At 41.5% G+C, this 110,265-nt stretch overlaps 2 protein-coding genes and 6 pseudogenes across 2 annotated transcripts; 5 read left to right on the top strand and 3 right to left on the bottom strand.

Moving 5' to 3' along the window:
• The first annotated feature begins 4,896 nt into the window (after positions 1–4,896).
• Positions 4,897–11,881, top strand: LOC139447453 (protein PML-like). The gene is made up of 5 exons (XM_071228807.1): positions 4,897–6,019; positions 6,163–6,221; positions 6,618–6,687; positions 7,196–7,258; positions 10,875–11,881. The coding sequence occupies exons 1-5, from the start codon at positions 4,897–4,899 to the stop codon at positions 11,534–11,536; spliced, it is 1,977 nt and encodes a 658-aa protein (XP_071084908.1). The 3' UTR covers positions 11,537–11,881.
• A 13,403-nt stretch (positions 11,882–25,284) lies between these two features.
• On the top strand, positions 25,285–34,594 carry LOC139447378 (protein PML-like). Its single transcript, XM_071228696.1, has 5 exons — positions 25,285–26,407; positions 26,528–26,586; positions 27,480–27,552; positions 28,717–28,785; positions 33,160–34,594. The coding sequence occupies exons 1-5, from the start codon at positions 25,285–25,287 to the stop codon at positions 33,813–33,815; spliced, it is 1,980 nt and encodes a 659-aa protein (XP_071084797.1). The 3' UTR covers positions 33,816–34,594.
• A 3,115-nt stretch (positions 34,595–37,709) lies between these two features.
• On the bottom strand, positions 37,710–41,813 carry LOC139449039 (uncharacterized; annotated as a pseudogene).
• Positions 41,760–49,021, bottom strand: LOC139447110 (uncharacterized; annotated as a pseudogene).
• Positions 49,022–50,507: 1,486 nt separating this feature from the next.
• Positions 50,508–53,174, top strand: LOC139449038 (uncharacterized; annotated as a pseudogene).
• Positions 53,175–62,778: 9,604 nt separating this feature from the next.
• LOC139447512 (protein PML-like) lies at positions 62,779–69,499 on the top strand (annotated as a pseudogene).
• Positions 69,500–74,870: 5,371 nt separating this feature from the next.
• Positions 74,871–81,394, bottom strand: LOC139449037 (uncharacterized; annotated as a pseudogene).
• Positions 81,395–85,299: 3,905 nt separating this feature from the next.
• LOC139447400 (transcription intermediary factor 1-alpha-like) lies at positions 85,300–100,714 on the top strand (annotated as a pseudogene).
• The last annotated feature ends 9,551 nt before the right edge of the window (positions 100,715–110,265 follow it).

Genomic DNA, 110,265 nt, shown 5'->3' with positions numbered 1-110,265 from the left:
TGACGTCACTCATGACCGTGGTGTTATGTATTAATGCACTACTCCGATCATGAGAATTAGACAAAATGTATGATTCGATGCTCGAAAGGTTTAGGGTGTGTAAGAAACAGACTACTGCACTCGTGGCTGTCAGATACCATTTATCTGATAACCCGTTGTCTCAAAGCATATCTAACTCGCTTTCGCGCGTTAGATACGTTTTGAAATAACTCGTTGTAAGACAAATAGTATCCGACAGACACTCGTATGGTAATCTCTATAGGGCAAGGATTATAAATTGTTGCACATACAGTATTATAATAATAACAGATATATGTACACAAGAGAGATGCAAATATCAAAGGTCATGCTGGGACTACTTTCAGGGTTTATAAACAAACATGACGTCGCCCTTGTCATTTGGCGATCAAGTCATAATTTACCATCGGGAATCTGGAGAAATTACTTGGATAATTGCTATCATTATCAAAAGAATAGTATAATATACCGAGAATCAGGGTCTAACTGTGACGTGGTTTAGGCATTTTACAAGTTTTGACTACTTTGGAGATATAAATTGCAAACACTGCATTAGCTAATTGTGATCAGTTTCTACATATGTGCTTGTAAAGCTCTGCGTCTTGGAACCTTTTTCTTAAATTAAAACAGTTGGATTTGGCCGAAAAATTGTCAAATTGTAACCTTGTTTCGTTTAGTTGCTGTATGTACAACTGACTGCACTTCGTAACGTTATGGCAGCACAGGCTTCCCAGCTGCAGGTTTCCAAAGAGATTTGGTCACTACAAAGTGCTTCAAAAGATTTAGGCCAAAAACGAACGTTCCCACGTTTCTCAAACACAAAATGCCAAACTCACTCACTTATTCATAGTCATGCAGATGCCTCAAGTTTGGTACATTTCCAGTATAAGCATGCCTGGCATTTTGATGTCAGGGCCGCAAGACATTATTGGTAACAATTTGATTGATTTATGCAGGAAGCATTTTATTGTTTACATTCTATTTTTTTCTGAAATAACTATTTAAGGCATCTGTGTACAATTACGGTCGAAGGGTGCGATTAACTTGCTTTATGCGTTTTCACTAGGGCTTATAGCCGCTACGTGTGTGGAGTATTTCATCAAGTAAAGAAAGTAGGAACACACAAACATGTATTTCTAATTCTATGAACTTGAAGGCAATAAAATAATGTAAGCCGGAATGTTTTGTCGTAAGGTGGGAGTGGATCAAAATCTATTACCTAATTTTATAATGGCCCAAAGTAGCGATTATGGTGTGGTGTAAAACATCGGACAAGCTCATTTTAGCCAAATGCTACTAATTGGTTGGAGAGAATTTGGATTCAATGAATATGGTAGCCGTGCATAATATTATTCATTGAGAAACTCACTTGGCTGTGCTTGTGTCTATAACAGACGTTGTAGCCGTGAATAGCAACAATACTGCTGATGCGGCTTTAAGCAATAGTTTTGGACCCGTGAAGATCCGGGGTAGAATAGGTCTTCAGCAACCCATGCTTGCCGTAAGAGGCGACTAATAGGATCGGGTGGTCAGGCTCGCTGTCTTGGTTGATGCATGTCACATATCCCTATTGCGTGGATCGATGCTCATGATGTCAGTCGGCGAGTTGTCTGGTCCAGACTGGATTATTTACAGACCGCCGTCATATAGCTGGAATATTGCTGGGTGCAACGTTAAACAACTAACAAACAATATAATTTGGAATCACAACCGTGATTTTTTATATATAAAAAAAGAAGAAGATATAAGCAGCAAGTAAAAAATAAAATACCAAACTCGCTCCCGGGTAAGACCAATTTTAGGAAACTCATGAATAGGTCAGATATGATAACTATTAACTCGTTTAAAAGAATTAGTATTACACGTTAAGTATTTTCTATTTATTTCACAATGTAGAAACCTTCCAAACTTACAAACAAGTTCAAGAAATGGCCACTTCCATTATTATTGTGAACTTAAATATTTATATCAGTTCTAACACGCTTGAAGTTTTCCCCGCGTCACCGCCCGGAAGTGACCTGCGTGTCAACAGTGAAGGACGTCGACAGTCCAGGTGAGTGTGTTGTCTCTCGTCTCTCTCACTCTCTCTGTCCCTCTACACACAGAAAACTGTTTGATATTCAGGTCAAACCTTACATGTATATGTCAAGATACTACCAGGATGCTGAAGGTTGTACCTGTACCTTTATTCTACAAGTTATAGAATTGATATTAGTGTTAGCTACTGACACACATAACTATTTTCGTTTTACGACGAGGTCGGGCTTCATTCATACAAGCCATTAAAAGCCTTTACTGTCAGTAGTGTATAGTACTTGCAGACATGTACTTGCTCACGCCACACCGACAAGTTTGTTTGTTTGTTTTTGTGGTTACTGTTTTGCGTGTTGCTTAACGCCTCACTCGGCAGTATTCCAGCTATATGACGGCGGTCTGTAAATAATCGAGTCCGGGGTCTTTTTGTCACTTTGTTATTGTGTTTCTTTGTTGGTTTGTTGTTTAACGGGGCGGTCGGGTAGCCTAGTGGTTAAAGCGTTCGCTTGTCACGCTGAAGACCCGGGTTCGATTCCCGACATGGGTACAATGTGTGAAGCCCATTTCTGGTGTCCCCCGCCGTGATATTGCTGGAATATTGCTAAAAGCGGCGTAAAACCATATTCACTCACTCACTCACTTGTTGTTTAACGTCGCACTCGCGTTATGGTGTGGTCTGTAAATAATCAAGTCTGGACCAGACAATCCAGTGATTGACACCATGTGCATCGATCCACGCAATTGGGATACGATGACATGCATCAATCAAGTAATAGAGCCTGACCACCCTATCCGTTAGTCGCCTCTAACTTCAATTATAGTCGCACACTTATACAACGACGTGTGTTTGTGTGCTGAAAGAACAGTTATAGTGAACTGGTAGGGTGGGGTTACTGCCTGTGTGCTATTAAGATGATTGGACTTATATAACGATGTGTGTGTGTGTGTGTGTGTGTGTGTGTGTGTGTGTGTTGGGGAGGGGGGAAGGGGGTGGATGGGGGTGGGTGGGTGGGGGTTGGGGTGTGGCTGCTGGTACTGGTCCGAACAAATGCCGATTTTGTAGTCCTAGCCAACTGAGAGACGCAGTTTAACATGAATACCCCACTAGAACACAGTATACTGACTCCAAGCCGACTAATTGATTTGGTCCCTAAATGCCGAGTGCCAGGCAGGGTACCATCTCTTAACGTATGACAAGGCCGGGAATAGAACCCCGATCTTCCGCCCCCAGGGCGCACGCTCGACCACCAGACCTAGGAGACGGTCCTAATATTAGGTTCTACATAGTGGAATAAAGTGTATAAAATCCTGCGATAATGATAATAAAATATGGCTTTATTATTGTGATCACAAATGCATGCTGAAAGAATTAGTTCTGCTTTATCAGTAGTACATGTTTCTGGGCTTGTGCGCATTAATGGGTTCCTGAAGGTGAATAGGTGAATAGGTGCTCATTGAGCAGTAGATCAAGAATACTAATATGCAACATATGCTGCGTAAAATAGTGCGATGTTTGATGTATTTGGATTTCGGTTGTTTGATTTTGTGGATATTTGTAGTGTAATTCTAATGTAGTTGTTAAATCACCGAGTAACCATTTGACAACACCTGGATTATTGGTTGTACGTTGTATCTGAATGTACATTAATGGGGAATGTTTCTGGATCTGTGCGCACCATGTGGGCTTGTGTGCAGTAATGGGTTCCTTAAGGTGAACAGGTGCTTATTTCATAACACCTGTTAGTATACACACATTGTTCTATGGACGCATGATCATTATGTTGGTTTAATGCTACACTCGACACAGATCAAATTGGTTGTGTTCTACATTAAAACAATTGTCCTATGTGTCGTTGTCATCTTGCATATTGTGTAGATGAGTGGACTTCACACAGTGTATCGATGTTGGAAATCGAACCCGGGTCATGAACCAAACGTCATTAGCGAACGCTTTAACCACAAGACCACCTCACCATCCAAGTGTTTTTTTGATTATTTTTATTGACCCACCCCCACCAGTATGTGACCCTTACTTTCTAATCACTGTTAGGGAGGACCTTTCGAAACTCAAATGTTCGCACTGTTTACCCACTCATGTTCATCATTCGCTCAATTCAAATTAACTAAAGCATTTATCAATCAGGTTCTTATTTGTTTTATATTTGTAAGCTAATAAAAAATAAAATCCCTTCCTGTTCGTTTTGAAAAACGATATGTATTTAACTGGTCTTAATTATGTGCGAGTGAAATAGTTTGGTTTAACGCCGCTTTTAACAGTATTCAAGTTATAGCGCGGCGTGTCAGCTTAATGTGAGAGGAAAGCCCGAAGTGATGGAGGTCTTAGACGTTTACCACTACAGAGAAACCCACGAGCATGGGTATGGTGCTGACAAACCTTGAAACATAATCGGGGCGAACAGGAATTCGAACCCACAATCATAGGTTTCTGGCGTGCCCAAGGGACGCAACTTTGCACAACGAATCGCGGCCACCCGTGCCCCTAATTATGTGTGACATCGGATTGATATGAACATATGATTTGGGTTGATTGTGATAGGAGAAATGTAATTAAAAAGTACATGTTTTTAGGCAACAGTTTGTGTTTTCATCGATAATAAAAGTGTCTATAGATGACTGAGAAACGAGTCTACTAGAGTGAGGAAGAATAGCTCAACAGAAACAAAATGTTTGTCTTCCGGATCAACGCAGCAAGTGGCCAAATGATTACAAGATTGTTCCTTGTATGGCATAGATGTTCTCAGAAAAACATGTAATTAGACAATTCGATAAAAATACTACATATTCAGAGACACTCAATTGGATGCTTCACTATACAAACGTCGCATGGTTATGCATCTTACACACATACAATTGACATATGTATCTCAGTATTGTTTTGTGTCTTTCAGAATGGACACCTTCCCGAAGTGTTCCGTCTGTCATAAGGAGTTTACACTGAAAGGTCCAGTCCCCTACTTACTGCCCTGTCTACACGCAGTGTGTGAGAAGTGTGTGACATCTGCGGCTGGCGGTGTGATATCATGCTCTACATGTCAGAGGGAGGTCAACCTCACAGACACAAGTCTCCAGAAGGATGCAGTTAGACAGAAGGAAATATTCCACCTGACAGTCAAACATCGCCCCACAGAGCTCCTCTGTACACATGAAGATGACGGGAACCAGGCTGCGTGTTGGTGTCAGGAATGTGAAGAGTTCCTCTGTGAATACTGCCAGAACATGCACAGCAGCTTCAAACTTTCAAGAAATCATGCTGTGCACAATTTCGGGGATATAACCCCGCAAAACCTTGAAATTGAAACAAATTGCAGTATTCACGAACGGTATCCACTTGATTTGTTTGACAAAAGCTGCAACATGTGTATCTGCTCCCAATGTCGGAGAGGAGAGCACGCGGATCACGAGGTTGGTTACCTGGATGAAGCTGCTGAAGAAGTTACACAGCGGATTGAACAACACGGGAAAGATCTGTCGGCGTTACTGTCTCGTCAGCAAACACACCTTCGGAGTATCAGACAAGATACACAGTTGACGACCAGGACACAGGACACATTGAGGAAGACAGTAGAACATACCTTCCGGTCTTTAAGATCACAACTTGACCAGAGGGAGAAGGAACTCCTGATTGATCTTGAAAGTCAGACGAGGGAAACCAAGGCAACTCTACATGCTCTTGAAACCTCATGTGAAGAGCATCATGCAAGATGCACCGACATTTCAGGTTACATCCAAAAATGTCTTCTCTATGCTTCAAAATCAGTCCTCCTGCAGCTGGAGACCACTGTTGAGGGGATGACTCGGACCTGCTTAGAAACTGCTTCACCTGAAACACATGATGTACCTGAAGCTGTCTTCAACACCAATGGCTTGTCCAAACTGAAATCAGATATGTCTGGATTTGGTAACATCACTACCTTGAAAGAAGATTCAGAAGGGGGAATACCTGAGGGTATGCATCTTAAAACAGTTATTGTGCTTTATTGATGATATGTGCCCAAATTCTGCTTAACTTGATTCATGTGTTTGGTGGTGCTATTTACTTAAAAAAGTGTTCTGTCGTTCGGTATATACAATTTGCTTCTACAATTTCAGATAAGCAAACACAAACTGATGATGACTATTTGTCGGACCTGGAACAGAAACACGAAATGGTAAGTTTGATTAGAAAGGGACACACGTAGGCATAGGCCCTCAGTCATTTGTTTTATATTTCATCCATATTGCCTGAATATCTAAGAAGTCAAACAACATTAAATTGGTTTGTAATCATTTTGTCACACTCACTGAGAAGAGAATGGTGAGATTATATAGTTGTTGTCAGACAGAGAAGGGATTGGTTTATATACTACATAAATGTGCAACCCGTAGAGACATCTACCCCCTATTACCCTATTGCTTGTCTTGTCCAGACTTGATATGGCTGAAGTTCCTGTCACAAGTTGAAGGAGTTTACAATGCCAACACAACTATTTGCATGTATCCTTACTATAAATCGTATTTGGGTTATATCTATTTCATGAGCAGCTATTCCCTTTTCTTATTTGAAGATGCTAGCTGAGAAAGACAAATCCTGCCAGGTCGCCTCAGAAACCATTGATCATCTACAAACCCTGATTGGTATGTATCCTGGTGCTCGTCTTGTTTTCACATCCTGTTTGTGGTCTGTTCCTGGTTGTGGTCCTGTTTTCACTTCCTGTCTGTGGTCTGTTCCTGGTACTGATCGTATTTTCACTTTCTCTCTGTGATCTGATCCTGGAACTGGTATTTTTTTCACTTCCTGTCTGTGGTCTGTTCCTGGTGATGGTCCTGTTTTCACTTCCTGTCTGTGGTTCGTTACTTGTGATGGTCTTGTTTGACTTCCTGTCTGTGGAACATTATTACGTCACACTAGATATGTACACTTTAGACAGTGCTTTACAATTCTATTTTTCTCTGCAAATAAAAAGACACAGCAGTATGTGACCCATCTTCCAGAGGCAAGGGAGTTAACTAACTGTAAAGAGTGGAAACTGGACTAATAAAGTACCTTTACTCCCTTGCCTCGGAAAGATTTATGTGACCTGGTATGTGACCCAGTACTATTAAGTCTACACTCAAGGACGATATACTGTTGTTTGTCTTGCAGGTATCCTAATTGAAGGCTGTGTTCATCTGATCTGTGTAGCAGACAGACGCATGGTCCTGCATTGTGAGTACCTACATCAGTCCATTAAGTGGATACATACTTTTATTTACAATCTGTCTTTGCAAATTCTCTTTTGCGACCACTTAGCATCATATCGCTTCTTCAATATTCATAGCCTGTGCATGTAGTGAAAACACAGTAAAAATGTGTTATTCGTTAGCATATACTGATTTTATTTGGCTATTTCTTGTTTGCTTTAAATATAGCTTCATTTTTTGTAACACCGTGATTTGCATTGTCGTATAATAGTTGGTGTACATCACTAGGTATGTCATAAAAACTATTTCTTAGGTTGTTAAACATAATTTTTACGCTGATGACGAAACAATGTACATTCCATGAGATAATCATATGCATTTTCGCGTGCATTTGAACATGTACAGTTCGTGTGATCTTTTATACCAATTCTATATAAACAATAAGTACCATCTTTTAACGTCTTTTGGTATGACGCAGCCGGGAACCGAACCCCGGACCTTCCGCTCACCGGGCGGACGCTCTACCACTAGACCACTGAGGCGGTCTCAACAGGCGGGACATAGAAGGGGCGTAATTCGTAATAGTCACTGGTGGCGCTACGATCGAGCCCAGAAATTCAAGCCTGGTTCAGCAAATGCGGAAAATGGACTTTTTCAATCAGTTAACTCTTTTGCCTCGGTAAGATGCCTTTGGTAGGGATTGTTTAAATCAATTTCTCAATCATTATGCTCAATATAATCGATATAATAAATGATGCCGACACCGGTGACACTACAAAGTGCGTTGGAATAATTGACTGGACATGGTATAGCGTGTTGATGTTCTCATTGACAAAATAGAAATAGAACTAAACCTTTTCCACGTAATAACATGAGCACATTAGATCCCAGTTTCACAAAACCAATTGTAAGTCGTGGAGTTAACTTCGATTTTTAAAAAAAACTTTCAGCAATGCTTTGAAGGAAATGTACAAATGGTCGTTTCTAAACTCAGAGCAGTCAGGTGGAATGGAGAGATGTCGCCATGAGTCGCCGGCAGCTTATATATTTAGCACGTGTAGCACGAAGTTTATTATCATAACAAAGCGTTAGATGACATTTTGAAGTGTATTTACAGTTACTTAGTTTGTTTGGTCCAACAATTTTTACTCATTTACAACAATATGAACAATATTACATACCTGTACAAATATAATATAACATTTTAGTTATTAATGTTAACTGGTTTTATTGGAGCCTCTCTGTTCAAAATAAATCTAAAATAAATACAATTTTAAATACAGCAAGCAAAATCCTAGGTACGCAATATTTCAACACATCGGCGAAATTTATGAGCAGCAAATTGTCAAAGCGGCACCTAAGATACTAAATGTATGCAGTGATACACTTCATTCCGAATATCAGTTTCTACCTACTGGCCGTCGACGGCACTGGCCGATGGTGAAATCAAGCAGCGCCCGGAAATCATTCATACCAGCCAGTATTAATCTTTTAAATGATTATATGTTTAATACTTTTGAACAGTTTGCTGTACATAAATCTTATCCTGCCATTATCCCTTTTAAAGTTTACTATTGCTGTGATTTAAATACAAATACTTTAAAATAACATTGTTTGTCGTCAAATTGATAGTGTTTAATTTTGTACATGTTTTTTACTCGTGGTTATATTAGTGTCTTGTTTTCTTATGTACATATATTTATATCATATATATTCTTGTTTTTAATATTTAATGCTAATCAACTGTGCAAAACGAATTTCCCTTGGCATGATAAGGCCTTATCTTATCTGATAATATTCTGGAAAACTTAAGTTGTTTCTGATTTGTTGAGTTGGGCATTGTCTCGTCATATGAGGGTTCGAATACAAAATAAGGGTCAATGTTTTCAAAAGAGATAAAGCTGGTATGAGGAAGATATGTATTTTAAAAAGAAATCTATGTATCATATATTTTCATAGAAGACCCGGGGGTCTCACCAGCAAATACAAACCTTGCTAGTTTTTCCTGAAAATTGACGATATGATGATGTCACGGAGTGGGGTGGGGGATATTGGAACGGAGGCCGCCCGTCCGCCCGCTTCTCAAGTGGGATACAGTTTCTCAAAAACTGTTTAAGTCAAAGAAAAGAAATTTACACACTGAATTTACTGGTCATGACCTCAGATGGGTTCAAAAATGGGTGTCGTAGTGTCATTTCTTAATAGTTATGGCCCTTGCTCTATGCTTTTCAACTTAGTGAATACTGGAGTCAGCTTATTTGTTGCTTAATGCCGGTCTGTAAATAATCGAGTCTGGACCAGACAATCCAGTGATTGACATCATGAGCATCGATCAACACAATTCATATACGATGACATGCATCAATCAAGCCAGCGAACCTGAACCCCGATCCCGTTAGTCGGGTCCAAAGATATACTTATCAAGACCGAGTTATTTTTTCTAGAGATGGGGCCTTTTGTGTGTATTAATTTCACATGTAATTAAATTTTCTGATGACTTAAAGCGACCTTAGTGACTGTCTCTTCTTAAGGCTTCATGTGACTTTTTTATACGTAATATTTACTACTGTATGAACAAACAAAATTCTATTGTGCCCCATTGAGGGGGGGGGAGAGGGGGGAGGAGGGGGGACCTATGATTGTGGGTTCGATTCCTGGTTCGCCACGATTATGCTTCTAGGTTTGTCAGCACCATAGCTCGTGGGTTTCCCCGAAGTGGTAAACGTCTGAGATCTGCATCACTTCGGGCTTTCCTCCGACATTAAGCTGACACGCCGTGATTTTGTGTTTTGGTTTGTGTCCTGAACCGATAATTCTGCCTGCCTACTATCTCCCAACGTCAGCCCACCGAGCCACGTGGGTACACAAGCCCCGACAGTGCGACACCAGGTCACGTGACACTGTGATCTTATCATTGACATGCAATTTACATATCCCTCATTATACCTTGTTGACTCGTATACACCTGTGATTGCGATTATTCGCCCTCTGAATATCCCTGTGTGTTAGTTATTCAAAATCTCAACTGCACTTTTTTCAGATTTATATGAAGTCTGATCACTGAATGTGAATGTTTTGTGTCTACCGTGCTGATACATATAATAACTTACGAACCATTCACTAGATCTCGGGGTAGAATAGGTCTTCAGCAAACCATGCTTGTCGTAGAAAGCGACTATGCTTGTCGAAAGAGGCAACTTACAGGATCGGTGGTCAGGCTCGCTGACTTGATTGATGCATGTCATCGAATCGCAATTGTGTTGATTGATGCTCATGATGTCAATCAGTGGATTGTCCGGCCCTGAATCAATTTATTTACAGACCACCGTCATATAACTGTAATATTGCGGAGTGAGGCGTTAAACAACAAACAAACATATACCAGACCCATTAAGAACTAAATTTACATTCGGGTCAAAGTAATGTCAGTTAGTCCAATGTAAACACAAATCATAGATCCAAATGTAATACACAAAGGGTTATATTTTCGTAAACTGCAATGGGATTATATAACGCTATTTATATATCAGGACAGCGTACTAAGCTGTCAATTCCAAGCATGTTAATATCATTATAGACCGAAACTGTCACTATATTTGTCTCATGTTTATTCGCATGTAAACTACATTCATATTTTGTAGGTTTACGCCTGAAGTATGACAAAGACAGAGCCAATCTCGACAAAGTCCACATCAACACAGAAGGACACCTGATCAACAGGAAGTCGGACACCAGACCTGCAGTGAAGGGGAGACTGAAGGAGTACAGTGGCACATGTAGCACTGCCCCCCTCCCCCGGGCTGGCTGTCCCCAGTACTGGGAGATGAAATCTAGGGTCTGCCTGGATAAAACACTCATAGGGAACTTGCTCATCCTTGAGGTTGGTGTGTGCCAGGAGGAGCAGAGGGACGTGTGGCTTTGCCTAGGTGGAAGTGCCAGCTCATACAGCATGACCGTCTCCCACTGTGCTAAACACGGTGGGATATGCAGGACGACATTGAAGGAGGGGGGGTATGTGCTATGTCTGCCTGACACTCTCCCCAACACAGCAGGGACATCACACACACTACATTACGGTGTCGTCTATGATGACGCCAAGAAGAAGATTGTCTTCATTGACGTGAAGGAGAATAAAGTGATGTCGACGTTAGACAATGTAGACTCGAGTCAGCCACTGTGGCCGATGTTCGGGGTGTATAACCCACATCACCTCACTGTCAGCATGACACTTGTAGTGGGCAGCGACATCAACATGACAGAGGAGAAGAAAGCAATGATTGTCAAGGCACTGTCGTCATGGTGATTATGAACACAATATGAATGTCAAGGGGTTGTTTTTTAAGGATAGTTATCAAACTGAATTAAATAAACTCAGTAAATATCATCACGGTAAGGGGAGATAACTCCTGCTGGCTTCGTTACCATATCGCTGTCCTCAACTACTCAGCTGAACTCACCCAGTCGACTAACGGGATCTCGCTGACTTGGTTGATGCATGTCATCGATCCCAATTGCGTAGATCGATGCACTTGATGTCAATCACTGGATTGTCTGGTCAAGACTCGATTATTGACAGACCGCCGTCATATAGCTGGAATATTGATCAGTGCGGCGTTAAACAACAAACAAACAAACAAACAAACCGTGTTACAGGACTCGCCCTTCGGCTTCAGCCCCATCACCTTGGTTACAAAAATTGTTTGTTGGTTTTGTTAACCTCTGTATATGTATATGTGATGCCTAGCTATATCAAGATTTGATCACTTGCTTAATAAAGCCACTTCTGCAATGAAACGTCTCACTTAAAGAATAAAAAGAAGTTGAAATCCATCATTCAACTCTGCCCTCTTGTGCATTGTAGACGTGTGCATGACATTATCACGGACGAGCATTAACAAAAAGATCACCGCTAATCGTGTAAGTTAATATTTAGAGACACGTGGGCAATATTTGTTTGTTTGTTTATTGTTTAATGCAGCACTCATTGTCCATCAATCACGGACATTGATAGAGAGAGAGACCACCTGTGAAGATCCACGGTAGAATAGGTCTTCAGCAACTCACGTTTGCAGTAAAAGTAGACTTTACTTGTCGTAAGAGGCAACTATCGGAATCAGGTGGTCAGCCTCGCTGACTTGGCTGATGCATGTCATCTTATCCTAATTGTGTTGAGCGATGCTCATGATATCAATCACCGGATTGTCTAGTCCAGACTTGATTAATTACAGACCGCCGTCATATAGCTGGAATATTGCAGAGTGCGGCGTTAAACAACAATCTGTTCAGCGAGCCTGACCACCCGATCCCGTTAGTCGCCTTTTACGACAAGCATAGTCACCTTTTACAGCAAACATGGGTTGCTGAAGACCTATTCTATCCCGGAACCTTCACGGATCTCACCTGACAACATAATAGATCAATAACATTGTATTGGAGGCACAAGAAGAACTATAATCGCAGTGTAACAACAAACGGAGTTGGACATAGATTTTGGTTTGTTCTGTTTGTTGTCTCCGCAACATTCCAGCTGTGTGACGGCGGTCTGGAATTAATCGTGTCTGAACCAGACAATCCAGGGATTGACATGAGCATTGATCCACGCAATTGGGATACAGACAGACAGTTTATTCAGTATGCAAGGCCATATGGTCCATAGTACTGTTCAGTTTTAACAGATCCATAAAAATCAACGTGATCTTGAACATAGTATGATATATTCACCTGAGTCTCAATACATGTTCCAAATACATTGCTAAAGATTTGATAACATCTTTATTTGTCGAATTCAACAAATTGATCATTAATTGATTGTCTTTGTGTGTAGATAGAAACTTTAATCTAAACGTTATATTTTTCACATATTCAAAGAACATGAAACTTGTCTTCAATCTCCTGGCTGGTACAGTTAGAACATATACAATTTTCAAAATCACTATCCTTGGTTCTACGATATTTATTGACAAGGAAGTTATGGAGAGATATTCTAAGTTTACAAAGAGCTCTCAATAGAGTTTTATCTTGTAATATACTTAAATATTTGTTTGTGGTTGTAACAATGATTTGATACCATCATAATGCTGAAGAGGAAAGAGGAAGTTTGAAGTGGAAACTTGTTGGTGCCAATTTTGCTGAAATATATCTAATAATCTTTGGTTAAATGTATATTTTTTTTAATGTTTTTTTCATTACCAGTGTCATGTGAGATCCATACAAAGTGTCAACAGGCATGTTGATTGGGAATTAGCTCTTGGAGGAATAAAGAACAAAATTGACATCACTGTCCCGGAACGCTTTATGCACAACATGTAAATAATGAACAACAATTGCACAATGAGTGGAATACCTGCTCTGACAACACAAACACAGCGATGAGCGGACCTTCAAGTTCATGCATACATGAGGTGAGCGGAGCTACAGCTCAACCTCAGGACCTTTCCTACGAGCGGCACATTCTGTTCGAGGTCGTCCTTACACCCATGCTCGGATTACTAAGCTTGACTAACACCATGTAATGGTAACACGTGTATAGTAATGAACAACAATGGACAGACAAAGAGACAATTACGTTGCTTTGGACATTGGACGTATGGGCGTGATGAACCGACACAGTTAAGGGGATGATAAATTGAGGCAATAAATGCCATACTCTAAATAGCAGTAGTTAAAGGGACCAAGAAGTCTGTCATACCCGACAGCTCCACCAAATTAACAACGCTTGTGGTCTGACGTTGATTAATGAATAATTTGCATACTCGTATAAGCAAGGGGCCAACGTATGGTTTCTGTATGAAGTGACAATTTGGAGACGATGGCTTGCGGTATAAACAGTTTTACTTTATACATGTAGATATATACATACAAAAGTCACCATGTGCCAGGTCAGTAAATATCATCACTTGAAATAGTGGAGCGGTGGGATAGCCCAGTGGTTAATGCGTTCGCTCATCACGCCTAAGACCTGGGTTCAATTCCCCACATGTATACAATGTGTGAAGCCCATTTCTGGTGTACCCCTCCGTGAAATTGCTGGAATATTGCCGCATAAAACCATACTCACTCACTCACTGAAAATAGTGCCACAATCAACAGTTCCGCGTCATGTGTATGTAGAGCCTTTTGGACTATGGGTAATTGAGTGATTTTCATTTCGTTTGATATGAAACATGTTGTATTCAATGAGTGTATTTAGGAAAAACATCGGATGTATGTTTAAAGACGCCTCCAGCATTTCTTTAGGGCATTTCGCAACAACATGATAGTATAACTTTGTTTCCTTGCATTCGCTTCCACGGAGGAAACTCCTGAACATAGTAAGAGCATGTTTCAATGACTATTTATGTGTGAGCGAGTGTAGTTTTACACCTCTTGAAACAACATTCCCACAAAATCACATTTTACCCATGCATGTGTGGAATCGAACCAGTGTCAGTGGTCTGACGAGTGAATGCTCTCACCACTGGACCACCCCGCCGCCCTTGTTATTGTGGAAATAATGGTTAACTTTCCTGTAATGCTGTACACCTGTTTCTTATAAGACTTATGTATACATGATTGTATAACATGCATGCACATATATCTGACCCGTGAAGAGCCGGGATAAAATAGGTTTTCAGCAACCCATGCTTGCCATAAAAGGCAACTACGCTTGTGGTAAGAGGTGACTAACGGGATCGATATTCAGGGTTGATGCATGTCATCGTATACCAATTGCTTGGTCCATGCTTATGTTGTCAATCACTGGATTGTCTGTTCCTGACTCGATTGTTTGCAGATAACCGCCATGAAGCTTAGTGCGGCGTTCGGCGTTACACAACAAACATCACATTTATGTCTACGATAATCTATGATTTTATAACAATATTATTTGAAATATTATTAATGTTGAAATCTTTTGTCTCGAAGGCAACAGGCTTGAGTGAATGAGTGAGTATGTTTTTACGCCGCTTTTATCAATATTCCAGCAATATCACGGCGGGGGACACCAGAAATGGGCTTCACACATTGTACCCATGTCGGGAATCGAACCCGGGTCTTCGGCGTGACGACCAAACGTTTTAACCACTAGGCTACCCGACCGTCCCGCAACAGGCTTGAAATGGAATTGAAGGTTGGAATAACTCAACAGTTGTTTAACATCTATTGACCTCTTGTGAAACGTTGTGTGATAATTAAACTGTTGTAAACTGACGGATGGCATGGTTCGTGTTCCATGCCGAGGTTAGAAACCTTTCAGTATTCCTCATAGAAAATTAAGATCAATTACTTTCTACCTATATTTTTAAGAACTGGGCTTAAATTTAAATGCGAATCATGTCTATAGATATCCATCCTTATTTTAAACTGGAGTCGCCACACCCTCACTTCCACAACTCACAGTGTTTCCCAAGTTATAGTTGCCACACTCTGACCCCCTCAACTCACAGTGTTCCCAATGTTATAGTCGCCACACCCTGACCCCCACAACTCACAGTGTTCCCCAAGTTATAGTCGCCACACCCTGACCCCCACAACTCACGGTGTTCCCAAAGTTATAGTCGCGACACACTGACCCCCACAACTCACATTGTTCATCAAGTTATAGTCGCCACACCCTGATCCCCACAACTCACGGTGTTCCCCAAGTTATAGTCGCCACACCCTGACCCCTACAACTCAAGGTGTTCCCCAAGTTATAGTCGCCACACCCTGACCCCTACAACTCAAGGTGTTCCCCAAGTTATAGTCGCCACACCCTGACCCCCACAACTCACAGTGTTTCCCCAAGTTATAGTCGCCACACTCTGATCCCCAAAACTGACAATGTTCCCCAAGTTATAGTCGGCAAACCATGACCCCACAACTCATAGTGATCCCTAAGATATAGTCGCAACTCCCTGACCCCCACAACTCACAGTGTTCCCAAAGTTATAGTCGCCACAACCTCACCCTAACAATTAACAGTGCCCATCAAGTTAAAGTCTCCACAATCTGACCTCCACAGTTCACGGCGTGCCCCTAATTATAGTCACATTCTGACACCTACAACTCACAGTGTTCCCCAAGCTGGAGTCGCCACACTCCTGACCCCCGCGAACGGGGGCTGTACGTAGTCATCATCTGGGCAACTTGTTATCACCTGCTAATTCATTCCCATTTTATTAGTTCGTCATTCATCAATCGATCAGTCCTTGTTTTATCCCTTTAATGATGAGCACGGGTAGGATAACAACACGTACGATCTTTTAACGCCGTTTGGAACGTCGTGGCAGGGAATCGAACCAAACACCCTTCCGCTCCCCGGGCAGATGCTCTGACCACTAGACCACATAGCCGGTCCCGACATTATGAGCACCATCCTACGCCGTCAGGGTACGAAGAAACGTTACCAGCTAAATCAAGGAACATGGCTAACCATGCAATAGAGTGAGCAAGATTACTCGACCCTATCTAGTTACTGATGTATTCAACCCCACGGCCAAACAGCGTTGTGAAAGAGTTGTCAGTAAGTGTTTGTTTGTTTGTTTGTGTGTGTGCTTGTTTGTTGTTTATCGACGCACTTAGCAATATTCAAGCTATATGACTGTGGTCTGTAAATAATCGAGTCTGGACCAGACAATCCAGTGATTGATATCATGAGCATCGATCCACGCAATTGGGATACGATGACATGCATCAATCAAGTCAGTGTGCCTGACCATCTGATAAACCCATTACGCATTGAAGCTTGACTGTACGATTATCAGATGAAATAATTTTAATGTTTTCAGACTGTACTGATTTGCTTTGACCAGTTTTGACCAGAACGAGTTCGCGTTATAATCTCGTTTGATCACTGTAGTAGCCTTGTCAAAAGGTTACAATCATTACTACTAGTAGTATTAAGGCTACAATTGTAATTCAACCGCTGTATTCAGATAAACACACACTATCATGTACCAACACGCACCTGCATTTCGTCTCAACCCCAGTGCAGTCATTTGCTTCGTGGAAGAGGAGGTCGACGTCAGAGCCGCAGCTGTCAAGGCAGTGTTTTAAATTGGAAGACATGCCATGCAGTATTAGAAATTGTAGGACATGCAGTGCTTCAAGTTGTAAGACATGCCATGCAGTATTATAAATTGTAGGACATGCATTGTTTCAAGTTGAAAGACGTGCCATGCAGTATTATAAATTGTAGGACATGCATTGTTTCAAGTTGAAAGACATGCCGTGCAGTATTATAAATTGTAGGACATGCATTGTTTCAAGTTGAAAGACATGCCATGCAGTATTATAAATTGTAGGACATGCAGTGTTTCAAATTGAAAGACATGCCTTGCAGTATTATGAATTGTAGGACATGCATTGTTTCAAGTTGAAAGACGTGCCATGCAGTATTACAAATTGTAGGACAAGCAGTGTTTCAAGCTGAAAGACATGCCATGCAGTATTATAAATTGTAGGACATGCAGTGTTTTATAATGTAGGACAGGAAAAATTAGAAATTGTAGGATATCCAGCATTATAGGTTTAAGTACGGCATGCAGTATATACATGTTTCCTACACACCTGTGGGTGATAAACCCAGTTGAGATAACTGTTATAATCATATGCGAGATCAAATTCCAGGCCTGAGACCTGAGGTCAGATTATGACGTACTACTTTCCTGATTGTATGAAATTGATAAGTTGGTCGTGCGTCAGTCGAATGTTCTCATACGTCTGTGTTGAACATGATGGGGTTTTTTTATACTGTAAACCCCTTGTAAGCCACAGCGCCAAATATGTCTCTCCTCTTCAACCCTCACTTCGAAGTCGTATAAAATTCAAAATACATTACGCACATTAACACTTCACAATTTTGAATTCTGTGGAAATTTTAGGCAAAGCAAAATAACTGAATGTGACCTCTGTCAATTAGGTACTTCGTAAAACTCGCCATTTTTTACACATTACTAAATCACCATTCACGGCGTTATGTGCTCTGTCTTTAGAAATCTAAATATCGGATATTTATTCCAAGAATTGAATTTTAAAAATAGCATTTCAGTGATCACAGGTATCGTTTTTTCATAAAATCACTAATTCTAAATTCAATATGTTGCTGATAAATCTAGAATCGTTTATAATGCATTGGAAAATACGCGAACACGAACGTTCCGCTATATTGGGTAGTGTTTACAAAATCACTTTTTACATATGCCGGTTATGAGACACCTATTAATAATTAGATCACATACATTTCAAACTCAGCTGCGATGCATGCATCCCTAAATTCGTCATAAATTATATCATCAAATGGCAAATGGTCTTTGTCACCAATGCAAATTATCTAGATGAAATCAAGCAAAATAAATTAGGTGTGGAAACGAACACTGTGCTTGGAAAACTGCACTTGTTGAAATGTAAACAAAGCAAAATTATTACTGAGTAGCATTTTTTCATATTTTGAGAGATCCATTCTTCTGAATGGCTCAATTGTTTGAGAAATCCTTTGGAAGAGTATCTTAGCACGAATTATGGATTTAGAAATATATACATTACAATGATCAGGTAAATTCAACCAAAATCGTTAGCGTTTCCGTCCTGTGTGACACCATGACATTTGGTGGAAATCTTTTTGTGTTGGGTAACCTTATTTATGAGTAGTAATCAGTAAATCGGATGACGTCACTTATGACCGTGGTGTTATGTATCAATGCGTCATTGCGATCGTGAGAATAGGACAGAATGCATCGATTCGATGCTCAAAAGGTGCGATTTTAGGGTGTGTAAGAAACAGATTACTGCACTCGTGCTTGTCATATGCCAGACTTTCGCTCGTTAGATACGTTTTGAAACAACTCGTTGAAAGATAAAGGTTATCTGACAGACACTCGTGTGGTAATCTATATAGGACAAAGATTATAAATTGTTGCACATACAGTATTACAAATGTAACAGATACATGTACACACACAAAAGCCCGACATTCGCACAAAGAGAATTAGGGTATGATTTCCATGTTATATTAATAATAATCTGTATCATATGATGGGTAGGTGTCTCGGCAGTATAAAGCCAACAGATAAAAACCATATCCGTTGTGGTCATATGCGGATAGAGATGCAAATATCAAAGGTCAAGTAGGAAAATTGTCAGTGTTAATAAATAAACATGGCGTTGCCCTTGTCATTCGTTGATCGAGTCCAAATTAACCATCGGGAATCTAGAGAAACTACTTGGATAATTGCTATCATTAGTCTAATATACGGTCAGTGAAAATAAGTATCTAACTGTGACGAGGTTGAGGCATTTTACAAGTTTTGGCAACTTTGGAGATAGAAATAGAATTTTGCCAGGGAACTAGCCAAGCGGGATCAGTTTCCATATCTGTGCTTGTAGACCTCTGCGTCTTGGAAACTTTCCACAAATTAAAACAGTTGGATTTGGCCGAAATATGGTCGAATTGTTACCTTGTTTCGTTTTGTCGCTGTATGTACAACTGACTACACTTCGTAACGTTATGAAAGGACAGGCCGACAGTCAACAACGTCTGGCTGTGACCGTGACGTATCACAGACAAGGGTTAGAATAGCTTCCCTTTGATAAAGGGCGGTTACTCTATCGGGCTGACCAATGAAGAGCGGGGAAAGGCAAGTAAAATCAATTTGTGTACCGGTAGGCAATTGTTGTTTTGCATATATGTAGTTACGCCAGTGTATAAGAAACAGGTTTCAAATATCATGCGAGTTTAATGCATGATGGCTCGTTGGAAAGCTCTCCAAAATCTTAGACTTTTAATACAAAATCCGACACACCAATAAAGGGTCGTTAGCGAAATACAACCGTTTGAAAGTGTTCAAATTAACGTCAGATGCTCCTGTTAGGGTGCAACCGCGCGCGCATGCGCGACACCATGGTGGTTCTTTCAACATAGTTGGATAGCCAATGTAACCCTTTCAATGTTTCCAAAAGAGATTTGGTCACTGCAAAGTGCTCCAAAAGGCCTGCACATTTACGCCAAAATCGAACGTTGCCACGTTTCTCAAACACACAATGCCAAACTCACTCACTTATTCAGAGTCATGCACATGCCTCAAGTTGTGAGTTGGGCTACCTTTCCAGTATAAGCATGCCTTGCATTTTTATGTCAAGGCCGCAAGAAATTATTGGTTACAGTTTGACTGATTAATGCGGGAAGCATTTTATTGTTTACATTCTATTTTTGTCTAAAATAACTATTTAAGGCATCTGTGTACAATTACTGTCGAAAGGTGCGATTCACATGCATCATGCTTGTTCAGTAGGGCTACGTGTGTGGAGTATTTCATTAAGTAAAGAAAGTAGGACCACACATATTAGCAATATTTCTAATTCTGTGAACTTGGAGGCAATAAAATAATGTAAGGAGGGATTAAAATATATTACTTAATTTTATGTGGCCTTAAGTGACATTAGCTCTGTAGATCTCTGTCGTTAATGACCTGTTTGGATAGAAAACAAATTTCTTGTCCAGTAAATAGATATCTTGGCATGACTATGATGTCTTGATCACGGGTGGAGGACATTTCCCCACTCGGACAATTCACCACACTGGCATTTCAACAAATGGGCTTTTCCCCACACTGTATAATAGAAATGATATAAAACAACAGACATGTCATTTTCAATACAGTTTTATTTTCAAGTTGCCACACCTGCCTTTTGATAGGGATGACACTGGAGATTGAAACAAAATCGCTTTTTTATTTAATTAAACATGCTGGATGTTGAACTTGATCATGTTGAGGTCGGACAAACAATCGAACTTAAATTCCGTTTGTAATCGAAATGATTAAGAGATGTTATTACAACAATTTACCGCACTTGCTATTACAATTATCCTCAGTTTGTTACAATTGCCGCACCTGCCTCTCAAAAGGAACTACAGAATTTGAAACAAAATCGCTTTTTTTTTTCCTTAAGGATGCTGGAGATTGGAATCGATCATATTAAGGTCGAACAAACATTGTAACTCGAATTCTGTTTGAAATCGAAATGATAAAGAGATGTCATTACAATTTACCGCACTTGGTATCACAATTTGACGAAGTTTGTTACAATTTGCCGCACCTGTCTTTCAATACTAATGTTAGAATTTGAAACAAAATGGCTTTTATTATTTCCTAAATACAAATATTTAGAATGTAATGTATAGCCTTTATTAATTCAGTCGTTTCAAAGTCCGGATTCTGATTTCCAAACAGCTTAGTCGCACATTTTAAATGTCATGCTTGTATATTTGCAAATGAATAATATTTTATTACAATTAACCACAGTATTTATTACAATTTCCCGCAGTAATTATTACAATTTGCCGCAGTTTTTATTACAATTTACCACAGTGAAGTAATTACAATCTACTGCAGTGTGTATTACAATTTACCGCAATATTTCATTTTACCGCGGTGTTATTACATTTTACCGCAGTTTTTTACAATTTACCACAGTGAAATAATTACAATCAATCGCAGTGTGTATTACAATTTACCGCAATATTTCATTTTACCACGGTGTTATTACATGTTATCGCAGTTTTTTACAATTTAGGTCGTAACATGTGGTTCAAGCAATAGTTTACGACCCGTTAGAATAGGCCTTTAGCAACACATACTTGTCGTATGAATCGAATAACGGGATCGGGTGGTCAGGTCCGCTGTCTTTGTTGATGCATGTCAAGTGCATGGATTGATGCTCATGATGCCAATCAATGGATTGTCTGGTCCAGACTCGATTATTTACAGACAGCCGCCATATATGTGGAATATTGCTGGGTGCGGAGTTAAACAGCAAACAAACAATATGATTTAGAACGCGAAGATGTCTGACTATTCACAATCGACCATGAAATTGAAAAATAATAATATAAAAGCGGCAAGTAATAAATAAAATACTAAACTCGCTCCAGTGTGAGATCAATTTTATGAAACTCATGAATAGGTCTGGTATATGACGAGTGAAAGCGAGTCATATATGATCCCTATTCACTCGTTTAAAAAAATTGGTATTTCACAATTTCAAATCCTTAATATGTGACGTGTAACGTGATAAAACACTTTTAAAGTTTGAATATTTCCCCATATTAATACATGCACAGTAATCACAAGTTAACGAAATGGACACTGTCATTTTTATTGTGGACGTAGATATTTATATCAGTTCTAACACGCTTGTGATAAGAGATTTTTACCGCGTCATCGCCCGGAAGTGACCTGAGTGTCAACAGTGAAGGAAGTCTACAGTCCAGGTGGGTGTGTTGTCTCTCGTCTCTCCCATTGTCCCTCTACACACAGAAAACTGTTTAATTTGCAGGGTCAAAACTTACATGAATATGTCACGATACTGTCAGGGTGCAAGTCTTGAAACCCTATACTGTCAACAGTGTATAGAAATGATTGTGTTCCCGTGTGTAATAGAGGTACGTGCAGACATGTACTTGCTCACGCTACACCAACAAGGTTGTTTTTTTGCCTGTTGTTTAACGCCGCACTCAGCAATATTCCAGCTATATCACGGTGGTCTGTACATAATCAAATCAGATATATTTTTTTTTAATTTCACAGTCGTTTGTGAATAGTCAGACATTTGTTTGCTGTTTAACTCCGCACCCAGCAATATTCCAGGTACATGACGGCTGTCTGTAAATAATCGAGTCTGGGCCTGGCAATCCAGTGATCGACATCATGAGCATCGATCCACGCAATTGGGATACGATGACATGCATCAACCAAGTCAGCGAGCCTGACCACCCGATCCCCGTTAGTCGCCTTTTACGACAAGCGTAGTCGCCTTTGACAGTAAGCATGGGTTGCTGCAGATTTATTCTACCCAAGATCTTCAGTGGTCGTGTGAGAAAGGTAGAGCATGTGCAGATTAGTACTTGCTAACACTACACCGATAGTGGCTGTATTTAGACGACAAACACCTGAACCTACTGTGTGAGATAGGAGTAAGGTCTTTTTGTCCCTTTGTTATCGTGAGTCATGGAGTTGTCATGCTTATCATGAGTACTGGTGTAATGTCACTTGTAGGGTAGGGTTACTGTATATATCCAATTAATGACCTGTGTGCTGCATAGATTGCTGTTGATCAGCCAGTTGTATATAAAGAGAGATGAATTAATTTGTGAATGTTTGGTGTCGTGAGGTGAGCCGAGGTTAAACATCGCGTTCAAGATGATTGCACTTATATAGTGGCGTGCAAGTGTGTGTGTGTGTGTGTGTGTGTGTGTGTGTGTGTGTGTGTGTGTGTGTGTGTGTGTGTGTGTGTGTGTGTGTTTGGCTGCTTGAACTAGTCCGGACTAATGCCAATATCATAGTTCTAGCCAACTGAGAGACCATGCCGTAGTTTAACATAAATACCCCACTTCGAAACAGTATACTGACTCCCAGCAGACTTATGGTTTTGGTCCCTTAATGACAAGTGCCAGGCAGGATTCCACCTTAAACTTCTTTGGGTATGATGCGGCCGGGAATAAAACCCCGACTACCGCCCCCGGGGCGGACGCTGTACCTCTAGACCACGGAGGCGTTCCTCATATTAGGTTCCACATGGTGAAATATAGTTTATAAAATCCTGCGATGATGATAATAAGATATCGTTTTATCATGCATGTTGAAAGAATTGGTGCTGCTTTATCAGGAGTATTAGTTGTATTTGTATCTGAATGTACACATATGGGGAATGTTTCTGGATCTGAGGGCACCATGTGGGTTTGTGTGCATGAATGGGTTCCTTAAGGTGAATATGTGCTTATTAAGCCTAAGTTTAAGAATATGTAAAATATCCTGCGTAAAATAGTGCAATGTTTGATGTATTTGAATTTTAGTTGTTTTGTTTTGCTGATATTTGTTGTGTGATTTTAATGTACGTGTTAAATCGTCGAGTTTGTAGTCAAGGGTAAACATTTCATAACACTTGTTAGTATACACACATTGTTCTATGGACATTATGTGGGTTTAATGTCACACTCGACACGGATCAAATTGGTTGTGTTCTACATTAAAACATTTGTCTACGTGTCGTTGTCATCTTGCGAGCATATTGTGTAGATAAGTGGACTTCACTCAGTGTATCCATGTTGGAAATCGAACCCGGGTCATGAACCCAACGTCATTAGCGAACGCTTTAACCACAAGACCACCTCACCATCCCAGTGTAGAAGACGTCGAAAAGGGATTATTTTTATTGACCCGCCCCCACTAGTGTGTTACCCTTATTTTGTAATCACTGTTAAGGAGGACCTTTCTAAACTCAAATTTGAAACATATCGCACTGTTTACACACGCATGTTTACTCATTCATTGTTCACTCAATTCAAATTAACTAAAGCATTTATCAATCAAGTTCGTATTTGTTTTATATTTGCAAGCTAATCAAATATACAATCTTAAAATCCCTTCCTGCTCCTTTTGAAAAACGACACGTATTTTAACTGGCCTTAATGATGTGTGAGTATGTGAGGGAGTTTGGTTTAACGCTGCTTTAACAGTATTCAAGTTATATCGTGGCGTGTCAGCTTAATGTGGGAGGAAAGCCCGAAGTGATGCAGGTCTCAGACGTTTACCACTTTGGTGAAACCCAAGAGCACGGGTATGGTGCTGACAAACCTAGAAACATAATTGGGGCGAACCGGGATTCGAACCCACAATCATAGGTTTCTGGCGTGCCCAAGGGACGCAACTTTGTGCCACGAATCGCGGCGCCTTAGATGATTGGGCGACCCATGCCTCTAATTATGTGTGACATAGGATTGATATGAACATATGATTTGGGTTGATTGTGATAGGAGAAATTTAATTAAAAAGTACATGTTTTAAGGCAACAGTTTGTATTTTCATACAGTGTCTATAAATGACTGAGAAATGAGTCTATTAGAGTGAGTAAGAGAAGCTCAACAGGACCAAAATGCTTGTCTGAGGGATCAACGCAGCCAGTGACCAGATGGTTACAACATTGTTCCATGCATTGCATAGAAGGTCTCAGAAGAAACCCTTAAAATTAGCCAATTCCATTGACAAATACTACATATTCAGAGAGACTCAAGTGGATGTTTCACACCACAAACGTCGCATGGTTATGCATCCTACACACATACAATTGACATATGTATCTCAGTATTATTTTGTGTCTTTCAGAATGGACACCTTCCCGAAGTGTTCCGTCTGTCATAAGGAGTTTACACTGAAAGGTCCAGTCCCCTACTTACTGCCCTGTCTACACGCCGTGTGTGAGAAGTGTGTGACATCTGCGGCTGGCGGTGTGATATCATGCTCTACATGTCAGAGGGAGGTCAACCTCACAGACACAAGTCTCCAGAAGGATGCAGTCAGACAGAAGGAAATATTCCACCTGACCGTCAAACACCGCCCCACAGAGCTCCTCTGTACACATGACGATGACGGGAACCAGGCTGTGTGTTGGTGTCAGGATTGTGAAGAGTTCCTCTGTGAATACTGCCAGAACATGCACAGCAGCTTCAAACTTTCCAGAAATCATGCTGTGCACAACTTTGGGGATATAAGCCCGCAAAACCTTGAAATTGAAACAAATTGCAGTATTCACGAACGGTATCCACTTGATTTGTTTGATAAAAGCTGCGACATGTGTATCTGTTCCCAATGCAGGAGAGGAGAGCACGCGGATCATGAGGTTGATTACCTGGATGAAGCTGCTGAAGAAGTTACACAGCGGATTGAACAACACGGGAAAGATCTGTCGGCGTTACTGTCTCGTCAGCAAACACACCTTCAAAGTATCAGACAAGATACACAGTTGACCAACAGGACACAGGACACATTGAGGAAAACAATAGAACATACCTTCCGGTCTTTGAGATCACAACTTGACCAGAGGGAGAAGGAACTCCTGATTGATCTTGAAAGTCAGACGAGGGAAACCAAGGCAACTCTACATGCTCTTGAAGCCTCATGTGAAGAGCATCATGCAAGATGCACCGACATTTCAGGTTACATCCGAAAATGTCTTCTCTATGCTTCAAAATCGGTCCTGCTGCAGCTGGAGACCACTGTTGAGGGGATGACTCGGACCTGCCTAGAAACTCCTTCACCTGAAACACATGATGTACCTGAAGCTGTCGTCAACACCAATGGCTTGTCCAAACTGAAATCAGATATGTCTGGATTTGGTAACATCTCTACCTTGAAAGAAGATTCAGAAGGGGGAACACCTGAGGGTATGCATCTTAAAAGAGTTATTGTGCTTTATTAATGTGTTTCATGTGTTTCATGGTGTGTGTTTTAATTGACGCATTGTTCTGTCACTCGGTATTCACAATTCGCTTCTACAATTACAGATAAGCAAACACAAACTGATGATGACTATTTGTCGGACCTGGAACAGAAACACGAAATGGTAAGTCTAATTAAAAAGGGATACACATAGGCACAGGCCCTCAGTCATTTGTTCACCCCATCAATCGTTTTATATTTGATTCATATTGCCTGAATATCTAAGAAGTCAATATCAGAACAACTGAATTGATCAAAGTTTTGTTTTTGTTTGTTCGTTTGTTGTTTAACGCCGCACTCAGAAATATTCTAGCTACATGACGGCGGTCAGTAAATAATTGTGTCTGAACCAGACAATCCTGTGATTTACATCATGAGCATCGATCCCAGCAATTGGGATACGATGACATGCATCAACCAAGTCAACCCGTTAGTCGCGTCTTACGACAAGCATAGTCGTCTTTTAGTTCAAGCATAGTCACCTGATCAAAGTAGTACCGCAAGAACTTTGCAGGTCCAGTCAACTGATGGACATCTTGATCACACAATAATGACATGAATGAAATTGAAAGGTATATTGTGACTGTTTTTAATACTAGTTCATGTACAGCCTCCAACTCAGACCCAAAGGTGTATTTCACATTTCAGGAGCTTGCAAAGCGGACGTCAAATATTGCTTTAGACATTGAAAGAACTGAACAACTTCAGCAGCTAACAGACAAGTTGAATGCCGAAGCAAACAACATGAAATTGGTTTGTATATCATTTTGTCACACTCATTGAGTAGAGAATGGTGAGATTGTATAGTTGTTGATACTTCAGAATTGTTAGATAGAGATGGGATAGGTTTAAATACATGTGCAAACTGTGCAAACATCTACCAGCTATTACCCTATTGCTTGTCACAAGTTGAAGGCGTTTGCAATGTTAACACAACTATTTGCATGTATCTTTACTATGAATAAAAAAATCGTATTTGGCATATATTTACTTCCTATTCCCTTTTCTTATTTGTAGATGCTAGCTGAGAAAGACCAAAGATGCCAGGTCGCCTGTAAAACCATTAATCATCTACAAACGTCCTTGATTGGTAGATACTCTGTCTGTATTCTGTTCCAGATAATGGTCCTGTTTTCACTTCCTGTTTGTGGTCTGTTCCTGGTATTGGTCCTGTTTTCACTTCCTGTCTGTGGTCTGTTCCTGGTACTGGTCCTGTATTCACTTCCTGTCTGTAGTCTGTTCCTCGTATTGGTCCTGTTTTCACTTCCTGTCTGTGGTTTGTTCCTGCTACTGGTCCTGTTTTCACTTCCTAGTTGTGGTCTGTTCCTGGTACTAGTCTTGTTTTCACTTCCTGTCTGTGGTCTGTTCCAGGTAGTGGTCCAAATTTCACTTCCTGTCTGTGGTCTGTTCCTAGTTATGGTCTTTTTTTATTTCCTGTCTGTGGTATATTCCTGGTACTGGTCCTGTTTTCACTTCCTGTCTTTGGTCTGTTCCTGGTACTGGTCCTGTTTTCACTTCCTGTTTGTGGTCTGTTCCTGGTACTGGTCCTGTTTTCGCTTCCTGTTCCTGTTACTGGTCCTGTTTTCACTTCTGTTTGTGGTCTGTTCCTGGCAATGGTCTTACCTCCTATAGGACGTACATTTTAGACAATAACCTAAATGTACCAGTTATTTTTTTTGCTCCAAATAAAAAGACCCAGCAGTATGTGACCCGTCTTCCCGAGGCAAGAGCGTTAACTGAATGTAAAAAGTCCAGTTTCCATCCTTGCATAACAATGTCCCTGGCTTCCTATTGACCTATCGGATTTAACCTCTCATATCACTTACATCACTTACATCAAGACGACGATCGATAACCAAGATCTTGGTCTTACTTTGCGAAGTGCATCAAATCACGTGAGTGCCTTGGTTAAAATCATGAAACGTATTGGAATATTTCTGATGACGGCATGTTGACAGTACACATGCTTTGCAAATCCTGCAATCGACCGAAATCTGCACTGCAGTTTATGAACCGGATGTCGATGTCGTTACGCGATTTTGATTGGACTATGCATAGATATAGTTAGTCAAACCATTTCATAACTCCATAATTCCAACCTAGTTCGGCAAGGGTGGAAACTGGACTTATAGTAAACTCTCTTGCCTCGGGAAGATGTATGTGACCCAGTATGTGACCCGGCATGTGACCCAAGTACTCCTGAGTCTACACACAAGGACAACTCCACTAACTCTTAGCTGTTGTTGTCTTGCAGGTTTCCCAACTGAAGGTTGTGTTCATCTGCTGATGACAGGTGTAGCAGACAGACGCATGGTCCTGCATTGTGAGTACCTAAACTGATGATCAAAAGAAAGTTTACATTAGAAAATGTTGAATAACCAAAAACATGCATGCAGTCAAATGTTTGTAACATGATGTAAACATTTGCCCCAAACGCAGCACACTCGTTTCCAAAGAACCAAGATCATGCAGCCGTCGATGCACATGCTGCGACCAAAAAAAACCGAAAACATGTTTTTCGGTGCTGTATGGTACCTGTATTAAAGTCGACCGAAAGTGTCCGACACAATCACATGAACCACAAACACACACGAGAGAGAGGGAGCCATTGGTATTGCCACGGTGGGGACTCAACAAGGTCAGATTGGCAGAACAGTCGGTTGCTCACGTCAGACCATCAGCAAACTGATCACACGGTACAACAGGACTGGCCACACCACCGACAGGCCTCGGACTGGTAGACCACGTGTAACCACGCCCTTAGAAGATATATGTCTGCAAACCTTGCATCTACGCAACCGACAGCAACGGCGTATGGCCACCGTGTCAGCCGCTACACAGAGGGAAGACGACTGTGTGCTGTTGGCATTAGGGCATACAGACTGCTCCGTGGGATGGTGTTGGGTCCACAACATCGCCAAGATAGACTACGGTGGCCCCGACGTGTACGACGTTTGCAGCCGCACGAATGGCAATGTGTCTTGCTCACCGATGAGAGCAGGTTCAACCCATTCCATGCAGACGTGATGTCCGAATCTATCGCCGTAGGGTGAAGGGCTTGCTCCTGGCTGTATACAAGATGTCCATCCCCATGTGGGGCGGAATGTGTGACGACCAGAAGACACCAATCGTTGTTATCCATGGCAACCTCAATGCACAACGGTACGTCCTGAGGCGAGTAGCGGTGCCATTTCTGCAGCGACAACCACAACCAAGGGAGTGGGGTGGGGGTCCTGCTGCAACAGGACAACGACCGACCACACACCGCTAGGTTCATGCATGACTTTCTACAACGTCAACGTGCCTGTACTGAGTGAGAAAGTGAGTTTGATTTTACGCTGCTTTTAGCAATATTCCAGCAATATAACGTTCTCCCATCGAGCACTTGTGGGATCATCTGGCTAGAGAGCTGAGGAGACGACCCAACCATCCAAACAACTTACAGGACCTGCAACACATTCCGGCAATCGTCATCTGAAGGTTTGACGCCATCCTTGAGACATTGAGGCATCCATCCTTGCCAGGGGAGGTCATATTGACGGTATTGATGACGTCGCCCCAATGCCACCTTAGTGTCCGCTGATGTTTCCATCCACTTATTGGCCACAGCCTATGTCACGAACTTTGTGAAAACTGACTTTCGGTACCCCCAGTCATACACACGGACCGCCATTGGTGTTCAGCTGACTGTATGCGTTTGATATTTTGCATGATTGACAACAGGTGAATTGAATACACAGAATCAATTGCATCAACATCTTTTGGTCTTTGCTCTCATTTCACAGTTCATCAAATTCAATGTCAACTTTCTGTTGATCTTCAGTTTACATCCTCAATTAATTGGATATATACCCACACATTCAGTCTACTGAATCACTGTACAGTCACAAGTTACCAAGGATACATCGTCGCAGACATCATTGAGGACCTGGCATTGTTATCATCATCACAAACACATTTGACCCATATTTAGAAATATATCTTCCCTTAAGAAAATGTGAAACAGGCACCTTATAACTAGAGACAAGTGAAACATTAGAGTTGTGTTATATTATTCTATGTCTATTTTGTTTTAAACTTGAGTAGACAAATCTCACACCCAAATAATTCAAAAGTGCCTCAGTTCAGACCTTGCTTAAAATCGTTCAATGGACTCTGCTTTTTATGATTATGGAAAGGGTTTGTCGCTTTTATTTACATTCTTTCATTGATTTCTTATTGCAGATCCTCTCCCTCCCGACCGCTTAATATTATAACACTGAAAACAAACAGGGCCCGGAAATCATTCACACCAGCCAGGACTAGTCTTACAAATGATTATATGTTTAATACTTTTGAACAGTTCGCTGTACACAAATCTTATCCTGTGATTATCCCTTTTATTAAAGTTTACTGTTGCTGTGATTTAAATACATATACTTCAAAATACCATTCCTTGTCGTCACATTGATAGTGTTTAATTTTATACATGTTTTTGCTCGTGGTTATATTAGTAAGTGTCTTATTTTCTTATGTACATACTAGTATTGTAATATCAATAAGTGCTAATCAACTGCAATATGAATTTCCCTTTGGATTATAAAGTCTTATCTTATGTCATCTTATAATTTTCTGGAAAACTTAAGTTGTTGCTGATTTGTTGACAAATACAAGCAGAGTTGGACATTGTCTCGTCATCTGAGGGTTCGAATACAAAATAAGGATCAATGTTTTCAGAAGGGGTAAAGCTGGCATGAGGAAGATATGTATTTTTTTTTAAATCTGTTAATCATATATTTTATAGAAAACACAGGGGGTCTCACCAGCAAATACAAACCTTGCTACATGCAGTTTTTCCTGAAAATTGAGGATAGGATGATGTCACAGAGTGTATTATCCCACGTCACGAACCGGGGTGGGGGATATTGGAAAGGAGACCGTCCGTCCGTCCGACCTTCCGCCCGTCCGCCCGCTTCTCAAATGGGATACATTTTCTCAAAAACTTTTTAAGTCAGAGACATAAATTTACACACTTATTTTACTGGTCATGACCTCAGATGGGTTCGAAAATTGGTGCCATAAATTCAGTTTTTACAGAGTTATGGCACTTGCTCCATGCTTTTCAACTTTGTGCATAGTGCGTGAATTAGGACACATTTTCTCAGAATCTACAGACCTTACATGAATGAAACTTTGCAAGTATATCTTAGAGATACATGTCAAGACTGAGTTTGAAAATTTGACTCCTCATTAATATTGTTAGAGAGTCATGGCCCGTGCTCCGTGTTTTGTCAACTGAGTGCATACAGTGTGCAATGGGGACAAGATTTCACAGAACTTCTGAAGTCACTCGAATGAAAGTTTGCAGCCTTATCTAAAGGATACTTGACAAGACTGAGGTCGACATGGGTCCCATCAATTATCTGTTTACAGACTTATGGCCCTTGATCCAGGTTATTTTACTTGGTGCACAGTGTGCGCAATGGAGACATGTTTTCTCAGAATATACTGGAGTTAGCTAATTTGTTGCTTAACGCCGCACTCAACAATATTCCAGCTATATGACGGCGGTCTGTAAAGAATCGAGTCTAGATCAGACAATCCACTGATTGACATCATGAGCATCGATCCACACAGTTGAGATACGATGACATGCATCAACCAACCATTTTTTCTAGAGATGGGGCCTTCTGTGTGTATTAATTACGCATGTGGTAAATTTTTCTGATGACATGTAGCGGCCTTAGTGACTGTCTCTTCTTAAGGCTCCATGTGACTTTTGTATACTTAATATTTACTACTGTATGAACAAACCAAATTCTATTGTGCCCCATGGCTGAGGAGTGATGACATTTTTTCATTTTAGTGTAGAGGTGATCTTCCTCATAACTAATAGAATGTTGTTTATTGTGTTATGGTTTGTGTCCTGTACCGATAATGCTGCCTGTCTTCTGTCTCCCATCGTCAACCCGCCGAGACACGTGGGTATACAAGCCCCGACATTGCGACACCAGGTCACGTGACACAGTGATCTTATCATTGTTTGACATGCAATCTACATGTCCCTCATTATACCGCGTTGACTTGTATACGCCTGTGATTGCGATCATTCGCCCTCTGAATGTTTATCCCTGTGTTTTAGTTATTCAAAATCTCACCTGCACTTTTTTTCAGATTTATATGAAGTCTGATCACTGAATGTTACTGTTTTGTCTCTACCGTGCTGATTCATTTATTACTTACGAACCATTCACTAGATCTCGGGGAAGAATAGGTCTTCAGCAACCCATGCTTGCCGTAAAAGGCGACTATTGTCGTAAGATGCGACTTACGGGATCGGGTGGTCAGGCTCCCTGATATCAATCAGTGGATTGTCCGGCCCTGAATCAATTTTTTGACCACCGTCATATAACTGTTATATTGCGAGGCGTTAAACAACAAACAAACAAACATATACCAGACCCGTTAAGAACTAAATTTACATTTGGGTTAAAGTATTATCAGTTAGTCCAATGTAAAGATAAATCATTGATCCAAATGTAATACACATACAGTTTTACTTTCGTACAACTGCAATGTGATTATATTACGCTATTTATATATCAGGACAGCGTACTAAGCTGTCAATTCCAAGCATGTAAATATCATTATAGACCGAAACTGTCACTATATTTTTGTCTCATGTTTATTCTTATGTAAACTACATTATTTTTTGTAGGTTTACGCCTGAAGTATGACAAAGACAGAGCCAATCTTCACAGAATCCACATCAACACAGAAGGAGACCTGGTCAACAGGAAGTCGGACACCAGACCTGCAGGGGTGGGGGGAATGAAGAAGTACAGTGGCACATGTAGCACTGCCCCCCTCCCCCGGGCTGGCTGTCCCCAGTACTGGGAGATAGTATCTAGGGTCTGCCTGGATGAAACACTCAGAGAGAACTGGCTCATCCTGGAGGTTAGTGTGTGCCAGGAGGAGCAGAGGGACGTGTGTCATTGGATAGGTAGAAGTCCCAGCTCCTACAGCATAAACGTCTTCCGCTGTCCTACACACGGCGGGATATGCAGGGAGACACGGAAGGAGGGGAAGCCTGTGCTGTGTCTGCCTGACACTCTCCCCAACACAGCAGGGGCATCACACACACTGCATTACGGTGTCGTCTATGATGACGCCAGGAAAAAGATTGCCTTCATTGATGTGAAGGAGAATAAAGTGATGTCGACGTTAGACAATGTAGACACGAGTCAGCCACTGTGGCCGATGTTCGGGGTGTATAACCCAGATCTCCTCACTGTCAGCATGACACTTGTAGTGGGCAGCGACATCAACATGACAGAGGAGAAGAGAGCAATGATTGTCAAGGCACTGTCGTGATGGTGATTATGAACACAATGTGAATGTCAAGGGGTTGGGATTTTTATCAGTTATCAAACTGAATTAAATAAACTCAATAAATATCATCACGGTAAGGGGAGATAACTCCTGCTGGCTTTGTTACCATATGCTGTCCTCAATTCCTCAGCTGAACTCACCCAGGCGACTAACGGGATCTTGCTGACTTGGTTGATGCATGTCATCGATCCAATTGTGTAGACCGATGCGCTTGATGTCAATCACTGGACTGTCTGGTCCAGACTCGATTATTTACAGACCGCCGCCATATAGCCGGATGGGGGCACGGGTGGCCCAGTCGTCTAAGGCGCAGCGATTCGCTGTGCAGAGTTGCACCTATGATTGTGGGTTCGAATCCCGGTTCGCCCCAATTATGTTTCTAGGTTTGTCAGCACCATACCCATGCTAATGGGTTTCACCGAAATGGTAAACGTCTAAAACCTGCATGACTTCTGGCTTTACTCCCAAATTAAGCCGACACACTGCGATATGACTGGAATAATGTTCAAAGCGGTGTTAAAACCAACTCACTCACTCACTCACTCACTCACTCACCCATATAGCTGGAATATTGCTGAGTGCGGCGTTAAACAACAAACAAACAAACAAACCGTGTTACAGGACTCGTCCTTCGGCTTCAGCCCCATCACCACCCTTGGTTACAAAAATTGTTTGTTGGTTTTGTTAACCTCTGTATATGTATATGTGATGCCTTGCTATATCAAGATTTGATCACTTGCTTAATAAAGCCACTTCTGTAATGAAACGTCTCACTTAAAGAATGAAAAGAAGTTGAAATCCATCAGTCAACTCTGTCTTCTTGTGTTTTGTAGACGTGTGCATGACATTATCACGGACGAACATTGAGAAAAGGATCGCAAATCGTGAGAGTTCATATTTAGAGACACATGGGCAATATTTCTTTGTTTGTTTATTGTTTAACGCCGCACTCATTGCCCATCAATCAAGGACATTGATAGAGAGAGACCACCTGTGAAGATCCGCGCTAGAATAGGTCTTCAGCAACACACGTTTAACAACAAACAAACAAATCAGTCAGCATCCTCAGCTCAGTCGGCATCAACTGAATGCATCTACAGTCATCACCCTGTGGGGACCCGGGGTAGAATGTGTCCCTTGCACCCCATTGCTGATCGTAAGAGGCGACCGAATTGGGCAACTCGTTTGCCGTGGGTTGCGCCCCTTTGTCAGCAGAGGAAGGGTTTTGTTTGGTTTGTTTGTTGCTTAACGCTGCACTCAGCAGTATTACAGGTGTATGACGGCAGTCGGTAAATACTTGAGTCTGGACCAGACAATCCAGTGATTAATATCATGAGCATCTATCCACGCAATTGGGATCGATGACATGCATTGCAGAGGAAACGGTTCTTGTGGTTGAGGGCGCCGGAATCGGCAATAGTGGTCCTTAGTCAAACATGCCACTTTGACTCTTACTTTGCCTAGACAGGTGGTAGGATGGGCCCGGTCCTGTCAATCGGCTGGGGCGGTATTCACAAAGCTTCTTAGAATTTTCTTAAGCCTTAAGAATTCTTAAATCCACAAAGAAATCTTAGTTTCCCTAACAACCAACTAAAGTTTTAAGAAATTCCTTAAGTCATATTCACAGAGCTTCTCAGTGCTTAGTTCTTTGCTTAAGTTTAAGATACCTCATGAGCTTACTTAAGTCCTTAAGAATTAAGGTATTTGTTTAAGGTATTGTACAAACCACCGCTAGACGAGATGTACTGCAAATATATTCTGACAAAGAACTAATCAGAAGATACAGGTTAAACAAACGTGGTATTGAATATGTGACTGGTTTAATTGCTGATAAAATATGTCCTAGCACCTCTCGTTCTCATGCCATGACAGGAACTGAAAAGGTTGTAGCAACGCTACGTTATTTCGCTACAGGCCAAATGCAATTATGCAACGGGGATGACTTGGGTCTTTCCCAAACGTCGGTCAGTCGGGCGATAGAGCAGACAGTGTCAGCCCTGCAGAAACTGGCTGCTTACTCCGTACCTGAGACCAAATCCTGGCTTACAGACATCCTACAATCGGTAATATTCTCCTACAATCGTGAACACGCAATCGTAATGAGAGCTATCCCCCTTCAAAATTACAAAAGTGAGAATTGGTTGTTGTGAAAAGTGTAAGTGTTCAAATGTGAAAAGATATTTGGTTGTGCATATATATATCGAAAGTGAACATTAAGAAATTACCCATATAAAAATATGAAATATATTTAATGACAGATAAGCCAGAAAAACAGAAATAAATTCAATCATTTTAATATTGTTTAAAAAAAAATTTAAAAAATATTCTAAAAATATATATCTTAAGGTCAATGTGTAAAATGTGAATCACTTTTTGCAAAGTATAAAAAAGCCTAAATATTTCAGTCATTATATCAAGTGACTAAAACATCTGTCCATTCACTTAAAAGACTGGATAATCGTTATTGGAGTTCAAAAGGGCTTAGACACTTCACAATAATTATTGACTACTCATGTTCAATCACTGAGTGATGAAATAGAGCATAATAATGTTTGGATTTCATTATTATTATAAATGAAATGGACAGATTTTTTACACAATTTGTAAAATAACTGAGACAAATTTGTGGAAATTCATTATGGAACACATTGACTGTAATACACACAAATCTGTAAATTGTTGTGTGGGTGTGTGTGTATTAGATGGGTTCTGAACTTGTTTTCCAGAGCACATAAAAGGACCCGAAGTGTCGTGGAAAGAGGTATAGGCCAGCTCAAGAGACGGTTCCATGTCTTACATGGAGAGATTCGCCTTTCTCCAATTAAGGCATGTAAAATCATAACATGTCGTGGAATTCTGCATAACATCTGCAAGATAAGGAATATCCCATTACCTGACAGTGAGTCCAATGTTCCGGATGACGACATGACAGCCCCCTACAGAGAGAGAGATATTCCTGGCCACAACTTGACCTTCAGGAATCACTTTGCAAACACTCACTTTCAGTGTGAGTGATAATTCTTCTTTTAATTGAGTAAAACCACTATTTAATGAATTATATTCAACAACAAAAAATTTCAGTAAAAAAACCAGTTTATTTTAACAAATAAGAGTATAAGAATCAGTTGATAGGGTTTACCTTTTTTCAAAAATAATTCACAAACAATTTATTACAACTGGTTAATGAAATAAATATTGTTACTATTATTGTTAAATATGATATATAATTTGTGAATCTCAAGGATCATTAGAAATGCTCAAGGGTTCATTTGCAATGCATTTTCCCAGTTTACGTACCCAGTATATGAAAATACATTTATCTTCTTGTAAGAAACATCTTATGACAGACAGATTTTATTGTAGTAAATTCAAAAGAACGATAGTACATAAAGTCTTCAATACAAAATCATTCTTGTTGAAAGTTATACACGTTTAAATTCTTCCTGCATTTCTTATACATATTTCAGAAATTGAGCAAATACATGTTGTAATACATATCACAATTTCATGGAAGTAACTGGCCCTGTATGTCATATCAAATACAGTGACACAGAATAAGATATTCATCCTCACTGGCCACTGGCCATAGATAACAATCCTTTTTAGCACTGATAAACATACCTGTCAGGTGATAGTCTCAACAAATTATGACATGTTATCAATGTATCTATTGATAGAAATGACATTTCACACACTGTTACCTCACACATTAACCAATATTATATTATTGAAGATAAATTTAAACTGAAAAGGAGTGTGGTTCTGTCAAAATAGGTTTCACATCTTTCTCTTCAAAGAATACATTACATTTTGAAAACATATGGTAAACTCTCTGGCCTTAAAAAGTGATATGCATACATGGTATAGATATAAATTCTATTCATTCTGCAGTTTTGTAAGTTGAATTTCCATAATTTTCTTCTTAATACTTAAACAATCAGTTTCAAGTTTAAGTTTAAGCTTTCTCCCAACAGGAAAGTTTGTCGCGAGGACTTTGGCTCCTGGACTGTGCTCCATCGTGCTGGTCTCTTCATGGATCCCTGTGCTGAGGAGGCGGTGTCTGGCACTGATGGTTCCGGCTGTGAAGGCACAGACACTGTTGATGCAGTAGGGACAGCTCCTCCCATGGCCTGGAGTGTCTGCAAGTCAAGTGCTGCCATGTCACTGTATTCACTGTATATAAATGGACAGAAACTGTTTTAGTCAGTGTTATTTTTGAGTAACTATGTATCTGAATAGGGTAAAAATATGAGGTAATATTCAGTTTCAAACACATGGAGTCATCACTGATTTTTAGTGATCCCTTCAAATACTTTTCACCACAATCTTGCACTTTGCAGGATTTGTTTAGGTGGAAAATCAAGATTGGTTATTCTCTGTTATTTATGTGTTTTATAATTTTATATGGATGCTTTTATAGTTATGTGTATGACCACTTATACACAGGAGGTACTTTGCTAACATAATAGTTTTTCATTGCAAATCATTACATTATTCTGCCTCAGAATATCCCACACTACCTCGGATGTGGCACTCAAAGTAGGGCATGGTGATGGACCACCACCTGTCGAAGTAAAAATTATTTTTACTTACATCAGAAAAATTGAGAAAGTTTTATTTCGAATCAATGTGTTAAATAATATTAAAGTAACAATTGAAGACAACCTTACAATTTGTTTCAAATTTAGGAATCTCTATAAATATGCACATTCATCATGACTAACCTAAGAATTGTATATACATATGTAAATTCAAACTTTTAAGAATTGATTATACACTGTATGGGACACCAAAATGTACTTAAAGATACCAAATACAAATATTTTTACTTGAAAGCTAGCATAGACAATAATTGTAACACATTAAGATTAAATGTATCTCAGATCTGGTGATATATGCACTGTAAAACTACTATTACAGTTCAGTGTTGCAAAATGTGAACTACAATAATTACCTGTGCTGATAACACCTTGCTTGTACCTTGCAATTTCTCCCCTGGCTTTACTTTGGATGTTACGCCATTTCTTTTCCACCTCCTCTGGGGCTCTGATGCATCCTATGATTTACATAAAAATATTCAATTCTCAACTGTTTAATGTAAATTTCAGAAATAAACGAATAGGTACTGGATGTGACACTGTAATATGACTGATAACATGTACAATAACATTTATTTTTTTCTTTCCTTGAAAATAAATTTATGTTAAATAAAATATAGATCTAATACAATACAATCTAGTTCTATCCCAAAAAATCCTTCCGATTTTTATGTGCGTTACTGCTGTGAAAATTTGCAAAATACTAAAATCTTGAATAACAATAGAATTTTGAACATTATTTGAATCTTAATATATTTCAATACTAAATACTATCTTTATGGTGTGCCGTACCTGGAAAGGCTGCGTTGATCGTGTGGGTCAACTCCACCCACTTTTCCTTTTTCTTTTGAGCTGTCACGCCTGCCCCGAACTTTCCTAATAAAACCGCTTTGTTTTCGTCAACAAGTTTCGTCAGCAGAAGGTTTTGGGCCTCAGACCAGTTGGGTTTTCGCTTTTCGTCAGTTTTTAACACTGAAGAGTGGTGTTTTGTTGCTATTTATAGATAAGGGAATCTCCAAAACGTCACTCAAAAGGTGTTAAGAATATTCTTAGTCAAAACTTTACATCCCAAGATGCAACGGGGTAGACTAAGAAAACTCTTAGATATTATACTAATACTTTGCTAAGAATCATGCTTAGACTGTTTGTGAATTGATACTTAAGATTTTTTCTTAGCTAAGAATTTTTTAGAAAACTTAAGTCAATTACTAAGAAATTCTAAGAAGCTTTGTGAATACCGTCCCTGGTTATGCTAAGCCCTGGGCACTTATTGTGCACGTTTTGCAGATTGCTGAAGGAGGTGACAAAACTATGACCCAAGGATGAGTGATTGATATGAAAAATACTGAAAGTATTGAGGACAGGGGAAGTGTCAAAGCTAAGGGTTGGGGAGGGGGATATCATCCCATCGCGATGCTGGATTTCAGCTATTGTAACTGGTTTCCAGTAGTCACTGAAAACATCAAGGCTAAGTTTAACAGAGAATACTGAATATACGGAAGATAATTTTAGCACCTTTCGGTGACATATTGCCAATGAACTGAGACCACTAGCGTTGAGATTGACAACAGATCAGGTCAATAACATTGTATTGGAGGCACAAGGAGAACTGCAATCACAGTGTAACAACAAACGGAGTTGGACAAGGACTTTTGTTTGTTCTGTTTGTTGTCTCCGCAACATTCCAGCTGTGTGGCGGCGGTCTGTAAATAATCGTGTCTGGACCAGACAATCCAGGGATTGACATGGGCATCGATCCACGCAATTGGGATTCAGACAGACAGTTTATTCAATATGCAATATGGCCCATCGTACTGTTCAGTTTTAACAGGTACATAAAAATCAACGTGAGTCTCAATACATGTTTCAAATACATTGCTAAAGATTTGATAACATTCAACAAATTGATCATTAATTGATTGTCTTTGTGTGTAGATAGAAACTTTAATCTAAACGTTATATTTTTCACATATTCAAAGAACATGAAACTCGTCTTCAATCTTCTGGTTGGTACAGTTAGAACATATACAATTTTCAAAATCACTATCCTTGGTTCTACGATATTTATTGACAAGAAAGTTATCGAGAGATATTCTAAGTTTACAAAGAGCTCTCAATAGAGTTTTATCTTGTAATATACTTAAATATTTTTTCTGGTTGTAACAATGATTTGATACCATCATAATGCTGAAGAGGAAAAAGGAAGTTTGAAGGGGAAACTTGTTGGTGCCAGTTTTGCTGAAATATATCTAATAATCTTTGGTTAAATGTATATTTTTTCAAAATTCTTTTTTCATTACCAGTGTCTTGTGAGATCCATACAAAGTGTCAACGGGCACGTTGACGGGGAATTAGCTCTTGGAGGAATAAAGAACAAAATTGACATCACTGTCCCGGAATGCTTTATGCACAACATTTAAACAATAAACAGCAATTGCACAATGAGTGGAATACCTGCTCTGACAACACAAACTAACCGATGAGAGGACCTTCCAGCTCAGGCGTACATGAGGTGAGCGGAGCTCCAGCTCAACCTCAGGACGTTTCCTACGAGCGGCACATTCTGCTCGAGGTCGTCTTTACACCCATGCTCGGGATACCAAGCTTGACTAACACCTTGTAATGGTAACACATATATAGTAATGAACAACAATGGACAGACAAAAAGAGACAGTGACGTTGCTTTGGACATTGGACATATGGGCGTGATGAACCGACACAGTTCAGGGGATGACCAATTAAGGCAATAAATGCCATACTATATATAGCAGTAGTTACAGGGACCTAGAAGTGTGTCATACCCGAAAGCTCCACCAAATTAACAACGCTTGTGGTCTGACGTTGATTAATGAATAATTTGCATACTCGTATATGCAAGGGGCCGACGTATGACCCCCACAACTTACAGTGATCCCCAAGTTAAAGTCGCCACACCATGACCCCCACAACTCACAGTGTTCCCCAAGTTAAAGTCGCCACACCATGACCCCCACAACTCACAGTTATCCCCAAGCATGAATCGCAACACTCTGATCACTATCACTATAACTTGGGGAACACTGTGAGTTGTGGGGATCAGGGTTTGGCGACTATAACTTGGGGCACGCTGTGAGTTGTGGGGATCAGAGTGTTGCGATTCATGCTTGGGGATTACTGTGAGTTGTGGGGGTCATGGTGTGATCCCCACAACTCACAGCATGCCCGAAGTTATAGTCGCCACACCCTGATCCCCACAACTCACAGTGTTCCCCAAGTTATCATCGCCACACCCTGACCCCCACAACTCACAGCGTTCCCTAAGTTATAGTTGTCACACCCAGACCCCCACAACTCACAGCGTGCCCCAAGTTATAGTCGCCACAACCTGACCTCCACAACTCATAGTGATCCCTAAGATATAGTCGCCACACCCTGACCTCCACAATTCACAGCGTGCCCCTAATTATAGTCACATTCTGACACCTACAACTCACAGTGTTCCCCAAGCTGGAGTCGCCACACTCCTGACCCCTACGACCTGGGGCTGTACGTAGTCATCATCTGGGCACCTCAATAGTCGCTGCTTCATACAGGTGATAACACTGTCCATCTGACTGAAACAAACCACGGAACATTCACTTGTTATCACCTGCTAATTCATTCCCATTTTATTCGTTCGTCATTCATCAATGTGTGAATCGATTTTCCCTGAGGTTAAACCTCGATACCAGTGTATAAATATGATATGAGTAAGTGTTCAAAATATACAGTCACAGTTACGCTGTGACTGTCACCTGTCCACTTTGGGATAGTGTCAAGACACACGTGTCCTTACGGGCAGTGTCTGGACACCTGTCTACTTACGGGCAATGTCGGGACACCTGTGTACTTACGGCCATGTCAGGACACCTATGTACTTACGGGCAGTGTCGACACACCTATGTACTTGAAGGACAGTGTCGGGACACCTGGGTACTTACAGGCAATGTCGGGACAACTGTTTACTTAAAGGACAGTGTCGGGACACCTGTGTACTTGAAGGCAATGTCGGGACACATGTGTACTTACGGACAATGTAGGGACACCTGTTTACTTAAAGCACATTGTCGGGACACCTGTGTACTTACGGCCATGTAGGGACACCTATGTACTTACGGGCAGTGTCAGGACCTCTGTGTACTTGAAGGACAGTGTCGAGACATCTGTGTACTTGAAGGACAGTGTCGAGACATCTGTGTACTTGAAGGCAAATGTCAGGACACCTATGTACTTACGGGCAGTGTCAGGACACCTGTATAGATACCTGTGTCGAGACATCTTTGTACTTGCAGGCAATGTTGGGACAACTGTGTACTTCAAGGACAGTGTCGAGACACCTGTGAACTTGCGGGCAGTGTCGACACACCTGTGTAAAAAGTAAAGGACAGTGTCGGGACACCTGTGTACTTACTCACAGTGTTGAGAAAGGTACTCCTCTGTAAAGTGTTCCCTGGGTTGGAGACCCGCCCGCACGTAGAACGTCCTGAAGTCAGCCTGCATCATGTACACCACACACAGCACGAGGGACTCGGCGAAACCTGGGGTAGGAGATAGCTGACGAATATGTGAGAGCAATACCAATTACCCTCGAGTCGTATCGGCCAATACACCTACAGTCTCATCATTAGACCTAAGAGAACAGGTATTGTATTGACTGGTACCCCAAGCCAATAACGACCAATCTCTTACCCCTCTTTTGCGTAAGGGATTGGTTGTGTGGGGGTGGGGGTGAGTGTGTAAACATTTATTTTCCTTTCCTTGAATAGCAAGTTTTCGCAAAACATCTGACTAAAGAAACAAAATATTCACAAAACCCTGGACATATAATATCATTTTTTCTCCAGCACACTTACCCATGAATAACATACTGCGTTCATATGCACTATTTACATACCTGTGCATTTTGACATACGTAATTAAAAAGTTAACACTGATCACAGATTTGACTATTATCACCATGGCCAAATTCCAAGGGAGCTGGGTGAGTGAGTGAGTGAGTGAATTGGATTTAGCAGTACAGTAAACTACGTTTATAACGGACTCGCTTATTACGAACTGACCGATATAACGAACTTAATTTAAGTCCCGGATATTTGTTGTATATATGCTGTATATATGTTTGTAACGAACTGTTATAAGGAGTAAAATAAGTGGTCCCTTTGTGTTCGTTATAACCATAGTTTACTGTATATAAACCCTGTGACAGTGTGTCAGCTTGATGTGGGATGAAACCCGGTGTGACACATGTCGTGTACCACCTTGGAGAGACTGACGAGCACGGGGATATTGCTGACAAACCAAGGATCATAATTGGAATGAGTCTGAGATTCGAACCCACGGCTTGCGGATCCTTAGAAAACCAAGAAGTATAGACCGTGATTGACGTACAAGTGTCGTTGATCATCTTCTTCATTTCGTCCACTTGCCCCGTGGTCGTCATGAACGTCCAACCAAACGTCGTCTCACGGTTCTCAAACGACTTCTTCTGAACACATAGGAACAGTGTCTGCAACATGTCGTATGTCACCTGTCTGTTTGTTGGGTGACAGAAGCCGGTGACAGATATTATGAAGTGAAGTGAAATGGGGTTAATCGTCGCGTTCAAGATTATATCACTAATGTGCGTGTGCGTGCGCGCGTGTGTGTTCATGTGCACGCCTGCGTGTATGTGTGACTGCTGGACTGATGTCTGGACTTGACTCTGAACCGATCAGTCCTTGTTTTATCCCTTTAATGATGAGCGCAGGTAGGATAACAACACGTACGATCTTTTAACGTCATGTGGAACGTTGTGGCAGGGAATCGCAGATATTATGAGCACCATCCCACGCCGTCAGTGTATGAAGAAACGTTACCAGCTAAATCAAGGAACTTGACTTATCGATGCAATAGAGTGAGCAAGATTACTCGATCCTATCAAGTTACTGATATATTCCACCCCACGGCCAAACAGCGTTGTGAAAGTGTTGTCAGTGTTTGTTTGATTGTTTGTTTGTTTGTTGTTTAACGACGCACTCAGCAATATTCAAGCTATATGACTAAGGTCTGTAAATAATCGAGTCTGGACCAGACAATCCAGTGATTGATATCATGAGCATCGATCCACGCAATTGGGATACGATGACATGCATCAATCAAGTCAGTGAGCCTGACCATCTGATAAACCGATTACGCATTGAAGCTTGACTGTACGATTATCAGATTAAATATTTTTACGTTTTCAGACTGTACTGATTTTGCACCTGCATATTTCAGAGAACAGTTTTGACCAACATGACTTCGCGTTTTGATCTCGTTTGATCACTGTAGTAGCCTTGTCAAAAGCGAAATGTTTACAATCATTACTACCAGTAGTATTAAGGCTACAATTGTTGTTCTACTGTTGTATTCAGGTAAACACACACAAGCATGTACCCACACGCACCTGCATTTCGACTTAACCCCAGTGTAGTCATCTGCTTCGCGGAGGAGGAGGTCGACATCAGAGCCGCAGCTGTCCAACATGACGTCAAGCAATGTCGTGGAGGAGATGGTGGGAAGGGATGCTGTGGACAAAGGGAGACAATTCAGTAAAGTAACCACCATCCGTGGTTTTGTGTGAGTGAGGATCTGGAGGTGCGCATGTAACGCAGGTCTTATATTTACTACTTTGGTGAAACCTCCGAGCAGGGAATGTGCTATTGGTATCAAGGTGCAACTGCAGAGTCTTAGAAGACTTAGCCTCCTCCATGGATTTAGTGTTATAATCAAGAGTCCCTGACCACATCTTGACTGACATTGCGGGTTCTGCTACTCTTACATAATTCTTACATTTGTTGCAATTCGGGCTGAAGAAAAACAGGAAAAAGAGAGAATCATTTTGTCGACAAAATTAGATTTATTCAGAATAAAGGTGAACAATTACACTCCATCTGTAGGATAAAGCACTCCCGAAGGTGTTTAATATATTTAAAACCTGCTTTCGCGGCATAAAACAGAGAGGCATCAGGATAAGTGTTTTGAAAATGTCAATCATTAGATTGTCTGGTCCAGACTCGACTATTTACAGACTGCTGTCATATAACTGGAAAATTGCCGAGTGTGGTGTCAAACAACAAACAAACAAAACACTTGCATACACTAACATTTAAATATAGTAACGTCCACCTCCCTGTTTACATCCAATAGTACTTAATTTTTTACAACTGATTATTGCGGAAACACAATGCTGTGAAAAAACTCAGCAGAAACACTGTAATACAGTTACAGCACTGTTTAACAACATATTACATTGCCATAACAGTAGTAAGCTATTTTCAGACATATCGGATGCCGTTCTAAACTAAAAGCACTCACACGTGACAATGTAACTCTCCCATTGGCTCGAGTTGCCTGTGCACTCATCTACATTCATATTTCACTCACTATTTCCCTACTGTACATTAGTGTCTCCCAGACCCAAGAGAATGAATTACGAAATCCAACTCAAGCCTTGAATGATCCGGCAAGTTCAGGATGCCTCAGCTCTAGGAATTAAGTATTGTTCTGGGCTCCATCTAGGAGTGAGTGAGTGAGTATGGTTTTACACCGCTTTTAGCAATATTTCAGCAATATCACGGCGGGGGACACCAGAAATGGGCTTCACACATTGTACAGATGTCGGGAATCGAACCCGCGTCTTCGGCGTGACGAGCGAAAGCTTTAACCACAAGGGTAACCAAACGCCCCTCCATTTAGGAGATAGACCTACTGTGTTTTGAAATTTGATGTAGTCCCACTGTAGAGTAGATACCTCTTATTTTAATTTGGAAACTGGGCGTTTTAGCGTCCTACCATGACGGCAATTACCTCCAGTACAAAAAATAATCAAAATAAACGCATCTCATCCCTGAACATGGATGTGGCATAACTGGACCTACATCACAATTACTCACGCTTCAAAGTTGTCAATATGGCTGCCAATGTTTACATTTTCCGTGCCTCAGCAGACAGATCCAGAGGCAAGGTGACGACACCGATCTATGATGCGGTTCAACATCAACCTGGAGATTCACTGGGAATGGGCCTGCTGGTACAATGTGGTTACCAATGGAACTGGAGTATGACCAACCAGCCGTCTTTTAGGCTGCAAACCGACTATTTTGACAGGAGGAATCTGCATGATTTGACCTGTCAATCTGAAGTTTTCCCAGATTCAAGAAAGCAAGTTTCATTGTGACTATAGTGGCCAAGAAACAGTGGTTCGTGTATGAGTTTCTTAATTGTGCGTGTTCTGAAATCAATCACATCAAGTTGGATAAGTTGCGAGGATCAAGTGTGCTTTGACGTCAGTGATGTCGGGACATTGTTTTCGCCTATCGTAGGAGCGAGAGAATGTAGGACTGTTTTCTGAGGGACTTTTAAATCCTCTCCGGCCAAATCCTTTCAGTGGTGGTAGACGGAGATGGCAATGAATAAAAAGATATGTAAACAACATGCTGTCATGAAAAAAGTTTCTTTAAACATGTTTTATAATGTTTTATTTTACTGTCCTTGTCGGTTGTTTCAATGAGGAAATAGCCTGTCCTGATTCTGGTCCCTAACATTTCATGTGTATGGAAAAGTTATGCCTTCATTAAATCTTGTAATGGAATCAATGTAGCAGTCAGGGTTGCGGCCTAGAACGCCAAAAACATCCGCTATCAAACTACTGTATTTCCCTGGCCGTCTATTAATTTTGCGAGAGCCCTTGAATCGGCGTGTATTAGAGACCTGGCTTCTATTTGAGACCCAGCTTGAAATAGAAGAAATATAGGTACGTTTTACAGTTCATATGGGGGTAATTTCTTTTATAAACCAATGTGTAGGCTATGGATGTATTGATATGCAAGTTTTTTGTGTGAAAAGGCTTAATATATTTGAAAGGGGTTTCCGTAGCAAAAACTAAACCTCTTTTTAACTGATAAGAATCAAGCATTCATCGATGTCATGGTAGAATTATAATTCATATGTTGTAGATGCTGTAAAACTTGATATTAACGCGAGCGAGAACTAAATGCAAAAAATGCGAGTGGTCTTTGCTCGCATTATTAAACATCGCATTTATATCAACATAAGACATTTTGGATAGCAGAAATACCAACTTAGACATACGTTGAAAACAAACAACTATGTATTCTACATCACTGTTTATTGAGCAGCACTTGTTACAAGAAGAAGAAGAGAAATTGTTTATTTTTGTCTCACCCATGGTCACATAAATACATTACGCCACAAGATAAAACATGGCCACCCATTCAGGGTTATGAGAGACATTTAACATATAAACAAATTATAAATTAAATCACATGTTTAAAAACATATAAATATTGGGTCACACGAGCAACCTGCACTTACAATATCAAATATTACCCACGATGTAAATATAACCTACAATACAATGCTTAAAGACGACCCGCAATGTAATATTCAGACACAAGTATATAAATAATGTCATTCAAACACTAATTACATCCTGTGAATTGTCACTGCTGGGGTCAAGACAAGCGTTCTACTCACTCATGTCTTCACTGATCACACCTGCAAGTCCAGACAGACGCCACGCAACATGGTGTCTTTGCTCTTTGCGAATGCATCAAAGGCCGACACGAGCCAGCACACACGTATTGTTTTAGCTGAAGTACTCTACTCAGCGCTAATAAGCGATGCTATTTGGTGTGTGATTGGATTAAGGTGAGGATTCTCCTGTAAACCTGACTGAGGACATTTTGTTTAGATATAAATCCACTGATGCTTGAGAGGAGAGGGTGTCGCATTCATATTGAGTCGCATTTTTGGCTAGGGGCCCACGGTCGCATTCTTTTGGAGAAGCATTGATTTCACGTTTTACCTATACTTGGAAATAATTTTGAAAATGCCTTATTATAATTCATAATATATCCCATAATAATGAGGAAAAATACTCTCTCACTCACTCACCAAACCACCAATCTACCGGACGAATCATTCACTCACACATTCACTCACCACTCACCAGATATTCCTGAGAGTTTTGTAAAGCAACATTATTTTTGAAAGATATTTTCCTTCCTACTCACCCTACCCATAAAGATTCGGGGTAGAATAAGACTTCAACAACCCTTGCTTGCCATAAATGGCGACTATGATTGTCGAAGGGTGGTCAGGCTCGCTGACCTGGCTGATGCATGTTATTGAATTCCAATTGCGTGGATCGATGCTCATGATGTTAATCACTGGATTGTCTGGTTCAGACTCGATCATTTACAGACCGCTGTCACAAAGCTTGAATATTGCTGAGTGAGTCGTTAAACAACAAACAAACAAATCCTACCCACCCGTGACTTGTACCCAACAAAGCCACACCTAATCCAAGTCCCCGCCCTTCACACAAACACCTACCTGACGTCCACAGCTCAGTCCAAGTCCAGATCCCTCTCCCTCCTACATACATCAACGCCCTACACAACCTCTCTATGTAGGTCGTAGATGTAGGCAAAGACGTTGCAGTTACTCACCAAGACACGCGACCAACAGCAGGACCCTCCAGCGTCCCGACATGATGCGACGTTCTTTTACCTGTCCGTCAGTCAGTGTACTCCTTCTTTACCTGTGTTGTACGTGTGTTTTATCTGTGTTGTATATGTTGTGTATAATGTAACTGCACCTGCCTCGGGTATGTATCAGTGTGTTCCGATTGGTTCATAGATTACCGTAGTTACCTGAAATGATTCAACCCACAATGCCTAGAAACAACAGATTGCATTGTTGGTGCAGATTGTGTTCGTTGTCCTAAACGACTGGTGCTGTAAACATGTAAGTAAACAACGTCACACCAACCTACCCTCATGTCCCGCAATGATACAGGAGGTCGCTATTCATTGTCACTCTTTTCCTGACTAACGGATAAGACGAAAGATTAGCTGAAAGAGTACGGTACGTTGTTGACAAAACTGTCGTACTTCCTTGTAGAGGGGTTGCGATAAGTCAGGTAGGTGTACCTCAGAAATAGTTCTTTACTGAGTAATACATTCACTTTATTCTGAGTCGTATTCCGTGACATATGTGTGAGGACTATTTGGCAGGTCACTTTATCCACTGGCGAATTCAGAGAGGTGCAGGGGATGCACACCCAACCCCACCCCGCTCCACTTCACCTCACCCCACACCATCCCACACCACTCAATTTCAATCCACCCCATCCCACACCACCTCATCCCACACAACCCCATTTCACTCCACCCCACATCACAACACACTACACCATTTCACCCTAACTCACCCAACCCACCCCATCCAACACAATCCCATTTCATTCCACTTCGCCCGAGCCCACCCCATACCACCCCATACTTATTTATGAGTAGTAAGCAGTACATCGGATGACGTCACTCATGACCGTGGTGTTATGTATTAATGCACTACTGCGATCATGAGAATTTAACAAAAATACATCGATTCGACGCTCAAAAGGTGCGATTTTAGGGTGTGTAAGAAACAGACTACTGCACTGCTGCCTGTCAGGTACCATTTATCTGACAACCCGTTGTCTCAAAGCTTTCGCGCGTTAGATACTTTTTTCAAATAACTCACTGTAAGACAAATGGTATCTGACAGACACTCGTATGGTAATCTCTATAGGACAAGGATTATAAATTGTTGCACTATAGTTTTATATATTTAATAGATATATGGACAAAAGAGAGATGCAAATATCAAAGGTCATGTAGGGACTACTTTCAGTGTTTATTAACAAACATGGCGTCGCCTTTGTCATTCGGGGATCGAGTCTGAATATGCCATCGGGAATCTGGAGAAATTACTTGGATAATTGCTATCATTATCAAAAGAATAGTCTATTTACTGAAAATAAGAGTCTAACTGTGACGTGGTTAAGGTATTTTCCAAGTTTTAGCTATTTTGGAGATTTTGTGAGGGAACTAGCCAAGCGGAATCAGTTTCCTTATCTGCGCTTGTAGACCTCTGCATCTTGGAACCTTTCAACAAAGTAAAACAGTAGAATTTGCCCGAAATATGTTTCGTTTCGTTGCTGTATGTACAACTGACTGCACTTCGTAACGTTATGACAGAACAGGCCGACTGTCAACAACGTCTGACTGTGATCGTGACGTCTCACAGACTAGGGTTAGAGTAGCTTCCCTTTGATAAAGGGCGGTTACTCTATCGGACGGACCAATGAATAGCGGGGAAAGGCAAGTAAAATCAATTTGTGTACCGGTAGGCAATATATGTAGTTACGCCAGTGTATAAGAAACAGGTTTCAAATATCAGGCGATTTTAGTGAATGATGACTCGTTGGAAAGCTTTCCAAATTCTAAGACTTTTAATACAAAAGCCGACACACCTATAAGGGGTCGTTAGGGAAATACAACCGTTTGAAAGTGTCCAAATTGACGTCAGAGGCTCCTGTTAGCCTGCTACCGTACGCGCATGCGCGACACCATGGTGGTTCTTTTAACATAGTTGGATAGCCAACACTTTCAATGTTTCCAAAAGATTTCAAGAGATTTGGTCACTGCAAAATGCTTCAAATGACATACACATTTACGCCCCAAACGAACGTTGCCACATTTCTCAAACACACAATGCCAAACTCACTTTCCTTCTCAGAGTCATGCACATGCTTCAAGTGGGGACACAGGTGACCGTGTCGTCGAGGGCACCGCGATTCTCGGTGCAGAGTTGTGTCACTTCGGCACGCCAGAAACCTATGATTGTGGGTTCGAATCCCAGTTCGCTCCCATTATGTTTCGAGGTTTGTCAGCACAATACCCATGCTCGTGGGTTTCACCGAAGTGGTAAACGTCTAAGACCTGCATCACTTCGGGCTTTCCTCCCACATTAAGCTGACACGCCATGATATAACTGGAATACTGTTAAAAGCGGTGTTATATCCAACTCACTCACTCACATGCTTAAAGCTGTGAATTGGGGTACATTTCCAGTATTAGCATGCCTGGCATGTGGTTGTCAAGGCCGCTATAAATTATTAGTTACAGTTTGGTTGATTTTTGCGGGAAGCATTTTATTGTTTACATTCTCCTCCTTTTTTTCTAAAATAACTATTGGAGGCATCTATGTACAATTACTGTGGAAGGATGCGTTTCACATGCTTCATGCGTGTTCAGTAGGGCAACAAAATAATTAATTTTATTATTAATCAATAAAATGCATTATTTGGGTAATCTTACATTATTCCAATTCAAGGGGCATTCTCCCCATGCATTTGTGTTCCACAGTCAAAGGGAAGCTAACTCTTCCTAGTTTAATAGTGCAAGGGAAGCTACTCTTCCAGGTTTAATATTGCAAGGCACCTTATCAGTGTATTATTCAGGGATTGTTCTTCACATGCTCTAAACAAAGGGAAGTAACCCATGTTGCAGCTGAATTTAGTTGCTACATCCTCTTTTCATCCACACAACCACACAGGTAACACGTTTTTTAAATGGCGGAAACACTTACGTTAGAAGAAACATTTCTAATTCTCATTTTTGTGGCGTTAGTTATTATTGTGGTGAACGTTATAGCTTTACCTATCCTCATGGAAAAGTATTTCAAACAATGGACACTTTTGTGTTGGGGATGGAATCAAGGTTTTCAGTAACAACTGCAGCTATGAGAGTGCGTTTCATGGAGACAGGGAAAATGTCGGCAGCAGCGTGGCGGCAGCAGCGTAGCCGAAGCAGAGGTCAACGTTGTCCCAGAGTCTATCGACGATAACGCCTGTTACCACAACTCCTTCGGAAGGTGAGTTGGTGCAAATTGGTTTTTATCCCAATAGGCCTAATACATATAACCCTTTAGTTAACTCACAAATGTATCCTCCCGGAATTTGAAAATCATGTCCCTCAATCCCAGTATCATAACAATGCTCCTAGCATGGTTAGTAACCCAATTGCCCCTCATAATTCACAAGTCATTCCCATGTTTCAAAATGTTGACATGTAAAATATGCCACCACCTACAACAACAGAAAGTGTGTATGATCACCTGGGTTGTAATGTTCCTGTCAGCATTAAAAAACAACAACAACAAAAACTATGGAATGGTGAGTACATCAATTTTCGCACTTTTGCTTAAACCAGACAGGGATGTGATGGATTATTTACAACTTCGGCAGTATTCATAAGTACAGATGGACAGCTGGAGTTGAGGCCCAAGTCTCAAGGCAAGAGAATCAGAACATTTTTGATTGGACAACAGCTTACACAACTTACATGAGTATTTATGTCCAGTGCAGGATGGACATGGTACAAGGTTCACTCAAACACATGAATACTGTCCGTTTAGCAGCGTCTAGTCATACTGGTTTGGGATGGAGAGCCTATGATGAACAATATCGTCTTCGCCAGGCTCGTGACCAGTCTCTACCATGGGGAAACTTGAATGTGGAATTGTGGATGTTGTTTGTACAGACACTTACCATCAACAGTTCAGTTCTGGGTTTTTCTGGTATACAAAACCGACACGTCAGCACATTTCAGGGCAAATTACGAGTCGACCGGCAATCAACACGTGTAACAACTTCAATCATGGCAAGTGTTTTAGACAAAAGTGCAAGTGTCAACACAGCTGTTCCGCATGTGGAAGCGATGCCCATCCAGCCTGCAGATGTACATCAGCCAGCACTCCTTCCAGAGTTATACAGGCTCGGTCGAACATCAGTCAAGACACAGTTGATGGAACGAATGGACAAGCATTTTCCGGATCAGGCTCATTTTCTCGTTAATGGTTTCAAATATGGCTTCAAGCTAGGGTATGATGGTACAGTGGTCGGTTCTGACAAGAAATGGCAAGAAATCTCAAATTTGTTAAAAATAATCATCTTATGTCACATTTAAAAATCCCAAAAGAGTTGGACTTGGGTATAATAGACTAAGCTCCTATACCATATGTTAAGGTTTCATGCTTGATTGGTCCCTAAGAGCGCTCCAGGAGATTATAGATTAATACACCACCTATCTTTCCAGAAGGTCAGAGCGTAAAGGATTTTTTGGATGAATCAACATGAGTGCATGTGCCGGAGATTAGCTATCTCATTCGTTAGATGCTATAGATCATATTTTGACACGTTTAAAGGTTAGATTAAAGGAGATGCAGTCGTTACTTGGTTTACTTAATTTCCTGTGCAACGCAGTTCCATTAGACAGATGTTTCCTCCGACGAATGATTAATGCAACATGTGGTAGGAAGCCTCACAACCACATACGATTGACAAAGGACATGAAGAGTGACCTAAGAGTTTGGCAGAGATTTTGAAGGAGTTCAATGTAGTTTCCATAATGAGATTAAAGTTTTCAAATGCTGATCTGGAGTTTTTATACTGACAGTGCTGGTGGACAAGGCAAAGGTTTTGGTATTCATTTTGCCAGTCCATGGACCTGTGGAGCTTGGCCGAATCATTGGCTACAGCAGGGCTTTATGACTAATATTACCTTCCTTGAGTATTTTCCCATCATAGTTGCAACTGTGATATGGGGTTCCGAGTTACTCGAAAAAAGGGTCACATTCCATCTGACAACCAGCCAGTAGTCGAGATTACTAACAAGATGACCTCGAGTTCAGATCTAGTCACGTTTTTGGTTAGGCACCTTGTCTTGTGTTGTTTGGGGTTGAATATCACAATTAGGGGCGAGTACAATGAGGGGGAAAAGAATATTCTTGCTGATGCACTTTCACGCTTTCAGTTAGAGAAATTCTAACAGTTTGGAAGATTGTGGAAAGGGAAACAAACAGGGAAGTAACCCATGTTGTAGCTGAATTTAGTTACGACATCCTCTTTTCATCCACACAACCACACCGGTAACACGTTTTTTCCCTCCCATCCCGCCCATTACTTCTCATTTCAAACGTATATATCTGTATAGCATTTCCTCAGTTGATAGTTAATCTAATTGCAAGTATTTGTATGTATCAGGAACTGTATATACTGTGGCTTGTTTTCCTTTACATTGTAGTTGTGGCAAGTTTTAGGACAATTCAGTATATGCGAGGCAAGAGGTGTCCTGGCATAAACATGCGTCGAACAAGTCACAGGGGTTTGTATGTGCACAAGAGGTGCAGACCCTGGACTAGCACATTCTACACATTACATTGCACGACAATTGGTGTGTATAATCGCGTAACACTTTTGGGCTGGGAGTAGTGATTTTGGTGTTTTGGGGGTCTTTGAGGCATACCCTCTAGGCCCTATTGTATAATGGTGGTTGTAGAGCCTACAGCAGACCCCCTATGCGCTTTTCCCTGGGGGTCCCATCATTTGGCTCTGTATGGTTTGTACCCTCGGAGTCGCGTTTGCTGTTCTGTCCGGGCACCTTCGGGTTGACAGTCAGCTATGTTTAGCGTTTCCCAGCCCAGGAGTGTTCTCCAGTCCTTGTACTTTTCTGTATATAAACCTGTGGCCTTACATCCAACTCAAGTATTTGTGTTTTTTCTTGCAATGGTGCAGCGTCTACTTCTGATAAAGCATTATCCTAAAATAATGTATGGCATGATGTTTTGTCGTCGATGAAACTCTATTACTTAACTTTATGTGGCCTTAAGTAGCGATCATGGTGTGGTGTAAAATATCGGACAAACTCATTTTAGACAAATGCTACTAATTTGTTTGCGAGAATTTGGCTTCAATGAAAATGCTAGCCGTGTATAATATTATTCACTGAGAAACTCACTGTGCTGTGCTTATGTCTATAACAGACGGTGTAGCCGCGAAAAGCTGCAATACTGCTGATGCGGCTTTAAGCAATAGTTTTGGACCCGTGAAGATCCGGGGTAGAATAGGTCTTCAGGAACCAATGCTCATGATGTCAATCGCCGAATTGTCTGGTCCATACTCGATTATTTACAGACCGCCGTTATATAGCTGGAATATTGCTGGGTGCGGCGTTAAACAACAATCAAACAATATGATTTGGAATGTGAAGATGTCTGTATTCACAAACGACCGTGATTTTTTTAAAAAAAGGTATCAGCGGCAAGTAATCAATAAAATACTAAACTCGCTCCCATGTGAGACCAATTTTATGAAACTCGTGAATGGGTCACATATGACAACTATTCACTCGTTTAAAATAGTTGGTATTACAGGGGAGCTCGTTTAGTATTCTATATTTATGTCATTATGTCATTTATTTCCAAACCTTAATATGTGGAATGTCATGTGAGAAACATTTGTAAACTTTGCACATTTTCCCAATGTTAATACATACACAGTAATCACGAATCAAAGAAATGGACTCTATCATTTTTATTGTGGACGTAGATATTTATATCAGTTCTAACGAGCTTGACATTTTCCCCCGCGTCATCGCCCGGAAGTGACCTGTGTGTCAACAGTGAAGGAAGTTACCTCTCTCTCTCTCTCTCTCTCTCTCTCTCTCTCTCTCTCTCTCTCTCTCTCTCTCTCTATCTCTCTCTCTCTCTCTCTCTCTCTCTCTCTCTCTCTCTCTCTCAAAACCTACATGTATATGTCAAGATACTACCAGAATGCTGAAGGCTGTATCTGTCCCTATATTCTACAAGGTATGGACATGATATTAGTGTTAGCTGACTGACACACATACCTCCTTTCGTTTGACAACGACGTCGGGCTTCACTCATACAATTCATAAAACACCTTAACTGTCAAAAGTGTATAGAAATTATCGTGTCGGCGTGTATAATAGAGGTAGAGTTTGTGCAGACATGTACTTGCTCACACCACACCAACAAGTTTGTTTGTTTCGGATTTTTAGTCTTGTTGTTTAACTCCACTTCACCCCACCCCACTCCATCCCACCCTACCCCATTCCACCCAATCTCACATCACCCCATTTCACTACACTTCACCCCAACCCACCCCACACCATTCCACACCAACAATTTCACTCCTCCTTCCCCACCCCAGACCAAACCATTTCACTCCAGCCCACCCAAAGCAATTTCACTCCATACACCCCCACACCACCTCATTTCACTCCTCCTACCACACCCCATTTCACTCTCCCTACCCCACACCACACCACACCATTTCACTCCACCCCACCCCCTCCAACACCACACCACACCACACCACACCGCAACCACACCACAACACACCACAACACACCACAACAACACACACCACACCACATCATTTCACTCCACTACACACCAATCCACCCCACCCTACACCATACCACTACACCATACACCACCCCATCCCACACCACACCACACCACACCACATCACACCACACCACACCATTTCACTCCACCCCAACCCACACCACCCCCACACCACACCATTTCACTCCACCCGTGCCCACTCCACCCCACACCACAAAACACCATTTCACTCCACCCCCACACCACACCACCCAGCACGACACCACACCACCCCACCCCATTTCACTCCTGCCCACCCCAAACCACACCACACCACACCACAGCACCCCATTTCACTCCACACATTTCAAACCACACCATTTCACTACACACCACACCAAACCACACCACACCATTTCACCACACCCGACCCCACACCACACCATTTTACTCCACCCCACCCCATCCCACACCACACCACACCACACCACTTCACTCCACCCCACCCGACCCCATTTAACTCCACCCCACCCCGACACCACACCATTTCACTCCACCCCATCCAACCCAGTTTTACTCCACCCTACCCCACCCAACACCACACCATTTCATTCAACCCCACCCCACACCACACCACACCACACTTCACTTCACCCCACCCGACCCGAAACCACACCATTTCACCCTACCTCCACCCCATCCCACAACACCCCACCCCACCCCAACCAATCTCACTAAACTAGACCTACTTTTCATTTTCGGACAGGTAAACATGAATTACATGCAATTTCAATTGACAAGCACATTATAATATCAGCTCCAATTATAGTCGACAGGAAAAACAGCTACACGTGTAGTGGCTCAATAAACAGACGAAACAAATACAGGTGTACTTGACTGTTAGGTCGCAATTTTACCGTCAATTAGTAAGAATAGTAAATACATGTGTAGTTGACCTGTGGACGGTGGATAAGGGGTCCGAGACTCAACCCGAGAGGTCAGTACGTCTATCATTTGCTTCAATTTGTGATTTGGGTACTATGAAACCCGTGCTCTTTTTCTCAGCAGATGGGTGGAATTTGGAATTTATTCAAAGTTTTATTTCTGCATAAACGGTAAGAAAAAAAACTGCGCTGTTGTATCGGTTTTGGTCGATTGACATTGCATTCACAACACTTGTCAGGTCCCTTTGAGTTTGAGCAAAACGGCAATAAAACAGTATATTGCATAATATTGCATCCAGCATATTCTTTGATCTTATCTAGTTTGCATTTTTATCATCGCCTTGATAATCCACAGATATAGCGGAAACCTTTATGTGTAGGGTCACCTTATTAATGAGTAGTAAGCAGTACATCGGATGACGTCACTCATGACCGTGGTGTTATGTATTAATGCACTACTCCGATCATGAGAATTAGACAAAATGTATGATTCGATGCTCAAAAGGTTTAGGGTGTGTAAGAAACAGACTACTGCACTCGTGGCTGTCAGATACCATTTATCTGATAACCCGTTGTCTCAAAGCATATCTAACTCGCTTTCCCGCGTTAGATACGTTTTGAAATAACTCGTTGTAAGACAAATAGTATCCGACAGACACTCGTATGGTAATCTCTATAGGACAAGGATTATAAATTGTTGCACATACAGTATTATAATAATAACAGATATATGTACACAAGAGAGATGCAAATATCAAAGGTCATGCCGGGACTACTTTCAGGGTTTATAAACAAACATGACGTCGCCCTTGTCATTTGGCGATCAAGTCATAATTTACCATCGGGAATCTGGAGAAATTACTTGGATAATTGCTATCATTATCAAAAGAATAGTATAATATACCGAGAATCAGGGTCTAACTGTGACGTGGTTTAGGCATTTTACAAGTTTTGACTACTTTGGAGATATAAATTGCAAACACTGCATTAGCTAATTGTGATCAGTTTCTACATATGTGCTTGTAAAGCTCTGCGTCTTGGAACCTTTTTCTTAAATTAAAACAGTTGGATTTGGCCGAAAAATTGTCAAATTGTAACCTTGTTTCGTTTAGTTGCTGTATGTACAACTGACTGCACTTCGTAACGTTATGGCAGCACAGGCTTCCCAGCTGCAGGTTTCCAAAGAGATTTGGTCACTACAAAGTGCTTCAAAAGATTTAGGCCAAAAACGAACGTTCCCACGTTTCTCAAACACAAAATGCCAAACTCACTCACTTATTCATAGTCATGCAGATGCCTCAAGTTTGGTACATTTCCAGTATAAGCATGCCTGGCATTTTGATGTCAGGGCCGCAAGACATTATTGGTTACAATTTGATTGATTTATGCAGGAAGCATTTTATTGTTTACATTCTATTTTTTTCTGAAATAACTATTTAAGGCATCTGTGTACAATTACGGTCGAAGGGTGCGATTAACTTGCATTATGCGTTTTCACTAGGGCTTATAGCCGCTACGTGTGTGGAGTATTTCATCAAGTAAATAAAGTAGGAACACACAAACATGTATTTCTAATTCTATGAACTTGAAGGCAATAAAATAATGTAAGCCGGAATGTTTTGTCGTAAGGTGGGAGTGGATCAAAATCTATTACCTAATTTTATAATGGCCCAAAGTAGCGATTATGGTGTGGTGTAAAACATCGGACAAGCTCATTTTAGCCAAATGCTACTAATTGGTTGGAGAGAATTTGGATTCAATGAATATGGTAGCCGTGCACAATATTATTCATTGAGAAACTCACTTGGCTGTGCTTGTGTCTATAACAGACGTTGTAGCCGTGAATAGCTACAATACTGCTGATGCGGCTTTAAGCAATAGTTTTGGACCCGTGAAGATCCGGGGTAGAATCGGTCTTCAGCAACCCATGCTTGCCGTAAGAGAAGCGACTAATAGGATCGGACGGTCAGGCTCGCTGTCTTGGTTGATGCATGTCACATATCCCTATTGCGTGGATCGATGCTCATGATGTCAGTCGGCGAGTTGTCTGGTCCAGACACGATTATTTACAGACCGCCGTCATATAGCTGGAATATTGCTGGGTGCAACGTTAAACAACAAACAAATAATATAATTTGGAATCACAACCGTGATTTTTTATATATAAAAAAAGAAGAAGATATAAGCGGCAAGTAAAAAATAAAATACCAAACTCGCTCCCGGGTAAGACCAATTTTAGGAAACTCATGAATAGGTCAGATATGATTAACTATTAACTAAACTATTAACTCGTTTAAAAGAATTAGTATTACACGTTAAGTATTCTCTATTTATTTCACAATGTAGAAACCTTCCAAACTTACAAACAAGTTCAAGAAATGGCCACTTCCATTATTATTGTGAACTTAAATATTTATATCAGTTCTAACACGCTTGAAGTTTTCCCCGCCCGGAAGTGACCTGCGTGTCAACAGTGAAGGACGTCGACAGTCCAGGTGGGTGTGTTGTCTCTCGTCTCTCTCACTCTCTCTGTCCCTCTACACACAGAAAACTGTTTGATATTCAGGTCAAACCGTACATGTATATGTCAAGATACTACCAGGATGCTGAAGGTTGTACTTGTACCTTTATTCTATAAGTTATAGACATGATATTAGTGTTAGCTGACTGACACACGTACCTAATTTCGTTTTACAACGAGGTCGGGCTTCATTCATACAAGCCATTAAAAGCCTTTACTGTCAGTAGTGTATAGTACTTGCAGACATGTACTTGCTCACGCCACACCGACAAGTTTGTTTGTTTGTTTTTGTGGTTACTGTTTTGCGTGTTGCTTAACGCCTCACTCGGCAGTATTCCAGCTATATGACGGCGGTCTGTAAATAATCGAGTCCGGGGTCTTTTTGTCACATTGTTATTGCGTTTCTTTGTTGGTTTGTTGTTTAACGGGGCGGTCGGGTAGCCTAGTGGTTAAAGCGTTCGCTTGTCACGCCGAAGACCCGGGTTCGATTCCCGACATGGGTACAATGTGTGAAGCCCATTTCTGGTGTCCCCCGCCGTGATATTGCTGGAATATTGCTAAAAGCGGCGTAAAACCATATTCACTCACTCACTCACTTGTTGTTTAACGTCGCACTCTCGTTATGGTGTGGTCTGTAAATAATCAAGTCTGGACCAGACAATCCAGTGATTGACACCATGTGCATCGATCCACGCAATTGGGATACGATGACATGCATCAATCAAGTAATAGAGCCTGACCACCCTATCCGTTAGTCGCCTCTAACTTCAATTATAGTCGCACACTTATACAACGACGTGTGTTTGTGTGCTGAAAGAACAGTTATAGTGAACTGGTAGGGTGGGGTTACTGCCTGTGTGCTATTAAGATGATTGGACTTATATAACGACGTGTGTGTGTGTGTGTGTGTGTGTGTGTGTGTGTGTGTGTGTTGGGGAGGGGGGAAGGGGGTGGATGGGGGTGGGTGGGTGGGGGTGGGGGTGTGGCTGCTGGTACTGGTCCGAACAAATGCCGATTTTGTAGTCCTAGCCAACTGAGAGATGCAGTTTAACATGAATACCCCACTAGGAAACAGTATACTGACTCCAAGCCGACTAATTGATTTGGTCCCTTAATGCCGAGTGTCAGGCAGGGTACCATCTCTGAACGTATGACAAGGCCGGGAATAGAACCCCGATCTTCCGCCCCCAGGGCGCACGCTCGACCACCAGACCTAGGAGACGGTCCTAATATTAGGTTCTACATAGTGGAATAAAGTGTATAAAATCCTGCGATGATGATAATAAAATATGGCTTTATTATAGTGATCACAAATGCATGCTGAAAGAATTAGTTCTGCTTTATCAGTAGTACATGTTTCTGGGCTTGTGCGCATTAATGGGTTCCTTAAGGTGAATAGGTGAATAGGTGCTCATTGAGCAGTAGATCAAGAATACTAATATGCAACATATGCTGCGTAAAATAGTGCGATGTTTCATGTATTTGGATTTCGGTTGTTTGATTTTGTGGATATTTGTAGTGTAATTCTAATGTAGTTGTTAAATCACCGAGTAACCATTTGACAACACCTGGATTATTGGTTGTACGTTGTATCTGAATGTACATTAATGGGGAATGTTTCTGGATCTGTGCGCACCATGTGGGCTTGTGTGCAGTAATGGGTTCCTTAAGGTGAACAGGTGCTTATTTCATAACACCTGTTAGTATACACACATTGTTCTATGGACGCATGATCATTATGTTGGTTTAATGCTACACTCGACACAGATCAAATTGGTTGTGTTCTACATTAAAACAATTGTCCTATGTGTCGTTGTCATCTTGTATATTGTGTAGATGAGTGGACTTCACACAGTGTATCCATGTTGGAAATCGAACCCGAGTCATGAACCCAACGTCATTAGCGAACGCTTTAACCACAAGACCACCTCACCATCCAAGTGTTTTTTTGATTATTTGTATTGACCCGCCCCCACCAGTATGTGACCCTTATTTTCTAATCACTGTTAAGGAGGACCTTTCTAAACTCAAATGTTCGCACTGTTTACCCACTCATGTTCATCATTCGCTCAATTCAAATTAACTAAAGCATTTATCAATCAGGTTCTTATTTGTTTTATATTTGTAAGCTAATAAAAAATAAAATCCCTTCCTGTTCGTTTTGAAAAACGATATATATTTAACTGGTCTTAATTATGTGTGAGTGAAATAGTTTGGTTTAACGCCGCTTTTAACAGTATTCAAGTTATAGCGCGGCGTGTCAGCTTAATGTGAGAGGAAAGCCCGAAGTGATGGAGGTCTTAGACGTTTACCACTACAGAGAAACCCACGAGCATGGGTATGGTGCTGACAAACCTTGAAACATAATCGGGGCGAACAGGAATTCGAACCCACAATCATAGGTTTCTGGCGTGCCCAAGGGACGCAACTTTGCACAACGAATCGCGGCCACCCGTGCCCCTAATTATGTGTGACATCGGATTGATATGAACATATGATTTGGGTTGATTGTGATAGGAGAAATGTAATTAAAAAGTACATGTTTTTAGGCAACAGTTTGTGTTTTCATCAATAATAAAAGTGTCTATAGATGACTGAGAAACGAGTCTACTAGAGTGAGGAAGAATAGCTCAACAGAAACAAAATGTTTGTCTTCCGGATCAACGCAGCAAGTGGCCAAATGATTACAAGATTGTTCCTTGTATGGCATAGATGGTCTCAGAAAAACATGTAATTAGACAATTCGATAAAAATACTACATATTCAGAGACACTCAATTGGATGCTTCACTATACAAACGTCGCATGGTTATGCATCTTACACACATACAATTGACATATGTATCTCAGTATTGCTTTGTGTCTTTCAGAATGGACACCTTCAAGAAGTGTTCCGTCTGTCATAAGGAGTTTACACTGAAAGGTCCAGTCCCCTACTTACTGCCCTGTCTACACGCAGTGTGTGAGAAGTGTGTGACATCTGCGGCTGGCGGTGTGATATCATGCTCTACATGTCAGAGGGAGGTCAACCTCACAGACACAAGTCTCCAGAAGGATACAGTTAGACAGAAGGAAATATTCCACCTGACAGTCAAACATCGCCCCACAGAGCTCCTCTGTACACATGAAGATGACGGGAACCAGGCTGCGTGTTGGTGTCAGGAGTGTGAAGAGTTCCTCTGTGAATACTGCCAGAACATGCACAGCAGCTTCAAACTTTCAAGAAATCATGCTGTGCACAATTTTGGGGATATAACCCCGCAAAACCTTGAAATTGAAACAAATTGCAGTATTCACGAACGGTATCCACTTGATTTGTTTGACAAAAGCTGCGACATGTGTATCTGCTCCCAATGTCGGAGAGGAGAGCACGCGGATCACGAGGTTGGTTACCTGGATGAAGCTGCTGAAGAAGTTACACAGCGGATTGAACAACACGGGAAAGATCTGTCGGCGTTACTGTCTCGTCAGCAAACACACCTTCGGAGTATCAGACAAGATACACAGTTGACGACCAGGACACAGGACACATTGAGGAAGACAATAGAACATACCTTCCGGTCTTTAAGATCACAACTTGACCAGAGGGAGAAGGAACTCCTGATTGATCTTGAAAGTCAGACGAGGGAAACCAAGGCAACTCTACATGCTCTTGAAACCTCATGTGAAGAGCATCATGCAAGATGCACCGACATTTCAGGTTACATCCAAAAATGTCTTCTCTATGCTTCAAAATCAGTCCTCCTGCAGCTGGAGACCACTGTTGAGGGGATGACTCGGACCTGCCTAGAAACTGCTTCACCTGAAACACATGATGTACCTGAAGCTGTCTTCAACACCAATGGCTTGTCCAAACTGAAATCAGATATGTCTGGATTTGGTAACATCACTACCTTGAAAGAAGATTCAGAAGGGGGAATACCTGAGGGTATGCATCTTAAAACAGTTATTGTGCTTTATTGATGATATGTGCCCAAATTCTGCTTAACTTGATTCATGTGTTTCGTGGTGCTATTTACTTAAAGCATTGTTCTGTCGTTCGGTATTCACAATTTGCTTCTACAATTTCAGATAAGCAAACACAAACTGATGATGACTATTTGTCGGACCTGGAACAGAAACACGAAATGGTAAGTTTGATTAGAAAGGGACACACGTAGGCATAGGCCCTCAGTCATTTGTTTTATATTTCATCCATATTGCCTGAATATCTAAGAAGTCAAACAACATGAAATTGGTTTGTAATCATTTTGTCACACTCACTGAGAAGAGAATGGTGAGATTATATAGTTGTTGTCAGACAGAGAAGGGATTGGTTTATATACTTCTTAAATGTGCAACCCGTAGAGACATCTACCCCCTATTACCCTATTGCTTGTCTTGTCCAGACTTGATATGGCTGAAGTTCCTGTCACAAGTTGAAGGAGTTTACAATGCCAACACAACTATTTACATGTATCCTTACTATAAATCGTATTTGGGTTATATCTATTTCATGAGCAGCTATTCCCTTTTCTTATTTGAAGATGCTAGCTGAGAAAGACAAATCCTGCCAGGTCGCCTCAGAAACCATTGATCATCTACAAACCCTGATTGGTATGTATCCTGGTGCTCATCTTGTTTTCACTTCCTGTCTGTGGTCTGTTCCTGGTTGTGGTCCTGTTTTCACTTCCTGTCTGTGGTCTGTTCCTGGTACTGATCGTATTTTCACTTTCTCTCTGTGATCTGATCCTGGAACTGGTATTTTTTTCACTTCCTGTCTGTGGTCTGTTCCTGGTGATGGTCCTGTTTTCACTTCCTGTCTGTGTTTCGTTACTTGTGATGGTCTTGTTTGACTTCCTGTCTGTGGAACATTATTACGTCACACTAGATATGTACACTTTAGACAGTGCTTTACAATTCTATTTTTCTCTGCAAATAAAAAGACACAGCAGTATGTGACCCATCTTCCAGAGGCAAGGGAGTTAACTAACTGTAAAGAGTGGAAACTGGACTAATAAAGTACCTTTACTCCCTTGCCTCGGAAAGATTTATGTGACCTGGTATGTGACCCAGTACTCTTAAGTCTACACTCAAGGACGATATACTGTTGTTTGTCTTGCAGGTATCCTAACTGAAGGCTGTGTTCATCTGATCTGTGTAGCAGACAGACGCATGGTCCTGCATTGTGAGTACCTACATCAGTCCATTAAGTGGATACATACTTTTATTTACAATCTGTCTTTGCAAATTCTCTTTTGCGACCGCTTAGCATCATATCGCTTCTTCAATATTCATAGCCTGTGCATGTAGTGAAAACACAGTAAAAATGTGTTATTCGTTAGCATATACTGATTTTATTTGGCTATTTCTTGTTTGCTTTAAATATAGCTTCATTTTTTGTAACACCGTGATTTGCATTGTCGTATAATAGTTGGTGTACATCACTAGGTATGTCATAAAAACTATTTCTTAGGTTGTTAAACATAATTTTTATGCTGATGACGAAACAATGTACATTCCATGAGATAATCATATGCATTTTCGCGTGCATTTGAACATGTACAGTTCGTGTGATCTTTTATACCAATTCTATATAAACAATAAGTACCATCTTTTAACGTCTTTTGGTATGACGCAGCCGGGAACCGAACCCCAGACCTTCCGCTCACCGGGCGGACGCTCTACCACTAGACCACTGAGGCGGTCTCAACAGGCGGGACATAAAAGGGGCGTAATTCGTAATAGTCACTGGTGGCGCTACGATCGAGCCCAGAAATTCAAGCCTGGTTCAGCAAATGCGGAAAATGGACTTTTTCAATCAGTTAACTGTCTTGCCTCGGTAAGATGCCTTTGGTAGGGATTGTTTAAATCAATTTCTCAATCATTATGCTCAATATAATCGATATAATAAATGATGCCGACACCGTTGACACTACAAAGTGCGTTCGAACAATTGACTGGACATGGTATAGCGTGTTGATGTTCTCATTGACAAAATAGAAATAGAACTAAACCTTTTCCACGTAATAACATGAGCACATTAGATCCCAGTTTCACAAAACCAATTGTTAGTCGTGGAGTTAACTTCGATTTTCAAAAAAAACTTTCAGCAATGCTTTGAAGGAAATGTACAAATGGTCGTTTCTAAACTCAGAGCAGTCAGGTGGAATGGAGAGATGTCGCCATGAGTCGCCGGCAGCTTATATATTTAGCACGTGTAGCAAGAAGTTTATTATCATAACAAAGAGTTAGATGACATTTTGAAGTGTATTTACAGTTACTTAGTTCGTTTGGTCCAACAATTTTTACTCATTTACGCAACAGAAGAACAATATTACATACCTGTACAAATATAACATAACATTTTAGTTATTAATTTTAACTGGTTGTATTGGAGCCTCTCTGTTCAAAATAAATCTAAAATAAATACAATTTTAAATACAGCAAGCAAAATCCTAGGTACGCAATATTTCAACACATCGGCGAAATTTATGAGCAGCAAATTGTCAAAGCGGCACCTAAGATACTAAATGTATGCAGTGATATACTTCATTCCGAATATCAGTTTCTACCTACTGGCCGTCGACGGCACTGGCCGATGGTGAAATCAAGCAGCGCCCGGAAATCATTCATACCAGCCAGTATTAATCTTTTAAATGATTATATGTTTAATACTTTTGAACAGTTCGCTGTACATAAATCTTATCCTGCCGTTATCCCTTTTAAAGTTTACTATTGCTGTGATTTAAATACAAATACTTTAAAATAACATTGTTTGTCGTCAAATTGATAGTGTTTAATTTTGTACATGTTTTTTACTCGTGGTTATATTTGTGTCTTGTTTTCTTATGTACATATATCTATATCATATATATTCTTGTTTTTAATATTTAGTGCTAATCAACTGTGCAAAACGAATTTCCCTTGGCATGATAAGGCCTTATCTTATCTGATAATATTCTGGAAAACTTAAGTTGTTTCTGATTTGTTGACAAATACAAGCAGAGTTGGGCATTGTCTCGTCATATGAGGGTTCGAATACAAAATAAGGGTCAATGTTTTCAAAAGAGATAAAGCTGGTATGAGGAAGATATGTATTTTAAAAAGAAATCTATGTATCATATATTTTCATAGAAGACCCGGGGGTCTCACCAGCAAATACAAACCTTGCTAGTTTTTCCTGAAAATTGACGATAGGATGATGTCACGGAGTGTATTATCCCACGCCACGAAGAGGGGTGGGGGATATTGGAACGGAGGCCGCCCGTCCGCCCGCTTCTCAAGTGGGATACAGTTTCTCAAAAACTATTGAAGTCAAAGAAAAGCAATTTACACACTGATTTTACTGGTCATGACCTCAGATGGGTTCAAAAATGGGTGTCGTAATGTCATTTCTTAATAGTTAAGGCCCTTGCTCTATGCTTTTCAACTTAGTGAATACTGGAGTCAGCTTATTTGTTGCTTAATGCCGGTCTGTAAATAATCGAATCTGGACCAGACAATCCAGTGATTGACATCATGAGCATCGATCAACACAATTCATAAACGATGACATGCATCAATCAAGCCAGCGAGCCTGAACCCCTGATCCCGTTAGTCGGGTCCAAAGATATACTTATCAAGACCGAGTTATTTTTTCTAGAGATGGGACCTTTTGTGTGTATTAATTTCACATGTAATTAAATTTTCTGATGACTTAAAGCGGCCTTAGTGACTGTCTCTTCTTAAGGCTTCATGTGACTTTTTTATACTTAATAATATTTACTACTGTATGAACAAACAAAATTCTATTGTGCCCCATTGAGGGGGGGGGGGGGGGGGGGAGAGGGGGGAGGAGGGGGGACCTATGATTGTGGGTTCGAATCCTGGTTCGCCACGATTATGCTTCTAGGTTTGTCAGCACCATAGCTCGTGGGTTTCCCCGAAGTGGTAAACGTCTGAGATCTGCATCACTTCGGGCTTTTCTCCCACATTAAGCTGACACGCCGTGATTTTGTGTTATGGTTTGTGTCCTGTACTGATAATTCTGCCTGCCTACTATCTCCCAACGTCAGCCCACCGAGACACGTGGGTACACAAGCCCCGACAGTGCGACACCAGGTCACGTGACACTGTGATCTTATCATTGTTTGACATGCAATTTACATATCCCTCATTATACCTTGTTGACTCGTATACGCATGTGATTGCGATTATTCGCCCTCTGAATATCCCTGTGTTTTAGTTATTCAAAATCTCAACTGCACTTTTTTCAGATTTATATGAAGTCTGATCACTGAATGTTAATGTTTTGTGTCTACCGTGCTGATACATATAATAACTTACGAACCATTCACTAGATCTCGGGGTAGAATAGGTCTTCAGCAAACCATGCTTGTTGTAGAAAGCGACTATGCTTGTCGAAAGAGGCAACTTACAGGATCGGTGGTCAGGCTCGCTGACTTGATTGATGCATGTCATCGAATCGCAATTGTGTTGATTGATGCTCATGATGTCAATCAGTGGATTGTCCGGCCCTGAATCAATTTATTTACAGACCACCGTCATATAGCTGTAATATTGCGGAGTGAGGCGTTAAACAACAAACAAACAAACATATACCAGACCCATTAAGAACTAAATTTACATTCGGGTCAAAGTATTGTCAGTTAGTCCCATGTAAACACAAATCATAGATCCAAATGTAATACACAAAGGGTTATATTTTCGTAAACTGCAATGGGATTATATAACGCTATTTATATATCAGGACAGCGTACTAAGCTGTCAATTCCAAGCATGTTAATATCATTATAGACCGAAACTGTCACTATATTTGTCTCATGTTTATTCGCATGTAAACTACATTCATATTTTGTAGGTTTACGCCTGAAGTATGACAAAGACAGAGCCAATCTCGACAAGGTCAACATCAACACAGAAGGACACCTGATCAACAGGAAGTCGGACACCAGACCTGCAGTGAAGGGGAGACTGAAGGAGTACAGTGGCACATGTAGCACTGCCCCCCTCCCCCGGGCTGGCTGTCCCCAGTACTGGGAGATGAAATCTAGGGTCTGCCTGGATAAAACACTCATAGGGAACTTGCTCATCCTTGAGGTTGGTGTGTGCAAGGAGGAGCAGAGGGACGTGTGGCTTTGCCTAGGTGGAAGTGCCAGCTCCTACAGCATGACCGTCTCCCACTGTGCTAAACACGGTGGGATATGCAGGACGACATTGAAGGAGGGGGGGGTATGTGCTATGTCTGCCTGACACTCTCCCCAACACAGCAGGGACATCACACACACTACATTACGGTGTCGTCTATGATGACGCCAAGAAGAAGATTGTCTTCATTGACGTGAAGGAGAATAAAGTGATGTCGACGTTAGACAATGTAGACTCGAGTCAGCCACTGTGGCCGATGTTCGGGGTGTATAACCCACATCACCTCACTGTCAGCATGACACTTGTAGTGGGCAGCGACACCAACATGACAGAGGAGAAGAAAGCAATGATTGTCAAGGCACTGTCGTGATGGTGATTATGAACACAATATGAATGTCAAGGGGTTGTTTTTTAAGGATAGTTATCAAACTGAATTAAATAAACTCAGTAAATATCATCACGGTAAGGGGAAATATCTCCTGCTGGCTTCGTTACCATATCGCTGTCCTCAACTACTCAGCTGAACTCACCCAGGCGACAAACGGGATCTCGCTGACTTGGTTGATGCATGTCATCGATCCCAATTGCGTAGATCGATGCACTTGATGTCAATCACTGGATTGTCTGGTCCAGACTCGATTATTGACAGACCGCCGTCATATAGCTGGAATATTGATCAGTGCGGCGTTAAACAACAAACAAACAAACAAACAAACCGTGTTACAGGACTCGCCCTTTGGCTTCAGCCCCATCACCTTGGTTACAAAAATTGTTTGTTGGTTTTGTTAACCTCTGTATATGTATATGTGATGCCTAGCTATATCAAGATTTGATCACTTGCTTAATGAAGCCACTTCGGCAATGAAACGTCTCACTTAAAGAATAAAAAGAAGTTGAAATCCATTATTCAACTCTGCCCTCTTGTGCATTGTAGACGTGTGCATGACATTATCACGGACGAGCATTAACAAAAAGATCACCGCAAATCGTGTAAGTTAATATTTAGAGACACGTGGGCAATATTTGTTTGTTTGTTTATTGTTTAATGCAGCACTCATTGTCCATCAATCACGGACATTGATAGAGAGAGAGACCACCTGTGAAGATCCACGGTAGAATAGGTCTTCAGCAACTCACGTTTGCAGTAAAAGTAGACTTTACTTGTCGTAAGAGGCAACTATCGGAATCAGGTGGTCAGCCTCCCTGACTTGGCTGATGCATGTCATCTTATCCTAATTGTGTTGAGCGATGCTCATGATATCAATCACCGGATTGTCTAGTCCAGACTTGATTAATTACAGACCGCCGTCATATAGCTGGAATATTGCAGAGTGCGGCGTTAAACAACAATCTGTTCAGCGAGCCTGACCACCCGATCCCGTTAGTCGCCTTTTACGACAAGCATAGTCACCTTTTACAGCAAACATGGGTTGCTGAAGACCTATTCTATCCCGGAACCTTCACGGATCTCACCTGACAACATAATAGATCAATAACATTGTACTGGAGGCACAAGGAGAACTATAATCGCAGTGTAACAACAAACGGAGTTGGACATAGATTTTGGTTTGTTCTGTTTGTTGTCTCCGCAACATTCCAGCTGTGTGACGGCGGTCTCTAATTAATCGTGTCTGGACCAGACAATCCAGGGATTGACATGAGCATCGATCCACGCAATTGGGATACAGACAGACAGTTTATTCAGTATGCAAGGCCCATAGTACTGTTCAGTTTTAACAGATCCATAAAAATCAACGTGATCTTGAACATAGTATGATATATTCACCTGAGTCTCAATACATGTTTCAAATACATTGCTAAAGATTTGATAACATCTTTATTTGTCGAATTCAACAAATTGATCATTAATTGATTGTCTTTGTATGTATATAGAAATTTTAATCTAAACGTTATATTTTTCACATATTCAAAGAACATGAAACTTGTCTTCAATCTCCTGGCTGGTACAGTTAGAACATATACAATTTTCAAAATCACTATCCTTGGTTCTACGCTATTTATTGACAAGGAAGTTATGGAGAGATATTCTAAGTTTACAAAGAGCTCTCAATAGAGTTTTATCTTGTAATATACTTAAATATTTTTTCTGGTTGTAACAATGATTTGATACCATCATAATGCTGAAGAGGAAAGAGGAAGTTTGAAGTGGAAACTTGTTGGTGCCAATTTTGCTGAAATATATCTAATAATCTTTGGTTAAATGTATATTTTTTTTAATGTTTTTTTTCATTACCAGTGTCATGTGAGATCCATACAAAGTGTCAACGGGCATGTTGATGGGGAATTAGCTCTTGGAGGAATAAAGAACAAAATTGACATCACTGTCCCGGAACGCTTTATGCACAACATGTAAATAATGAACAACAATTGCACAATGAGTGGAATACCTGCTCTGACAACACAAACACAGCGATGAGCGGACCTTCCAGCTCAGGCATACGTGAGGTGAGCGGAGCTCCAGCTCAACCTCTGGACGTTTCCTATGAGTGGCACATCCTGCTCGAGGTCGTCCTTACACCCATGCCAAGCTTGACTAACACCTTGTAATGGTAACACATATATAGTAATGAACAACAATGGACAGACAAAGAGACAATGACGTTGCTTTGGACATTGGAAATATGGGCGTGATGAACAGACACAGTTCAGGGGATGATAAATTAAGGCAATAAATGCCATACTATAAATAGCAGTAGTTACAGGGACCTAGAAGTCTGTCATACCCGAAAGCTCCACCAAATTAACAACGCTTGTGGTCTGACGTTGATTAATGAATAATTTGCATACTCGTATATGCAAGGGGCCGACGTATGGTTTCTGTAGGAAGTGTCAATTTGGAGACGATGGCTTGCGGTATATACAGTTTTACATTATAAATGTAGATATATACATACAAAAGACACTATATGCCAGGTCAGTAAATATCATCACTTGAAATAGTGGGGTGATGGGATAGCCCAGTGGTTAAAGCGTTCGCTCATCACGCCGAAGACCCGGGTTCGATTCCCCACATGTATACAATGTTCCGAAGCCCATTTCTGGTGTACCCCTCCGTGAAATTGCTGGAATATTGCCGCGTAAAACCATACTCACTCACTCACTCACTGAAAATAGTCCCACACTCAACATGTGTATTTAGAGCCTTTGGAGTTGATAATTTTGGTCTACGGGTACTTGAGTGAGGTTTTTTTTGTTTGATATGAAATATGTTGTATTCATTGAGTGTATTTAGGAAAAACATCTAATGTATGTTTAAAGACGCCTCCAGCATTTCTTTAGGGCATTTCAAAACAACAGTGAGAGTGACATTTTGTTTCCTTGCATTCGCTTCCACGGAGGAAACTCCTGAACATAGTTAAAGCATGTTTCAATGACTATTGATGTGTGAGCAAGTGTAATTTTACGCCTTTTTAAACAACATTTCCGCAAAATCACGCAAGAGGACACCAGAAATTTGATTCAAACATTTTACCCATGCAGGTGTGGAATCGAACCAGGGTCAGTGGTCTGACGAGTGAATGCTCTTACCGCTGGACCACCCCACCGCCCCTGGTTATTGTGGAAATAATGGTTAACTTTCCTGTAATGTTGAACACCTGTGTCTTATAAGACTTATGTATACACAGAGATTGTATAACATGTATGCACATATATCTGACCCGTGAAGAGCCGGGATAAAATAGGTCTTCAGCAACCCATGCTTGCCGTAAAAGGCGACTATGCTTGTGGTAAGAGGTGACTAACGGGATCGATTAGTCAGGGTTGATGCATGTCATCGTATACCAATTGGTTGGTCCATGCTCATGATGTCAATCACTGGATTGTCTGGTCCTGACTCGATTATTTGCAGATCACCGTCATGAAGCTTAGTGCGGCGTTCGGCATTACACAACAAACATCACATTTATGTCTACGATAATCTTTGATTTTATAACAATATTATTTGAAATATTATTAATGTTGAAATCTTTTGTCTCCAAGGCAACATGCTTGAAATGGAACTGAATGTTGGAATAACTCAACAGTTGTTTAATATTTATTGACTTCTTGTGAAACGTTGTGTGATAATTAAACTGCTGTAAACTGACGGAAAATGGTTCGTGTTCCATGCCGAGGTTTTAAACCTTTCAGTATTCCTCATAGAAAATTAAGATCAATTATTTTTTACCTTTTTTTTTAAGAACTGGGCTTAAATTTAAAAGTGAGTCATGTCTATAGCTATCTATCTTTATTTTATATCCTTATGTTTAACTGCTATAAAAGGACATACATATCAAACTCGTACGCCAGTTGCGCATATACATGAACCTATTGAAGTGCTTAATACTGTATAAATTTAACCTCGCCGGAACAGTGTTCCCCAAGTTATAGTCGCCACACCATGACCCCTACAACTCACAGTGTTCCCCAAGCTGGAGTCGCCACACCCTGAACCCACAACTCACAGTGTTCCCCAAGATAGAGTCGCCACACCATGACCCCACAACTCACAGTGTACCCCAAGCTGGAGTCGCCACACCATGACCCCCACAACTCACAGTGTACCCCAAGCTGGAGTCGCCACACCCTGATCCCCACAACTCATAGTGTTCTCCAAGTTTTAGTCGCCACACCCTTACACTCACAACTCACATTGTTCCCCAAGTCGCCACAACCTCACTCCCAAAACTTACAGTGTCCACTTAGTTATAGTCGTCACACCCTGACACAAACAACTCAATGTGCTCCCCAAGTTATAGTCGCCACAACATGATCCCCACAACTGACAGTGTTCCCCAAAATTGGAGTCGCCACATCCTGACCCCCACAACTCAAAGTGTTCCCCTAGCTCGAGTCGCCACACCCTGACATCTACAACAGAGTGTTCCTCAAGTTATAGGCGCCACACCCTGACACCCACAACTCACGGTGTTCCCCAGGTTATAGTCGTCACACCCTGACTCCGACAACTCACACTGTTCCCCAAGCTGGTGTCGCCACACCCTGACACCCACAACTCACAGTGTTCCCCAAGTTAATGTCGCCGCACCATAACCCCCACAAATCACAGTGTTCCCCAAAACGGAAGTCGTCACACCCCGACCCCCACAACACACAGTGTTCCCCAAGTTATACTCGCCACACCATGACCCCCACAACTCACAGTGTTCCCCAAGTTATAGTCGCCACAACCTGACACACACACAACTTACAGTGCTCCCCAAGCTGGAGTCGCCACACCATGACACCCACAACTCACAGTGTTCCCCAGGTTATAGTCTTCACACCCTGACACCCACAACTCACGGTGTTCCCCAGGTTATAGTCCTCACACCCTCACACAAACAACTCAATGTGCTCCCCAAGTTATAGTCTCCACACCCTGACACCTACCACACATTGTTCCTCAAGTTATAGGCGCCACATTCTTATCCCCACAAATCACACCCTGCCCCAAGTTATAATCGCCACACCCTGACACCCACATCTCACGGTGTTCCCCAGGTTTTAGTCGCCACACCGTGACACCCACAACTCACAGTGTTCCCCAAGTTATAGTCGCCACACCATGACCCCCACAACTTACAGTGTTCCCCAAATTAAAGTCACCTGACCATGACCCCCACAACTCACAGTGTTCCCCAAGTTATAGTCGGCAAACCATGACCCCCACAACTCACAGTGTTCCACAAGTTAATGTCTCCACAATCTGACCTCCAAAATTCACAGCGTGCCCCTAATTATAGTCACATTCTGACACCTACAACTCACAGTGTTCCCCAAGCTGGAGTCGCCACACTCCTGACCCCCGCGACCTGGGGCTGTATGTAGTCATCATCTGGGCACCTCAATAGTCGCTGCCTCATACAGGTGAGAACACTGTCCATCTGACTGAAACAAACCACGGAACATTCACTTGTTATCACCTGCTAATTCATTCCCATTTTATTCGTTCGTCATTCATCAATGCGTGAATCGATTTTTCCTGAGGTTAAACCTCGATACCAAAGTACAAATATGTTATGAGTAAGTGTTCAAAATATGACAGTTACGCTGTGATTGTCACCTGTCCACTTTGGGATAGTGTCAGGACACACGTGTCCTTACGGGCAATGTCTGGACACCTGTCTACTTACTGGCAATGTAGTGGCACCTGTTTACTTACGGGCAATGTCGGAACACCTGTTTACTTACGGACAGTGTCGACACACCTGTGTACTTGAAGGACAGTGTCGGGACACCTGTGTACTTACAGGCAATGTCGGGACACGTGTTTACTTAAAGGACAGTGTCGGGACACCTGTGTACTCGAAGGCAATGTCGGGACACCTGTGTACTTACGGACAATGTAGGGACACCTGTTTACTTAAAGCATATTGTCGGTACACCTATGTACTTACGGGCAGTGTCAGGACATCTGTGTACTTGAAGGACAGTGTCGAGACACATGTGTACTTGAAGGCAATGTTGGGACAACTGTGTACTTCAAGGACAGTGTCGAGACACCTGTGTACTTGAAGGACAATGTCGAGACACCTCTGTACTTGAAGGCAATGTCAGGACACCTGCGTACTTGCAGGCAATGTTGAAAACATGACAACTGTGTACTTCAAGGACAGTGTCGAGACCCCTGTGTACTTGCGGGCAGTGTCGACACACCTGTGTAAAAAGTAAAGGACAGTGTCAGGACACCTGTGTACTTACTCACAGTGTTGAGAAAGGTACTCCTCCGTAAAGTGTTCCCTGGGTTGGAGACCCGCCCGCACGTCCTGAAGTCAGCCTGAATCATGTACACTACACACAGCACGAGGGACTCGGCGAACCTGGGGTGGGAGATAGCTGACGAATATGTGAGAGCAATACCAATTACCCTCGAGTCGTATCGGCCAGTACACCTACAGTCTTATCATTAGACCTAAGAGAACAGGTATTGTATTGACGGGTACCCCGAGACAATAACGACCAATCTCTTACTCCGCCTTTGCGTAAGGGATTGGTTGTGTGGGGGTGGGGGGGGGGGGGGGGGGATGAGGGTGTAAACATTTATTTTCCTTTCCTTAAATAGCAAGTTTTCGCAAAACATCTGACTAAAGAAACAAAATATTCACAAAACCCTGGACATATAATATCATTTTTTCTCCAGCACACTTACACATGAATAACATACTGCGTTCATATGCACTATTTACATACCTGTGCAATTTGACATACGTAATTAAAAAGTTAACACTGATCACAGATTTGACTATTATCACCATGGCCAAATTCCAAGGGAGCTGGGTGAGTGAGTGAGTGAGTGAATTGGATTTAGCAGTACAGTAAAGTACGTTTATAACGGACTCGCTTATTACGAACTGACCTATATAACGAACTTAATTTTAGTCCCGGATATTTGTTGTATATATGCTGTATATATGTTTGTAACGAACTATTATAAGGAGTAAAATAAGTGGTCCCTTTGTGTTCGTTATAACCATAGTTTACTGTATATAAACCCTGTGACAGTGTGTCAGCTTAATGTGGGATGAAACCCGGTGTGACACATGTCGTGTACCACCTTGGAGAAACCCACGAGCACAGGGATGTTGCTGACAAACCAAGGATCATAATTGGAATGAGTCTGGGATTCGAACCCACGGCTTGCGGATCCTTAGAAAACCAAAAAGTACAGACTGTGATTGACGTACAAGTGTCGTTGATCATCTTCTTCATTTCGTCCACTTGCCACGTGGTCGTCATGAACGTCCAACCAAACGTCGTCTCACGGTTCTCAAACGACTTCTTCTGAACACATAGGAACAGTGTCCGCAACATGTCGTATGTCACCTGTCTGTTTGTTGGGTGACAGAAGCCGGTGACAGATATTATGAAGTGAAGTGAAATGGGGTTAATCGTCGCGTTCAAGATTATATCACTAATGTGCGTGTGCGTGCGCGCGTGTGTGTTCATGTGCACGCCTGCGTGTATGTGTGACTGCTGGACTGATGTCTGGACTTGACTCTGAACCGATCAGTCCTTGTTTTATCCCTTTAATGATGAGCGCAGGTAGGATAACAACAGGTACGATCTTTTAACGTCATTTGGAACGTTGTGGCAGGGAATCGAAGATATTATGAGCACCATCCCACGCCGCCAGTGTATGAAGAAACGTTACCAGCTAAATCAAGGAACTTGACTTATCGATGCAATAGAGTGAGCAAGATTACTCGATCCTTTCAAGTTACTGATATATTCCACCCCACGGCCAAATGGCGTTGTGAAAGTGTTGTCAGTGTTTGTTTGCTTGTTTGTTTGTTTGTTTGTTGTTTAACGACGCACTCAGCAATATTCAAGCTATATGACTAAGGTCTGTAAATAATCGAGTCTGGACCAGACAATCCAGTGATTGATATCATGAGCATCGATCCACGCAATTGGGATACGATGACATGCATCAATCAAGTCAGTGAGCCTGACCATCTGATAAACCGATTACGCATTGAAGCTTGACTGTACGATTATCAGATTAAATATTTTTACGTTTTTAGACTGTACTGATTTTGCACCTGCATATTTCAGAGAACAGTTTTGACCAACATGACTTCGCGTTTTGATCTCGTTTGATCACTGTAGTAGCCTTGTCAAAAGCGAAATGTTTACAATCATTACTACCAGTAGTATTAAGGCTACAATTGTTGTTCTACTGTTGTATTCAGGTAAACACACACAAGCATGTACCCACACGCACCTGCATTTCGACTTAACCCCAGTGTAGTCATCTGCTTCGCGGAGGAGGAGGTCGACGTCAGAGCCGCAGCTGTCCAACATGACGTCAAGCAATGTCGTGGAGGAGATGGTGGGAAGGGATGCTGTGGACAAAGGGAGACAATTCAGTAAAGTAACCACCATCCGTGGTTTTGTGTGAGTGAGGTTCTGGAGGTGCTGTGAAAAAACTCAGCAGAAACACTGTAATACAGTTACAGCACTGTTTAACAACATATTACATTGCCATAACAGTAGTAAGCTATTTTCAGACACATCGGATGCCGTTCTAAACTAAAAGCACTCACACGTGACAATGTAACTCTCCAACTGGCCTGAGTTGCCTGTGCACTCATCTACATTCATATTTCACTCACTATTTCCCTACTGTACATTAGTGTCTCCCAGACCCAAGAGAATGAATTACGAAATCCAACTCAAGCCTTGAATGATCCGGCAAGTTCAGGATGCCTCAGCTCTAGGAATTAAGTATTGTTCTGGGCTCCATCTAGGAGTGAGTGAGTGAGTATGGTTTTACACCGCTTTTAGCAATATTTCAGCAATATCACGGCGGGGGACACCAGAAATGGGCTTCACACATTGTACAGATGTCGGGAATCGAACCCGCGTCTTCGGCGTGACGAGCGAAAGCTTTAACCACAAGGCTAACCGAACGCCCCTCCATTTAGGATATAGACCTACTGTGTTTTGAAATTTGATGTAGTCCCACTGTAGAGTAGATACCTCTTATTTTAATTTAGAAACTGGGCGTTTTAGCGTCCTACCATGACGGCAATTGCCTCCAGTAAAATAATAATAATCAAAACAAACGCATCTCATCCCTGAACATGGATGTGGCATAACTGGACCTACATCACAGTTACTCACGCTTCAAAGTTGTCAATATGGCTGCCAATGTTTACATTTTCCGTGCCTCAGCAGACAGATTCAGAGGCAAGGTGACGACACCGATCTATGATGCGGTTCAACATCAACCTGGAGATTCACTGGGAATGAGCCTGCTGGTACAATGTGGTTACCAATGGAACTGGAGTATGACCAACCAGCCATCTTTTAGGCTGCAAACCGACTATTTTGACAGGAGGAATCTGCATGATTTGACCTGTCAATTTGAAGTTTTCCCAGATTCAAGCAAGCAAGATTCATTGTGACTATAGTAGTCAAGAAACAGTGGTTCGTGTATGAGTTTCTTAATTGTGCGTGTTCTGAAATCAATCACATCAAGTTTGATAAGTTGCGAGGATCAAGTGTGCTTTGACTTCAGTGATGTCTGGACATTGTTTTCGCCTATCGTAGGAGCGAGAGAATCTAGGACTGTTTTCTGAGGGACTTTTAAATCCTCTCCGGCCAAATCCTTCCGGTGGTGGTAGACGGAGATGGCAATGAATAAAAAGATATGTAAACAACATGCTGTCATGAAAAAAGTTTCTTTAAACATGTTTTATAATGTTTTATTTTACTGTCATTGTCGGTTGTTTCAATGAGGAAATAGCCTGTCCTGTTTCTGGTCCCTAACATTTCATGTGTATGGAAAAGTTATGCCTTCATTAAATCTTGTAATGGAATCAACGTAGCAGTCAGGGTTGCGGCCTAGAACGCCAAAAACATCCGCTCTCAAACTACTGTATTTCCCTGGCCGTCTATTAATTTTGCGAGAGCCCTTGAATCGGCGTGTATTAGAGACCTGGCTTCTATTTTAGACCCAGCTTGAAATAGAAGAAATATAGATACGTTTTACAGTTCATATGGGGGTCATTTCTTTTATAAACCAATGTGTAGGCTATGGATGTATTTATATGCACGTTTTTTGTGTGAAAAGGCTTAATATATTTGAAAGGGGTTTCCGTAGCAAAAAGGAAACCTCTTTTAACCGATAAGAATCAAGCATTCATCGATGTCATGGTAGAATTATAATTCATATGTTGTAGATGCTGTAAATCTTGATATTAACGCGAGCGAGAATTAAATGCCAAAAATGCGAGTGGTCTTTGCTCGCATTATTAAACATCGCATTTATATCAACATAAGACATTTTGGATAGCAGAAATACCAACTTAGACATACGTTGAAAACAAACAACTATGTATTCCACATCACTGTTTATTGAGCAGCACTTGTTACAAGAAGAAGAAGAGAAATTGTTTATTTTTGTCTCACCCATCTCACAAAAATACATTACGCCACAAGATAAAACATGGCCACCCATTCAGGGTTATGAGAGACATTTAACATATAAACAAATTATAAATTAAATCACATGTTTAAAAACATATAAATATTGGGTCACACGAGCAACCTGCACTTACAATATCAAATATTACCCACGATGTAAATATAACCTACAATACAATGCTTAAAGATGACCCGCAATGTAATATTCAGACACAAGTATATAAATAATGTCATTCAAACACTAATTACATCCTGTGAATTGTCACTGCTGGGGTCAAGACAAGCGTTCTACTCACTCATGTCTTCACTGATCACACCTGCAAGTCCAGACAGACGCCACCCAACATGGTGTCTTTGCTCTTTGCGACTGCATCAAAGGCCGACACGAGCCAGCGCACACGTATTGTTTTAGCTGAAGTACTCTACTCAGCGCTAATAAGCGATGCTATTTGGTGTGTGATTGGATTAAGGTGAGGATTCTCCTGTAAACCTGACTGAGGACATTTTGTTTAGATATAAATCCACTGATGCTTGAGAGGAGAGGGTGTCGCATTCATATTGAGTCGCATTTTTGGCTAGGGGCCCACGGTCGCATTCTTTTGGAGAAGCATTGATTTCACGTTTTACCTATACTTGGAAATAATTTTGAAAATGCCTTATTATAATTCATAATATATCCCATAATAATGAGGAAAAATACTCTCTCACTCACTCACCAAACCACCAATCTACCGGACGAATCACTCACTCACACATTCACTCACCACTCACCAGATATTCCTGAGAGTTTTGTAAAGCAACATTATTTTTGAAAGATATTTTCCTTCCTACTCACCCTACCCATAAAGATTCGGGGTAGAATAAGACTTCAACAACCCTTGCTTGCCATAAATGGCGACTATGATTGTCGAAGGGTGGTCAGGCTCGCTGACCTGGCTGATGCATGTTATTGAATTTCAATTGCGTGGATCGATGCTCATGATGTTAATCACTGGATTGTCTGGTTCAGACTCGATCATTTACAGACCGCTGTCACAAAGCTTGAATATTGCTGAGTGAGTCGTTAAACAACAAACAAACAAATCCTACCCACCCGTGACTAGTGCCCAACAAAGCCACACCTAATCAAAGTCTCCGCCCTTCACACAAACACCTACCTGACGTCCACAGCTCAGTCCAAGTCCAGATCCCTCTCCCTCCTACATACATCAACGCCCTACACAACCTCTCTATGTAGGTCGTAGATGTAGGCAAAGACGTTGCAGTTACTCACCAAGACACGCGACCAACAGCAGGACCCTCCAGCGTCCCGACATGATGCGACGTTCTTTTACCTGTCCGTCAGTCAGTGTACTCCTGCTGTACCTGTGTTGTACATGTGTTGTATCTGTGTTGTATATGGGTTGTACTGACTGGCAACACAAGTTATGTAACTGCACCTGCCTCGGGTACGTATCAGTGTGTTCCGATTGGTTCACAGATTACCGTAGTTGCCTGAAATGATTCAACCCACAATGCCTAGAAACAACAGATTGCATTGTTGGTGCAGATTGTGTTCGTTGTCCTGAACGACTGGTGCTGTAAACATGTAAGTAAACAACGTCACACCAACCTACCCTCATGTCCCGCAATGATACAGGAGGTCGCTATTCATTGTCACTCTTTTCCTGACTAACGGATAAGACGAAAGATTAGCTGAAAGAGTACGGTAGATAGCGTTGTTGACAAAACTGTCGCACTTCCTTGTAGAGGGGTTGCGATAAGTCAGGTAGGTGTACGTCAGAAATAGTTCTTTACTGAGTAATACATGCACTTTATTCTGAGTCGTATTCCGTGACATATGGGTGAGGACTATTTAGCAGGTCACTTTATCCACTGGCGAATTCAGAGAGGTGCAGGGGATGCACACCCAACCCCACCCCGCTCCACTTCACCTCACCCCACACCATCCCACACCACTCAATTTCAATCCATCCCATCCCACACCACCTCATCCCACACAACCCCATTTCACTCCACCCCACATCACAACACACTACACCATTTCACCCTAACTCACCCAACCCACCCCATCCAACACAATCCCATTTCATTCCACTTCGCCCGACCCCACCCCATCCCGTCCCCCTGACACACACCCTATTTCACTCAACTTCACCCCGACCAACTCCGTCGAACCATACCCCACCCCAACCCATCCCACATTACCCCATTTCACTACACCTCACCCCACCCCACACCACACCATTCCACACCACCCCATTTCCGTCCTCCTACCCCGACCCCACTTCAAACCATTTTACTCCAATTTTATTCAAAGTTTTATTTCTGCATAAACGGTAAGATAAAACTGCGCTGTTGTATCGGATTTTAGTTGCTTGACATTGCAGTCACAACAATTGTCAGGTCCCTTTGAGTTAGAGCAAAACGACAATATAACAGTCTATTGCATGATATTGCATCCAGCCTGTTCTTTGATCTTATCTAGTTTGCATTTTCATCATCGCCTTGATAGTCCACAGATATAGAGGAAACCTTTTGGTGTAGGATCACCTTATTTATGCAGTACATCGGATGACGTCACTCATGACTGTTGTGTTATGTATTAATGCACTACTGCGATCATGAGAATTACACAAAAATGTATCGATTCGACGCTCAAAAGGTGCGATTTTAGGGTGTGAAAGAAACAGATAACTGCACTCGTGTCTGTCAGATACCATTTATCTGACAAGCCATTGTTTCAAAGCATATCTAACTTGCTTTCGCGCGTTAGATACGTTTTGAAATAACTCGTTGAAAGACAAATGGAATCTGACAGACACTCGTGTGGTAATCTCTATAGGACAAGGATTATAAATTGTTGCACATACAGTATTATAAAATTAACAGATATATGTACGCAAGAGAAATGCAAATATCAAAGGTCATGTGGGGACTACTTTCAGTGTTTATAAACAAACATAACTTCGCTCCTTGTCATTCGGTGATCGAGTCAGAATATACCATCGAGAATCTGGAGAAATTACTTGGATAATTGCTATCATTATCAAAAGAATAGTCTAATATACTGAAAATAAGTGTCTAACTGTGACATGGTTAGGGCATTTTACAAGTTTTGACTACTTTGGAGATTTTGCCAGGGAACTAGCCAAGCGGGATCAGTTTCCTTATCTGCGCTTGTAGACGTCTGCGTCTTGGAACCTTTCCACAAATTAAGCAGGAGAATGTGGCCGAAATATGGTCGAATTGTTACCTTGTTTCGTTTTGTCGCCGTATGTACAACTGACTGCACTTCGTAATGTTATGACAGGACATGCCGACTGTCAACAACGTCTGACTGTGACCGTGACGTCTCACAAACTAGGGTTAGAGTAGCTTCCCTTTGATAAAGGGCGGTTACTCTATCGGGCTGACCAATGAATAGCGGGGAAAGGCAAGTAAAATCAATTTGTGTACCGGTAGGCAATTGTTGTTTTGCATATATGTAGTTACGCCAGTGTATAAGAAACAGGTTTCAAATATCATGCGAGTTTAATGAATGATGGCTCGTCGGAAAGCTCTCCGAATTCTAAGACTTTTAATACAAAAGCCGACACACCTATAAGGGGTCGTTAGGGAAATACAACCGTTTGAAAGTGTACAAATTGATGTCAGAGGCTCCTGTTAGCCTGATACTGTACGCGCATGCGCCACACCATTGTGGTTCTTTTAACATAGTTGGATAGCCAACACTTTCAATGTTTCCAAAAGATTTCAAGAGATTTGGTCACTGCAAAATGCTTCAAATGACATACACATTTACGCCCAAAACGAACGTTGCCACGTTTCTCAAACACACAATGCCAAACTCACTTTCTTTCTCAGAGTCATGCACATGCTTCAAGTGGGGACACAGGTGGCCGTGTCGTCGAAGGCGCCGCGATTCTCTGTGCAGAGTTGTGTCACTTTGGCACGCCAGAAACCTATGATTGAGGGTTCGAATCTCAGTTCGCCCAGTTTCGAGGTTTGTCATCACCATACCCGTGCTCGTGTGTTTCATCGAAGTGGCAAACGTCTAAGACCTGCATCACTTTGGCCTTTCCTCCAACATTAAGCTGACATGCCATGATATAACTGGAATACTGTTAAAAGCGACGTTATATCCATCTCATTCACTCACAAGCTTAAAGCTGTGAATTTGGGTACATTTCCAGTATTAGCATGACTGGCATGTGGATGTCAAGGCCGCTATAAATTATTAGTTAGAGTTTGATTGAATTTTGCGGGAAGCATTTTATTGTTTACATTCTTTTTTTCTAAAATAACTATTGATGGCATCTGTGTGTTCAGTAGGGTAACAAAATAATGTATGGTGTGATGTTTTGTCCTCGATGAAAATGTTTTACTTAATTTGATGTTGCCTTAAGTAGCGAATATGATGTGGTGTAAAACATCGGACAAGCTCATTTTAGACAAATGCTACTAATTGGTTTGCGAGAATTTGGCTTCAATGAATATGCTAGCCGTGTATAATATTATTCATTGAGAAACTCACGGGGCTGTGCTTATGTCTATAACACACGGTGTAGCGCTAAGCTGCAATACTGCTGATTGGAATAGTTTTGGACTCGTGAAGATCCGGGATAGAATAGGTCTTCAGCAACCAATGCTTGCCCTAAGAAGCGACTAACGGGATCGGGTGGTCAGGCTCGCTGTCTTGGTTGATGCATGTCATTGTAATTCAAATGCGTGGATCGATGCTCATGATGTTAACCGCCGAATTGTCTGGTCCAGACTCGATTATTTACAGACCACGGTCATAAAGTAGGAATATTGCTGGGAGCGGCGTTAAACAACAAACAAACAATATAATTTGGAATGCGAAGATGTCTGTATTCACAAATGACCGTGATTTTTTTTTAAAAAGGTATAAGCGACAAGTAATCAATAAAATTCTAAACTCGCTCCCGTGTGAGACCAATTTGGTGAAACTCGTGAATAGGTCAGATATGATAACTATTCACTCGTTTGAAATAGTTGGTATTACAGGGGAGCTCGTTTAGTATTCTATATTTATGTCACAATTTCCAAACCTTAATATGTGGAATGTAACGTGATAAAACATTTGTAAACTTTGCACATTTTCCCCATGGTAATACATACACAGTAATCACAAATAAAAGAAATGGACACTGTCATTTGTATTGTGGACGTAGATATTTATACCAGTTCTAACATGCTTGAATTTTTTCCCGCGTCATTGCCCGAAAGTGACCTGCGTGTCAACAGTGAAGGAAGTCGACAGTCCAGGTGAGTGTGTTGTCTCTCGTCTCTCTCTCTCTCTCTCTCTCTGTGTCCCTCTACACACCGGAAACTGTTTGATATTCAGGTCCAAACTTACATGTCTATGTTAAGATACTACCAGGGTGCTAAAAGTTGTATCTGTCCCTATATTCTACAAGCTATGGACATGATATTAGTGTTAGCTGACTGCCACACATTCCTACTTTCGTTTTATAACAAGGTCGGGCTTCATTCATACAATTCATGAAACACATTAACTGTCAATAGTGTGTAGAAATTATCGTGTCGGCGTGTATAATAGAGCTAGAGTTTGTGCAGACATGTACTTCCTCACACTACACCAACAAGTTTGTTTGTTTCGGGTTTTTTCTTGTTGTTTAACTCCACTTCACCCCAACCCATTCCATCCCACCCTACCCAATCCCACCCCGCTCTATTCGACCCTACGCCACCCTACCCCACCCTGCCAAATCTCAGAACATCCCATTTCAATACACGTCACCCCAACACACCCCACACCAATCAACACCAACCATTTCACTCCTGCTACCCCACCCCACACAAAACCTTTTCACTCCAGCCCACCCCAACCAATATCACTCCATACACCCAACACCACACCACCTCATTTCACTCCTCCTACCACACCCCACACCACACCATTCACTCCACCCAACCCCACCCCATTTCACTCCTCCTAACCCACACAACACCACACCATTTCACTCCAGCCCACCCCACCCAAACCCACCCCACACAACACCACACCAAACCATTTCACTCGACACCACACCACACCACACCACACCACGCCACACCACACCACACCACACCATTTCACTCCACCCACCCCGACTCCACCCCACACCACACCACACGACCCAAAACCAGACCACACTTTCACATACCACACCACACCACACCACACCACACCACACCACACCACACCACACCACACCACACAACACCACACCATCCCTACCCACCCCACCCAACCCCACACCACACCACACTGCACCATTTCACTCCATCCCACCCACTCCACCCCACACCACATCAAACCACACCATTTCACTCCACTCCACACCACACCACTCCACCCCATTTCACTTCATCCAAAACCACTCCACCCCACACCACATCACACCACACCATTTTACTTCACCCCACATAACACCAAACGAAACCAAACCATTTCACTCCACCCCGCCCCACCCCACCCAACCCCACCCAACACCACACCACACCACACCACTCAACCCCACAACACACCACACCACACCACACCACACACCACACACCACACCACACCAACCCACCCAACATCGCACCACACCACACCACACCACCCCAACCCACCCCACTCCACACCATTTCATTCCATCCCAACCCATACCATACCAACCGACACCACACCACACCACCCCATTTCACTCCATCCCATCCACTCCACCCCACACCACATCACACCACACCATTTCACTCCACTCCACACCACACAACCCCATTTCACTCCATCCCATCCACTCCATCCCATCCACTCCACCCCACACCACATCACACCACACCATTTCACTCCACTCCACACCACACCACACCACATCACACCACACCATTTCACTTCACCCCACATAACACCAAACGACACCAAACCATTTCACTCCACCCCGCCTCGCCCCACCCAACCCCACCCAACACCACACCACCCCAAACCACACCACACCACACCACACCACTCAACCCCACACCACACCACACCACACCACACCACACCACACCACACCACACCACACCACACCACACCACACCCCAACCCACCCCACACCGCACACCACACCACACCACCCCAACCCACCCCAATCCACACCATTTCATTCCATCCCACCCCATACCATACCAACCGACACCACACCACACCATTTCACTCCATCCCACCCACTCCACCCAACACCACATCACACCACACCATTTCACTCCACTCCACTCCGCACCACACCACGCCACACCACACCACCCCATTTCACTTCATCCGAAACTACTCCACCCCACACCACATCACACCACACCATTTCACTTCACCCCACATAGCACCACCCCACACCACACCATTTCAACCAACCCAACACCACTTCACTCCACCCCACACCACAACAAGCCAAGCCAAACCACACCATACCATACCATACCACTTCACTCCACCCCACACCACCCCACACCACATTACACCAAACCACACCTTACCATATCACACCACTTCACTCCACCCCACACCCCACCACACCAACCCACACCACACGACACCACACCACACCACACCACACCAAACCACACCACACCATACCATACCATACCATACCATACCATACCACTTCACTCCACCCCACACCACCCCACACCACATCACACCAAACCACACCTTACCATACCACACCACTTCACTCCACCCAACCGCACACCACCCCATCACACCCCACCCCACCCCACACCACACCAACCCACACCACACCACATCACACCATTTCACTCCACCCAATCCAAACCCTTCCCCACCCCACACCACACCATTTCACCCAAACCCACCCCAGACCACTTCACTTCACCCCACCCGACCCAACACCACACCATTTCACATGGTGTAGTTGACCGGTAGACGGTGGATAAGGGGTCCGAGACTCAACCCGAGAGGTCAGTACGTCTACCATTTGCTTCAATTTGTGATTTGGGTACTATGAAAACCGTGCTCTTTTTCTCAGCAGATGAGTTGAATTTGGAATTTATTCAAAGTTTTATCTCTGCGGTAAGATAAAACTGCGCTGTTGTATCACAACACTTGTCAGGTCCCTTTGAGTTAGAGCAAAACGACAACAAAACAGTATATTGCATAATATTGCATCCAGCATGTTTTGTGATCTTATCTAGTTTGCATTTTCATCATCGCCTTGATAATCCGATATAGCTGAAACCTTTTTGTGTAGGGTCACCTTATTAATGAGTAGTAAGCAGTACATCGGATGACGTCACTCATGGTCGTGGTGTTAGGTATTAATGCGCCACTGCGATCATGAGAATAAGACAAAATGTATGATTTGATTGATTTCTGTGGGAAGCATTTTATTGTTTACATTCTATTTTTTTCTAAAATAATTATTTAAGGCATCTGTGTACAATTACGGTCGAAGGGTGCGATTCACATACTTCATGCATGTTCAGTAGGGCTAAAAGCCGTGACGTGTGTGGAATATTTCATCAAGTAAAAGTAGGAACACACATACATGTGTTTCTAATTCTATGAACTTGAAGGCAATAAAATAATGTAAGCCGCAATGTTTTGTCGTCAGGCGGGAGTGAAACCTATTACTTAATTTTATAATGGCCAAAACTAGCGATTATGTTGTATAATGCTACTAATTGGTTTGCGAGAATTTGGCTTCAATGAATATGGTAGCCGTGTATAATATTATTCATCGAGAAACTCACTTGGCTGTGCTTGTTTCTATAACGTTAACAGACGGTGTAGCCGCGAATAGATGCAATACTACTGATGCAGCTTTAAGCAATAGTTTTGGACTCGTGAAGATCCGGGGTAGAATAGGTCTTCAGCAACCCATGCTTGCCGTAAGAGGCCACTAACGGGATCGGGTGGTCAGGCTCGCTGACTTGGTTGATGCATGTCTATTGCGTGGATCGATGCTCATGATGTCAATGGGCGAGTTGTCTGGTCCAGACACGATTATTTACAGCCCGCAGTCATATAGCTGGAATATTGCTGGGTGCAGCGTTAAACAACAAACACAAACTATATAATCTGGAACACGAAGATGTCTGCCCATTCACAACCATGATTTCTTTTTACAAAAAAAAGAAAAAGATATCAGCGGCAAGTAATACATAAAATACCAAACTCGCTCCCGGGTGAGACCAATTTTAGGAAACTCGTGAATAGGTCAGATATTATAACTATTCACTCGTTTAACAGAATTGGTATTACACGTTTAATATTCTATATTGATTTCACAATTTCCAAACCTTCCAAACTTCCAAATAAGTTTAAGAAATGGCCACTTCCATTATTATTGAGAACATAAATATTTATATCAGTTCTAACACGCTTGAGATTTTCTCCGCGTCATCGCCCGGAAGTGACCTGCGTGTCAACAGTGAAGGAAGTCTACAGTCCAGGTGGGTGTGTTGTCTCTCGTCTCTCTCACTGTCCCTCTACACACAGAAAACTGTTCAATATTCAGCTCCAAACTTACATGTATATGTCAAGATACTACCAGGATGCTGAAGGTTGTACCTGTACCTTTATTCTACAAGGTATAGACACGATATTAGTGTTAGCTGACTGACACACATACCTCCTTTCGTTTTACAACGAGATCGGGCTTCATTCATACAAGCCATTAAACGCCTTTACTGTGAGTAGTGTATAGAAAACCCTCGGTCGTGTCGCCGTGTGTAACAGAGGTAGAGTATGTGCAGACATGTACTTGCTCACACCACACCAACAAGTTTGTTTGTTTGTTTTTGTGTTTTTCTGTTTTGCGTGTTGCTTAACGCCTCACACGGCAGTATTCCAGCTATATGACGGCGGTGCAGTAGATCAAGAATACTAGTATGTAACATATGCTGCGTAAAATAGTGCGATGTTTGATGTATTTGGATTTCGGTTGTTTGATTTTGTGGATATTTGTAGTGTAATTTTAATGTAGTTGTTAAATCGCCGAGCAACCATTGCACAACACCTGGATTATTGGTTGTATGTTGTATCTGAATGTACATGTATGGGGAATGTTTCTGGATCTGTGCGCACCACGTGGGCTTGTGTGCATTAATGGGTTTCTGAAGGTGAATAGGTGTTTATTAAGCAGTAGATCACATTATGTAAAATATGCTGCCAAAAATAGTGCGATGTTTGATGTATTTGGATTTTAGTTGTTTTATTTTGTGGATATTTGTAGTGTGATATTAATGTACTTGTTAAATCAGGCACACCCCAAGGGGTAACCGTTTCAGAACACCTGTTAGTATACACACATTGTTCTATGGACGCATGATCATTATGTGGGTTTAATGTCACACTCGACACAGATCAAATTGGTTGTGTTTTACATTAAAACATTTGTCCTATTTATCGTTGTCATCTTGCGAGCATATTGTGTAGATGAGTGGAGTTTACATAGTGTATCCATGTTGGAAATCGAACCCGGGTCATGAACCCAACGTCATTAGCGAACGCTTTAACCACAAGACCACCTCACCATCCCAGTGTCGATACGACGTCTAAACGGGATTATTTGTATTGACCCGCCCCCACCAGTATGTGACCCTTATTTTCTAATCACTGTTATGGAGGACCTTTCTAAACTCAAATGTTCGCACTGTTTACCCACGCATGTTCATCGTTCACTCAATTCAAATTTATTAAAGCATTTATCAATCAGGTTCATATTTGTTTTATATTTGTAAGCTAATGAAAAATAAAATCCCTTCCTATTCGTTTTGAAAAACGATATGTATTTCAACTGGTCTTAATTATGTGTGAGTGAGATAGTTTGGTTTAACGCTGCTTTTAACAGTATTCAAGTTATAGTGTGAGTGAGTGAGTTGGGTTTAACGCCGCTTTTAACAGTATTCCAGTTATATCACGGCGTGTCAGCTTAATGTGGGAGGAAAGCCCGAAGTGATGCAGGTCTCAGACGTTTACCACTTCGGTGAAACCCACGAGCACGGATATGGTGCGGACAAACAAAATCGGGGCGAACAGGGATTCGAACCCACAATCATAGGTTTCTGGCGTGCCCAAGGGACGCAACTTTGCACAACGAATCGCGGCCACCCCTGCCTCTAATTATATGTGACATCGGATTGATATGAACATATGATTTGGGTTGATTGTGATAGGAGAAATTTAATTAAAAAGTACATGTTTTAAGGCAACATGTGTTTTCATCAATAATAAAATTGTCTATAAATGACGAGAAACAAGTCTACTAGAGTGAGGAAGAATAGCTCAACAGAAACCAAATGTTTGTCTTCCGGATCAACGCAGCAAGTGGCCCCATGATTACAAGATTGTTCCTTGTATGGCATAGATGGTCTCAGAAAAACATGTTATTAGCCAATTCGATAAAAATACTACATATTCAGAGACACGCAAGTGGATGCTTCACACCACAAACGTCGCATGGTTATGCATCTTACACACATACAATTGACATATGTATCTCAGTATTGTTTTGTGTCTTTCAGAATGGACACCTTCCCTAAGTGTTCCGTCTGTCATAAGGAGTTTACACTGAAAAGTCCAGTCCCGTACTTACTGCCCTGTCTACACGCTGTGTGTGAGAAGTGTGTGACATCTGCGACTGGCGGTGTGATATCATGCTCTACATGTCAGAGGGAGGTCAACCTCACAGACACAAGTCTCCAGAAGGATGCAGTCAGACAGAAGGAAATATTCCACCTGACAGTCAAACATCGCCCCACAGAGCTCCTCTGTACACATGAAGATGACGGGAACCAGGCTGTGTGTTGGTGTCGGGGGTGTGAAGAGTTCCTCTGTGAATACTGCCAGAACATGCACAACAGCTTCAAACTTTCCAGAAATCATGCTGTGCACAACTTTGGGGATATAACCCCGCAAAACCTTGAAAATGAAACCATTTGCAATATTCACGAACGGTATCCACTTGATTTGTTTGACAAAAGCTGCAACATGTGTATCTGTTCCCAATGTAGGAGAGGAGAGCACGCGGACCACGAGGTTGATTACTTGGATGAAGCTGCTGAAGGAGTTACACAGCGGATTGAACAACACGGGAAAGATCTGTCGGCGTTACTGACTCGTCAGCAAACACACCTTCAGAGTATAAGACAAGATACACAGTTAACGAACAGGACACAGGACACATTGAGGAAGACAATAGAACATACTTTCCGGTCTTTAAGATCACAACTTGACCAGAGGGAGAAGGAACTCCTGATTGATCTTGAAAGTCAGACGAGGGAAACCAAGGCAACTCTACATGCTCTTGAAGCCTCATGTGAAGAGCATCATGCAAGATGCACCGACATTTCAGGTTACATCCGAAAATGTCTTCTCTATGCTTCAAAATCGGTCCTGCTGCAGCTGGAGACCACTGTTGAGGGGATGACTCGGACCTGCCTAGAAACTCCTTCACCTGAAACAAATGATGTACCTGAAGCTCTCTTCAACACCAATGGCTTGTCCAAACTGAAATCAGATATGTCTGGATTTGGTAACATCACTACCTTGAAAGAAGATTCAGAAGGGGGAACACCTGAGGGTATGCATCTTAAAAGAGTTATTGTGCTTTATTAATGTGTTTCATGTATTTCATGGTGTGTTTTAATTGACGCATTGTTCTGTCACTCTGTATTCACACTTTGCTTCTACAATTACAGATAAGCAAACACAAACTGATGATGACTATTTGGCGGACCTGGAACAGAAACACGAAATGGTATGTCTAATTATGAAGGGATCCACGTAGGCATAGGCATACAGTCATCAACCGTTTTATATTTGATTCATATTGCCTGAATATCTAAGAAGTCAATATCAGAACAACTGAACTGATCAAAGTTTTGTTTTTGTTTGTTTGTTGTTTAACGCCGCACTCAGAAATATTTCAGCTACATGACGGCGGTCTGTAAATAATTGAGTCTGGACCAGACAATCCTGTGATTGACATCATGAGCATTGATCCCAGAAATTGGGATACGATGACATGCATCAACCAAGTCAGCGAGCGTGACCACCCGATCCCGTTAGTCGCGTCTTACGACAAGCATAGTCGTCTATTAGTTCAAGCATAGTCGCCTGATCAAAGCAGTACCGCAAGAACTTTGCAGGTCCAGTAATCTGATGGACATCTTGATCACACAATAATGATATGATTGTAATTGAAAGGTATATTGTGACTGTTTGATTAATACTAGTTCATGTACAGCCTCCAACTCCGACCCAAAGGTGTATTTCACATTTCAGGAGCTTGCAAAGCTGACGTCAAATATTGCTTCAGACAATGAAAGAACTGAACAACTTCAGCAGCTAACAGACAAGTTGAATGCCGAAGCAAACAAAATGAAATTGGTTTGTATATCATTTTGTCACACTCACTGAGAAGAGAATGGTGAGATTGTATAGTTGTTGATACTTTAGAATTGTCAGATAGAGATGGGATAGGTTTAAATACATGTGCAAACCGTAAAGACATCTACCAGCTATTACCCTATTGCTTGTCTTGTCCAGACTTGATATTGTTGAAGTTTCTGTCACAAGTTGAAGGCGTTTGCAACGTTAACACAACTATTTGCATGTATCCTTACTATGAATAAAAAAATCGTATTTGGCATATATTTACTTCCTATTCCCTTTTCTTATTTGCAGATGCTAGCTGAGAAAGACCAAAGCTGCCAGGTCGCCTTCAAAACCATTAATCATCTACAAACGTCCTTGATTGGTATGTACTCTGTCTGTATTCTGTTCCAGATAATGGTTTTGTATTCACTTCCTGCTTGTGGCCTGTTCCTGGTACTGGTCCTGTTTTTACTTCCTGTTTGTGATCCGTTCCTGGTACTAGTCCTGTTTTCACTTCCTGTCTGTATTCTGTTCCTGGTACTGGTCTTGTTTTCACTTCCTGTCTGTGGTCCGTTCCAGGTACTGGTCCTGTTTTCACTTCCTGTCTGTGGTCTGTTCCTGGTACTGGTCTTGTTTTCACTTCCTTTCTATGGCCTGTTCCTGGTACTGGTCCTGTTTTCACTTCCTGTCTGTGGTCTGCTCCTGGTACTGGTTCTGTTTTCACTTCCTGTTTGTGGTCTGTTCCTGGTACTGGTCCTGTTTTCACTTCCTGGTTGTGGCCTGTTCCTGGTACTGGTTCTGTTTTTACTTCTTGTTTGTTGTCTGTCATGGTACTGGTCCTATTTTCACTCCCAGTCTGTAGGTCTATTCCTGATACTGGTTCTGTTTTCACCTCCTGTGTGTGGTGTGTTCCTTATACTGGTCCTGTTTTCACTTCCTGTCTGTGGTCTGTTCCTCGTACTGGTCCTGTTTTCACTTCCTGTTCCTAGTACTAGTCCTGTTTTCACATCTGTTTGTGGTCTGTTCCTGGTACTGGTCCTGTTTTCACTTCCTGTGTGTGGTCTGTTCCTGGTAATGGTCTTATTTCCTATAGGACGTACATTTTAGACAATTATCTTACTGTACCAGCTATTGTTTTCGCTCCAAATAAACAGACCCAGCAGTATATGACCCGTCTTCCCGAGGCAAGAGCGTTAACTGAATGTAAAAAGTCCAGTTTCCATCCTTGCATAACTATGTCCCTGGCTTGCTATTGACCAATCGGATTTAACCTCTCATATCACTTACATCACTTACATCAAGAGGACGATCGATAACCAAGATCTTTCTTGTAATAAAAAGGGTCTTACTTTGTGAAGTGTATCAACTCACGTGAGTGTCTGGGTTAAAATCATGAAACGATTTGGAATATTTCTGTTGACGGCATGTTGACAGTACACATGCTTTGCAAATCCTGCAATCGACCGAAATCTGAACGGCAGTTTATGAACCGGATGTCGATTTCGTTACGCGATTTTGATGGGACTATGCATATATATAGTTAGTCAAACCATTTCATAACTCCATAATTCCAACCTAGTTCGGCAAGGGTGGAAACTGGACTTATAGTTAACTCTCTTGCCTCGGGAAGATGTATGTGACCCAGTATGTGACCCGGTATGTGACCCAAGTACTCCTGAGTCTACACACAAGGACAACTCTTAGCTGTTGCTGTCTTGCAGGTTTCCCAACTGAAGGCTGTGTTCATCTGCTGAAGACAGGTGTAGCAGACAGACGCATGGTCCTGCATTGTGAGTACCTAAACTGAAGATCAAAAGAAAGTTGAAATTAGAAAATGTTGAATAACCAAAAACATGCATGCAGTCAAATGTTTGTAGCAATTGCCCTAAACGCAGCACACTCGTTTCCAAAGAACCAAGACCATGCAGCCGTCGATGCACGTGCTGCGACAAAAAATAAAACAACGTAAACATGTTTTTCGGTGCTGTATGGTACCTGTATTAAAGTCGACCGAAAGTGTCAGACACAATCACATGAACCACAAACACACGAGAGAGAGAGAGAGGGCCATTGGTATTGTTACAGTGGGGACTCAACAAGGTCAGATTGGCAGAACACAAGGTTGCTCACGTCAGACCATCAGAAAACTGATCACATGGTACAACAGGACTGTCCACACCATCGACAGGCCTCGGAGTGGCAGACCACGTGTAACCACGCCCTTAGAAGATATTTATCTGCAAACCTTGCATCCATGCAACCGGCAGCAACGGCGTATGACCACCGTGTCAGCCGCTACACAATGAGAAGACGACTGCGTGCTGTTGACATTAGGGCATACAGACTGCTCCGTGGGATGGTGTTGGGTCCACAACATCGCCAAGATAGACTACAGTCCCGACGTGTACGACGTTTGCAGCTGCACGAATGGCAATGTGTCTTGCTCACCGGTTCAACCTATTCCAGGTTCAACCTATTCCATGCAGACGGGCGGGTCCGTATCTATCGTCGTAGGGGGAAGGGCTGGCTCCTGGCTGTATACAAGATGTCCATCCCCTTGGAGGTCGTGGTCTCATAGTTTGGGGCGGAATGTGTGACGACAAGAAGACACCAATCGTTGTTATCCATGGCAACCTCAATGCACAACGGTACTTTGACGAAGTCCTGATGCGAGTAGCGGTGCCATTTCTGCAGCAACAACAACAACCAAGGGAGAGGGGGAGGTGATGTTGCTGCAACAGGACAACGCCCGACACCACACCGCTAGGTTCAGGCAGGACTTTCTAAACAACGTCAACGTGCCTGTACTGAGTGAGAAAGTGACTTTGATTTTACGCTACTTTTAGCAATATTTCAGCAATATCACGGCGGGGACACCAGAACTGGGCTTTATTGTATTGTACCCATGTCGGGAATCGAAGCCGAGTCTTCGGCGTGACGAGCGAACGCTTTAACCACTAGGCTACCCGACCGCCCCGTGCACGTACTGCCTTTAACCTCACGTTCTCCCATCGAGCACTTGTCGGATCATCTTGTTAGAGAGCTGAGGAGACGAACCAACCATCCAAATACCTTACAGAACCTGGAATCGTCATCAGACGTTTGAGTCATCCATGAGACATTGAGGCGTCCATCCTCGCCAGGGGAGGTCATACGCGGTTTTGATGACGTCGCCCCAATGCCACCTTAATGTCCGCTGATGTTTCCGTCCACTTATTGGCCACAGCCTATGTCACGAACTTTGTGAAAACTGACTTTTGGTACCCCCAGTCATACACACGGACCGCCATTGGTGTTCAGCTGATTGTATGCGTTTGATATTTTGCATGATTGACAACAGGTGAATTGAATACACAGAATCAATTGCATTAACATCTTTTGGTCTTTGCTTTCATTTAACAGTTCATCAAATTCAATGTCAACTTTCTGTTGATCTTCAGTTTACATCATCCGTTAAGTGGATATATACCCACACATTCAGTCTACTGAATCACTGCACAGTTACAAGTTACCAAGGATACATCGTAGTAGACTTCATTGAGGAACTGGCATTGCTGTCATCATCACAAACACCTTTGACCCGTATTTAGAAATATATCTTCCCTTAAAGAAAATGTGAAACAGGCACCTTATAACTAGAGACACGTGAAACATTAAAGTTGGATAATATTAGTCTATTTCTATTTTGTTTTAAACTTGAGTAGACAAATCTCACACCCAAATGATTTAAAAGTGCCTCAGTTCAGACCTTGCTTCAAATCGTTCAATGGACTCTGCTTTTCTGATTATGGAATGGTTTGTTGCTTTTATTTACATTCTTTCCATGTTTTCTTATTGCAAATCCTCTCTCGCGACCGCTTAATATTATACCACTGGAAACAAACAAGCGCCGGAAATCATTCACACCAGCCCGTATAAGTCTTTTAAATGTTTATCTGTTTAATACTTTTTAACAGTTCTCTGTACACAAATCTTATCCTGTCATTTTCCCTTTTATTAAAGTTTACTATTACTGTGATATAAATACATATACTTCAAAATACCATTCCTTGTCGTCACATTGATAGTGTTTAATTTTTTACATGTTTTTGCTCGTGGTTATATTAGTCAGTGTCTTATTTTCTTATGTATATACATGTATTGTAATATCAATAAGTGCTAATCAACTTCAATATGAATTTCCCTTTGGATTATAAAGTCTTATCTTATGTCATCTTATAATTTTCTGGAAAACTTAAGTTGTTGCTGATTTGTTGACAAATACAAGCAGAGTTGGACATTGTCTTGTCATCTGAGGGTTCGAATACAAAATAAGGATCAATGTTTTCAGAAGGGGTAAAGCTGGCATGAGGAAGATATGTATTTTTTTTTAAACCTGTTAATCATATATTTTATAGAAAACACAGGGGGTCTCACCAGCAAATACAAACCTTGCTACATGCAGTTTTTCCTGAAAATTGAGGATAGTATGATGTCACAGAGGTTTATTATCCCATGCCACGAAGTAGGGTGGGGGATATTGGAAATGAGGCTGTCCGTCCGTCCTTCCGCCCGTCCGCCCGCTTCTCAAATGGGATACATTTTCTCAAAAACCTTTTAAGTCAGAGACATGAAATTTACACACTTATTTTACTGGTCATGACCTCAAATGGGTTCGAAAATTGGTGTCATATATTCATTTTTTACAGAGTTATGGCCCTTGCTCTATGCTTTTCAACTTTGTGCATACTGCGTGAATTAGGACACATTTTCTCAGAAACTACAGACCTTACATGAATGAAATTTGCAAGTATATCTTAGAGATACATGTCAAGACTGAGTTTGAAAATTTGACTCCTCATTAATATTGTTAGAGAGTCATGGCCCGTGCTCCGTGTTTTGTCAACTGAGTGCATACTTAGTGTAATGGGGACAAGATTTCACAGAACTTCTGAAGTCACTCGAATGAAAGTTTGCAGCCTTTTCTGAAGGATACTTCACAAGACTGAGTTCGACATGGGTCCCCAAAATTTTCTGTTTACAGACTTATGGCCCTTGATCACGGTTATTTTACTTGGTGCACAGTGTGTGCAATGGAGACATGTTTTCTCAGAAAATAATGGAGTTAGCTTATTTGTTGCTTAAGGCCGCACTCAACAATATTCCAGCTATATGACGTCAGTCTGTAAAGAATCGAGTCTAGATCAGACAATTCACTGATTGACATCATGAGCATTGTTCAACACAATTGAGATACGATGACATGCATCAACCAAGCCAGCGAGCCTGAGACCGAGTTATTTTTTCTAGAGATGGGGCCTTTTGTGTGTATTAATTACGCATGTTGTAAATTTTTATGATGACATGTAGCGGCCTTAGTGACTGTCTCTTCTTAAGGGCTCCATGTGACTTTTTTATACTTAATATTTACTACTGTATGAACAAACCAAATTCTATTGTGCCCCATGGCGAGGAGTGAAGACATTGTTTTCATTTTAGTGTAGAGGTGATCTTCCTCATAATTAACAGAATGTCCCTTGTTTATTGTGTTATGGTTTGTGTCCTGTACTGATAATGCTGCCTGTCTACTATCTCCCTACGTCAACCCGCCGAGCCACGTGGGTATACAAGCCCCGACATTGCGACACCAGGTCACGTGACACTGTGATCTTATCATTGTTTGACATGCAATCTACATCTCCCTCATTATACCGCGTTGACTCGTATACGCCTGTGATTGCGATTGTTCACCCTCTGAATGTTTATCCCTGTGTTTTAGTTATTCAAAATCTCAACTGCACTTTTTTCAATTTTATTTGACGTCTGATCACTGAATGTTAATGTTTTGTGTCTACCGTGCTGATTCATTTAATAACTTCCGAACCATTCACTAGATCTCGGGGAAGAATAGGTCTTAAGCAACCCATGCTTGCCGTAAAAGCCGGCTAAGCTTGTCGTTAGAGGCGACTGACAGGATCGGGTGGTCAGGCTCGCTGACTTGATTGATGCATGTCATCGAATCGCAGTTGCGTGGATTGATGCTCATGATGTCAATCAGTGGATTGTCTGGCCCTGAATCGATTGTTTTACAGACCACCGTCATATAACTGTAATATTGCGGAGTGAGGCGTTAAACAACAAACAAACAAACAAACAAACAAACAAACATATACCAGACCCATTAAAAACTACATTTACATTCGGGTCAAAGTATTGTCAGTTAGTCCCATGTAAACACAAATCATAGATCCAAATGTAATACACATTAGATTATATTTTCGTACAACTGCAATGTGATTATATTACGCTATTTATATATCAGGACAGCGTACTAAGCTATCAATTCCAAGCATGTTAATATCATTATAGACCGAAACTGTCACTATATTTTTGTCTCATGTTTATTCACATGTAAACTACATTCATATTCTGTAGGTGTACACCTGAAGTATGACAAAGACAGAGCCAATCTTTACAAAGTCCACATCAACACAGAAGGAGACCTGGTCAACAGGAAGTCAGACACCAGACCTGCAGTGAAGGGGAGACTGAAGGAGTACACTGGCACATGTAGCACTGCCCCCCTCCCCCGGGCTGGCTGGCCCCAGTACTGGGAGATGAAATCTAGGGCCTGCCTGAATGAAACACTCAGAGAAAATTTGCTCATCCTGGAGGTTGGTGTGTGCAAGGAGGAGCAGAGGGACGTGAGTCTTTGGATAGGTAGAAGTCCCAGCTCCTACAGCATAAACTTCGCCCACTGTACTAAACACGGCGGGATATGCAGTGAGATACGGAAGGAGGGGAAGCCTGTGCTGTGTCTGCCTGACACTCGCCCAAACACAGCAGGGGCATCACACACACTACATTACGGTGTCGTCTATGATGACGCCAGGAAGAAGATTGTCTTCATTGATGTGAAGGAGAATAAAGTGATGTCGACGTTAGACAATGTAGACTCCAGTCAGCCACTGTGGCCGATGTTCGGGGTGTATAACCCACATCGCCTCACTCTCAGCATGACACTTGTAGTGGGCAGCGACATCAACAGACAGCGACAGAGGAGAAGAAAGCAATGATTGTCAAGGCACTGTCGTGATGGTGATTATGAACACAATATGAATGTCAAGGGGTTGGGTTTTTTATCAGTTATCAAACTGAATTAAATAAACTCAGTAAATATCATCACGGTAAGGGGAGATAACTCCTGCTGGCTTCGTTACCATATCGCTGTCCTCAACTACTCAGCTGAACTCACCCAGGCGACTAACGGGATCTCGCTGACATGGTTGATGCATGTCATCGATCCCAATTGCGTAGATCGATGCACTTGATGTCAATCACTGGATTGTCTGGTCCAGACTCGTTTATTGACAGACCGCTGTCATAGAGCTGGAATATTGATCAGTGCGGCGTTAAACAACAGACAAACAAACAAACAAACAAACCGTGTTACAGGACTCGTCCTTCGGCTTCAGCCCCATCACCACCCTTGGTAACAAAATTTGTTTGTTGGTTTTGTTAACTTCTGTATATGTATATGTGATGCCTTGCTATATCAAGATTTGATCACTTGCATTAAGAAAAGCATCCCCGCAAATCGTGAGAGTTCATTTTAGAGACACGTGGGCAATATTTGGTTGTTTGTTTTTTGTTTAACGCCGCACTCATTTAGGAGATAAACCTACTGTGTTTTGAAATTTGATGTAGTCCCACTGTAGAATAGATACCTCTTTTTTATAATTTTGAACCGAGCGCTTTAGCGCGAGGTTACAAATTATAATAAAGAGGTTTCTATTCTACAGTGGGACTACATCAAATTTCAAAACACAGTAAGTTTATGTCCATTCTACCATGACTGCAACTACGCTTTGAAAACGGCACTCTCTTGCAACGCGCAATAACACAGGTGCACAGGTCCGCGATCTTAGAACATTCCGAAAAGTGGTCACAGGTAGTTGTATAAGTAACAAATATTACTAAAGTTCAAGATTAAAAATCACCAAAGTAGTGAGTAGTTCATAATAAGTGTTCAAAACACATAGTTTTTCAAACGAAGTTGACAAATAACACTCCTAACTTAATCCAAAGAAAGATGTTTTAATTTCTATCAAACTGTTGCACACTGTTGAACACTGTGGACTTGGCTGTCGTTTCTCGGAAATTTGTGAGAGAGGTCATTTCTTGGAAATCGAACATGCCATCATTTCATTGTAGGGGTGACGGGTAATAGAAAAAGGTTTTAAAATGCTTAACGAATATATTTCTACAGCAAACTTTATGAATAAACATTCCTATATACATTTAACATGTCTAAGAGTTATTAGTTAGATAGCAATTACCCACAGTAAACAAGAATAACATCAAAGTAAATGCCTCTTCACCCCGAACTTGGATGTGGCAGAACTTGACCTAAATCACGGTTACTCACACCTCACAGCTGTCAATGGCTGACAATCATGTGTTTACATTAACTTGATCTAGTTAAAAGAAGCAAGATGACAACCTCGATCTATGATGTGGTTCAACATTTACTTGTAGATTTACTGGGATTGATCGAGCCTGCTGGTACATCCATATTCTTACTAATGGAACTGAGTATGACTGAACAGCCACTGTTTAGGCTGCAGACGAGCCGGATATTTGAAACGAGGAATCTGCATGGTGTGACCTGTCAATTTCAAGATTTCACGGATCCAAAGCCAAATAGTGACAGAACGTAGACATTTGTGGTCCAGAAATAGTAGGTCGTGTATAATTTTCATAACTGTGCGTGTTCTGAAATGAATTTCATCAAGTTTAATAAGCTGTCACTTCAGTTGGGACATTGTTTTCGTGGACTTTCGAAAGGGAGTGTGTTCTGATGCACTTTCAAATCCCCTCCTGCCAAATTCCAACGGTGGTGGTTGACGGAGTTGGTAATGGATATCGATCAGAAAAAGGTTTGTAAACAACATGTTGTCCTGAATAAAATGTCTTCAAACATATTTTATTCTGTTATATTTCACTTTCATTGTCGGTTGTTCGTGGGTTTCAGAAAAAGTTACCAAAAAATTAAAAAATGAACAATTATTATTTTCTAATTTTTTTTATTAGATATCACTCTATCACTTATTTTGAATGTGTGAATCTTTGAATTATACCTCCCCACCCTGAAATGAGAACCGTCCTAACGTGTCCCGGTTGTCACTGTACCATCTGCACTGCACTCTCAGTTATGGCTGCCAAAGAAATTGTTAACAGTAACGGAGGAAACCAGAAGACAACCCAGTACTGATGCACAGTGTGATGCTGTTCAACATTAACACGTTGACTAACTGTCCCTGCTGATGTAATGTTGTATTTTTCAAACAATTTTTATAATGTTATATTTTACTTTCATTGTCGGTTGTTTCAATGAGGAAATAGCTTAAATTGTTCCGATTCTGGTCACCATAGAACATTTCTGTAGATCTAACAGTTTCATAAACATTTCATTTGTATGCAAAAGATATGCCTTCGTTAAATCTTTTAATGTCATCATCGAAGCAGTCAGGGTTGCGGCCCAGAACGCCCCAAACATCCGATATGAAACTACCGTATTTCCTCTGTTTGACACTATACGCCGTCTATTAATTTCGCGAGAGCCCTTGACTCGGCGTGTATTAGAGACCTGTCTGGTATTAGAGACCCAGCGTGTATTAGAGGAAATATAGATATGTTTTACAGTTCATATGGGGGTGATAGATCGGCAGTCATTTTCTGTGAATGGATACGTAGGCTATCTATGTATTCATACGCACGTTTTTTTTTGTGAAAAGGCTTACTATATTTGAAAGGGGTTTCCGTAGCAAAAAGGAAACCTCTTTTTAACCAATCAGAATCAAGCATTCATCAATGTCATGGTAGAATGCCCACCAATCACGGACATTGATAGAGAGAAACCACCTGTGAAGATCGACGGTAGAATAGGTTTTCAGCAACGCACGTTTGCAGTAAAAGGCGACTATGCTTATCGTAAGAGGAAACTAACGGAATCAGGTGATCAGACTCGCTGACTTGGCTGATGCATGTCATCTTATCCTAATTGTGTTGAGCGATGATCATGATATCAATCACAGGATTGTCTGGTCCAGACTCGATTAATTACAGACCGCCGTCATATAGCTGGAATATTGCAGAGTGCGGCGTTAAACAACAATCTGTTCAGTTGTTATTGAAACCATTAAAGCTAAGTTCAACGGAGAATTCTGAATATATGGAAGATCATTTTAGCACCTTTCCGCGACATATTGCCAATGAACTGAGACAAATCAAGAGCCCACTAGTGTTGATTTGGTTGGTTAGTTGTTTAACGCCGCACTCAGCAATATTCCAGCTATTTGACGGCGGTCTGTAAATAATCGAGTCTGGACCCGTCAATCCAGTGATTAATATCATGAGCATCGATCCACGCAATTGGGATCGATGATATGCATCAACCAAGTCAGCGAGCCTGACCAACCGATCCCGTTAGTCGCCTCTTACGACAAGTATAGTCACCTTTTACGGCAAGCATGGGTTGCTGAAGACCTATTCTATCCCGGAATCTTCACGGGTCTCTATTTGCATATGGTGGATGGTCGTACACGTGTCCGGAGACAAAGGAACACAGCCATGGTTCCCCGCAATATCCAGGAGACGGTTCCCTTTGGGGGAGGGTCAGTCATGGTATGGGGATGCATTTCCTTGGGTTGCAAGATGGGCCTCATCACCATTCGTGGTAACCTTAATGGACCTCATTATCAACGGGCGATCCTTGAGAGAGCTGTTGTCTCCCATTTTGATCATCATCCTCTTGCCACAAGACCCATCTTCATGGATGACAATGCCAGGTCTCACAGAGCACGTGCTGTCACTCAGTTCTTGCAACAGCATGCTGTTGAGACCATTCCATGGCCAGCCATGAGTCCTGATTTCAGTCCCATTGAGCATCTGTGGGATATTTTAGGCCGTCGTGTTCGACAAAGAGACCCAACTATCCATACACGCAATGAATTGACTGCTGCTTTGCATGAGGAATGGAACAGCATTCCTCAGAATCAAATCCAGAGTTTGATCCAAAGAATGGGGAGGCATCTTGAAGCAGTTGCTTGGGTTCAGGGAGGTTACACAAGATACTGATGGAAAGTCAATATTTGGACATTATTCTTCAATTCCAAGAACCAGAAGTGTGCATGGTACTGACAGTTAAGTCTGTGCAACAAAAGCGACATTCGTACTTTTTTGGATGAAATGGAATCATTTTCCAAATATGTAACATCTAAGAAAAAGCACATTATTTCATGGTAATTTTGGCTAGGTTTCTCTTCAACCCTTTTCTTCACAAAATAATTCATTTGGTATGGAAATCCTTTACACATTTCATGCACTAGTTCATGAAAGTTGCTCGGTCTGAGAATATACGGGTGTTGCTTAACTAATTTCAATGTCTATACTTATAATAGCTTGCAATTTTTAAATGTTTATCACCATATATTTAATTTTCATGCTTCGATTCAATTCCCACATTTCTAAAAACAATATCATTGGTTTTCTCAAGGTTTACTTCTAAACCCCACTTAATACAAAAGGACTGCAATACATTAAGCTGTTTCTGCAAGCCTACCACACAGTAGGACACCAGAGCAACATCATCCGCGAACAGCAATAGTATAATATCTATAATGTCTTGTGTCACAAACACACCATAATGACATTCTTTGTAAATTTCAGAAACAACTTCGTTTATAAAAAAAGATGATAAACGCACACAACTGGAAGAAATAAAACAAGGAGTTATACCTGAGTCAGTTTTAATACACGTTTTGACTGAGGAATACATATTCTTACGAACTATTGACAGTTTTCCGAGACATCCTTTAGTGATCAATAGGTACAGCATTTTTGTTTTATCAGCGTAATCAAAAGCTTTGCGGAAATCAACAAAGGCGCAATAAAAAACTACCTCTAGGTTTACATAAATTTTTGGAGCAAAGTGACTTTAGAATAAAGATATTGTCAACTGTAGAATAGTCAGAGCGAAACCCTGCTTGAGCTTCAGATAACATATCATTCACTTCCAGGCAAATTCTAAGCCGTTTTTCAACAATAAATACAAATAGTTTTCCCATAACATTCAAAACAGATATACCTCTGTAATTGTTTGGTTGCCTGACATTTCCTGATTTGTATAAAGCCATTATCATTCCAATATTCCATGCATCCGGGAAAATACCTGTATCAAGGATTTTATTGAATAATAGCAACAATTATGGTCTCAGAAAATCTCCTGATATTTTGTAAAATTCTGGAGGGACTCTATCAACGCTTGACGCTTTGCCATTTTTAAGACTTTTTAGTGCTTTCCTCACTTACTTCGCGAATTAAAACCATCAATCGGTCAAACCTACTTGGGTTGTCAGTCAAGACATGACGAGGTCGTTTTACGACGATGCCGTATTGGCCACAGTCGGTTTACACACGAATATCTGCTGAAGACAGATGAGAACGAAGCTCCTAAGTGTATCCCTTGTGATGAAAGGTTCACCATCAAGCATTTATCATCCAAAACTGGCTTCCACAGAAGATATCGCTTGGATGAGATCAAGCGACGCAATGAAATTACATCACAATGCTTTGCAGACCATTGTGACGTCACTGGTTACCATGACGTCAAAATCAAATGACATCACTAATGGCTTTGCTACCGAAGCTGTTTGCAGTATTTTTTACACTGAAGACACTGCTAATTACTGTCTACAAATTGAAAAAGTTGAAAGAATGATGTTGGATGGTAAATAAAATCGTTGATAAAAGTGGCAAAAATCCTCGGCAAGCCTCGGAATTTTTCCACTTTTATTAACTCGTGTTGATATATTTGATATCAAAAGACACTCGGGTGAGATTCTCTATATATTGCTTGACTGTGTGGACTTTGAAATCGCAAGGGATTCACTTTATCAAAGCGTAAATCTGAAAGATCTCTTTTCCCGTGTCAGCGGGCATATTATCTTAAATTATTTGAAATAAATTGGTCAGTATAATAAATTTTGAATATGTATGTGAATAATTAAATTCTCGGGTTTTTAAAAACAACAACTTTGCTGTGATGCTATTATCAACTTACATTATTGAATGCTCTGTCCAGGAGGTTGAGGTTCCGTAAGATTATTGTCCCCCTGTGTGACACGTAATCCTATCATAATCGATGTAACTATCATCAACCAGTGTTTTTAAGCCAAGTCATTGCTGAGTCTTTTTTTATATTGGCTAGTATTGTGCACAACCACCAGTAGCTAAACTGATGACGTAAATCCTGCTGGGGTATCATGCAGGAAGCCGAGGTACTGTCAGTCCCCATGATCCCCAGCGAGGTGGCCTTGCTTTGATTACTTGTGGCCTTTAACTGTTTTAAAACTGTAGACATGATATTGTTATGCTCAAATATGTTTCATGAATTGTTTTTAAATATAGTATGGTCAAATGTTTCATAAATTGTTATTAAATATAACTTTGCATAAATGACTAAATTGTGAATATATTAACTTGGTCTCGTCGCTATATGGCTGCAATAATGCCGATGCGACGTTAAATTTTAACTCACTCACTCACTCTGTGATCTCAGCATATAACAGTTCTTCCGGGAATGGAAGATCAGTACATTATTCGTCACACATATGAGTACCTAAAAAATCAGATATTTATAGATCAAATTCTGTTTGGGCCGTCATGCACATCGGATTTAATAAATTATGAAAATATGAAAGCCATACATTAAGAGTTATAGAACTGTTTGGTGACTTTTTACGTAACGACTTCTTAAATATTTTCCAAAACGTTTTACAATCTTCATAATGCTCTGCTAACTTCCTTCATTCAATTTTATGTCACACAGTTTTTTCTTACGTTCACAAATCTTTTAAATTGTGATTTTGCACTTATATATCTGTGCAGGACAATAGGCAAGAGTCGTTTGTTTGTTTGTTTGTTTGTTGTTTAACGCCGCACTCAGCAATATTCCAGCTTTATGACGACGGTCTATAAAAAATCGAGTCTGGACCAGACAATCCAGTGATTGACATCATGAGTATCGATCCACGCAATTGGAATACGATGACCAGTCCTTGCATTAAAATCTCCACATAGGAAGAATTTACACAAGTCACCATGATCATAGATATTATGTATAAACCGGCGTTCTAACTTGTCTACACCACTGTCCTCCTCGTTAGCATATACTGGAGATCCCTCAGGGTGGATGTAAACAAACACTGGGAATGTTGGGAAGGAAGATAATTCATCCTTCATCCTTCATCGCTGTATCTTATCGTAAACTTAAGATATCTTATCCTTAATCGTAAGGTGTTAGGATTAATCTAACTAAGATCGTTTCGAAAATCTAGGCCTAGCATCATAAACAAACTGACAATCTGCAATGTCGTTTCGTGTCTAGGGCTATGCCAAAATGCCATGACACAGAGTCTATACAAATATGCAGCACGACACTAGAGTGAGTGAGTATGGTTTTACGCAGCTTTCAGCAACATTCCAGCAATATCACGGCGGGGGCCACCAGGCATGGGCTTCACACATTGTACCCATGTGGGGAATCGAACCCGGCGTATTCGGGGTGACGAGCGAAAGCTTTAACCACTACGCTACCCCGCCGCCCCGTACGACACCAGAGACTGGGATGATGGTTACAATGCTCTGTACACTTGGTGTTTGACATCTAAGGTACCAAGAGGGCTGTTTAACTCACACAATGGATATGTCCTGGGACGCTAATCTTGATCACGTAGCTACAATAGGTGAATACTTAGAAGGTAAACATTATACGTTTTTGAGTATTCGATGCCCAGAAATCTTAAAACACAAAATGCTTTTTAACTTGGTAGAATAGAAACATTATAAGTCCGGACCCTTCCCTGTTGTAAACACACGCGCTTATTCTGAAATCTGAGCAGGGCCGGCTAATGGAAGGCTTTGTAAACAAACGTTAAAAAAAAAGATCCACGTTCTGGAATATTTTCTCAAAGGAAGTTAACCATTTAACGACCTATGTTTCTCTAAATGTGTCTACGGACTCTCTGGTCTGTGGCAGAAGAACAGAGATGACCGCAAAAAATGCTGGGTAGAGGAGAGTGAACCCGCCTTTTCGAGTGTGAAAAGCTAATTCAAAGTTGTTCTGGCAAAGTAGACACAATTTATGGATAACAACTTCTTTAATTACTGTAAAGGCGACGTTTCGATTTATATTCTTATACCGTTGTCAATCAAGGCAGTTCTGATATTGATCAATAGAGGTTATCACGCGAGTGTGTTTGGGGATGGTAAATATCCTGCAGTAGGAATAAACATTGTATTTAGCGAGCCTTGGCGAGCTAAATACATAGTGTTTATTCCTAATGCAGGATATTTACCATCCCCAAACACACAAGCGTGATAACCTCTTTATCATATAATGTCATTCTTTAATTCTGTGTTTCAAAATCGCTTTCCCTCTCTCACAAACATTACCGAAGCATTGCGAGTTTTCCTGGAATGCGCGCATTAATATTTATTACGTCACAGGGTAAGTGATGTGTCAGTCGGACAGTGACAGTAGCCAGTATAGTTCCAACTAAAATCTGTTTCTTATACAGTGGCGAAGCAACATATACGCAAAACAACAGTTGTTTTAAATTGCCTTTCGCGGCAATCCATCGGTCTATTCGCTAGAGTAACTGCCCTTTGTCAAAGGGAAACTACTCTAAACCTAGTCTATGAGACGTCACGGCCACAGTAAGATGTTGTTGACAGTCGGTCTGTTCTGTCATAACGTTAAGAAGTGTAGTCAGATGTACACACGGCGACAAAACGAAACAAGGTAACAATTCAAACATATTTCGGCCAAATACAACTATTTTAATTTGGGGAGAAGGTTTCAAGCCGCAGAGGTCTACAAGCAAAGATATGGCTACTGATCCCGCTTGGCTCGTCCTCGTGTCCTCGCAAAATTGTTTCGAAATTTATATCTCCAAAGTTGCCCAAACTTATAAAATGCCTTAGCTACGTCACAGTTAGACACTGATTTTCAGTATGTTAGACTGTTTTTTTTATAATGATAGCAATTATCCCTGTAGTTTATCCAGATTCCCGATGGTTAATTCTGACTCGATCGCCGAATGACGAGGGCGACCCCATGTTTGTTTATAAACAGTGAAAGTAGTCCTACTTGACCTTTGATATTTGCATCTCTATCCGCATATGACCCCAACGGATATCGTTTTTATCCGTTGGCCTTATCCTGTCGAGAAACCTACCCATTATATGATAAAACCTAATATTTAATTGACGCGATATACATTTCGCTAAGCTAAATGACGTTTTGCTTCATAACTTGTTTCTACACTATAGTCCTCTCCACTTGATATAGAATCAATAAATATCGTAATTAATTATGAACGAAGACAGCTACATGTGTGCTAATACTTATAAAGTGAAAACAAACCATTCCTGCTATAAGGAATATAACTTTCAGTAATGACAATAATTTGCAAATAGCGTTTTTCAAGAAAAAACTGGTGGGAAGGGCGGGGGCACGGGTGGCCCAGTCGTCTAAGGCGCCGCGATTCGCTGTGCAGAGTTGCGTTCCTTGGGCATGCCAGAAACCAATGATTGTGGGTTCGAATCCCGGTTCGCCCCGATTATGTTTCTAGGTTTGTCAGCACCATACCCGTGCTCGTGGGTTTCCCCGAGGTGATAAACGTCTGAGACCTGCATCACTTTGGGCTTTCCTCCCACATTAAGCGGACACGCTGTGATATAACTGGAATACTGTTAGCAGCGGCTAACCCAAATCACTCACTCACTCACTC

This window comes from Haliotis cracherodii, unplaced genomic scaffold (genome assembly GCF_022045235.1).
Source record: "Haliotis cracherodii isolate W230 unplaced genomic scaffold, xgHalCrac1.p SCAF_7, whole genome shotgun sequence".
Classification (NCBI taxonomy): domain Eukaryota; kingdom Metazoa; phylum Mollusca; class Gastropoda; order Lepetellida; family Haliotidae; genus Haliotis; species Haliotis cracherodii.
The sequence above is the reverse complement of the archived record's forward strand: the minus strand, read 5'-3'. Positions and strand labels throughout refer to the sequence as shown.

What these genes read in the sequence shown, in the direction of transcription:
- LOC139447378 (XM_071228696.1), top strand. Translation starts at nt 25,285, where the DNA reads ATGGTTATGCATCCTACACACATACAATTGACATATGTATCTCAGTAT. An exon ending in TGGAACAGAAACACGAAATG is followed by an intron (nt 26,587 to 27,479) that starts GTAAGTCTAATT and finishes TCTTATTTGTAG; the next exon opens with ATGCTAGCTGAGAAAGACCA. An exon ending in TCTACAAACGTCCTTGATTG is followed by an intron (nt 27,553 to 28,716) that starts GTAGATACTCTG and finishes GTTGTCTTGCAG; the next exon opens with GTTTCCCAACTGAAGGTTGT.
- LOC139447453 (XM_071228807.1), top strand. Translation starts at nt 4,897, where the DNA reads ATGGTTATGCATCTTACACACATACAATTGACATATGTATCTCAGTAT. An exon ending in AGAAGGGGGAATACCTGAGG is followed by an intron (nt 6,020 to 6,162) that starts GTATGCATCTTA and finishes CTACAATTTCAG; the next exon opens with ATAAGCAAACACAAACTGAT. An exon ending in TCATCTACAAACCCTGATTG is followed by an intron (nt 6,688 to 7,195) that starts GTATGTATCCTG and finishes TTTGTCTTGCAG; the next exon opens with GTATCCTAATTGAAGGCTGT.